Here is a 121515-nt window from a genome sequence, read left to right as displayed (position 1 = left end):
ATCTCAGGAATCAGGCATCCGTTATTTAAAAAACAAACAAACAACAACACACAAACAACAACAACGACAACAGCATCAAAGCGGTTATAATATGACGTGTCAAAAATAATAAGATCTCGATCTCGATTCGCATATCGTTGTAGTAAAAACGTTCCCGCGGGTGACCAGACGATGCCGCTGTAGTGCCTCGTGGCCCGCCCAACTTTATTAAACGTTAATGTACCTGGTTGCTGTGACGTCACACGCGAGGTATCACAAGAGTTTGCCTTTAGCCCACGTTGCCTGCATTGTAGTCCCTGGTGCGCATAACGGCTTCGGCCGCCGTCATTACTCCGAAGATGGCAAACTGGCGGCTGAATATTGGCTGGGTCCCAGCAGAGGGGGGCGGAGTTGTGCCCGGCACGTTGTCGTCACTGAGAAAGGTACTGGATGGATATTGCATTAGTCGGTACAACTCCAGTCGGGTGGCTGAGAGTGAGAGAGAGAGTGCGTGAGAGAGAGATCGTTGTTGCCGATATAACTGCTTTTTCTTTCACTGAGGATACCTAACCACGCAGATAACAGCTCGTCGGACGCATCCGCATGCAAGGTAAGGTCACAGCGTATGTTCCCGCGGATCGATCCGCAAACAGAGAAGTCTGGGTGTCATAGCTGTGTTGGACGATGTGCATGTTTTTTTTTTGTTTGTTTTTGGTCTTGCACAATAGCGCAAAACACAGAAACTTGGGCGATTTATTTTGGGCTTGACTTAAAAAACGGAGGGGGGGGGGACCGTTCCGTTAAACCGTGAAGTAGCACGAACAGGAACGGCGAAGATAAACTGACCGGATCTCTTAACGTTGTCGGTCTCCCCGTGTTGGGGCAGCGGTGGATTGTTTGACCCCCGTTTTACCTTTTGACACTTAACTTAATCTTGGCTTTTCTTATTAGACAGGGGGGGGGTGGGATTTGTTGGTGCGCGCATTCTAACTTATTGCAAAACGCACCCATTTGAGTGACTGTCGCGACAACGCGTCATCGTGTTGCCCGGCTCTCAGGTGGGCCACTGTGCTGTGACAGCAGGAATATTGTTTTTTCCTCCAGCATTTACTCAGATCGGCGTTTAGCGTGTCTGGGGAAAGCTGGTTCTTTTTGTTTACTGTAGTGCTTGTATCAAACGCTAGAGGGCGATCGACGTTCTACATGTCATGGACAACGAAGCCTGCACAAGATGAAAAACTCATAGCTTAAGGTTTTACGGATCACATCATACTTTTTCTTTGTTAACCACGTTGAGATGCGCGTGTGTCCCCGTGAACGATGCTACCCGCGCGCCGCCTGGCTGAGTTGTGGTGCTGCGTATCACCTGATGAAGACGACGTTGGTGTAGTAACCCATTAAAGGGAATATCTTCAGCAGCATTTGAGGCTCATCAATGAGCTAAGGCCGAGGCAAAGATCTCCAGAACAATATGTCCTTACGTGCATCATGACGGCTTGGTTTCTCTAAATGGAATAATCGATGGCTTGGGTTCGGTGCCTGATCTTCCACAGTATGTTCCTCTGCTTTATTTTGCTTCATTGTCAGCTGTCTCTGTGGCCTCCCTCAATACACAACACATGTTCCTCAGGGAGAGTAAACAAATGGGGGGGAAAAAAACTGCGTTCCCCCCCAGGACCGTATCCTTTACTGTCTTCCTGTAGGAAGTGAAGCCTGCAACAATTAAATTCCCAATAAAGGAAAACAAATGGACCCACTCCTACACTGGTGGTGGTAGTTTAAAAGTAAAATATGTTTCTGTTTCTTTGTTTCCAGTGCCTTGCATTGCATTGCAGGGACTTTTATTGTCATTATTATTCCTTTGGCATTAGAATAAAGTCACAATTAATCTCGCTATGTTTGTTGTACAGATTGATTAAATAAATAATGTAGTTCCTGTACAGGGCTGTACGTCATTGAGTGGGGAAAGCAGCATTATGAGAGGGCCTGAGTATGCTGCTTAGTGCTCGTTTTAGTGTTCAACGTTTTGTATTTGAGCAGCACACACAAGTTTGTCTTAACTCCAGATGTCAAAGGCCAATGCACCAACAAAATAACTGCAGGGGAATTTAACAGATCTCAGTTTATAAAAGTCTCCAACTTCTGCACTGACCTCTGAATGAAAAGTGTATATGGTCATTTGAAAATGTCCCCCCCCCCCATCATGTAGCATTTTTGCTCATGCATACGAAATCCATTCATCTGAAGATCTTAGTTCATTGGTCACTGGAGTGCACGTGTGCATGCACACGCTTCAACTTTTGCTCAACCTGGCATTTAGCCATTATTTTGTAGCTGTGTCTAAATGAGTCCCTGCACTCCCAGTGTATTCGCATTAGTATGGTAGGGTTATCTTCTTGCTGCTCTGTATTGCCGTCACGATAGACATCACTGAAGGAAATAACTGTCTTCCCAGATTTTAACTCCAGACTTTACTTCAAACGGGAAGAATATCCGAGTCTCCCCCAGTTGTCTAGATGAAAATAATACCGTGCACTAGCTCACGTATACCCCCTCTTCTTTGAGAGGTGCCACTGCCGTGCACCCCCTACCAGAGAGGGCTCTCGTGCAGCCGTGATAACGACAGCACCCAGGAAAAGCCTCTTCTAAGCCTCAGTCTGACTGGAGATTATCTTCCGCATTCTGTAGTTATTGAGATGCTTAGAGGGGCCTGGAGGAAACAAAAAAAGGAACGGTAGGAGCAGTTCCTTTTGCATTGACTAAATAGACAATAGGTAATTGAGCCTGATAGATAGACCTTTCAAAATAATGGTAAGGCACAATGGGCGTTTGCGCGAACAAAAGGGCACCTGTCAGGTTGGACAGGGAAACTGCTTCCTGTGACATGCCCACGGGGTGGTTATCATGGCAGAGCTGTGTGAGATATCCCCTGGCCCGATGGAGTCGGCGACGCCCCGCTAGAGTTACAGCAGCTATATCCCGCTCGTCTCGCGGACATCCCCCGTGAGACCTGCCGAGGCAGAGTCCCCGCCGCCCAGGCCGCGGCGTGATAACACAGAGCCGTTGAGCTGTCCCTGCCTTCCTCTGGTCTCGAGAAACAATTCAACAGCTACGACTTGTTTTAACCTTCTTTTTAAATTGCCCAGACTGGTGGGTGCACTGCTCCCTGTTGTCCCCCTTGGCTCCTTTCCCACGGTGCTTTGCTACCAATGTGCTGAGTAGCCGCGATGTGGAGCCCAGTAGGAAAGAGGAAAAAAAAATGCTGAAGGGCTTAAGTTTGGCCCTCGCTTGTTAAGCGCTGATGCACTTTCCCTCTTTTTACCATAGAGGCTCGCTTAACTATTTGGTTACCCCCCCCCTCCCCCGCCCCAAGAACAAAAAAAGATCCCACACCTCCTGCATGTGACTAGGATCAGGAAGCCTGGCCTGGTCCGGGCTCATGACAAGCCTCCCAAGCAAATCCTGCTGCTGCTCCACAAACAGCCAACCAGCAGACTGGGAATCACATGCTGCCTCGCTGCCGTGTTGTGGGGGCCGGGCTCCATCTCTGCCATGTCCCCTCTCTCTCTTTTTTTTTGCCGCACTTTGTTTAGACAGCAGCCTTATATTTATGGGCGGTTTCTTGGCCCACTCATCATTGTCAGGAAACACATAGATGCCATCATTAGTTTGATGTTTTTCTAAATCACTTGAGACACTGTCGGCCTTCATCTTTTTGTGCTCATTGTTTTTCTGTTTTGTTGCCCGCCCCCCCCCTCCCTAAAATGGGCAGTAGAGCTTTCAGAAGAGGGTGGAGAGCGTTGACCCCTCGTGCCACCGCGGTCTGTTTGTGATGGATGTGAGTGGTTCGTTGAACACTGGTTTGAAAAGACGGACACGAGGGCAGGCGCCGGGCCTTTTTTTTCCCCCAAAATAAGAAAGCCAAAATCCCAAAGGGTAGGATTTAAAATGCTTTAAATTGGGATGTCATTGGAATAGTGTAGTTTGAAACACTGGTGAGCAATGAGAAGGTCAGGTGTATACTAGCTAATCTGTCACATCAGTGAAAACAACTCTAGTCTATTATTGGCGGGATAATGCAGCACCCCCATGTGGTCATCTGATAGATTGCTTTCGTTTTTGTTGTTTTTGATTTTTTCCCCTTTTCCTCCCCAATTGTATCCGGCCAATTACCCCACTCTTCCAAGCTGTCCTGGTCGCTGCCTGCGCCCCCTCTGCCGATCCGGGGAGGGCTGCAGACTACCACACGCCTCCTCCCATACATGTGGAGTCAGTCTCCAGCTGCTTCTTTTCACCTGACAGTGAGGAGTTTCGCCAGGGGGACGTAGCGCGTGGAAGGATCACACTATTCCCCCCCAGTTCCCCCTCCCCCCGAACAGGCGCCCCAACCAACCAGAGGAGGCGCTAGTGCAATGACCAGGACACATACCCACATCCGGCTTCCCACCCGCAGACACGGCCAATTGTGTCTGTAGGGATGCCCGACCAAGCCGGAGGTAACACGGGGATTCGAACCAGCGATCCCCGTGTCGGTAGGCAACGGAATAGACCACTACACTACCCGGACGCCCCATAGATTGGTTATTTAATGTCTAACAAATGCTAGATGTGCAGTACTGCCATGTAATATAGTTAGTCGAGACCTGGATACTACTTGTAGGTGCACATGCAGTACGTAGGGTCTCAGTTTTCTTATTTGTGTCATTATAGCGCCCCCTCCGAGGGATGAGACAGGTGAGCCTCGGTGGGTTTGCTGTCTACATTCGCAGACTAACTAGCCTAAGGTCGCCGTGTCGGGTTTTTTCGGGGGGCCTTCCAGCATATTATATGTGCATGACACATCGGCTTCCCTTGTGCAGCCTCTTCAGCATCATGGGTATGAAGACTTCATGTCTCACACCTTGTGCAGCCTCTTCAGCATCATGGGTATGAAGACTTCATGTCTCACACCTTGTGCAGCCTCTTCAGCATCATGGGTATGAAGACTTCATGTCTCACACCTTGTGCAGCCTCTTCAGCATCATGAGTATGAAGACTTCATGTCTCACACCTTGTGCAGCCTCTTCAGCGTCATGAGTATGAAGACTTCATGTCTCACACCTTGTGCAGCCTCTTCAGCATCATGGGTATGAAGACTTCATGTCTCACACCTTGTGCAGCCTCTTCAGCATCATGAGTATGAAGACTTCATGTCTCACACCTTGTGCAGCCTCTTCAGCATCATGAGTATGAAGACTTCATGTCTCACAACTTGTGCAGCCTCTTCAGCATCATGAGTATGAAGACTTCATGTCTCACAACTTGTGCAGCCTCTTCAGCACCATGGGTATGAAGACTTCATGTCTCACACCTTGTGCAGCCTCTTCAGCGTCATGGGTATGAAGACTTCATGTCTCACACCTTGTGCAGCCTCTTCAGCATCATGGGTATGAAGACTTCATGTCTCACACCTTGTGCAGCCTCTTCAGCATCATGGGTATGAAGACTTCATGTCTCACACCTTGTCCAGCCTCTTCAGCATCATGAGTATGAAGACTTCATGTCTCACACCTTGTGCAGCCTCTTCAGCATCATGGGTATGAAGACTTCATGTCTCACACCTTGTCCAGCCTCTTCAGCATCATGAGTATGAAGACTTCATGTCTCACACCTTGTCCAGCCTCTTCAGCATCATGGGTATGAAGACTTCATGTCTCACACCTTGTCCAGCCTCTTCAGCATCATGGGTATGAAGACTTCATGTCTCACACCTTGTGCAGCCTCTTCAGCATCATGGGTATGAAGACTTCATGTCTCACACCTTGTGCAGCCTCTTCAGCATCATGAGTATGAAGACTTCATGTCTCACACCTTGTGCAGCCTCTTCAGCACCATGGGTATGAAGACTTCATGTCTCACACCTTGTGCAGCCTCTTCAGCACCATGGGTATGAAGACTTCATGTCTCACAACTTGTGCAGCCTCTTCAGCATCATGGATATGAAGACTTCATGTCTCACACCTTGTGCAGCCTCTTCAGCATCATGGATATGAAGACTTCATGTCTCGCAACTTGTGCAGCCTCTTCAGCATCATGGGTATGAAGACTTCATGTCTCACACCTTGTGCAGCCTCTTCAGCATCATGAGTATGAAGACTTCATGTCTCACAACTTGTGCAGCCTCTTCAGCATCATGAATGAGTATGAAGACTTCATGTCTCACAACTTGTGCAGCCTCTTCAGCATCATGAGTATGAAGACTTCATGTCTCACACCTTGTGCAGCCTCTTCAGCACCATGGGTATGAAGACTTCATGTCTCACACCTTGTCCAGCCTCTTCAGCATCATGGGTATGAAGACTTCATGTCTCACACCTTGTGCAGCCTCTTCAGCATCATGGGTATGAAGACTTCATGTCTCACACCTTGTGCAGCCTCTTCAGCGTCATGAGTATGAAGACTTCATGTCTCACACCTTGTGCAGCCTCTTCAGCATCATGGGTATGAAGACTTCATGTCTCACAACTTGTGCAGCCTCTTCAGCATCATGGGTATGAAGACTTCATGTCTCACACCTTGTGCAGCCTCTTCAGCATCATGGGTATGAAGACTTCATGTCTCACACCTTGTGCAGCCTCTTCAGCATCATGGGTATGAAGACTTCATGTCTCACACCTTGTGCAGCCTCTTCAGCATCATGGGTATGAAGACTTCATGTCTCACACCTTGTGCAGCCTCTTCAGCATCATGGGTATGAAGACTTCATGTCTCACACCTTGTCCAGCCTCTTCAGCATCATGAGTATGAAGACTTCATGTCTCACACCTTGTGCAGCCTCTTCAGCATCATGGGTATGAAGACTTCATGTCTCACACCTTGTGCAGCCTCTTCAGCACCATGGGTATGAAGACTTCATGTCTCACACCTTGTGCAGCCTCTTCAGCATCATGGGTATGAAGACTTCATGTCTCACACCTTGTCCAGCCTCTTCAGCATCATGGGTATGAAGACTTCATGTCTCACACCTTGTGCAGCCTCTTCAGCATCATGGGTATGAAGACTTCATGTCTCACACCTTGTGCAGCCTCTTCAGCATCATGGGTATGAAGACTTCATGTCTCACACCTTGTGCAGCCTCTTCAGCACCATGGGTATGAAGACTTCATGTCTCACACCTTGTGCAGCCTCTTCAGCATCATGGGTATGAAGACTTCATGTCTCACACCTTGTCCAGCCTCTTCAGCATCATGGGTATGAAGACTTCATGTCTCACACCTTGTGCAGCCTCTTCAGCATCATGGGTATGAAGACTTCATGTCTCACACCTTGTGCAGCCTCTTCAGCATCATGGGTATGAAGACTTCATGTCTCACACCTTGTGCAGCCTCTTCAGCACCATGGGTATGAAGACTTCATGTCTCACACCTTGTGCAGCCTCTTCAGCATCATGGGTATGAAGACTTCATGTCTCACACCTTGTGCAGCCTCTTCAGCACCATGGGTATGAAGACTTCATGTCTCACACCTTGTCCAGCCTCTTCAGCATCATGGGTATGAAGACTTCATGTCTCACACCTTGTCCAGCCTCTTCAGCATCATGAGTATGAAGACTTCATGTCTCACACCTTGTCCAGCCTCTTCAGCATCATGGGTATGAAGACTTCATGTCTCACACCTTGTGCAGCCTCTTCAGCATCACGGGTATGAAGACTTCACGTCTCACACCTTGTCCAGCCTCTTCAGCATCATGGGTATGAAGACTTCATGTCTCACACCTTGTCCAGCCTCTTCAGCATCATGGGTATGAAGACTTCATGTCTCACACCTTGTGCAGACACTGTTGTGTGTCACTTTTCACCAGAGATGGGAGAGGACGGCGATAGCTTTTCCACAGTGCCACGTCGTCTTCTCGTGGATAAATGAGATGTGCCACGCGCCGTGTTGCTCGGGGTGGTTTGTGGATGGCTGCCCCCCCCCCTCCCCCTGGGCCGCGTTTTGTGTTGATTTGTTTGTTTTTGCTTGAGCAGATGTATGGTTGATTAATCTGACTCCACTGATACGGCTAAGCCTTGGCTGGTGCGTAGATTGAATGCAGATGGACGACGTGGTTAGACGGATACGTTGCGTGCCAACAACTGCCTTTTTTGCCAAGAGATTTCCGCACTGTAGTTTGGCGTCACTCGGCAGATACGAACATGGTCGGGCTCGGTCAGAAATATGTCAGAATGATCCCGGTACATTTGCTGTCACATTGATGCTCTGTTTTTTTTTTTGAAATTTTTCTGCTAATTCACTTCCAGACATATTTGGCATCGCTTAATCACATTTTAGTCCACGCACAACGTGATGTTGTCGGTCTGCATCTCCCGGTACTTCTGCGTTGCAGGCTGAAGGTTTTGTGTAGTTCTAGTAGAACCTCTCAGCACTGGTGCTGAGACGGTTGGTCGATTAATCGATAAGTCGATCGGCAGAACATGTTATTTTATTTTATTTTATTTTTGGGGGGATCCCCCCCCCTTGTTCTCCCCAATTGTACCTGTCCAATTACCCCACTCTTTCGAGCCGTCCCAGTCGCTGCTCCACCCGATCCGGGGAGGGTTGCAGACTACCACGTGCCTCCTCCGATACACGTGGAGTCGCCAGCCGCTTCTTTTCACCTGACAGTGAGGAGTTTCACCGGGGGGGGGATGTAGTGCATGGGGGGGATCGCACTATTCCCCACAGTTCCCCCTTCCTCCCCGAACAGGCGCCCCGACCGACCAGAGGAGGCGCTAGTGCAGCGACCAGGACACGTACCCACATCCGGCTTCCCACCCGCAGACACGGCCAACTGTGTCTGTAGGGGCGCCCGACCAAGCCGGAGGTAACACGGGGATTCGAACCGCCGAGCCCTGTGTTGGTAGGCAACGGAATAGACCGCCACGCTACCCGAATGCTTGATTGGCAGAAAATTAATCAATTATTACTTTGGCAGTCAAGTATTTGTTTGAGTCATCCGTCAAGTGAAAACACCAAATATTGGTTGGTTGCAGTTTCGTAAATACTAAGATTGGCCTGTTTTCTTCTAATTTACATCATTTTGAAATGAATACTTCTTTATGTTTTTATGGCTGTTGGCCAGACTAAGGAAACAGTTTTGAGACATCACTTTGGACTCAGATGGGCGTTGATCCATATTTTGCACTTTAACAGACTAGATGATTTATCGATTAGTCGAAAACACAAATCAGTAGATTAATCGATTATGAAAACAATCGTTAGTTGCAGCCCTAGTTGACACTCTTGGTACCATCTCCTCTTGTAGGACAATAAAATATCTATCTATCTATCTATCTATCTATCTATCTATCTATCTATCTATCTATCTATCTATCTATCTATCTATCTATCTATCTATCTATCTATCTATCTATCTATCTATCTATCTATCTATCTATCTATCTATCTATCTATCTATCTATCTATCTATCTATCTGTCTGTCTTTTATAATAGTAAACTGATTTTGCATTCTGAGTGTTTAGTTGCACCGCGTGTGTCGTATCCCATGCGGTGCAACCTGCCAGTTTTCATCCTAAAAACACCTCCTGACGGACGCAGCAGTGCCACAGCCGGGGGGAAGCTGCCATGGCCGGCAGGTGGTGAGACGACAGGTAAACCTTATATGCTGATAAAAGTGCTGCATCAGACGAGGCCCGTCTACGTCTGGTGCTGCACGGCCGTACGTTGGCGAGGCCCGGCGTGACGCAGGGGCGGGGTATAGGTTCAGGGGTTGAGCCCTGTGATGACCCACTTTACCATCGTTGCCCACTAGTGCATAGTTAGAGGGATGGGTGGATGGATCTCAGATTAGAGAAGATAAGATTAGGCACAGATGACTCATTTTTGCCAAGGCGTTGGGTGGTTTAGGCTCCGTTCTGGGGTTTGATCACATGCTAACGCGAGAGGTTCAAGGCGTTCAAGGCAAAAGCAGGGCGAGGATTTGTCTGTGAATGTTCTCATTCATCCAGGTCATGGTTATCCAAAGGTCCAGTTGCACTTGATTCAACTCCTTTGGACAAGGCGAGGATTGTTGCAGGCGGCAGTCAGTTAAATAATGATGCAAATCATTAGTTATGCATGTGTGCAAGCATGCATGCATGTGTGCAAGCATGCATGCATGCATGTGTGCATGCAGGTATTGTATGTATGTATGTATGTATGTATGTATGTACAGCGCTGGGGGGTAAGGGAATACATGTCACGGTGTTACGTGTTTAGAATACAAAATATGAGTAACTGTACTCAAATACAGTTACAATTTAAATGTACGGTATTCAGAATACAGTTACTTTCTTGAAATTAATGGATTACTTAAAAATTATTAGATTATTTGGTGCCATTCTTCTTTTAAGAGGATTGCGACACAAAATGCAGTGAAAGTGAGACCCAGATGTTAGTTGAGCAGTAAAACAGTATGCTATGTTTTCATCTTTGTCTAAGGTTTGTCATTCTAACAGCTATGGAAATAAAGAAAAGGACAAGGAAAAGTTCTCTTCTTTCTTTCTTTCACCAGATTAAAAAATAGATCTGTTGTGTTTGCATACTCTTCCAGCCTTCGTTAATATATATTTAAGGTGACTCAAATCATTCAGCCAGCTGATCCAATAGAAGAAACAGAGTAGTCTACTCAAGTAAGTAGTATTGTGTGAATGCTGCATGTACTGTTACACAAAACGTAAGAAAATATTAAAGTAATCCAAAGTATTTAGGATACGTTACTCAGGTTGAGTAATCTAACGGAATACGTTACAAATTACATTTCATGACATGTAATCTGTAGGGGAATACTAAGCCACTCGGTGCAGAGTTATGAAACTACCATGTGACCAGCTTAGACCAGCGGGAACCGTGCTGTTTGGATCAGGTTCTTTAAAACCTATATTGCAGACCCCACGTGGTCCCGCGCACTAACCTCGGTCCTGCACACGGCTGACAGACGGAGACTCTTACGCTCTTTACGTTTGGTGGCGGCTTACAGATGTTGCTCGGAGTCAACATAAATGTTTCTGTAAGCTCATTTTCCCCCCACTTGAATGGAAAGCGAGATGCCGCCGTTTAATCCTCACGATCTTTCAACACAACGCTGCAATGTGGGTCACCCCCGTTCAGGAAGGGCCCATCTTCATCGTCGGTATTCCCTGAGAGCATCGCCGAGGAGCCGCTCGCCACGTTTTGACCGCGTTCGGCTGAAATGCCGTCGCTTCTGTGTTGGCTGCCGAGGCCAGATGAGACCAGACCGGTTTTCCCCCACAGGCCCGCCGTCTCAAAACCAGAAGCCCTCTTCAAAGAAGGGATTCTTGTTCCTTGTGGTTTTACTTTGGCCCCTCTCTCTCTCTCTCTCTGCAAAGTCTGGGTGGTGGTCAGCGGAGCAAACACCACTTGTCAGATCCGTGAATGTGAGCGGGGCGCTCGGTTTCACCGGGCCGATCATTAACCAGTGTCACCGCAAAATACCTCAAGTTCATGCATTATGGATTCGCTATTGTCAAGTGTATAGGAAAATGTGTCCGCCAAGATGAATTATGTCCACAGCTCCCGCTCCCTCGGGGACTCATTAGTGTCCGTATCAGGATTGGGGAAAGGGCCACAGAAAGTTGCTGACCCTCCCAACATGTTTTGTCTACATGTCCGTTACTGGGCCACAATGGAGAGAATGAGCGCCGGCCAGTCATTAACCTTGGGGGGGGGGGGGACGCGACAGAGTCCAGGGACCAGCGGTGACCCAGGGGGTTAACTTTCTCTTGTGTTCCCCTCAGCGGGCCCAGACAATAAAGGCGACTGACCTCCCCGCTCCTAGCCGGCCTCCATCGGGAGATAAGAGGGGATTTGGTGAGAGCCAGGGCGCATACCTCCTTCCTACTGTAGCGAAAAAAGAAAGGTCTTGTCTGAATGAGCCGACAGGGCCGGGTATTAGTGATGGCAGCTCTCATTCTACCTCTCTCTCTCTCTCTCTCTCTCTCTCTCTCTCTCTCTCTCTCTCTCGCTCTCTCTGTCTTGTTCTGCCCCTCTGTCGCCCTCTCCGCTTTGTTATAGGACGAGAGCCACGGGGCTTTGGGGGTGCACGCGGATACCCCAAAAAGGAGTGTCTTGGTGAAGGTGCACTGAAAGTCAGCAGGCCGATGTGCACAGAACAGTGTGCGTTTCATGCACAGAACCGAGGGTCCGACTGACTCGGGGAGGCCGGGGAGAGACTATGGGCCCCCTGGACGAGTTGCTCTGGGGAGTTAAAAAATACGTTGACTTGTTTCTGATAGTTGATTGTAATTAACAAGTCAAATGGAGCAGAACCGTGACAGATGTGCGATAATGTGTGTGTGCGTGTGCGCATGCGCCGTGGGGCTATTGTCGTGGAGCCAGTACCCTTCACTTAGCCTCGCCAGCTTCAGGCGGCCGCGTCAGGCAGACGACGCGCCGCAGTGCTTCCTGGCTTGCGTTCAACCGGAAGTGCCGTCGCAGTCCAGCTGAACTCGGCCGCAAGGTTGTTTCGACGGACCGCGCAGCCGCAGTATCGCCGCGGCTCAGTTGTGACTCTTTCACGAGACTCAACAGCGCCGCCGCTCTTACTGAGGCGAGAGCCGCCCCCCCCCCGTTCACGTGGGTTGCTTGGGGCGACGCGGTGACGTACGAGGGCATTTTGTCATTGTTAGGTGTCGCGTGGGAGGCGCGGATTTGGGTCGTGCCGCGATATTTGGAGGTCGCCCGCTCTGCTCGAGGACGGACACCATGCGGGCTTTCTTTTTAACCCCCCCTCCCTCCCTCCCCCTTTTCTCCCCCAATTGTACTTGGCCAGTTACTCTGCCAGTTACTCTGCCGATCCGGGGAGGGCTGCAGACTACCACGCGCCTCCTCCCATACATGTGGAGTCGCCAGCCGCTTCTTTTCACCTGACAGTGAGGAGTTTCACCAGGGGGAACGTAGCGCGTGGGAGGAGCACGCTATCCCCCCCCCCCCAGTCCCCCGAACAGGCGCCCCGACCGACCAGAGGAGGCGCTAGTGCAGCGGCCAGTTGTGTCTGTAGGGACGCCCGAACAAGCCGGAGGGTAACACGGGGATTCGAACCGGCGACCCCCGTTGTTGGTAGGCGACTGGAATAGACCGCCACGCCACCCGGACGCCCCATTTCTGTCAGACGTGTTACGGGAAGGCGACTCTCCTAAATGGACCTGCACGATTTCCGAGAAGTGATCTGTTCTTCTTACCCCGGTGGCTGATGGGGGACAGGTCGGGGCTGTGCAGCAGCAGCAGCAGCAGCAGACCCGGTCTGGATTCTGTCACCGTGTTTTGTTCAGCGAGGCTGACACAATAAACGGGCCGGAGGTTGTTTGTCGGCTTGTCGTTTCCAAGGGTTCATAAATCAGGGGACAATGGGGATGTTTTCCCCCACCGAGAGAATTTATCGTCGGAGGTGCAGCCCACTTATTACGATGATTACTGTGAAAAGGAACCGCCACGTTATCACGGACCTCCGGCCGCGGTTCTGGCAATACCCCCCTCCTCCTCTCCCCCCTCCCCCCACCCCCACGTTCTGCACCACACGTGCACTTGTCGGTCCATCTTGTTTGACATATGGTACTGCGGCTTATCCCACGTCTTCTTCGCTCGACAATGAGGATCGTTAAAACGCAGTAAATATTTGGGGAAAAAAAAGATTTTCCACATTTTCCATTTTGCCCCCCCCCTCTCCTCCCCCCTCCCCGGGGGGGGGCGTTATAACGTGGTCGTTGTCTACCTACAAAACATGCTGCAGACGTGTGAGGCTGTCTTGCGTGGTGACGTGCCGCGGCGTTGTAGCGCAATAAGTGTTTATTTTTTGTGCTGGTGACGTCATAGGGTTGCATAACGGTCACCGGGAGGACAGGACGTTACTGTTTGTTCCGTGTTATTGGGTTTTACTAGGAGGGGAGGGGGGAGGGGGAGGGGGAAACGTTTATTGACACATAAAAACACTCGTATACAAGTTTCCCCTCAGTAATAACCCGCTGTCATTACTTGCCGTTATCTGTGGGATGTCTCTTTTTTTGGGGGGGGGGTTTGCCCCACCCCCTTTTTTTCTCCCCCAATTACCCCCGAGCCGTCCCGGTCACTGCTCCACTCCCCCCTCTGCCGATCCAGGGAGGGCTGCAGACTACCACATGCCTCCTCCCATACATGTGGAGTCGCCAGCCGCTTCTTCTCACCTGACAGCGAGGAGTTTCGCCAGGGGGGGACGTAGCGCGTGGGAGGATCAGGCGCCCTGACCGACCAGAGGAGGCGCTAGTGCAGTGACCAGGACACATACCCACATGCGGCGTCCCACTCGCACACACGACCGATTGTCTCTGTAGGGACGCCCGACCAAGCCGGAGGTAACAGGGGGATTCGAACCGGCGATCGCCGTGTTGGTAGGCGACGGAATAGACCGCCACGCCACGCCACCCGGACGCCCCATCGGCGGGATGTGTTGTGTAACTACTGCAGACAGGTGGTAGAGGTTCTGGAGTTACTGGAGGGTGGTGGCGACCCTGTGAGACTCGGGCCGGCTTTTAAAGGAGGCCGAATGGGAAGATGTGCGGTGGAACTTCGCTGGCCGGCTCTGCCCCAGTGCCCTCCCAGTGACTACCGCGGCACTGTTGTGTGTTTAAGGAGCACCGGCCCAGTCAAGCAGAGCTAATGCAACGCCAGTGTAGGAGTAGATTCAATCTCACTCATCATCAACTCCCCCCCCCCCCGCCCCTCCCTCCCCCTGTCTTTCTGTGCAGCATTATTTACAATAGCCTCCCTTTCATTCCATTTCTAAAGGCCGTCGACTGAGGATAACGATTCGGAGCGACAGCGGCCTGATTTTTCCTCTCCTCCCTCCCGTAATCACACAGTTTGTCGAGACGTGGAGGGGGATCAATGCAACCTGCCTTTATTCCCGAGTGTATTGAGAGCTGCTGTACACGTTTGTGGAGTTTAGCCACGGGGAGGGAGGGAGGGAGGGAGGGAGGGAGGGTGGTACAGCGGGATCCAGAGCTGGGAATTGGAAAGACCACACATGCGACAGTGAGCGCTGAGTGTGTTATGTGGGACTCCGGCCTTGACGAAGAGGAGGGAAGCTTGAGCCAAGGAGATTACGTAACACATCATGCCTCGCAACGTCCCAGACTCGGTGTTCGGAGCTCAACAGGTCTCCGTGCAGCCGAATCAAAGCCAGTTTGTACCCCCGGGCGGCCGGAATAATGAACCGTCGGGGCCTTACGTAACTTTCATTGATTTATTATTTTGTGGGGTTTGTGATTTCTTATGTATTGTGTTGGTCATTATTGATGAGTTCCTTTATAGTTTTAGGGGCTTAGTGAGCCAGGGCACGTGCATTCCACGGCACTTGGAAGGTGCGTGGCGCTTTTTATATTCTTGGGTTTCCTTCATCGACCCCCTTGGGGAAAATCAGTTACTGTAAATTAATCGGGAGCCATTTCCGTTCCTTCCCCCCCCCCGGCCCACGGCAGTGCGACGCACAAAAACACACGGCCAACGTTTCCCAAAAACGACGCCACCGAAAAAACATACACAAACAGAGAGAACAAAGCATTTCACAACACAGTCCGCTCAGCGCAAGGCGGTCCAAAACCTCCACTGTCCAGAGCAGGAAGGCCAGCCGGGATGACTGTCAGAACCGCCGGTCTGCACGGGCTAGCAGTTAGCCCAGCCCGCCCCGCTTCCGCGTCCTGCCAGCCCGCCCTCGGTGCTGCCTCCTCGGGCACCCGTCCTAGCTGTGACCTGTGCAGCTAGGAGCAGTGGGCTGCTGCCTTCATGCTGCACCCGGGGACCGACTCCAGTTCTCCTTCCACTGCCTTGCTCAGGGGCACAGACAGGAGGACTGACCCTAACATGCATGTCTTTTTGGTGGTGGGAGGAAACCGGAGCGCCCGGAGGAAACCCACCGCAGACATGCACACTCCACACAGAGGACGACCTGGGATGACCCCCCGCCCCCCAAGGTCGGACAACCCCGGGGTTCGAACCCAGGACCTTCTCGCTGTGAGGCGAGGGCGCTAACCACCGGGCCACCGCGCCGCCCGTGTATACGATAATAAAGTGGACTTGAACTTGATCCCACAATGGCCGGCAGTCATCCCGTCTGTCCGCTCAGACAGTATCCATGTCTTCCTGGGTTTGTTTCCTGACAGCCTGCAGACCCTCCTTAGTATAAACAGGGGTGTAAAGCAACGTACAGCTCAACATCGAGCTAGGCCGTCCGCGTATAATTTACCCGTGCCGGGCCGTGTAGAGGGTATCATTACCACGATAGTCATCGGGAATTTGGCACAATATTGATTTTGTGATATCTGCTTACAGACAACTAGGAGAGAGCCCTCAGTGTTGTGCAGCTCCCCTCCTCCGGCGCCCAGACTTGGGTGAGAAACCAGCCGAGGGGTCCGCCGCACTCAGCTGCAGTAGAAAACAGCTTTCTCAAAGGTTTTGGATCGCAGCAAGCACGGTGTGCCAACAACTGTGCACCAAAAGGACTAGGCTGACGGGCCCGGTGGCTTCCACCATTAGCAGCACACACACACACACACACACACACACACACACACACGGACACACACGGACACACACACACGGACAGAAAAAGGAGGGTTTTTCCTGAGATTATAAGACTTTAGTGCAGCGCCCGAGTCGACTGAATGGGAAATATGAAGAAAAAAGAAAAATATGATCGACTTCTCGCTTACTTTCAACACACATACCCGAACCCATAATGGGTTTTTTTTATTTAAATATTTTTTCCCCCTTTTTTCCAATTTTCTCCCCAATTTGTATCCGGCCAATTACCCAGCTCCTCTTGAGCCGTCCCGTTCGCTGCTCCGCCTCCTCTCCGCCGATCCGGGGGCGCCCCGACCGACCAGAGGAGGCGCTAGTGCAGCGACCAGGACACACACCCACACCCGGCTTCCCCCCCCTACAGACACGGCCAATTGTGTGTGTAGGGACGCCCGACCAAGCCGGAGGGTAACAAGGGGATTCGAACCGGGGACCCCGCGTTGGTAGGCAACGGAATAGACCGCCGCGCTACCCGGGCGCCCCCCGGACCCCATAGTGTTTTGACACGGTCGCTGCCCGGTCTACGTCACCTCTACGGACCGGGCGGCGACGGAGAGAAGCGTTGGCCGAGCGAGCTGGGGAGCGGCTGGAGAAGAGGGGGAGCGGCTGGAGAAGAGGGGGAGCGGCTGGAGAAGAGGGGGAGCGGCTGGAGAAGAGAGGGGGAGCGGCTGGAGAAGAGGGGGAGCGGCGGCGGCGGCGAGAACACGCGTTTTTCAAAGGGTTTGAATCCCGCGAGAGGTTCTTGATCACACAGTCGCAACTGTGCACAGGGCAATTTTAGGCTGACAGGCCCAGTAATATGCAAGCTTAGCAGCGGATATGCACGCGCACATGCACGCGCGCATGCACGCGCACGCGACCAAATGTAATATCCCCTCCAGGCTACCCGGTTTAAGAAACCAATTTCGGTTCAGTGCGTTGCACTGTCGGGTAATGTAACGTGTCAGACTAAAAACTAACTTCCAATTATTATTCCCTCAGACCTCATTTGGTGGGAAACTTTGGGTACACGCGGTAGATTCTCGGGATCATACATTTAGAAAACGAAACCTGTTTTATCGGGATATGGTAATATCCACGTGTCAGCCGGATACAACACCAGGGAAAGATGATAAATGATCACGCTGAGCCCCGAGAGCAGGATAAGCGGTGTGTGGATAATGGACGGGTGGAGGGATGCCCGGCCCGAATAGTCACAGTTCCGTCCGCCGCTCTACCTTCAGTTCCACACAGGTCTGCAAGAGCCAGCATTCAGACGTCAGAGCCAGCTGCCAGCTCGCTGAGAGATATTTCAGTCGCTTGTTGCCTCTCGTCGGTCATTTGAGTTGGTCTAGAATCAGTGTTTCTCAACCGGGGGTCCGCGGACCCCTAGTGGTCCGTGGTGTAATTGCAAGGGGTCCGCGAAAATAAAACATCTTTAAAAAAAAGATCCTATGACATTTATAGAAATAGGATTATTTTACTCAAATGTGACTGAGACCTTTATCTACCTAAACTATAAAGGGTAACGGGACTTTTTTCTCTAATTACATCTGTTTCACAAGTGTCATTTATTGTATTTTAATAAGAGATCTCGCTCCCGTTTGCATTGTTAAAAGTTACTGCATAAAAATTCTGTTGTTACATATATCTGAAAGTTACTGAATACATATTCTGTTTTGTTACATATATCTAAAAGTTACTGAATACATATTCTGTTTTGTTACATATATCTGAAAGTTACTGAATACATATTCTGTTTTGTTACACATATCTGAAAGTTACTGAATACATATTCTGTTTTGTTACATATACCTGAAAGTTACTGCATAAGAATTCTGTTTTGTTAACTATATCTAAGTTACAACTGAAAGCTCTTATTTTTGCCCCAAAGAGTGAATAAATGCTATAATGCAATTTAAAATGCAGTTTCTACTGTTTCTATCAAATTGCCACCCCCCTCCCCCAAGATCAGGTGGAGGGGTCCTCAGGGTAGATCAAAAATACGCAGGGGGTCCAGGACCCCAAAAAGGTTGAGAACCACTGGTCTAGATAGCTGCAGCAGCAGGGGGGGGGATTTCTTCAGTTTGTGTTCGTATGGGGGGGGCAGCAGCATATTCCTACGTGGTTTTGTTGTTTGATTCCGTCTCACGTTCTCATTAGGTCACACATGAAGAGCCGGTCCCAGAGGTGTTGACATTTGGTATTTGCGGGGGTGCAGAGAGAGAAACGAGCGTAGGTTAATTGTTTCCTGTCATTTGGTTTGATTGTCAGCGAGAGGCAGTCTGAGGGTTCAGGTCCCCTAAGGCAGTGGTTCTCAACCTTTTTGGGGTCCTGGACCCCCTGCGTATTTTTAGGTAGATAATAGTTTAGGTAGATAAAGGTCTCAGTCACATTTGAGTAAAATAACCCTATTTCTATAAATGTCATAGGATCTTTTTTTTAAAGATATTTTATTTTCACGGACCCCCGGTTGAGAAACACTGCCCTAAGGCGAGCCCTCGCTTCCTCCTCCACCGAGCTGGAACACGACCAGATCCCCCCGGTTAGCTGGCGTGGCTCTTTTTCTTTGGCGTCACGTTCGTCTGCTGGCTTCCCCCATCGATCTTCCTTGTGTGCCGCCTGACAGCGTCCGACTATCGGCACGTTCGGGACCGGGCGTGCACGTTGTTTCATAATGACACGCTTCCGTGTAGGCCACGCTTCTTCTTCTTCTTTTCTTCTTCTTCTTCTTCTTCTTCTTCTTCTTCTTCTTATTTTTGTTGCATTCCGTTGCTGTGGAGGAATTTAAGGTAGGAGGGCAAAAAAAAAAATCTCGTGGTTTTCTCACAAGGAATTGGTCCAAAACGGCCATCGGGTTGACGTTGACGAAAGCCATTCTTTCTTTTAACCCGCATTCTCTCCAGGCAAGTTAATAAAGACGCGCTCTCACTCGGGGCTGTTGATTCCGTTTGGAGATTTAAAATGGCAGCGAACAGTCCTGGGGGAGAGTCCACAGGAACCGGCTCCGTTTTGAAAACGTTGCAGCAGAATCCGCCTCCTCAAGCGCTCGAACTGATTGACAGCAAGAAGGGACCAATGGAGACGCCGATTTGCAAAGCGCTCTCCTGATTGGCCGATAAGGAGCATGCGCGGAATAACGTGTCCGTTGCTGTTTACAGCGTCTATGGCCGCCGCCGCAAAGACCCGGATGTATCTCCCGGCGCTCTTGCTGCACCTGTCTGGTTCACATCTCGCGTTTACGCTGTGAAGTCACGCAAAATCGAAACGTTTTTCTCATTAATCTCAACCCCAATACACACACACACAGCACCATACACACACACTACAAATTATTTGTATTATTTAAACATATTGTAACGTGCATGGATAAGAAGACACGCTGGCCGCTGGCTGACGGGTCTGACCCTTTAGTCGAGCGGTTAGCGATGCCTCCTGCCGTGCGGGCGACACGGGTTCGCTTCCCGGCCGCGGCACTTCCTGTGGTTGCGTTGTCCCCCGAATTCGCTACAATATCGTCCCGGGTCCTCCTCTGTGTGGCGTTTGCCTTCCCAGTCGCACGGATTTTCGTTAATCTATCAGATCGTGATACCATCACGATTATGACCTGATTTACGTGATGTGGTCACGACTCGCCGACTAAGTTAGGGTTAGGGTTCTGTCGGATCGACGCCGTGGTTAGCACGGTCGCCTCACAGCGAGAAGGTCTGGGGTTCAAACCCCGGGGTAGTCCAACCTTAGGGGGTTGTCCCGGGTCGTCCTCTGTGTGGAGTTTGCATGTTCTCCCCGTGTCTGCGTGGGTTTCCTCCGGGGGCTCCGGTTTCCTCCCACAGTCCAAAGACATGTAGGTCAGGTGACTCGGCTGTACTAAATTGTCCCTAGGAGTGAATGTGTGTGTGTGTGGGCCCTGTGGTGGCCCGGCGGCCTGTCCAGGGTGTCTCCCCGCCTGCCGCCCAATGACTCCTGGGATAGGCTCCAGCATCCCCGCGACCCAGAGAGCAGGATAAACGTTGGGATAATGGATGGATGGGTCTGCTTACTTGATCGCTGTCGGGATGTAGAAAGAGTTTGACCAACTATTATGAAAAATTCCAAATCAAAATCGTTGATAGCCACTTAAAAGTGTGTGGGGGGGAGAAGACAAACCCTCCTTTGTTGCCCCTCTTATTCTGTTTGGGGCCCCTACCGTTTTCGAACAGGTAGAAGGTTTGTGTGCATTTTTGATCCCTCATATCTGATTAAACGCACCAGTCTGTATTGAGTCGAAAACACAAGCGTGCAGAGGACGGCCTGCTCGTCTTTACCGTCGCGTGACTCAGATGTGCAACTTGTGCCCCGCGCCTTCTCCAAACACGGCCATCTCCCTGACATTCCTCACAGCCTGCTGCGGCCTCGAGATAAGGAAGCAGGGAATAAGGAAATCTGGGCTTATTTTGGAGGCTGTTGTTGAGCCGGGCCGACTCTGCGATTAAGGAGAGACTTCTCTGCGGTCTTCTTTTTTTCCTTCCTCTTGCTGCCTGATCTTTGCCTGAGCGTGATGGAAATGCATTAAAGAGTGTAACTCAAGCTTCCCTTTATGTCACTCGGAATTACATAAATATTAATGCTCCAGGACTCCCGTGTGCAACAAAAACCCAGTGCGGTCTCTACGAGGGGGGGGGGGGAATTTCGCCGTGTGCGATATCTGAAGTGGCACTCCCCGTGACCGCTGGATCTCTGGATTTCTATTTGTGCTCGACTCTTTTTTTTCCGTCATCGCGTTCCTCCTCCCTCTTTTTTTTTACCAGCGCCTCTCATCAGATCTTTAACCTCGATGGATTTCAAAGGTTAAAGGTTACTCAATCGTTGCGGGGGGAGGGGGGGGGCTTCACATCAGGTCGGATGAGCGCACTCGGCTCCTGGTGGAATAAATGAATTCATCCGCGCTCATCTCCCAGGACGCTTTTCTCCATTTAGCACTACGGGTGGGGGATGGTGAGACGCTGGAGTGAGGTGGTGGTGGTGGTGGTGGGAGGGAGGGGGGTTTGCAGAGGACTTTGAGGGCGGACGTAAATGCAGAAAGGAGCAGAAATGAAAGACTCTCAAAGCAAACATCCCTTTTCTCCACTCTGTAGAAAGTGCAGCCTGGATGGTTAGCAGGCTGTGATGGGGGCTGCAGGTAGAGAAGCAGTAATTAGCCATGACAGGTTGACTGGGGAATGGTTTGGATATGGCAGCTGGCCTCGCTCTGATTCATTGCAATCAAGGGTGTGCTGAAATAGGGGGGGGGGCTAGGCCCGCCGGCCATATAAGTTGTATCTGTGGCTCTGACGACTCAGTATCTCAGTTGATGTACAATTTATGCTACGTTTTGGTATGCTATGAATGTTGAATGTTATTAACCTGTCAGCAGTAGACATAAAGTGTAGCGTGTTCATGGATGCTTGTGTGTCAGTGTTTTGCGTCTGTGTTTGTGTGCGTACGTGTGTGTGTGTGTGTGTGTGTTAGTTGGTTCACGTGCATTCGCGGTCGATGGCTCTCGAGGCTGTGGTCGCTGACACCCTTTTTCGCCGCTCCACCTCCCTGAAAACACACCCGTCACATGCCATGCCAGCTGCAGCTGTTGTGTCTCGCCGCTCGAGATGAAGAAAATTCCTCTTACTCTGCAATGAGAGCTGCAGATTGCTGCGTGGCATGCATTGCCGTGTCCTAAAAATTGCGCCGGAATCCCTTTTTATTGACTACCGAGAACACCAGAGAGAATGGAAAGCGATGAGATCGGAGCGGCGAAGAAAGCGGGGCCCGCCTGCCCTCTGGTTGACAGATTGCGTTTTGTGCGAGCCGCTCCTTGTGATGTGCCGTTACCCCGGGTTAAAGGAACCACGCGGTGGAAAAGGGCCTCATTGATGGGGTGGGTTTCTCACGCCTGACTGGGAATGTTCGCTTTCCATCCAGTCAAGTGGCGCATTGTGATCTCAAGCAAAGAAATGCAAATATATCGAACAGATGTACTACTTCTTTTCTGCCGTTTGTCAGCAGGAGTAATCCCTCCCTCTGGAGGTGAACGCGCTGGGCGCACTCTGGGCACAGGCCTGCAGTGTTAACAAGGGAAAAGCTATGTCACCCTGGCACACGTGATGGCCGCCTGCCTTTCCGGGTCTTTTCTCAATAAGGCTAGATGCTCGGGATGGATAAAGGGAGGCTTTTGTGGCCTTTGCCAGAGGGAGAATCGGACAATGAAGGACACACACGGAGCAAGGTCTTTTCCAGAAGGAAAAAAAAAAGGAAAAACAGCTAAAAGCAGCGGTCCCTCCTGTTCCCTTTTCGCTCTCTCCTTCGCTGACTCTCCTTCGCTGACTCGCTCTCGACATCCTCTTCTCCTCCGTGAGAACTGAACCTCGGTCCCATAATGTTTCCATAAACGGGCTGAGGGAATGGAAATAACTCGGGCCATTTCCCATGCATCTCCAAACGTGCACGCATGGACACACACACACACACACACACACACACACACACACACACACACACACACACACACACACACACACACACACTCTTGCCAATGCCGTGGACAGCACTTAAGCCCACGGTGCACAGCGTGTTTCTCGTCCCCGTGCTGCAGCGGAGCCCACGTTTCAACCGTATCGGAGCCTTAAGATGGTGGTGCTGCTGCTGCTGCATCACCAGGGCTCTGCAGAGGCCCTCTCACTAGCTGCCCTGCTCTGAAAGGATGGAGCACGGATAGGTCTGCCGCCGTGCTTATCCGGGTGCTTCCGCGCATCCCGGGATACGGTCGGTACACAAAACGCAACAGGAACCGGGAACACTTGGTCGTCTCGCTTCATGCACTTGCGAAAATGCCGTTTCTCCCAGCCCACAGCGGTGCAACACCAAGACAAAAACACATCCAAAAACTACAAGGACACACATACCAGAACTAACACATATATCCAAACTAAGCAACAAAAAAAAATCACCGTCCAAGGGGACGGACGCCAGCCAGGATGACTGTCGGAACCGCCGGTCTGCGTGGGCTAGCGGTTAGCTTGGCCTGCTCCGCTTTCACGTCCCGTCAGAACGCCCTCGGCGTTTCCTCCTCGGGGCGCAGATCCAGACAGGGGCCGTGGTCCCCGGGCCCACCGGACGCAGCAGACCAAGCCGTCCCAGCCGATCCAGCGCCAGCTCTCCCAGCCAGACACCCTCGACACACCTCCCCGCACCCCTCACGACAACATCGAAAACACCACAGCCAACGCCGGGTGAGGCCGCCGCCAGACCGCCCTCGGTGTTATCAGAACCGCCGGTCTGCGTGGGCTAGCTAAGCAGTTAGCTTAGCCTGCCCCGCTCTCCCAGCCGATCCAGCGCCGGATCTTCCGGCCATCAAATGAAGCCAAAACTTGGACGCAGACATGGACAAAAACACTGCACGGTCAGTACTGGGCGAGGCCGCCGCAAACGCACATTTGCGCGGCCACCTTCCCACACCGCTTATTATTACACAACCTCTTCAAGACCTCTCTTATGTTTCCACCATAAGCGACCATCTCCGTGCCATTTCTCCTTTCTCTGTCATAACTAACTCTCAGCAGCCACCGCTTTCAGCCCCGCCCTCTGTGCTCTCCTCCTGCTCCGGTCTTTTTACGCTCCTCTCACTCTTCTCCTTCCTTTCCTTCTTTACGACTCGCTATGTTTTGCCTGCTGTCGTCTGCCTATCCTCTATCTCAGTGCGGCTGTCTGGGGCTTTTACGCTGGCATTTCCACGTCGGTCGTTGCCTGCATCTGCTGGCCACCCTGCCAGGACCGCCCCATCCACCTCTCACGTGGGCGGAGGCCTTGGGAACAGATGTTTCTGATGCCACTCGGAGGGGAGAACTTTCAAAGTGACTCCATTTTTTCAAAAACGAAAAAAAAAAGATGCCAGCTGCCCGACAACCCGGAGTCACGCGTTCCCGTGAATCCTTACCGGAGCCGCTCCTCTCCGAGCGCTGCAAACACGGCCTGTGGAGAATAAGCAGGGTTTTCACTTAATCAGACCCGTTCCCTTTGGAGATCTTCATTAATTACAGAAGGAAGCTGCAGGAGTGGAACATGTGCTCCAGATGGCCTCAGCCCTCACTTTGAAAAAGTTACTCTGTCCTGTCGTTATTATTATTGTTTTTGCGGCTACTCTTTTACTACGTGTTCTGAGTGCGGATTTCCTTTGTGCTTATTTTGTTGTTGTTGTTGTTGTGCGCCGCACATGCCCACGTCGTTTAGTGGACGTGGGGAGACATCTCTGGGGCCCCCCGTGTTCTTTCTGATGTCGCCGACTCCGAACCTGCTCCCTGTACTCGCTGGCCCCGGCCCTTGCTGTGGGCGTCTCCCGTCCTGCGTGGGCCTCCTAACCCCGGCGTTCCCTCGCACCCTGCCCACCTTGTCCCCCTCGGCCCCTCAGACAGCACACATCCAGCTGACTGAGCGGTGATCCGGAGCTGGCATCCAGCAAGCCGCCTCGCCTGCCAAACTCCCAGGGAAAAGCGGCAGTCTGGCCAGTGATGATTACTCACGTGCTAATTTTAGCCCCTGCAAAAGTCGAAAACCCTCATTATCTGCCCCGAGTATGAAAGATGTCATCTGGGCTGCACACAAACTGAGCCGGCCTTGAAACACGGTGCCGCCGCGTGCCAGCCTGAGCTCCCGACACAGTCTGCAGGCCGTGGCGGTAATGCTGACGTTGTGCCTCGGAGCTTTCTTCGAGCTGCAATCCGTCACATTTCTCCCATTAAAATAGAAAATCGTTATTTTATCCCGCGTAGGGATTCTAGACCACGGAGTCGGGGGTCCCATAATGCTACCAGTCATCTCCGCCGGGGCTGGAGACACTCTGTATACAGCTGCTGACATGTTTTGACTGGGCAGAACAAACACTGGGGCAGTGGCAAATACGTACGTTGGCAACCACCCCGGCTGGGGGGGAGGGGGGGGCGCTGAAACATGACGCCGATGTGGCCGTGCTTCTGTCAGACAGACAGTCAATATAACTGTCAAACGACCTGAAGATGCAGTTTTGAGGAAATTTAGGCGGCCTCGTGTTGGCTTGGGTCCGAGGATAGGGTTTTAACAAGGGCGCAGGCTTTTTACTGGTGAGCTGTCGGCACGCCAGCCACAACGGCAGCTACGCCTCGTCTGTAGTCCGAGAAAATCCCTCGCAGCAGGCCTGGTCCTCCCCCGCCTCTTGCACCCAGCTATATGGGAACTGCAGTTGTGCTGGGATACCGAATCGCTGCGTCGTCACCACGCCAAGTAGAATGATGCAAAAGCTTACGGCTTGCAGCCTTACGCGTCGTCATACGCGACCGATTCACGTGCCTTCACAGCACTACCCCCCCCCCAAAGAAAAGCAAGCAAATTGCAGATGCTCATCGCTGCCCAAGACGGCTTTAATGCTCTGTTGTCAGTGTAATATCTGTCACTTGGGGGGGGGGGGGTGGGGTGGGGGAGAAACATCCATTTACTAGCCGGTGTAATCACAGCATCAGAAATTGGGGTTATTCAGTTTGTCAGGAGAGATTTCTTTCTCTCTCTCTCTCTCCACTTATTGCGAGAATGTTAAAAGATGATCAGAAATATACGGGTGACGTGTCCGTGTGATGTGCCGGGCATTTTTTTCTCGTTTCCATATCCCAGGGAGTCCTGCTGCGTCTCTCGGCATTGACCGCTAGGTGTAAAGTTCGTCTACATTTTTGTGGTATTGCGTCATATTCACTGAAACACAACGTGAGTACGTACTGGTGGCTGTAATCCACCGCCAGCCCTCCGCAGCTCCCTGCTCCTCAACCTTCACTCCCTCAACTTTCTATCTTTGTTTCCAAGGGGGAGGTCTGCTGTCACTCATGGCTGGCTGTCAAAGTTGGGGGGGGGGGGGAAGTTGCCTAGCAACAACATAGACGGATGCAAAGGCAGTGTTTATTCTCCACCCCTCTCCCTCTCCCCCTCCCTCCCTCTCTCTCTCTCTCTCTCTGTCTCTCCCCCCCCCCCCCCCGCCGTCCTCCTCCCCTGTTTTGGAGACGGAGTGCCATAGGAGGACAGCGGGGACAGAACAGCCTCCTGGTCTGATGAATGTAGACGACAGACACGGACCAAACAGAGGAGGAGAGGAGGGTGGAGAGACGGAGGGCTGGTGATGGTAGAAGTGGTGGTTGGTTGGGGGGGGGGGGGTGACATTCAGAGATGCTGTGTCTGCCCGCTGCCTGCCAGCTGCCATCCTTCTCTCCCTCCCTGCAGGAGGAACAGGCCATTTCCCCCCCTAAGAGCTCCTCGCCCGCTCTGCTTGTTCCACCGCGCCGCGCCGTCGGTACAGGAGCAAAGATACCAGGCGGCACGTGACGGCGAGCGCCCGGCTCGCTGTCACGTGCCGTTGACCGAGGAGCTCAGAGATTCGACTCATTCTCAGGGAACACAGGTGCTTCCCATTCTCTGCGGATTATTACAGGTCCCCTAGTGGAAGCAATCAAGCCAAACCCTTTTGTTACTGCCCACATTATAGTGTTATTACGTGTTTAGTACTGTAATTTACATAGTAAGACTCAATTATTTCCACACTGCCATGCTGAGTTTGGCTGCGTCTTTGGGTTAACGGCAGCTCATAGCAAAGCACCCCGGTCATCCATCAGCTTGGATTCACAGCAGAGTTACTTCAGAAGCCATTACAGAAGTATTGCCTTGGAAAGTCCCTTCCATATAGCCCCATACTAAGAAACCACAAAAATCTGGACCCGGCTGCTCGTTGCACTGGTAGAAGACGGAACAGATTTACTCTGAATCGGTTGTTTTGAGTGTGCATATGTGTATGCATGACCTTGTGAATTCATGTTTGTGTAATGACCGTCTCTGGTATGTAAACTACGTGTGGGACCTGGGCGTCCATGTGGCAGCCAGCGGCAATTGTGGGGAGTGTGTGTGTGTGTCTCTCCACAGGACCTGTTTACACGTGTGTGTGTGTGTGTGGGGGGGGTCGATGAATAGTCAGTGTGTTTGCCGGGACCTGGTGACACAAACTCCTAAGTGCTACCTCCTGGGGCTTCCCACTCGTCTATTAAAACTCGTTCCTCCTCCCTCTTCAAGCCAAATCAAAGCCGAGGACCTGCCATCAGAGGCCGGATCAAAGCAGAACTGTGGCACAAAGACCTATACTTTCTGCCATTCATTCAGCCTGATTAAGGTCTGTGATTTCCTGCTATTAACATGCTCCCACCTCCAACCAGAGACGAGCCCTGCAAAGCAAAGGCTGGTGTCAGGTCGTCAGGAAGTGAAAAGAATGGCTTCCAGTTTCCAGCCGTGTGAACTCAACTCAGATCTGCTGTACAAGCGGCGGATTTTTTTCTCTCTCTCACAGTTAACGTAATCAAAGCTGAGTCACCGCACAAGTTTGTGTTTCAACTTTTCTTGGTAAGTTTACGAAGTACACACGCTCCTTTCCAGCAATGCAGTACAAACAGTCTTCTGCTGCCAGTGTTGGTTGGCGTGTAAGTCCTTTGCGTAGAGGATAATTATGTTTTGTGTTGTTTTTTTTTTGTTTTTTTCCAAGCTGGGTCTTAAGTTTGCAGTTATTGCCGTCATTCGTATCGGTTATCATGTTACTGACCGGCTTCATTGTGGAGATTTTAGACACGGGGTCACCGCTGGTCAACAGCGTCTTACGGGTCTGTCCTTTCAAAACAAACAAATGAATAGCCTCTAATGCCTCGTTTAGACTGGGCACATGACTTTCCCATCAGCTATGACACTTCAGTTATAGTGGCAGGGTAGTTACGGGAAGTGTAAGTCGGTTATTCCTGCAAGTTGAACCAGGAAGTAGCTCAACATTGTAATTCACCATTACTAACACCGGACATTTCAGGCAATAACTTTTTTTGGGTGGGGGGATCCCCCCCACCTTTTTCTCCCCAATTGTACTAAATTACCCCACTCTTCTGCATCCTCCCAGTTGCTGCTTCATCCCCTCTACCGAACCGGGGACTACCACATGCCTCCTCCCATACATGTGGAGTCGCCAGCCGCTTCTTTTCACCTGACAGTGAGGAATTTCACCAAGGGGACGTAGCGCTTGGGAAGATCACGCTATTTGCCCCAGTTCCCCCGAACAGGCGCCCCGACCGACCAGAGGAGGCGCTAGTGCAGCGACCAGGACACATACCCATATCCGGCTTCCCACCTGCAGACACGGCCAATTGTGTCTGTAGGGACGCCCTGTAGCTATTTATCCATCGAGATAACATTATATTTAAAATGTTAATTCTGTGCATTTATCTACAAATAAATGCACAAAATTAACATTTTAAATATAATGTTATCTCTATGGATAAATAGCTGCAGTTTTGCAGACACTAGCTAACGTTAGCTACCGTTTTATATAGACTTAGCTGGCTTGCTAGCATTGGGAGTAGTATCTACTCACAAGCAACAGTGATATTTCGTTTGAAATACACAATCGCCAGTTTTTATTAAGTGAAATTGTAGTTATTTCAAGTAAAACTAATTCATCCGACTCCTCATTCATCTGGCTTTAAAACCCCAAGTCCAAACTCGCGGTAGCTCAGGAGGTTAGCTAGGCTAGCTATCGCCATAGCAACGAAATACGCTCGGCGAGATTTTGCGTCACTTCCGTCCGTGGCCGTATCCCATCTACCCACAACCGCAGACACGGCCAATTGTGTCCGTAGGGACGCCCGACCAAGCCGGAGGTAACGCAGGGATTCAAACCGCCGATTCCCCGTGTTGGTAGGCGACCGCTATGCTACCCGGACGCCCAAGGTAACAACTTTTAACACGCGCTTTCATTTTCACTTCAAAATAAGGGAGTCCCCGGGTTACAAACGCCCTTCCTTACGAACCGACCTCCGTAAAGCCTATTATTAAAAACATTTTTTTTGAGTTACACACAAATGGTTCGTACTAACGATCGGATGGAGCATGCGCGATGCTCAAAACACTGCACGTTTTAGGCGGTTCGTCGTCCCGGGGGAGAACAACGCCCCGCCGTCGTCGCCATTTTAAGTCGGACCGCCTAAACACTGCGCGCGCTGTTTTGACTTACAATTTTCGTGTGTTTCCCCCCCGTAACCGTGGCTTCAAAGCGTAGATCTGATGCAAGTGTAAACTACTAATAAGACACGTTAGCCCCTAGCTAACGGGTCTGACCCTTTAGCCGAGCGGTTAGTGACGTCGCCTTGTGGTGCGGTACACCCCGTATCGAATCCCGCACCGGGCAAGAAAATAACCGGTTACACTAAGACAAACACCTGAGTAATTGACGCTAGAAGTGAACTGTACGTCACTGTTCCGACTTGCATACAAATTCGACATATGAACAGACTCAAAAACGGAACTCGCTCGTAATTTATGGACTACTTGTACGTGGTTTTGATGATTGGGCTGAATTGCACTTGTTGAAATATGTTTGACACTTCAGTGTTCAGTTGCCCCAGACCATACCATTGTAAGGTTGAGTCCAGCATTGGTTCCGTGCCCCTAATCTTCCAAAATGAATCTCGTGTGTAAAATTATTTCACATCCGATCTGCACAATGGCAGGAACTAGGGAAGAAAAAAAAAGAAAAGCTCCAGGTTGCAAAAAAACCCCCAGAATTGTCCTTTAAAGGCACTTCAGCAGTAGCTGTTGCGGTAGCAGACCCCACAGCTCTTTGGTTCAGACTTAATCAGATGAAGCCAAACTTGTGGTTTCAAGTGCAACCCACTTTATATTTATCTTTAGGCTATCACTGCTTCTGTTTGTTGTGGAGCAACAGACATTTTTTCATCCTCTGTATTTCTCCTCGACACTCCCTGAAGCAATATCACGTCTCTCTCCTGTCCTTACCGGCTTACTTTCCTACCCTTTCTTCCCTTTTGTCTGAAGCTTTGCTCTCTGTCGAAGGTAAAGTATGCAGGCTCAGCATATGGTATGTGGCCGGACGGATTATAGGAGTTTTAAAAAGAGTGCCGATGCCCAGCTCTGTCCGTCTTTTCCCCCCCATTATCGGGGCGTTGTTGAGGCAGTCATGGTTGCTGGTTGGGTTATTTGAGGAGAGCTTTGTACCGGCTGTGGCTCACGGTGGGGGCATAACACGTAAGTGGATTCCTGCGTGTCCTGCTGCTTCGGCCGCCCTAAAATGCCTGTCGACAGTCACATGACACTTTGAAAGGTCACGGGGTGAACCTGTGCATCTTTTCCCTGGGAACAATGGCTTTTCCCCTTCTTTACACACTCTCTCCTTTGGTCCTTCCTGTCAGCCTGAAAAGCTTTGAATGTCACGGGTCTGTCCCTCCCCCTCACCCCAACTATCTCTGCCACCCGACAGTCTCGCTCCCCTTCCCCCAACCTACAGCCACCTACTTTCTCTTACATATGCTAATGTTGCAGTCCCATTCAGCTGTTAGCAGCTTTGTCACGGGGGTGGGGGTAGATGGGGGTGGGTGGGGGGTGGGTTGGGGGTATGTGTGCATTAGAGGAGCAGCTGTATGCATTTCACTGAACGGACTCCCCGATGGCTGGCAGGCCCTTCTCTGTGGCACTCCCTTCCCCTTTTCTCGTCAAACTAGTTATTGGATAGAGGAGGACGGGGAAGAGTTGCTGCAGGATCTTATTTTAAAGCTTCTCTGCTGCGAGTGGAGGGAGTGCAGCGGGGCTCGCTCACTTACTCTCGTGCAATTTTGGACGGCTCGCCCCAAAGGCCTGTGCTCAACAAGTGGTTGATGGATTTAATGCAGTTGGATAGGGGCTCCGCAGTGGGCTCATTATCCCAGTGGCTCCGTGTACTCCACTCACAGGATTTATGACTGCCAAGATAAAGGACTCTCCTAATCAGGTGGGCACGGCGACAGACTCGATCAATGTCTCGGATGTTTTGGTTTCCATTTGCCTTGCATTTATGGTCAAGCATGATCTTGGCATAGACTAAACACTGCGATTAGTATTAGCTGATATTGTATTGTTGTTTTTAGGGAGGATGGCACGTTTGAGTGGTCCAGCTTGCCCATGTCAGAGGATGAACATGTGTGTGTGTGTGTGTTCTTGTACTTCGGTCTTTGTGAGGATTTGAAGTACATTCTTGCAAAGCGAGGACATTTTGGCCAGTCTTCGCTTCTTTAAGGGTCTTATTTAGGTTAGGATTAGCATTAGCATTAGCATTAGGTTGGGGTAAGGGTTAAGGTTAGGCATGTAGTCCTGATACTTAAGGTTAGGGTTAAGAGCCAGGGAATGAATGTAGTCAATGAGGGGTCCCCACAAAGATAGAAGCACAAACGTGTGTGTGTGTGTGTGTGTGTGTGTGTGTGTGTGTGTGTGTGTGTGTGTGTGTGTGTGTGTGTGTGTGTGTGTTGTTCAAAGGCTGTAGAGCTGGGTGAATAATCAAGTGATTTTTCTGTGTATGAATCAGCAGATTCCTCTTCACACTGCCTCTTTTCTCCTCTCACTTCCTCTGGATAGACCCTATTCCCAGTCAGCTTTGGAGTCCTTAACTGCTGACCAAAATTGAGGCATAAAAGTTTTTTGTTTTTTTATTTTGCCAAGTTTCTATTGGCAGCAAAAGGCAAAAGAAGCAAACAATAAACTCTGAAGAGAAACCTAACGATGAAATGAGTAAAATAAAAAGTGGGGGGTTCTCGGGGCTCCCCTAGCCCGTTCCTCAACATTGACACATTCTAGGGCTGCTCTTTTGGTCAGTGTGTATAAAATGTGGTTCTCTGACAGATGGTGTGTGTGTGTGTGTGTGTGTGTGTGTGTGTGTGTGTGTGTGTGTGTGTGTGTGTGTGTGTGTGTGTGTGTGTGTTATCCATCCTAATAGTGTCACACAGCTGTCAGGTCCTCCCTCCTCGCTGTCTCTTAGTGCTAATGTGACAGTCTGGACTCTGACTGACCTTGATTGAGGAGGAGAGCGAGAAAGCAGCGACACTTCCACAGCCGCCCATCCAAACCCCTCGGCCCTCACTCCCCCCTTTAGCAGATAGCCATTAAGAGACACATAGAGCAGGTCTTTGTGCTCCCTCACCTCTCCATCCCCTCTCTCTCACTCTGTCCTCCCTCCTTCCCATGAGAGTTTTCTCTCACTGACAGGCTGTCAGTGATGCAAGGAAAACTGGGTAAGGCGCAAGCTGCTGGGAGGTGGCAGAAGGATATGTGCTCATGGTAATAGGTGTTGTTTTATTCTGGAGGCCTGCTGGGCCACATCAACCCTTCCCCGTCCATCTCTCTCTCCACCCTGCTGAGAAAAGAGAGAGAGCGAAAGAGAGCCAGTCTGTCCTATAGGTCCCGGTCCGGGGGACAGATGGTCCTCTTGGAGGAGGGCCACAGCACAGTTCTCCCCGTCAGTGGGGCTCCGCTGGAGCAGCCAAGAACAAACACCATCTCCTTCTGTTGGGAACCGGGCAGCGGCCTTAGTTTACCAGGTCCGAGTGAGGCTCTGGGAATTACATGTAAAACCCAATATAGGTGGAGTATTATTACTGTAATGATGATGGTTGTTGTAACAGGCGAGTCTCAGAGACATACCAGCAGACTGTTTATTAGACCTATGCTGCTCACCTGTGTAAAACACAATAATAATAGGAATGGACAACATTTCTTTCTATTTAAGTGCTGAGTTAACAAGTTGTGAATGGAAACTTTCATCAGATTTTCAATGCACACTTTGAGTACTCGATTAGATTGGATGCTTTCATTTAAACAGCTTCTTGACCACTTTTGCTTGGTCATTTCCACTGTAGGTCATTTCATTAAATAGAAAGATGCCATTTTCTTTGTCTACCGTGTCACCGTAGCCCATTCAGTTGTGTGAGCGGTGAAACGTTACTCCCCGAGTCTGGTACACCGAATAGGTTTCAGTTGCATATATATCTATCAGCTGGGAAACTGGACTTGTCTTCTTGACGGCGGTGTCGTGGCCGTGTTGACGCAGGACGCTCGGAGGGAAGGAACATTGTGCCCGTCTATTTTCATACTCAACTCACCCTGAAACGCCAAAAGGACACCGGCGCTGTGCTGACTAGAGGGAGCCGGGCAGGTAGCCAGCTGGCAGGGCAACTGAGCAGGTTACTCCTACTTCCAATGCAGGCAGGAGGAGCCCCCTCCCCCCTTCCCCCCCATATCCCAGTATACCTACAAGCCTGCTGCACCACGGCTATTGTGGTATTTTGTCTGAGTGAAAACAGAGGCTCGGTTTGACTCGAGAACAGCCGCTGCATTCTCCTCAAATTGAAATGCGGTGCCAGGGCTCCGCACCTTGTGACGATTAGAGGTTAGCATCAGCACTTCGGTTAAGCTCCCACCTGATGGGTTTCTGTTAGTAATTATGTTTATCTTGGCTCACGAGGGACGCCGTTCCTACGAAGCAGCTTGAAGGTTGTTTTATCAACCGCGCTTTATGTTCAGTCGAGGAGACGATCCAGGGACGGAGCGCAGGGTACCTGTTTAACTCGGCCTGCTGTGTCAGGTTTTGTTTATTTGTGTCAGTTTGCCCTTAAAAACCGTTTTAAAGTTGAAAATTGGCAGTCAGATTTTCCGCTAAATGGCGGGCGTTCCGTTTAAGTGTTGTATAACCTCTTGTTATACAAGAGCTGTTGGGCGGCACGGTGGCGCAGAAGTTAGCACGGTCGCCTCACAGCAAGAAGGTCCTGGGTTCGAGCCCCGGGGTAGTCCAACCTCGGGGGTCGTCCCGGGTCGTCCTCTGTGTGGAGTTTGCATGTTCTCCCCGTGTCTGCGTGGGTTTCCTCCGGGTGCTCCGATTTCCTCCCACAGTCCAAAGACATGTAGGTCAGGTGCATTGGCCATGCTAAATTGTCCCTAGGTATGAATGTGTGTGTGTTGGACCGGCGGCCTGTCCCGGGTGTCTCCCGGCCTGCCGACCAATGGCTGCTGGGATAGGCTCCAGCATCCCTGCCACCCCGAGAGCAGGATTAGCGGTTTGGATAATGGATGGATGGGTAGCCTCTCGTTTTGCTGGTGTTGTCAGACTGGACCATGACCTGAAGCATTGTGATTATCTTAGATACACAACTAGAGGATGCCTCTGGGCATCCAACATAGAAAGCTTCAAAATAGACACCGGTGTTGTGCGGTATAAATAAGGCTTTTTGATGACAGGTTTGGAGTTTTAAATCACATTCATGTGTATCAACAAACATACCAGTAATTGGGTTAATTCTCTGTTGAGTAACTTTAGAAAGTCCAGCAGAGCTCCTGAGCAGAGCAGATGGAAGATATTACGAGATTTCTTAAATATGTACGGGGGAATGAAAAGAGCGTCACGCTGGCTGTTTTCTGTTTGCTAAGTTCTTACTTTTCCTGAGTTTAGTGGAATGGAGTCAGGCCACGGGTGTTTTCTGTGCTGCAGACTGCGTCTCAGATGGGCCGACTGCTACTATCAAGCACAACAGACCCGGCGGTTCCTCGCTAAGCCCCTTGTAGGAAAACACAGCCCCTGTTGTTTGCAGCCTGAGGTGGCAAACGATAAGACAAGGACCATAAATAACCGCCGGGCCCCATCCGACAGAATCCACACTGCGCTAAATGTTTATCTTTTTTATTTTGTTCTCCGGTGTGGAGCGCCGCCGCTGATAGATGAGGTGTGCTGAGATGTCGGCTGCAGGACTGCAGCACTGACCTGAATGCTGCCACAGAAACGGACAATATCTTCTTTGGAGCTGGGGAAAACTACTAGCTGGATTACTTTCTAACTGTTTTCTTTTTTGGAATTTTCCCCCTTTTTTCCCCAGTTGTACTTGGCCAATTACTCCACTCTTCCGAGCTGTCCCGGTCGCTGCTCCACCCCCTCTGCTGATCCGGGGCGGGCTGCAGACTACCACATGCCTCCTCCGATACATGTGGAGTCGCCAGCCGCTTCTTTTCACCTGACAGCGAGGAGTTCCATGAGGAGGACGTAGCGCGTGGGAGGATCATACTATTCCACCCAGTTCCCCCTCCCCCCCTGAACAGGCCCCCCGGCCGACCAGAGGAGGCACTAGTGCAGCGACCAGGGCACATACCCACATCCGGCTTCCCACCCGCAGACACGGCCAATTGTGTCTGTAGGCACGCCTGACCAAGCCGGAGGTAACACGGGGATTTGAATTGGCGATCCCTGTGTTGATAGGCAACGGAATAGACTGCTATGCCACCCGGACGCCCTGTTTGTTTTTGTTTTGTTGAGATATTCACATTCTTAGGTGGGCTGGTTGATGTAATAGTCCGGGGGAAAGACGGGGTGATGGTTTAGGAGTCTCAGCAGAATGCAGAGCGAAGAGACGGGATACGGGTGATGGTTTAGGAGTCTGAGCAGAGTGGAGAGACGGGATACGGGTGATGGTTTAGGAGTCTCAGCAGAATGGAGAGACGGGATACGGGTGATGGTTTAGGAGTCTCAGCAGAATGCAGAGTGGAGAGACGGGATACGGGTACTGATGTGAAGCAGCACAGATGTCTCCAGGTCTCATTTGTCAGAAGGTGAACTCCATCTTTCGTACAGGCTCTGCCCTCTGAAGCATTTTGCAATTGGGGCACCGACGGGGCATCGGCGAGTGTGGGCGCTCCGCAGTATAGCGAGGCGCGTGCCGAGGCTGGGAAGAGACAGTGAGGGTAAGCATCCACTCCCCGCTGTCTGACCTCCTTTTCCAGCTTGCTGTGCGATTGTTTCCCCTCACTAGAGTCACCTTAGGTCCTTATGCACTGAGATGTAAACAAAAGCCCTGTAATCACCCCTCTCCCCTTCAGCTGCGCGCGCACACACACACACACGGATACTCACCCATACATGCATGTACATACACGCACACACACACACAGACACACACATACAGCTACTCACCCATGCATGCACACACGCATGCACACACACTCACACACACACACACACACACACACATACACATAAAGATACTCACCCATGCACACACATACACACACACACACACACACACACACATATGGATACTCACCCATTCACACACCCATGCACACACTTATTTTGGTCCCTCTTACCATCATCATCAGTATCATCATCATCATCAGTATCAGAACCAACGCCATGTGTGTGCCAGGTAAAGCAGATCATGTCAGAATGCTCACTGATGTTGGCAAAAAAACACTGCCAACTCACTGGGAAGTTTTTAAGCTGAAAGAGAGGGGGGGGGAGGGTGCTCACAAACAGTCAGAGTAGGAGAGAAAACACGAGACGTGATGCGAGAGAGAGCGAGAGAGACAGACGAGTGAGTAAAGCAGGAGGTTGATGAGGAAAGAGGAGAGACAATATGACAGAGATGGAGCGATCGGCAAATGGTGGGTGAGTTTGACTCATGCCCTGTCTGTCTGAGTAGCTGCAATTACATCCGCGACATCCCCTCAAAGCGGGAGAGGTTGCACCGCTGCCATCCATCACCGGCGGCGGAGGGCATTTCGTTAACTCGGTGCCCCAGGAACGGATCACCTCATCTTAACCCTGAGCAAGAATTCCACTCCAACACTTGACAAATTCACAAATATTTTAAAAGAATAACCATGCAGGACAGGGTTTGCCGTTTCTTGTGACACATCAGGCTGGATAAAGCCGACTGACTGGCTGGAGCTCATCTTGTCGGTTTCTCTACCACCTACTGGGGGTGTGACCCTCTTTTCACACCAGCCATTAAAAAGCTGCGCGTTACACCCTGCAGGCATTATTGGCACATCAGGGTGCTTCGGTCAGCGGTCTGGCTAGAATATGAGTGGGTGGGCTAGGTTGGATGATTGGGTTCTTACTAGCTGAGTTGAGCTATAGCTTCATCAGGGGGAGGGCTGGGTTGTGAAATACTGGCAGGGCTAAAGCATCTTCATTAATTTGAGCATCGGTTGGTGGGAGATTCCCCCCTGTGGAGGAGCTGAGTCACGGGACCGGTCGATGAAAGAGCACTGAGGAGAATGGTGCATTTGGCTTTCTTTGGCCGATACAGCAGCGCGGTGGTTAGCACGGTCGCCTCACAGCGAGAAGGTCTGGGGTTCGAACCCCGGGGTAGTCCAACCTTAGGGGGTTGTCCTGGGTCGTCCTCTGTGTGGAGTTTGCGTGTTCTCCCCGTGTCTGCGTGGGTTTCCTCTGGGTGCTCCGGTTTCCTCCCACAGTCCAAAGACACGTAGGTCAGGTGAATCGGCTGTACTAAATTGTCCCTAGGAGTGAATGTGTGTGTGTGTGTGTGTGTGCGTGTGTGTGTGTGTGTGTGTGTGTGGGCCCTGTGATGGACTGGTGGCCTGTCCAGGGTGTCTCCCCGCCCGCCGCCCAGTGACTGCTGGGATAGGCTCCAGCATCCCCACGACCCTGAGCAGAATAAGTGATCTGGATAATGGATGGATGGATGGTCAGTACCTTCATAGACACAGACTATGTGAGGAAGGGTCTGCAACTGGATCGTACACATACACACATCCTCTTACAAGTAGCCTTTCTGGTTATGGTTCAGGACTTGAGGAAAATGGAATGCCTGGTTTCCCAGGCCCCAGTAATGAACCCTCAAGGATAAGATCACCCAATTAATTTGCTCTGTGGTTTAATTACAAGAATCTCTTTCAGCAAGGTTTGGCAAAACTCCCATTTGTTTTGTTTTTCCTTTCCACTTCACCTCTTTCACGTCTCTTCTTGATCTCTTACTTTCCTTTTAGCAATATTCAACCGGTTGAGGTAAAGAATTGCTCCAGTGGAGCAAAAACTCTGCGGTTTTTTGTTTTTTTTCCTTTCCAATCGGGAGTGCCTGTGGTTGCATTCATTCACTCCTCCACAGTCCTCCTGTTCTGATTGCGAGCGTGAGGAATTTAATATCTGCTGTACCCAGAAACTTCACGTACGCACCTCCCAGTCCCACCTCCAGGTTACGACAGAAGACTGGAACCCGAACGGTTCTCGTGTTTTCCCCCCGTCACAGCTCATCACACAGGGAAATCCTGTCCGCAGTACAAATGTGATAATGTTTGCGTGCAGAGTAACGTGAAATATGATTCGTTGTTTGTTGTGTGTGTGCGCGAGTTTAATGAAGAATCAAATGGTGGGCAGTGGAGGATAAACAGTGCGCCTCTGGGTTTGTTTGCTTTCCGCTTGGCCGTTTTTCTTCCTCCCTCCTCTAATGAGCCACACAACGTGCGACACATCAGAATCTCTCGCTGGAGCGCTGCAAAACTGAACATCTCAGGTTGTTTTGAATGAAAACGGCTAAAGGACGTTATGCGCTGAAGAGGATTTGTGCGTTAGCTTGTGCGTTTGCCTTGCTTCCCGAACATCCATTTGAAAATGCAGTCTGATGCTCTGTATGACGAAACCCACAAGCTGGAAAATTGGAGCAATCATCTTGGCCTCTGACCTCTATTAGACCCCATTTTAGCTTGACCCGGGCGGTCGAGGATGGCCGCCATCAAGGCTTCACCTCACTTCTGGAGGTTGAGGTCCCTCGGAGACAAGGCCAGCCACCGCTTCCTGCTTGTCTAAGACAAGGAGGCATTAATACGGGTCAATTACGCCTGGCTTTATTAAAGATAATTTGCCATAATCACTGGCCTGTGTTCACCCTCGGGGCACAGTGCTGCCCAGAGGCAAGCCAGGGGCTACTACACCAATATTTAGGTGCAATATGCAGAACACTATAGAGGATGCAATACTTTAACACAAAACTTGAAATTTCAAGGAAGAAGTGGGGGGGGGGGTCTCTTTTTTTGCATCATTTCATGCCCATGTTGTTTGATTTACCTTCTACATGTTCATGCTTTGGCCAGCGACCCTCAAAAACGCATAAAATATTTTCAAATATTTATACTTCAGCTCTCAGGCCCTGATTCACCACACATGTGTATACACCTTATGCTTCCACTAAATTCTTATCCATCCATCCATCCATCCATCCACCCATTATCCAAGCCGCTTATCCCAATTGGGGTCATGGGATGCTGGAGCCCATACCAGCAGTCATTGGGCGGCAGGCGGGGAGACACCCTGGACAGGCCGCCAGTCCATCACAGGGCCGACACATTCACTCCTAGGGACAATTTAGTACGGCTGATTCACCGTGGGAGGAAACCGGAGCACCCGCAGGGCAACCCACACAGACACGGGGAGAACATGCAAACTCCACACAGAGGTCGACCCGGGATGACCCCCAAGGTTGGACAGCCCCGGGGTTCGAACCCAGGACCTTCTTTCTGTGAGGCGACCGTGCTAACCATTGCACCGCCGTGCCGCCCTCCACTAAATTCTAATGCCAAGTATTCATTAATCATGTGCACTGAATGAAGTGCACATAATAGCAGAGGAAAAAATACTGCTAAATTGCCCGTGAGTGGCTATAAACGTGTGACTGACATGCAAGGGCAGAGTGAGCATGCAGCTGGTGTTCTTCGTGGTGCATGCTTTTGTTCCAGACTAATTTGTAGTGTTTTTCATAATGGTCTTGGGAAACTGCAGAGCAAAAAAAAAACAAAAGGAATTCGGCAGCCTGCTGATGAAGTTTGGGCCTGTGTGACAATCATTTGGTTGGATTGGTGGGGAACTTCAACCCAAACCCAACAACAACTTAGCCCACAGTTTTGTTTGGGCTTCTCCCCTGCTACTGTGACTGTAGTCATTAGCGGGACCAATAGACCTTCAGTCTACTGACAATGTCCGTGTGCCAAGATCACGCCCTGTGCTGCTTTGGTGAGCTCTCGGCTATCACTGATAATAGAGCACTAATCTTAAAAAGGCGGATGGCACATCTTCACTTCTTAGAAAGCACATTAATATATCTGCCAGGCCTTTAATCAGGCCACAATGTCAGAGAATTATTTTAAGACCTGGCAGAACCTTTGGGCCACTCCTCTGGATGAAACGAGATGAAAGCCAGACGATTCCGGCAAGCAGAGACAGAAAATGAGTTCATCACTGTAATTAGGCCTCTCTCGCACTCTTTCTACCCCAACTTCTCCATTTTTTTTTCATCCCTTCCCCCTGTTCGCTAGGCCTCGCACCTTAAACACCCCATAATGGCTTTGCATTACTCCAGTAATAAAGGGCTGCTAGCAAAGCAGACCGCCCACACTCCCATCTGCCGCCTCTCTCGTACGAACGGCCACAAAAAAAAAAAAAAAAGAAAGAAGAGAAAACAGCCTCCCTTCAGGTCACAGGGAGATAGATTTTGCTGACCAAGTAGGGGAGGGATGGGGGGTGGGAAGGTGGAGAGAGAAGTAGTACAACTGTGTTCATTAATCTCTGTCCCAGTGAAAGTGCCCTGACAGAATGGATGGGCAGGGGTGGGGGGGGGTGTGGGGGAGTATTGGACACAGACCACCATGCTCAATGGTTTACCCCAGCCTGTCCTGGTGTGAAATAAGGAGCAACTCACCCTTCTCTGACCCCAGAGACGCGAAGACAGGGAGAGGGTAGACATCATAACATAAACAGAGACTAGTCTCTAGTCTCCTCCTCCTCCTCCTCGATCTGCATTCCTTTTTTCTTTTCTTTTTTTTTTAAAGACGCCATGAATTAACTATCTGTTATCTGCGGGGGAGCGACTGGCAGCAGGACTGGGGGCTCTTAAGCTCAGGCACTTTGATCTACGCGATACCACTCGCAAAGTATGGACGCCTTTTTCAAACATCTGGTTTTAAAGGCGAATTCTGCGCAACGCCTTCAGACTCTGTTTACCCTGAGTACCACTGGTTAATCGCTGATAGCTCCAATTTGTCTGTGACAAGAGAATTATTGGACACAAACTTGTCCATTACCGCACCGCTCTGGGGAATCTCCGGCGCTGTCAACGTCTCTCTTCGCTTCAGTTCTTAAGAGAAAGCCGCTGTCACAAAGTGTCGCCATTGATAAAGTTATTTGCACAGGTGGATCTTTTTTGTTGGCGCTGCATTCTGGCCTTGCTCTAATTCTGGGTGTGAAAGCCCCGGGTATCAGTCAGCAGAATGCCATGGTCCCCCCGCTTCCTGGCATGCTTGGGAATCCTACATCTCAGTAGGAATCTGTTTTCATTAAGAGGCTTAGAATAAAGATGGGGCATTAAGAATAGACGGCTGTTATGATCATGGGCGCTGGGGGAGCCATTTCAGCCAGCCGTGCTTCGGAGAGTTCTGTTGAGTCCTGCCAGCAGGATATCCCACACGGGGTCTAGCTGGATGTTTATTATTGTAGGTTATGGTTTCAATAGGAGGAGCTGTTTTGTTTTTTGGTTTTTTTTTTGAGACAGAAATTCACTATTTTGGACGGCACGGTGGCGCAGTGGTTAGCGCGGTCGCCTCACAGCAAGAAGGTCCTGGGTTCGAGCCCCGGGGTAGTCCAGCCTTGGGGGTCGTTCTCTGTGTGGAGTTTGCATGTTCTCCCCGTGTCTGCGTGGGTTTCCTCCGGGTGCTCTGGTTTCCTCCCACAGTCCAAACACATGTAGGTCAGGTGAATCGGCCGTACTAAATTGTCCCTAGGTATGAATGTGTGTGGGTGTGTGTGGGTATGTCGGCCCTGTGTGATGGTCTGGCAGCCTGTCCAGGGTGTCTCCCCGCCTGCCGCCCAGTGACTGCTGGGATAGGCTCCGGCAACCCCGCGACCCTGAGAGCCGGATAAGCGGTTCGGATAATGGATGGATGGATGGAAATTCACTGTTTTCCATCTTTGCCCATCATAAATTAAGGCTATTTTGCATGGACCTGATGAATTCCCTGTAATTCTGACAAAGTTCTGCTGAGATGTTTTGCAAGGTACCAAAAAGATGAAGAAGACTGTTTTTAATCTTGTATCCGTCATCTGCCATAGAACGTTCTTTTTGTGCCAGCTAACCATTCTTGTATGTAATTAAAACCAAAATCCATTCAGTTTTCATTCTTTCAGTCACTGATACAGCACTTATAAGCTGAGACATTTCAAGACGCCACGAAGTTCCAGAAACTGCCATTTCCAGTTTCAAAACACGTAAACCTTGAAATTACCTGCAAGTCGTTGAATTAGTCTTCACTTTCCTTTCCCTTTTGATCAATTCGACAGTTAGTCGGCTTGAATGTCAAGTGTCTGACAAAATGAATCTTATAAATCTGATTTGTAGTAGTGTTGAGAAGACCTCCCAGATCTTGCCATGCTAACATTCCTGATTGCGCCTCTAGAACAATCCTTTATTGTCTTTCCAGACCCAGGAGTCCTCTGTAGTGAAACTGAGCAGTGTTGACATCCTTTATTATGCCGCACCCAGACGCTCCATTATTCATCGTTTGTCTGCTCTGACAGACAAATAAATAGGGTCGCCCCCAGTGGTTCTGATTGCTGAATTATGTATCTATATGATACAACATCGTCACATCTTCATATCTTATTCAAACTTGGTGTTATGCTGCGTTCTATTCAAAGTCCAAGGTCGGAATTTCCCAGTTGGAATTTCCAGTTTCCGACCTCCAAGCGTTCCAGGTGCACAACGCCAAACGTAAACAAAAAACATGGCTGACTGTGATGAATTGGTGTTTTTGTTGGCAAACGTATAAACAGTTGTGCAGTGCAGCCTCCTTGCATATATAAACGAAACAGAGGAATAACTTTTGTGCAGAGATAACTTTCAGAGATTGTTTCCCATAACCACCTACTTAATAACATTGTCGACATATTTTGACATCAGTTTATATGCAGAACAGGTTTTACTATATGATAGTATGTGTTGTTGTAATTAAATACAGGCAAATATACTTTACGTTGCCTTAGTTGATGGTTTACCATTAACACTGTGTGCCTCCATGGGTGCTGCCATTGTTGTGTGATGTCATGCAATTGGTTCTCTATGACGTCAGGGTAGAAGCATTTGCCCCGAGTTTACAAGTATAGGCACTCCAGGGACATCCGGGTAGCATAGCGTTACCAACACGGGGATCACCGGTTCGAATCCCCGTGTTGCCTCTGGCTTGGTCGGGCGTCCCTACAGACACAATTGGCCGTGTCTGCGGGTGGGAAGCCGGATGTGGGTATGTGTCCTGGTCGCTGCATTAGCACCTCTGGTTGGTTGGGGTGCCTGTTTGGGTGGGTGGGTGGGAGGACTGGGGGGGAATAGCGTGATCCTCCCACACGCTACGTCCCCTTGGCGAAACTCCTCACTGTCAGGTGAAAAGAAGCGGCTGGCGGCTCCACATGTATCGGAGGAGGCATGTGGTAGTCTGCAGCCCTCCCTGGATCAGCAGAGGGGGTGGAGCAGCAACCGGATGGCTCGAGAAAGTGGGGTAATTGGCCAGATACATTTGGGGAGAAAAAGGGGAGGGGGGGAATAAAAAAAAAAAACCAAGTATAGGAACTCCAACTTTGAGTGCTGTTCCATTGTACTTTTTTCTAGTAGGAAGTCAGAAAATCTCGATATCCGAGTTGTCTGGAACGCAGCATTAAATACCATGTCGGTGCAGACCAGGTCCCTAGTGTGAAAATGAGCCCATCTTCATAACCAGTTTGCTTCCTCATTCTTTGATAGGATGCAAAGAAACTGACACTTTTTATTGTGTATATTTCCTCGATGAAGGAAAAAGGGGGCAGAAAGAGAAAAGGGAAACTTTCACAGTATACCAGATCGAGATAGTATTATTATTGTGTTAGTACACATTCAGGTCATGCAAACTTTCCTGCCCTTGACTCGCATTCGGCCCGAGCGTAGGCGGGTACTCTATTATTGCAATGTTTCAGACTTGTCCCATGTGTATTTGGTCTCGTCTGGTTCGTTGCTAATCTTGATGTGGCCCAAATTTTCATCCCCGAATGTTTGTCCTCCTTTGAAAGGAAAGACTTGAAAATGTAAACACGGTGCAATGATGTCTGGGATAAGCAAGTTATGATACTCGAGGCCAGAGGTGAAGGCTGTTTTCAGCCAAGTATGGTCTGTGAGGTTAGTGGCTCGAGTTCCCACTCATCCTCAGCTCAAATGTTCGTCGTAAAATCCTACAAAGAGGATGCCATTAGCAAGGGTTTGCTGCTTTTACTGGAACAAACAAGGAAAAAAAAAAGCAACTCAGGGGGTCCTGGCTCTGTTTGCTGTTATATGGAGGGGTTCCTTGCTATCCCATGGGGTTATTACATGATTACAGTACCAGGATAGACAAGGCTGGCTCTCGGTCTTAGGAACAAGAAAAAGCCATTTAGGGCACCGTCTGATTTCTCTGGGTCTCTACTGTGCCAAAATGTGTTGTGATCCGTCATGCAACAGGGAAATGGTGATTTGGGAGGAGGGGCCTGTGATGCCGAGCACGTAAGACGGGATGGAAACCTTGTCGAACCTTTTGGAGTTGAGACGTTTGTTGTATTCGGGATCGGTACACTGTTTTTTTCCTGTCTTTTTTTTCCGTTGGAAATGTTGTTACTGTCGGTTGCCATCTTTATGATAATGTCCTTGTTGGACGGTTTTCTACAGTTGAACCGGGCTTTTCAGACCAACTCAGCACCTTCTTTAACAAAAGTGCACAGATGGCTAATCTGCAAGGACATTTCTTGGGTAGGAAAATGGAAGCCATGTGAGTTTTCCTGCCCATGTCTGACATCTCGTGTCCCCAAGAGAGAATGAGGCCGCTTCTCAAGGACGAGCCCGCCACGTGTTCCCCCTTTCTGTGCATCCTCAGAATTTAAGATTAATGAACACAACTGCTGATTTCAGCCTTTTGTCATAAGCAGCTGGATGACATCTGGGTGTGAAGTACAAAGTGGTCAACTTTTTCTCCTGGGCAATTTCTCTGTTTGCATAGACTCACATTATCGTAGGTGAGTTTCACATTTTGAATTCCATTGAATTCTGGTGATCAAGGCCCCCATAGTTAAACAGAAAACAGTTGTTGTCTTTTCTTTGTGCAGCCATGGTCAGGGAAGAAAGTGCATTTCCTATTTTTTCCTATCTCGCTTTGCTGTAGTTGGTGGCACAGTGTCATGTTTTTGTTTTTTTTCTTCTCGCTAACCAAGTAAAGCACAGGAAAAGTAATCAATAGGATGGAAATTCAATTGACTGTGCATAAATTAATCCCCCCGCATAATTTGTGGGTTTAATGATGCTACAAGCGGTTAGGTCATATATTGCTACATCTGAGCATTTAGCTCAACATCTGCCTCTTGTTGCTGTAAGTAGCTCCACCACCATCTGTTAGGCCTTGGCTGGAAACGGCAACAAGGAAATACAGCTATCTCATTATAAACCCATTACAGCATCAACTACTCTCAAAATACACTAATTAGCTGTGTTCCATGCCATCTTGTAGGCATCTCTGGAACCAAGACCACTTTCCATACCTCTTAGGTGGGAATTATTGTAAAAAAATTAAATAATACAGATAATTAGGGTCAGTGGTTTTTTTTTATAGCTGAACACTGTTGTGTGTATTTCAGGTTGATTTTGATGCACCTTCCTGCTTCTCCTGTGTCTTGTGTTATGTATGAAATATTCAGTTGCTGTGCTTTTGCTTCACACTGTGTGCTAACATTTTCTTCCATCTTTGTTGTGATTCCACAGATCCAACTCCTCCAGCTGTCGGCCTGAATTAGTAGTGCGCCGTGAAGGGAGAACACACTCTGCCGTGCCTCGGCACTTCTTAGACGCTCGTCCTTGACATCCAAATGCTCTGTCTATATTGCTGTGCCAGCTGCCTTTTGTGAATTATGACAACGGTTGGTTTGTTTACTCGGGAAAGAAGTCCATCCCCTACATGCTGATGAGCAAGTCACATGATGTAATGAAGAGGGGCCGTGAGTGTGCGATCCACCAAGTGTCTGCCAGCAGGATATGAGTATTTTGAGCCCTGTGACAGTCGACAAATCAAACCTTTTGGGAATCGTGGGAAGGCCAGAAGACTACCCCAGAGCCATGCAGTCGGAGGAGCTGTTCAGCAGGAAGCTCAAAGCCCTGAATGGGGGCATGGGACCGCCATCCTCTGGCACACCGGGGAAGCCTGACGGAGGAGGCAAAACGAATGGCACCCCAGCCATGCCTAAAATGGGTGTCAGGGCTAGGGTGACGGATTGGCCACAGAGGAGGGATGGGTGGGACGGACGGCCTTCACCAAATTACCAGAGTGTGATACCGGCATTTCAGAATGGCCAACCAGATGAAACCACGGAAATACTGGAGCAAGGTGAGCCAGTCACTCTGGACACAGACTACTCTGACAATAAGTACATACTGAGTGACCTCCTCTGCCACTCCCCACTCAAGGGTCTCCACCCTATCCGCCAGCGCAGCAACAGCGATGTCACTATAAGCGACATCGACTCGGAGGACATCATGGACCAGAACGCTGTCAACCCGAACACAGGGGCCTCATTGCACCGTGAGTACGGCAGTACATCCTCCATCGACCGCCAAGGCCTGAGTGCAGATGGCTTTTTCACCATGCTGAGGGGCTACCGTGTGGACACCCTCGACCACCGCAGTGTGCCACCACTGGGTTTCCCCGAGCTACTGCGATATGATACCTCCCTCTCCCCCAGCTTGCAAACAGCAGCTCAGATTGCCCGAGGTGAGATTGTTCACAGCGTTGGCTATGACTACATAGACAGCGCTCTCCTCTATAGCCGAGAGAGGGAGAAGTCCTTTATGAGACGTCTCAAGTCGGACTCCTCGGAAACCTCTCTTTTCAGGAAACTGCGGACCATAAAGAGCGAGAGCGACGCCCTACGGCTCTCCGTTGAAGAGGACCGACGACCTCTCAGTTTCCAGAAGTGCTTCGCCCACTACGATGTCCAGAGCGTTCTTTTCAACATCAGTGAGGCGGTGGCCAGCAGAGCCAACTTGAGCCAGAGGAAGAACACCACCACAGGGGCTTCAGCTGCCTCGGCTGGAGTCGGGCCTGGCGGTGGACCCGGGCCTGGGCCTGGGCCTGTTGCTGGGGCAGATGGAGGAGTAGCCGGATGTAGCAGTGGAAACGCCTCCATTTTTGAGTCTCCGCTAGGCAGCAGGGAGGACTTGAACCCCAAGGAGAATCTGGATGCCGACGAGGGGGATGGGAAGAGCAACAGTTTAGTGCTTAGCTGCTCGCACTTCCGCAATGAGATTGGTGGTGAGATCGAGAGAAGAATCTCGCTCTCCAGAGCCAACAATAGCAATTACAGCAGCGGAGGAGAAAGCTGCTCCTTTGAATCTTCGCTAAGTTCCCACTGCACCAACGCTGGAGTCTCTGTACTAGAAGTACCTAGAGAAAGCCAGCCCATTCACAGAGAGAAAGTCAAACGCTACATCATTGAACATATCGACCTGGGAGCATACTACTACCACAAGTTCTTCTATGGGAGAGGTGAGAAACGTTGCTAATGAATGTGGCATGTTTTTATTCTTTTCGTAGACGATGTGCATGACATGTTGTTAATGATTAGCGGCGTCTTAAGGCCAAATGGTTTTCTCCTAGCAAATGTACTATGAACAATACAAGGCAAGAGAGTTCTTACCCATAGAGGAACATCATCTGCTCAGAGGAGTGAAAAATCTTGACAGCCCACTTGTTTTTAATAGACCCCAGTGATGTACAGGCCAAAACAATAGCGCTCTTGTATTGGGTGTACGGGTGTGTGTTTCACGTCCAAGGGAGGGGCGGAGATGTGTTCCTCTTGTGATATTGCCCTCAACCCTGCAGAAAAGCTGGGATTGGTCATGTGAGAGGAGAGAGGTGAGCTAAGAGTTTGTTGCAGCTGTTCCTTGAGGGGGCCGGAGGGGTGTGAGCACCCCTTGCATGAAAGTATGGGGTCAAGCAGAGCCACGCCAAGGTCCCAGTGCTCCTCATTAAAGCACCTAGGTGTCTGACTCTGGAAATAACATGCCGACTCTGACCCATCACCGTATATAATGGATATCTATTTTTCTGGCTGTCTGTGTGTCTCTGTGTGTGCTGCTCTCTCAGCATATTGGATTACTCATTCTTAAGCCCCCCCCCCCCAGAAAAAAACAGCTGCTTCACCTTTCACATCGGGAGATTCCTGAACTGAGATGTTTGTGGAACATTACGGTTCAAATGTTCTCTGCTGTAACTTTATTTAAAATCACTTGAGACCGGATGTCTCCAGTCATGGAGAATGAGCCAATTACAAATGGAGTCTGGGTATTAGGTGGCTTATCTGCTATGGAGCTGATAATGATTTGCTGTGAAATAAGCAAAAACTCAATCACAGACTGCTCCGTTTTGTAGAAAGACATGACAACTAGCTAGTATGCACTGCGATCTGGGGTGATTTACTTTATTGCACACTTCTCTCTGCACAGGCCGTTGCTCAACTGAAATGTCCCGAGCGAGATTCCCTTTGATGCTTTAACCTTTCCGGGCAGGACTTTTGCAGAGATGTGGATTCAGCCGTTGACCTTTTTTCATTTGGCATCTGGGTGTTTTATTGAAAAGACAGTTCTGTCATCACCTCTGCTTCATTACTCACGCAAGCACAGACACACACACACGTACACACACACACAAACTTGACAGTGTGTCGCCACTTTAGGGCAGGCTTTTATCACCCTGGGCTGAACATTGATCCCATTGATCTCCCAAAGCCCTTTTCCCCATGGCAACAGAGAGAGTGTGTGTGTGTCCCTCAGCATGTCTAAGGGTGCAACATCCACACCCTAATTCAAAGCCTTGTCGCATACATGTTCAGATATGGATTTTGCGGGTACACATAGAGTGAGATAGAGCTTAAATCAGGTCATGCTAACATGTAAGGGTAATGTAGGTCATGCTAACATGTAAGGGTAAGGTGTAGAAGCCATAATCTTAAGAATGATGCCATGTATGACTTTTTGCATATTTTGGGCGCTTTTCTCTTTCTTGCCAGACATTTTTTTTCCCTCCCCTTTTCTCCCCAATTGTATCCGGCCAATTACCCCACTCTTCCGAGCCATCCCGATCTCTGCTCCACCCCCTCTGCTGATCCGGGGAGGGCTGCAGACTGCCACATGTCTCCTCCGATACATGCAGAGTCACCAGCCGCTTCTTTTCACCTGACAGTGAGGAGTTTCACCAGGGGGACGTAGCGCGTGGGAGGATCACGCGATTACCCCTCGCCCCCGAACAGGTGCCCCGACAGACGAAAGGAGGCGCTAGTGCAGTGACCAGGACACATACCCACATGCGGCTTCCCACCCGCAGACCAGGCCAAGCCGGAGGTAACACAGGGATTCGAACCGCCGATCCCTGTGTTGGTAGGCAACAGAATAGACCGCCACGCTCCCCAGAAGCCCCCGAAGCAGACATATTTAATCGCAGAGTAACAGCAAAGACAGATAAAAGGGAGGTGATAACATTTGACGCAACAGTATGTTAAGGCAAATGCCTTCCAATTTGCGGCATTTGTCCAAAATGTCCCCAAGACCAAGTAATGCTGGTGATACACTGTAGAAATGTGTCGACAACGGGCATTCCTCTACAGTCCTGTCTCTACAGCATTGTGCCATTGCCATTGGGATGCCTAGGGGCCCCTAGACATAGACAAACCTCCACCACCATATGATCTTCTGCCTCACAGAGCATTTCACCACAGGGTAACGGACAAGTCTTGCATAACTCAGATAGTTGGGCCATATTTCCCCTATACAGTCCATGTACTGTTCATGTCAATATGCTGTCTTCCCTAAAGCTGACGTCATGGTGATAAAAACGAGTGTATTGACATGGCATGTCCCTGGACGGCTGATATGGCTAATCTCCTGTAGAAATCTGAGGTGCTTGTTTAGGAGATTGTTGGTTCTTCTAGAGTCCCTGCTGAGGTTTTCCTTTGTTGACTGCTGAATCCCGGTCTTTCTCCTCGGCTTTAGTCTGGATTAGGAGCTGTTTACTTAAGACACTGCTGTGTTTGTGTTAAACCCTGCTCCTGTCTGTGCAGCCCTCCAACACCCACCCCCCATCCTCCCTCTCCCCACCTCCGTTCCACCCTCTCTCACTCTGGGGCTTTTAGAAAATAGAGAAAGGGCGAGAGGAAATTAGTTTAGTTTGGTCATATTGTTTGTTGATCGACTGGAGCTGTCTTGGGCCTCCGTCCTCTTTGCTATTTAATAGGTCTCTCCAAAAGATGTCGATTGATTATTGTCAGACCAATTTTTTTTGATATATTTTTTTTGGGGGGGGATTGTGTTTTTGTTTCAGTTTCTGGAAGAAGCCTCCTAATAGCTGGATAGTATTACAATTAATACACCACAATTAGGGGGTGTCCGGGTAGCGTAGCGGCCTGTTCCGTTGCCTACCAACACAGGGATCACCAGTTCAAGTCCCCGTGTTACCGCCCGCTTGGTCGGGCGTCCCTACAGACACTATTGGCCGTGTCTGCGGGTGGGAAGCCGGATGTGGATATGTGTCGTGGTCGCTGCACTAGCGCCTCCTCTGGTCGGTCGGGGCGCCTGCTCGGGAGGGAGGGGAAACTGGGAGGAATAGCGTGATCCTCCCACGCGCTACGTCCCCCTGGCGAAACTCCTCTCTGTCAGGTGAAAAGAAGCAGCTGGCGACTCCACATGAATCAGAGGAGGCATGTGGTAGTCTGCAGCCCACCCCGGATTGGCAGAGGAGGGGTGGAGCAGCGACCGGGATGGCTTGGAAGAGTGGGGGAGGGAATTGGGGAGGGAAAAAAAGAAGGAAAAATCTAAAAAGAAAATACACCACAATTATTTATTCTGACAAGTATTTGATCAGGGTCATGACCCACTGCTAACATTAAATACAGTGTTTTAACTTGGACACTGAAACTAGCATGGAATCCCCCTCCCCTAAATCTCTGCTAAGCCTGAATCCTTTTTATAAATTTATTTCTGATTTTTCCCTTTTTCTCCCAATTTAGTGGCCAATCGATCCCTATTTTAATTCAAACACCCACCCTCGTACTGCGTGCGTTCGCCAACTGCAGTCTCGAAGGAGACCGCCTCGCCACTTTCATGACAAGGCGACTCCAGGCCGAACCACTGTTTTTTCCGACACATCCAGAGACGCATTCATGTGACGAACACAAGCCGACTCCGTCCCCCTCCCGAAGACAGCGTTGCCAATATCACTGCTTCGTCGAGTCCGGCCATAGTCGGATCTGACGAGACCGGGGCGCGAACCCCAGTCCCCAGTGGGCAACTGCATCGACACAAAGCCGATGCTTGCTAAGCCTGAATCCTAAACTGAACCCTGACTCGGACATTAAGGTTTTTGGGGGTTTTTTTATCCCCAAAGTGATGATGTTCTGAAAACAGTGTTCCAGATGTTGTTGCCAAAACAAAGAGAAGGGGGTCAAATAGTTCTCGGCAGGGGCTTCAGCTCTCGAGTGGAACCTTCCTGCTCTCCGTCTTAAGGAATCTACTGAGTCCGACACATGACCCCTCAGTCCTCATCAAACCACCCACATTTTCACATTGCACCATTAAGGCACTGTAAACTATACATACCATGGAGCAATTGCCTTGATTACATCACAAATGCTAATTTTCCCAGTTCAGGTGATTCATGGGAGATGCTGTTTGAATCTACCCATCACGGGTCACTTCTGACCAGGGGCATTACTTGCGTCATGTTTCTTTAATGCCGGCCTATCTCGTTTCACCTCTAGAGCATCAAAACTATTTTGGGTTAGATGACAACTTGGGCCCCGTGGCAGTCAGTATCCGCAGGGAAAAGCTGGACGAGGGGAAGGAGAAAGAGGGAATGCAGTACAACTACCGGGTCACCTTCAGAACCAGTCAGGTAAGTGAAACGTACTCTCCCTTCCCTACTTCCAGCATCTTTTTTTTTCAAAGGAATATAAAATAAATCACTTAAATGGCAAGCATATTTTATTTTATTTATTCCTTGCCCTTGTTGATGTACAGTACAGGGATTCCTGTGCAATTTCCAGTATTTTGATGTAGCCCCCCCCCCCAATGGAAAATAAGCTGTTAAAGGGATAATATAAAGCTAAGAGATTAAAATCCAGTCTAAGACTGCGCTGTCACATTTAGCAGGACCACTTTATGTTACTATAATGCAGCCTAGCACAGTCGGCCAGGTAATTTTTGGGGGAAAATTTTTTTTGGTTGCCATGGAAACAGCAAATGGAAACTTCCTATTTCTTCGCTATTCCTGAAACTGCCCTAATCACCCCACTGTGGTCAGTGATTTTGAGACATTTGTGACTCAGTCAGCCAGTCATGCAAACACTGATGCGGTCTATCTGAGTCAGTCTGAAACTCCCGACGCAGCACAGACACACACACAGACACACACATGAATACAATGAGAGTAAATCAGATAGTCTCAACGCACAACCACACGGTCCCACATGCACTGAAAGCCAGGTGGTCTCAGCCACTGAATAATTCAGGTTTGACAGATGCATCAGGCAGGAAAATGTCACTGATATCAGATGCCATTCCTGGTTTGAAGCACCACTCCCCTGACAGAACAATGTATCTGGGTCATGCTAGCCCTGCCAGCAGTATTTTAACTCCCCAATCACTCGAAAGTCTCTTTTAACGTGTACTCTTTTAATTTAGCCTACTCTCTCTCTCTCTCTCTCTCTCTCTCTCTCTCTCTCTCTCTCTCTCTCTCTCTCTCTCTCTCTCTCTCTCCCTCTCTCGTCCACTCCTTTCTCTTTTTACCCTCGCTCCCTGAGATTGTTAAGTAATCTACTCTTCAGAGTGCATCTGTCATGAAGCCACTGAGCACTGGCGGTCATGCCCGTAGGCTTTGCAAATAGACGACAAAGTGGGGTTTATTTGTGAAGATGTGTCTGTCACGTGTCAAAGCACCCCAGAGAGTTAAAAAGTGGGTGTAGAAGATGTTCAGGTCAACTTTTACTGGCACGTTCAGTTAGCCTGCCTCAGTTATTTAGCACGCCCTGTTGTCGCCTAACACCGCCTGTAATGGAGCCGTTAGCCTAAATACTATAGCATAACATATTAGCACACCGTGACTAGGGAGGGCAATAACTATCCATACTGGAATATATTGTAATACTTCCTCTTGCGATTCGTTATCAAGACACTGGTGCCAAATATCAATATTTTTATCAAAATTTTTTTCCATGATCTTTTTTTCCTCAAACTGTATTGATAACAAACAACAGTAACAGAAATTTAAAGAACAAAAAGAGGAAACAAATTGCCAGGGAATTTTATTTTACATTGGAAAGATGGCACATGTGGACAAGTTGCAGTCGGTGTGTGTGTGTGTGTGTGTGTGTGTGTGTGTGTGTGTGTGTGTGTGTGTTAAAGAGGCACTACGCTAAGACTCTGTGAACTTTGCTGGACATTATTTCATCTCAGTTGTCAAATTCTGTGAAACTGACACCACAATGCAGTGAATAAATACATAATTCCTGCTTTTTGTCCTTTTTTTTTGGATCCACTCCCCCCCCCCCCTTTTTTTTTCTCCCCAATCATACCCGGCCAATTACCTTATTTTCCGAGCCGTCCCGGTCGCTGCTCCACCCCGTCTGCCGATCCAGGGAGGGCTGCAGACTACCACATGTCTCCTCCGATACGTGGAGTCGCCAGCCGCTTCCTTTCACCTGACAGTGAGGAGTTTCACCAGGTGGACGTAGCTTGTGGGAGGATCACGCTATTCCCCCCAGTTCCCCCCTCTCTCCCGAACAGGTGCCCCGACCAACCAGAGGAGGCGCTAGTGCAGTGACCAGGACACACTCACATCTGGCTTTCCTCCCGCAGACACGGCTAATTGTGTCTGTAGGGATGCCCGACCAAGCCGGAGGTAACACGGGGATTTGAACTGGTGATCCCCGTGTTGGTAGACAACCGAATAGACTGCCATGCCACCCGGACGCCCCCCCCCCCAAATGCTTTTTGTCTTTTTAGCGGTAGTTTTTCTTCTTCAGTTACACAGGTATTGCGTGGATCGTAAATGATTGTCTTGCAATGTATCGAGTATCGCAGTATCACGGTATCGTGATACCACCGTTGTCATGGGCAACGTATCGTGGCGGTATTGTATCGTGAGTTAATCTGTGATTCCCACTGCTAATCATGACAGCAGCACACTGCAGCCACATAGGAGCCCCACGTACTCGTGGTTGTGCTACCTTTTAATGTCTGAAATCCTTGGAATACAATACACACCGTGTCCAGAGAACAAGGGACATTTCACTTTTGGCATAGCCCAAGATGTTTGATTGGCAGCAGACCTAATTTACTGAACTTTTTTCACGCTCTGTCTGTCCTCTCAGCTCACCACACTCCGTGGGGCCATTCTGGAGGATGCTGTCCCGGCCACGACGAGACACGGGACGGCCCGGGGTCTGCCGCTGAAGGAAGTTCTCGAGTATGTGATCCCTGAACTCAATATCCAGTGCCTGAGGCTGGCCATCAATTCCCCCAAGGTCCCAGAGCAGCTTCTCAAGCTGGACGAGCAAGGGGTGAGTATCTGGAGATGTCTTTGGGGTAGAAATTCTTAGCGTTGATTTTGCAAGTGCGACCCGGTCCTTCACTTTAGGCCAACTGTGCACTTCTGCAGAAGCGATTTTGGCGAATATGCCTTTTTTCATGGGCAAGTTGGCAAAAGTTGGTGTCATAGGATGTCTGTCCTCATTCGGCTTCCAGCTGTTTAACTTTTAACTCATTGCAGCCACATATCTATATCATAACCGTTGCTATAGGCTATTTTTGGGGGGCGGTTTTTGGTTGCTTTTACTGCTTATAAAAAGCAACTGGGAAGAACTTAAGTTGACATGGGAGGAACGTTCATGCCTGCAGGCTTCCTGTCAGAACTAGTTAAGATGGTCACTGGCTCAGATAGAGGCGTAGGACAGCCAATATCACACTTGCATTGAATCAATACGAATCCCAGACTCGCTGTGGCCACCATCGATTTCTCTGACACGTTTCTTCTGCCGAGGCGACACTCAGACCCAGACCGGAGTAATATACTTCAGACAACTTATTTTATCTGAGAGTGGTCCATTTGGTATTCCTACTGAGGCGACAGAGGACGCCGTTTTGCATTCCATCTCTTTGAATGGAATGGCCATTAGTGATATGGGCCCCCCTATATTTGCAATTACAGAAGGAAAGGCTTCGCCGTGTGACATCAATTTAATTTCTCTCGTGGAGAAACAGTGAGATGGTGAGGGAAGTGGGGGGGGGGGTGAGATGGTACGGGAGGTGGGGGAGGGTAGTAAGTGATGAAATGCTTGTGTAACTATCAGAGATGCACCTGCTTATTAATGGAATTTCATTTGTTAACATGAGCTCATCCTTCCAGCTGACAGAGGACATACGTTTATAATGGGATGCGTCAGCTATGTGGTTATTGTACAGTGAAGCATTGTCGTGAGCTCGCACTCACACACACAGACACACACACACAGACACGATCCTCTCTTAAGTTCAGCGCACAGCTCCACGAACTGATGGCAGCTTTTCTACCTCTAAATCGGCCAATTAACCGTCAGGCAGGCTCATACAAGAGATTGCTTCGTGATGGTGTGGTTGATACAGCAGATGGGGGTTCGATCAACGTCGCCTGCGACCGGCTTTGGCGTCGGATACAAACTGGATATAAATTCAAAGCTGTGACAAGAGAGACGTATAAACCATGAAAGTAATGGCACGGTCTCCAACGCTGGTTCCAGCTATGCTTAAGGCTGAGCTTATGGAGCTGCTCTGACTCGTCCTCCCAGAAAGTCCAGTACACACCAGCTTTATATTTGGACACTCATATTTTTGTACACTTCTGTTTTAATCATTAATGGGATGCTCGCTGTGCAAATGGTTAAAATTTCAAGCAGCCCGTAATCTCCTCTTTCACCGAGATGGACTTTCAACGCTGCTCCAGTGTGCGTGTGTGTGTGTGTGTGTGTGTGTTGGGGAGAAACTGGACAGGAAGAAATTAAGGTTGGATTCTTGTGAGTCCCCGAGAGAACGAGAATGCTTTGGCAGACCCACTTTGTTTTACTATGTCGAAAGTAGAAAGAAAGCCTCATCTGAGGAACTCATATGGCCTTTGGAGGCTTTTCACATGCGCGCACGCGCGCGCGCACACACACACACTCTTGCGAGCCGGTGCCTCTGCATGCCCAGCTGCTCTTCCTCTCCTTCAGAGAGAAAGAGCACCTGCTGAGTGACAGACTTGCTCCGGAGCAAGGCAGCGATCGTGGCAGCCCCTCACAGTCTCTGCCTCCTCCACCGGCTCGGCACAAAGAATATCTCGGAAGCAGGGCCACGGGCGGCGGTAATGGTCCCCGGCTGCGACGAGGGGTCGTAACGTGCGGATGTCTTTTAGATCCCATTTTTAGATCCCAGTCGACTGCTTTTGTCTCAGTTTGAGATGTGATTTTAGGTGAAGACAGACCTAAATGATCATTTCAGACAGTGCCAATTACAGAGCACGTCTTTCTAGTGTTCTCCGCTGAAGTCCATTAAAAAGTTCCTGCAGAACGTCAGAATAAGAGTGGCCTGTACTTGCACGCATATCAACAGTTAGAACGTCTCTTTTTCCACAAAGAAGATGCAGATTGGCAGTCCAGCCATCTTGGTATTTTTCATTTCTTCAGATGAAGGAAGCAGAGGTGGAAGCAGGGTTGGGGAGACATGAGAGATGTCAGTCTGAGGCCGGTGGGCAGAAACATGTGACTTACAGACAGCGACAGTGATCATAGCCGCTGTCTGATCACAGACGCTGGACTTTCTAAGCCGAAGTGGTCAGAGCTTTAAGGTTTTGTATGTTGACATCAGGTCATGTAGCCAGAGGTAAAGGAAGTTCACTAGTGTGTTCAGGAGATTTGCCTCCATCACTCACTTGGGCTGTTATTACTGAGCCAGTCATCATAGTTGTGTTATGTAGATGTTGTGTACGTGTTCTGCTGACTACTGAGTGAGAGAGAGACGCTCTTAGAGCAACATTTGAACATTTGACATGATATTTCCGGGCTGGTATATCATCAGATTCACGTTAGAAATTGGGTCAGATGGGGGCATTCGGGTAGCATAGCGGCCTGTTCAAAAGGGAGGGGGAACTGGGGGGAATAGCGTGATCCTCCCACATGCTACATCCCGCTGGTGAAACTCCTCAATGTCAGGTGAAAAGAAGCGGCTGGCGACTCCACATGTATCGGAGGAGGCATGTGGTAGTCTGCAGCCCTCCCCGGATCAGCAGAGGGGGCGGAGCAGTGACCAGAACGGCGTGGAAGAGTGGGGTAATTGGACAGGTACAATTGGGGAGAAAAAAAGGGGGGGATTGGGTCAGGTTTAGGGTTAACCCATGGTCAACAAATGAAATGTTGATGTGAGAGCATCTCTCAACTTGCAGAAATCAGGATGTGCTTATGTGTAGAGCTTAAGTATCAGGGTTGTCCGCCCCTCTCCCTCAGTCTTCCCCCAAAACATCTTAATTTTCAGTAAACTTGGACGTAGTCTTATATAGCCTACATACTACATTCTGTGACTTTGCAGCAGATCTTAAGTATGCTTGTGTCTCAGAAGACATGAGAATGGATGTTGATTTACTGGACGGTTGGGGGATACCGCAACACTTCCGCATCCCTCAGGTTTGTCTCGAAGCTGTCCGGAGGGACTGTTGTCCCCGTTTCTCTCTCCCCTCATTAAGTCTTCTTCCATCTCCCTCTTCCTCACTCTCCACTTTTTTTGTTAAGAAAGGCGAAGGTCTCAACAGCCTCGGGCAGCGGAGAATGGGAGAGACGGAGAGAGAGACACAGAGAAGAGAAAGTGATATTTAAAATGTCCTTATTTCTACCTGGTCAGTCAGCAGAGCCACTCAACTCTTGCCGGGTTCACTCAAAGAAATATCTTTGCCTCTACAGTTGGACCAAAATCAGTAATCAGATTTAACCTTTTACGACTGAAAAACTTAAATTGTCTCAATAAATACAAATTAACTGTCTAGTCCTCATGGTCATTCATGAGCTTACCTCTGAGTGACAAGCACAAGCAAGGGTGGGCGGGGTTTCATAATTTGCTGATTTGATTTGATTGGCAGTCTGTTAATAAGTGTGTCTGATAACATCATGAGTTCTCATAACAAAGATTGAGAGAAACTGAACCTAGGGGAGCTCATTTAAAAACAGAAAAACCAAAATTTACCTTTAATATTTATTCACCAGAAAGAGACAACACAAAATGCATGACAAATAAAGTAACGGTTGATGGTAGAAAGTATTAGTGTTTCAATTTCAGTCTGACTTTAAAGATACGTTGCCGCTTCTGTTCCTGTCATACGTTGCTGGTGCTGCAGAAGCTGAAGCCGTCAAAAAGTACATTGGAGAGCACAAGTGGAAGACTTGCATGGCAGAGTGAGCTGCAGCCCAGGAGTGGCAACTTGCTCATTTTGCCTTCAGATAAATCTGATTTTCAGGCAGTGTGAAATTTGGTGGAGCAGTGTGACCGTTCTGTTCAGAGGAGCGTGAGGTTAAGCGAGCCCCATAATACATGGGGGAGGAGAAAGAGTGCCACATCACCACGTACATTGTGCAATTTTCACCGGGCACGGTAGTATAATAGCATTCAACCACCACAGGAGTCTGAGTGCACAACAGTCTGCTTGATGGTGGAGGTCACCATGACAACTGCATCAGCAGCACACTGGCAACTGTTAACCTGTAACACGGGAAAAGAAAGATGCAGCACAGACAATTCTCAAATCGGTTCACTATGTACATTATTTCTGTCTTCTGCCCACACAAAGCCTTTTTAGTCTTTACTTCACTGACCCCCGTGTCAAGATGCTGTCCTCAGAGCAGGGAGCCACAGCTGCCAAAAGCAGGAGAGTGTGTGTTTGGGGGGGGGGGTGTCTGTCTTTTACTATCTTTGCTCATCTGGCACAAGGGAGCTTGAGGTCATAAAAGATTCATAACTTCATAGTTCAGTGGGCGGTACTCCATGTGTGAGGGAAATCACTGTCTAGCTGATGTTTTATTTCTTTCGGGGTCCTCGTTGGACTGGCTCATGTTGGGTGTGGGAGACAGGAACGCTTCTGTAATGTCATACATATGACAATCACCCAAATTGTGCATGCATTTACAGAAATATAGTGATTTCTCAACTATATTCTTACAAATATTTAGATTTAAATCCACGTTGCATCACTGGGCATGTCTTTTTCACGTTTCCTAAGCATTGCTTTCTATGTGCACTCCGAAAAGTATTGTACTGATGCAAAATTATAACAACACATATAAGGTTTCATTAGCATAAATCTTGAGAAAGAGTTGAAATGCCATTGATAGCATCTTTTTTTGTATTCCTTCATAATTCAGGGTGATCCTGCAACTTGTGAGTAATTCAGCCCCAGTGTAATAAAAACTACTCGCACAGGATGATTTATGCAGTGCTCAGGGCACTCCAGGCTCTGTAGACCATCTTTACAAAAGATTTCAGCTCTCTGCAAGTGTCTGACTGCTTGTATTTGACACATTTCCACCCCAGACTAAACCTCTCACTTGGCTGTGTGTGTTTGTTTACCTGTGTGTCTGTGTGTATGCCTTCTTCCCAGCTGAGCTTCCAGCATAAGGTGGGAGTTCTGTACTGCAAAGCGGGCCAGAGCACCGAGGAGGAGATGTACAACAACGAGAGTGCCGGACCAGCCCTCGACGAGTTCCTGGACCTGCTGGGCCAGAGGGTGCGCCTCAAAGGTTTCACCAAGTACAGAGCGCAGCTGGACAACAAGAGTAAGGAAACCGCCCTCACTCACACACTTCATCATAAATGAAAAGCAAGACATATGCTCTGGAAATCAAACGCACTTACTCCGAGTCCTGCTGAGCTCAGGTGTAACTATCTTTGTGGCCTTAATATTTTGTAAGCCCCTGGGTTTCGCTGTGCTCTGGTGTCATGTACCCTTACATTTTCAAGTTATCGAATATAAACAGTGGCTTTTTAGTCTTGTCGTTGACCTTGACCGCACTGTTCACTGTGTTACAGCGGACTCAACAGGCACCCACTCTCTCTACACCACCTATAAGGACTATGAGTTGATGTTCCATGTGTCCACCCTGCTTCCCTACACCCCTAACAACAGACAGCAGGTCAGTAGCGGTCCCCTCCAACCGGGCACATCGTCACTTCAGCACTGTCATCCAGAGTCTAACTGTGGTAATGAATCCTCCAGTAGCTTCCTTTACGGGTATCTGCAATCCCAGTTCCCGCCAGTCTTCCACAGAGTCTCGTCTCTTTCGTGGTAATGACCTGTCCGTTGAAATCAGGAGCATTGTTGGGGCAATTGGAGCCCCCTCATAGGTTTTTGATAATCGCGTTCTGCAGTGGAAGACCTGGCATGGTGTTAGACAGGGCACTTTGTTGGTCTAAACTAGCAAGAGGCCATTAATTGGATCCTGTGAAAGGCTAGCAAGTGATGGCCTGACAAAGACCCAATTACAGAGGTTCACAGTCTTAATTTTGACAGCCCTGGTATAGAGGAGAGGCGAAAGACTTTTTCTCTTTTTTTTTTTCCCTTGGATTTCCCCCCCCTTTTTCTTCCCAGTTGTGCTTGGCCAACTACCCCACTCTTCCGAGCCATCCCAGTCTCTGCTCCACCCCCTCTGCCGATCCAGGGAGGGCTGCAGACTATCACGTATCGCCTCCGATACATGTGGAGTCGCCAGCTGCTTCTTTTCACCTGACAGCGAGGAGTTTTGCCAAGGGGACATAGCGCATGGGAGGATCACGCTATTCCCCCTAGTTCCCCTTCCCCCTGAACAGGCGCCCCGACCGACCAGAGGAGGCGCTAGTGCGACCAGGACATACCCACATCCGGCTTCCCACCCGCAGACATGCCAATTATGTCTGTAGGGACGCCTGACCAAGCCGGAGGTAACTCGGGGATTTGAATTGGCAGTCCCTGTGTTCGTAGGCAACGGAATAGACCACCACGCCACCCGGACGCCCTATGAAAGACTGTTTTTTGTGCCCAAGATAAAACCTATGTGTACAAGCCTGCAGAAATACTACAAGTAAACAAACCCAAGGACTTGGTGAAGTTGGGTGTTGGAGTAAGAGTAGTAAGACAGGGCAAAGAGGACCAATTGGTCCTATGCATCCACAGACTCCTGATTGGCGGGATTAGGGGATTTTCTTTCTCTTTTCTTTACTCATGTAGGATTATCATCTAATCCCTGGATGTAGTCTTCCAGTTGGCCTAAGCAGAGCTAACCCCTCACATCTTGTCATGCTGTCCAATTCATTACCCGTACTTTCTAATGCTACTTGTTAATAAACGCGTCACATCTCTACATATTGACCTGGGAATCAGGCTAGCTGCCTTCGCCAGCCCAACAACATAAACTTTAGAGTCTAAATTGTGTTTTGGGAATATATTTGTGCTACTGTCAAAACCGTTTAATCCTCATATCCCTGACAGCTAGTAGAAAGTGATATCAGTTTCACAGCATGGAGCTGAACATGAGAAGAAGAGAAAATTACAGTAACAGTGCTTGAAATGTTTCGCTGCCATGTTGAATGTGCTGGTATTGATGCTACTGATAGTCTTTTAGTTTCAAGCTTTTAAGATGAAATATGAAAGAAACAATTTCATTTCCCTTTCTGGCGCACAAATAGGGTTTTGGCAGAAACAGCAGAGGGATGTGCTGTACTGGGAATAAATCTTGTGGATTTTCTGATGTGTTTTTTTTTTTTTTGCATTAATGCTGACTTTGTTTATTCACGTTTCAGCTATCCTTTTTTTCTCTCTCTCTCTGTCCCCATCTCTGTTTTACCCTCTTTTTTTAACAACTTAGTTATTAAGGAAACGGCACATTGGCAACGATATCGTCACCATCGTATTCCAGGAACCCGGGGCTCTTCCCTTCACTCCAAAAAACATCCGCTCTCATTTCCAGCACGTGTTTGTCATTGTCAAAGTCCACAATCCCTGCACTGAAAATGTCTGCTACAGGTAAATGACACAAAGCCCCTCGCTGCAAGACATCTTTTCATATTTTTTTCCCATCAACCTCTTTGCACAAACACTTAAGGATGAGCCTGACATGAAGTAGTAACAGCTGTCCACTAAACACATACTCTTTTTCCTTTCATGACCTCCTGGTAATGTGTGGAAACCACAAGGCTCTTTTGATCTGTTTAACGTCGTAGCGTTATTATCTTCAGAGACACCTTGAAATTATGAATTATGACTGTCTTCTCAAGGCTTATTTGAAGTCAAGATGACGCCTGTAAATAATACGGTGTTTGATCAGTGGAATAAAACGGGCCCGAAAAGATACATTTCTAGCACCTAATTAAAAAGCTACTAATTAACACAATTTAACCTTCTGCTTTTTGAGATAGTTTTTTTATTACCTTTTTACTGTCATTGCCACAAGTGAGTCACGTGTAACCTCTGCAAGTAAGGCTGTGATTATAGAGTCCGCCGTGCTTTCCTTTTCCAGCGTGGCTGTTTCCAGATCTAAAGACGTGCCTCCGTTTGGCCCCCCCATCCCCAAGGGCGTGACTTTCCCCAAGTCAGCTGTCTTTAGGGACTTCCTGCTCGCTAAAGTCATTAATGGAGAAAATGCCGCACACAAGTCGGAGAAGTTCCGTGCCATGGCAACACGCACACGGCAGGAGTACCTGAAGGACCTGGCGGAGAACTTTGTTAGCACGGCTACCGTTGACTCCGCTGTCAAATTTAGCTTCATCACCCTTGGGGCCAAGAAGAAGGAGAAGGTCAAGCCCAGGAAGGACGCCCACCTGTTCAGCGTGGGAGCCATCACCTGGAGCGTCCGCGCTCGCGACTTCGGCCAGTCTGCAGACGTGGACTGCCTGCTGGGTATCTCCAACGAATTCATTGTGCTTATTGAGGAGGAATCCAAGAACGTGGTCTTCAACTGCTCCTGCCGTGATGTCATCGGCTGGACCTCGGGGATCATGAGCATCAAAATCTTCTACGAGCGTGGTGAATGTGTGATGCTGTCGGCCCACGACAACTGCGGGGAAGACATCAGAGAGATGGTCCAGAGATTAGAGGTAAAACCCTCACAGGCTCAGTTATTTATTTATTTTTTTCCTGACAGGTTGCAATCCTTCTGTCTGCCAGATTAGAATACAGAGAAGACAGGCCGATCTTCTGAAATATATTTTTAGCCCATTTTTCTGAACATCGGTCACAAATCCTACAATACTAAGGAAGTTTCAGAGAATACAAGAATGAGAATCAGATTAGCGGATTTACACTGATGCCTATAGATTTTCTTGCTGCATTCCAGGGTTATTTGTATTCAAGATAAAAATAATGCCATCCCGTGCATAGAAGGTGCAATTTGCAATTTTCTCACAGGAATAAATTAATTTTTTCATTGAGCATTGTATTAATTCATCTCTTCCGATTATCCCTATCAAGGGATGTGGTCTATTTTCTCTCTGCAGCTATGTGTAGCTTTTTTCTTCTTCTTAGTTTTGGCTTGCCTTTGATAAATAGTGAGTAAACAGATGTAAAAACTATCAAGTTATCCAAACGACTGATACGAATTTTGGACAGAGGCCTTACTCAGGGCCTACATGGCCACGTCAAAGACAGAGTTAACCCAAAGTTTAATATTGTGGTGTGTGTGTGTGTTGGCCCGGCGGCCTGTCCAGGGTGTCTCCCCACCTGGGATAGGCTCCAGCATCCCTGCGACACTGAGAGCAGGATAAGTGGTCGGATAATGGATGGATGGATGGATGGATGGTTCTTATACAGAACATACCATAGCTGTAATGCTCTTTTTTATTGCAGCATCAAGCACCACTATCTAACTGGGTTTCTCCAAGTTTCTGAAATTGTCTTTACAGTGGATATGTCCTTGCATCTGATGACTACTACTGTGCCCCTGAGTCATATGAGTCACATCATTTTTTTTTTCTAGTCCGTGTGCTCTTTTTACTAAATCGTGCTTACATTTTACTCGATCGTGCACATACTTTACTCATTATTGTGTGTGGTCATGTCAGGGTTTTTTTTCCTTCTAGTTTTTGTGCTCGTTTTACTAAATCACTTGTCCTTGGAGTTCGGTAAGGCTGGAAATATAGTCACAGATTTGAACTTCCCGGATCAATAAGTCATAAGCGAAATGCTGTTAAAACACAAATGACGCCTCTTTCCTACCATAGTAAGGTAGACAACGAGCTACAACCTCATTTTCAACAAAATGAGACGTCCTCCAAGCTGGACAGATAACTTGGGTCTCCATGTACAGCCGGCTGTGAGACGTGTGTGCAGGGACCGTCTAAAAAGTGCAACACCAAAAATTCATAGGGGAGAACCAGGTCGAAAGTAACGCTTTTCAGATAAACCTTTAGTTATTTATCTATCTATCTATCTATCTATCTATCTATCTATCTATCTATCTATCTATCTATCTATCTATCTATCTATCTATCTATCTATCTATCTATCTATCTATCTATTTATTTATTTATTTATTTAGGTTTATTTCCCCCCTAGTTTTTCTCCCCAATTATACTTGGCCAATTACCCTATTTTCCAAGTCGTCCTGGTCGCTACCAATCCGGGGAGGGCTGAACACTACCTAACACATGCCTCCTCCAATACATGTGGAGCCGCCAGCCACTTCTTTTCCCCTGACAGTGAGGCGTTTCGCCAGGGGGGGCGTAGCGCGTGGTAGGTTTGCGCTATTCCCCCCAGTTCCCCCTCCCCCCCGAACAGGCCCCCTGACCGACCAGAGGGAGCGCTAGTGCAGCAACCAGGACACATACCCACATCCGGCTTCCCACCGGCAGACACGGCCAATTGTGTCTGTGGGGATGCCCGACCAAGCCGGAGGTAACACGGGGATTCGAACCGGCGATCCCCGTGTTGGTAGGCAACAGAATAGACCGCCTCACTACCCAGATGCCCCGCCAGTGAGTGTTTTGTCAGAGTGATTGTTATTTGGGGTCCTTTAACTGCGCTCTCCCTCATGCCTCTAGTCGCTTCGAAGACCAATTGTGTAACTTCAGTGACGTTGGTCACCTGATCCAGCGGCCCAGTCATGTCAAACATTATTACTCAGTCAGTCAGCAACGTTCATATTTGTAGGGTGGCCCGCTGATCCGGTCCAGCAGAAAAAAACATCCGGTCAGATTTTTTTTGCTTCCACAATGATTTTCTCTTTCCTCCTTTCACTGTTTTATCCTCCAAACTGCTTACTGAGTAAGAGTAAGTTTTGGGGCATCAACGCAAAACAGTTAGCCGGCGACCTGCTGGTACTGCTAAAGACATACAGGGACATGGTTTTCACCTCAATGTGAGAATGTTACGTAGACATAACCAGTGGGGTCCGACAGGGATTACGGCCCTCCTGTCGATAGCTGTTTTTGGCTCGTCGCATAAAGGTAATGAAGGTGTAGAGACGAGGGCAAAGGATGGCCATTTGCAGATGTTTTCCAGCTCTCAGCGTGACTCATTATGAAATTTAAAAAAACCCAAAACATTCTTTATCTAAAAATGAGGCCATTGTATCTCACCGTGGTGGAATTTAATTTAATGGAGTGCAAGATCAGGGCATAATGTGATTTGGCCCAGTATTAGATTGCCTACTGTCTAGATGCAGGTAAAGGAGCAGGCGGCTAAAACAGGACAGCACATGTTGCTCCAACCTAGATTTGAAGAAAAGTGGAGAAAACAGAAGCAGCGGGATGAACATTTTTGGGTCTGCCAGACTAAGAATAGAGAGCCCCTGAACTTCACGCTTGGGCTCAGACTGATCCCCTCAGCCAAGGGAGCGCTCTGAGCCCAAGTGGTTTCAGTGCCTTTTTGTGGCCTGCCATCTCTCCAACTCCGTGGTCTTGTTTTAGTGCTGTGTGGGGTCAGGTGGATCTAGGTGTCTTTAGTGCCTCTGTAAAGAAGCTCAACATCTGGTTCCTCCTGTCCAGATGTGGGCATCCAGTGTCTTGTTTCCATCATTTGTTTACTGAACCTCTAATAGGGCAATGCCTTGCTTCCTCTAAGTAACATGACTAACCCCTGCCACACACAGTCTGTCACACACACACACACACACACACACACACACACACACACACACACACACACACACACACACACACACACACACACACACACACACACACACACACACACCAGACTGAATGATGATAACACATTTTGAGTTTGTTGTCTGGGATTGTCAATGTCGGAGATGATTACACTTGCAAAGAACTTTTTTCTAAAGAATATCAAAGTCAAAACGAGGGCAGGGAGCATTCACTTCACTGAGTACTGGATATCTCCGCTACCTCAGATAGCTCTGGAATGAGCCCTGGGTGTTTAGCAGGGGCCTGCTTAATTCTAAAAGGACACATATGTTATTCAGTGTTATTTTGATTATCATCTAGAAGGACAAAGGAGGATATATTAGCATTCATAATCAGCCAAAATATATCGCCCTTTTACTCAAAATGCTAATCTCATTTCACATTGGGGGTCCACTCACTAATGGGATTTGTGAGGCAAATTATACAAGTGAAGCCAAAAATCTATAAAAGCTGCAGTTAGATGTGAATGTTAAATCTACAATTCTGAAGGTTGTCCTTTTTTTTAAAAAAAAATTACTGACATCTGTGATCACTGTGGTAATTGAAGTGGTGCTTCAGCAATTCACGACCAGGGAGCCATTCCAGGTGGCATTTGAAAGAGCTGCCATTATGCCAGCGCCTTCTCGACAGCCAGACGAATGAAACACGGGTGAACCTGGCGTTTAGCTTTCCATGTTGCAGTAAAGGTTGAGTAAAGCTCTTCCCCTGTCTTGTTCCGCCATATTGGCTCGTGAGATACACCTTCGGTTTCTCCTCAGATTCGCCAGTTTGTCTATGCGTGTGGAACAATACACCTTTGTCCATGCGTTTTACCACACTGTAACAATAAAATGAGCAACTACACAAGTTTTCACGATTTGGAGATGAATAAATTAGCTATTCTCTTTAAGCAACATTGAGTAATTTTTCAGGTAATTTAGCGAATGACGCGTGATCGTTTCTTTGCACACAGGAAACGATGGTCGCTATGAGTCATGATTTTCTCCGGCAATAAACCACAGGGGTTTTGCTGCAGCCTCTATCAACAAGCCACTGCGGAAGAAAGAAACATCTACATTTCCACGTCCACGTGTAATTTTCAATACACGAATGAAGGGTCACATGTCGTCTGTTGGTATTGCGACAACAGGCCTTTTTAAAAAACATGGCCGATGTACCTCCGCTTCATGACGGCACGGTAAAGAGCTGTCGTCCCTCTTGCACGCCGTGTTAAAAAACACCTTTATGTTGCTTTCAGTTCTGTCTGTGATCACTTATTTTGTGTTTCAACATAAAAAGATACAGGCATCGCTGACAAATCTTTTTCTTTCTGTTGTCAGCATGACGAGTGTCACTTGATCGAGGGTCACCAAATGCTAACTGGCTAATCAGGGCTAATGGCAATTTCAGGGTAGGTGACCCTTGATCAAACTGTCTTTTTACAGAGGCGAAGTCGTCTTACAACATAAACACAATAAGTAAATAACTGCTGTATTGTGTTATATGCTGTTTTGAAACACAATATACGTGATCGCAGGTGGAATCGAAGGCGACAGAAAGTTTGCCTTTTAACATTGCGGGGAACGGGGGAGGACCGGTCTTCACGCTGCTCGGAGGAAGCGGAAGTATGTCGGCCATGTTGCTGGAAAAGGTCTGTTCTGCCCGTGCTCGTCACACCGGGCCGTTTGAGGCGAAAGCAGCTCGTGTAATTGAGTGGTGTATTGAAACACCAGAGGTCTCAATTTGTTGTTTACACACTCCAGATCTTAATAAGTAGGTAGAAAAATGACACAATGCCGCTTTAAGTGAAGTATAAACAATCTAAAGGGGCATTTAGTTTCATGTTAATAGTCACGATTGCGTTCACAAGTATTAATAATTGGTCGGCTACTCGTGCAGCCTCCGCTGACGGCAAAGGTCAGCAGGAGGCACGTTGGGCATTATTAGCTGAGCATGCAGATTGGCTCCTAGAGGTGTCTATGTTTTCCTGAATGTCCCAGGGGTTGACTAGAATAGTGTTTCATTGGGGGGATTTACAGGCTGCCGGGGCCTGTGATGTAATGTGAACCAGGGCAGGCAGAAAGTGAACAGATTGCCCAGTCAAACACACAGTGGGGCCCAGTGTGGGTGTAGAGCTAAAAGCTTTGTGATAATGTCCTGCTCCTTGGGGTGCTGGGCCGTCCGTCACACGCTTTGCTTTTACGAGACCGGCGAGACTGGCTAGAGTACGGCGTACGTGTTCCATTTTGTTTTGTTTTCTCCAGGACCGGCCAGCAGTCTTCCCTCCATGTGTGTTATTTCTCGCTGTTCTTGTTAACCCCTGGGACGCTCAGGGAAAACACGGACATCCTCGGCGTTACCGACAAAAGGGAATGACAAGTGTGTGTGCCAGAAACTGAATTATGATAAAAGACGAAGACGAGGAAGAGATGAAAATGGGCAGTAAATCAGTCATTCTTGTATATTTGTGGACTGATTAAAAATGAACACAGCTGAGCCTTAGTTTAGGCTACTGATGTTGGGGTGTTGGTTAGTGAGGTCCTTTACAAGCTTGGTCAGACCTATCTGCGCCTCGACTTTTGCTTCAGCCTACTTACTCATCTACATTTTCTTGCCACCGCGTCAAATTTTCCGGGAAAGTCCTGCCTGACAATAAACGCTTAAAACGAGCTTGTAAAAAACATTCATGACTTTGACAGTAGTGGATAAGGTATTCTGGGAACATGCAACGCACAAGAGATAAGAAACTTTAGATTTACTACAGATGAGCTTGACCTTTGCTCCTGAAGGTAAAGGGACTGAAGAGACGGGGCTTTGCTACACCATCGAGTTCATCAAGGCCGAGGTCAACTCAAGGTCAACGCTGCTGACTCTAAGAGCGATAAACTATCTTACTGGATCTGAAGATTTAAGTTGATTTCTTTTTTGGGGGGCGGGATTTCCCCCCCCCCTTTTCTCCCCAATTGTATCCGGCCAATTACCCCACTCCGGCCAATTACCCCTTCTGCTGTTCCAGGGAGGGCTGCAGACTACCACATGTCTCCTCCCATACAAGTGGAGTCGCCAGCTGCTTCTTTTCACCTGACAGTGAGGAGTTTCGCCAGGGGGACGTAGTGCGTGGGACGATCACGCTATTCCCCTCCAGTTCCCCCTCCCCCCCGAACAGGCGCTCTGACCAACCAGAGGAGGCGCTAGTGCGGTGACCAGGACACATATCCACATCCGGCTTCCCACCCGCAGACATGGCCAACTGTGTCTGTAGGGACGCCCGACCAAGCCGAAGGTAACATGGAGATTCGAACCAGCGATTCCCGTGTTGGTAGGCAACGGAATAGCCCGCTACGCTACCCAGACCCCCCTTGCATGAGTTTAGTGGTTGTGGTGGTTTGTTTCATCACTGATCTCAGCTTTTGTTCAACACCAATATGGAGACATGTTTTGCATAGTTACACACACACACACACACACACAAACATACACAAACATACACAAACACAACACAGACTTACTGCACATGCTGCCAGATGTCATGCCACTACCATTACATCAATAACACCACAAATCCCTGACATGAGGCAGTGTGATTAATGAGTATCCTGTTGGATTAGCCACGATTTTGGGCGTCTCACTGGAACTTGGACATGTTAATTTTCTGGATGGACCAAACAAAGAGATCTAATGAAGACAATTAAAAAGCCATTAGTTAGGTTCAGTAATTTCTGTCAAAGTGCAGGTTGGTTCATGTTCAGCATGATACTGCGGTCCCAATCCCCTAACATGTCTGCCCTGACACACACATTTCATCGTCTTCAGGGAGCGTTTGGATCGAACGCCTCCAATTACAAATTTGATGATGATTATTATTGATCGCATTTTATTTGAAGGCTGACATGACACTGTCATGAACATGAAGGAGTCTTTGTGAACGTTTATGACTGTTGTCCGTAAGTGTCATTTGCTCAATTGTGTCATTTTGTAATGCGCCTTTTTTTTTCTTTTCTTTCAATTTCCCCCCCCTTTTCTCCCCAACTGTTTCTGGTCAATGACTCCGCTCTTCTTTTTTTTTCTTTTTTTTTGGAGCCGTCCTAGTCGCTGCTTCACCCCCTCTCTGCTGATCCGGGGGGGGGGGGGCGCTCTGACCGACCAGAGGAGGCGCTAGTGCAGCGACCAGGACAAATACCCACATGCGAGTTCCCACCCGCAGACACGGCCAATTGTGTCCATAGGGACGCCCGACCAAGCCGGAGGTAACACGGGGATTCGACCGGGCGATCCCGTGTTGGTAGGCAACGGAATAGACCGCCACGCCACCCGGACGCCTTTTTTAGGCAAAGTTGACATTGTTTGAAATGTCTTTGGTTGTAGAAACCCAAGTGGGACCGAGCCGCTTGATTTGATATATTTCGCGTGTCTGTAGAAAACAGATGTTTTGAAAAATGTCAGTTTTGCATTAGAAATGACATAATTGTGGCTGAATGACATAATCAGCTGATGGAGGCAGTCACCGTGGACTGACCCGGCACTAATCTGATGGCTGATCACAGCCGACTGGATGGAGTGTGAATTTTTCCACCAACAGTTGCTAAAAAAGAAAAGGGGAAAAAAAGGAAATGGTGGGGCTGAGTTGTTCCTCATGCTGGGTACGGCTGATGTTTGCGTGTCACTTTTAAGTTGATAGTTTCTGGCTTCATACTCGGGGCTTTGTGGACCTGTCTGTCTCCTGGACCGTCTCTACATTTGATCTTAATTCCCTATGCAAGCTAACTAGTGTGTGATAATGTGAGCAACAGTGGGGAAAATGTCTCCGGTCAGGTGTGTTTGTGTGTGCATGCGTACGCGCATGTGTGTGTGTGTTTGTGTATGTTACTTAGCTGTCATTGTGCAATACTGTGACTAAATCTATAAGCTCCAAAGTGCACTCTCGCATTTACATCCATTTGAAAGGTTATTTGGATTAGCTAAACAAACAGTACCGCATCACTGCCTGAGGATTTTTACCACAATTCAGCTGCCCAAATTGTATTCTTTGTGTGTGTGCATGCACTTGTGTCTTTATGGTTTGCACCGCAGATTACACAACATGGAGACTGTACCCTGTACTTTACTGAGAGCCATCACTGTACTTTACTATCTCAGCTATGGTTTATGGATGCACAAACAACTTGATTTCATCCATTTCTGTCTCTATCCTTTACTGTTAAGCATTTTATGTAGGACCTTCCTATATATATATATATATATATATATATATATATATATATATATATATTTCTCTTTTTGCTGTAGAGTGATTGTTTTCTTCCTGCTTTAAGGTGATTATGTATGATGTACTGGCAACAGCATGTCTGCAGTCCTGCTCTACTTTTTTTGAGATTTCTCCCTGTGTGCCAACATGTGTCAGCCCCACCGCCACAAAGAAAAATGGACGGCACGGTGGCGCAGTGGTTAGCGCTGTCGCCTCACAGCAAGAAGGTCCTGGGTTCGAACCCCAGGGTTGTCCAACCTTGGGGGTCATCCCAGGTCATCCTCTGTGTGGAGTTTGCATGTTCTCCCCGTGCCTGCGGTGGGTTTCCTCCGGGTGCTCCGGTTTCCCCCACCATCAAAAAGACATGCATGTTAGGGTTAATACTCCCGTCTGTGCCCCTGACCGAGGCATGGCAAGATGGACTAGAGTTGGTCCCTGGGCGCTGCATGGTGGCTGGCCACTGTTCCTAGCTTAATTATGCGGAGCATAATTTCCCTACGGGGATCAATAGAGTGTATCAAAATAAAAAAAAAACTTTTTACATTTGTTTTTTGTCTTCTTCAGTCATCCTGACTCTGATTCTGATTCCCAGATCGCCACCAGAGGTTGTGAGACGTTGGAGATGACCCTGCGTCGCAACGGCCTGGGTCAGCTGGGGTTCCATGTCAATTTCGAGGGCATCGTGGCTGATGTGGAGCCCTTCGGCTTCGCTTGGAAGGCCGGGCTTCGGCAGGGCAGCCGGCTGGTGGAGATCTGTAAGGTGGCCGTCGCCACGCTAACCCATGAGCAGATGATTGACCTGCTGCGCACCTCGGTCACCGTCAAAGTGGTTATCATCCAGCCTCACGAAGATGGCACCCCTCGCAGGTAGACTGTCATCCTGCTTGTCTATTCATATCACCCAACTTGATTGAACATTAACATTTTATGAGAACGCCACAGACATAATTGTGCTTAAATGTTACCGGCACCAGATGGGGTAATCTGGACCGGCAGCAAAAGCTACACAGACTAAGAAGCACTGTGTAGCCCAGATAGAAACACTGTGGATTGATAGAGAGAGGACGGAAGTTAGCGTCTTACTGAGGCCAGTGCTGCTTTATTTCTGATTAAAGTGTATGTTAAATTAATATCAAAATATTTCACAAGTTAAATAACAAATGGTGTCACCAAACTGATGAGAAATAAAAGAAAACATTCAGCCTAAAGGAAAATAAAAGCACATATATTCAAAATAATTCAACATATATTCCACATAAACAAAATTGGCTTAGCTCAATTGGGCGGCACGGTGGCCCAGTGGTTAGCGCTGTCGCCTCACAGCAAGAAGGTCCTGTTTTCGAACCCCAGGGTTGTCCAACCTTGGGGGGGGGGGGGTCATCCCAGGTTGTCCTCTGTGTGGAGTTTGCATGTTCTCCCCGTGTCTGCGGTGGGTTTCCTCCGGGTGCCCCGGTTTCCCCCACCATCAAAAAGACATGCATGTTAGGGTTAATGCTCCTGTCTGTGCCCCTGACCGAGGCATGGCAAGACGAACTGGAGTTGGTCCCCGGACGCTGCACGGCGGCTGCCCGCTGCTCCTAGCTACACAGCTAGGATGGGTTAAATGCAGAGAAGGATTGCCCTTCGGGGATCAATAGAGTATATCAAAATAAAATAAAAATAAATAAATAAATAAAATGAGCAGGTCCCAATGTATTCACCCAGAAGGCCGTCCGTTTCTCCGCAGTTAGCCGTTAAATCTACATAATGCATTTTTTTACAGTATGCTACGAACATGTGCTTGTATGTAGTTGAGAGAGAAAAAAAGCATGCGCCTCCCTCAGGAGAAAAGTGTATTTAGTCATGGCAGCAGAACACGCCTGTTTCTGACATTTTTCAGCACAGCTGCACTAAATGTGTTTCACAATTGCTTCCATAATATAGATGACATTCATAGATAAATGCTTGTGTCCTGGTTTTTGCTACAGCGGAGCTGACATAGAACCATTTGAAGTCTCCGGTGATTTCTCTAGCGGGAGGAATATTGATGTGTCTCTGTTGTGAAAATGAGCTCCATCCAGCAGGGCTGCGGAGACAGACCGACGTGGGCAGTCAGCGCTTCTCACGAATGATAATGAGAGGAGCGTCTTGATTAATGGCTCAACTTTTCTGTCATCGTCTGGCAGCTCACAGTTGTAGATTGCTTCTTCTTCTCTTTTTTTTTACAACTCTCCCCATCCTCTATTGGCCATCAGGATGGGAGTGTTTGGCTTCCTGAGGGAGACTGGTACTTGGTGAGATGATGCACTCCCCCCCCCCCATGGAAACGAGGGAAAACAAATTATCTTTTGTGATGGGCAAGAATGGAAGTTGGCATAAAAGGCTTGCTTTTAAGAATATCTGCTTGTTTTGTCTGTGACAGATGGACTATTCTGTGAAAGCATATCCATTCCCTTTTCACATTCATGTCAAATTTAAGCATCTTTGTTGTGCTTTTTGCTTCAGGCTGACAGATTTGTGCAGACAAATAATGGTTGTTCGCTCACACAGAAAGGGGGGGGTTGCTGTGTACGGAGAATATACCTCCTCTTAATCCCATAGGCTTTGATGAGTGACTCAGTCAAGCTGATGCTGATAAGCTGATTCTGTTACAAAAAGCTGCAAACAATGTTGGCCACAACAATTGAAAATGATATTGAAAAAATCCATAGATTTTCTCAAAAAAAGCAACAAATTTTTTTTAAACTTAATTAATTACTTTTAAACAATTGGTAACACTTTCTATGAAGCTTGCATCTATAACGCCCTATAAGCATCTATAACTAAAAATAACGTTTTTCTCACATCCATCCATCCATCCATCCAAACCGCTTACCCTGCTGTCAGGGTCATGGGGATGCTGGAGCCTATCCCAGCAGTCATTGGGCGGCAGGCAGGGAGACACCCTGGACAGGCCGCCAGACCACACACACAGTTTCTCACAGTTTTTGTCAAATTGATCTCAGGGAAATAATATGTGGCGACAAGCATGGGCACAAGTCCATGAATACTGGGATGGCGTCCAGCGTGTTACCTGTGACCCCGTCCACAGGGTTAGCGGTTGTGTCAGGAAGGGCATTCCATGTAAAATTTTGCCAAATTATTACGCGGATTCTCAAGACCATACCGGATCGGTCAAGGCCCGGGTTAACAACGACCGCCATTGGCGCTGTCCCCTCACAGGGTACCGATGGAAACTACCACATCCGCTGTGGCGACCCCTGGGAAACAGGGAACAAGCCGAAAGACGAAAAAGATCTCAGGGAAATAATGGTTGAGAAATTGAATTTCTAATTTGGTTCAAACTTGAGGACTGACATCCATAAAACATTCTCTTGGAGGTTTAAAAATATCCTCTGAAGACTCCAATGCAAACTTAAAAAAATGCTAACTAGACAATTTAAATGGTGTGTGTGTGCACGTGTCATCTGTGTTAGAAGATGTAAAGTGTGGGCTTGCTGTGACCATGTTTCAACTTTGCATTATGGTCTGGCAGCAGAGGACCGGCATATTTGCCTCCACAGATGGTGGGCTAACGCGCTTTGTCTGTGAATCCAACACAGCAGCCTCTCTGGCACAACTCACTTCTAATCTTCTTACTGCAATCTGTGATGATACATAATGATACAATTGTAATTGGAGTTCAGGGAAGCAGAAAGCAGTCAAAACAAACATCTTCCAAAACATGTCCCGTTCCCTGGAACTGTTATTATGAACTGGAGGATTCGCTAAGTGGAGCTCTTTCAGCGTGGTGGCTTCTGCGCCGGACATCTGGCCCTGTTGACTCACACCACTTAAGTTGGGAGAAGACTTTTGGCTACTACTGGCAGAGGCTTTTTTTGAAATGTAGGACCATGCCACATATCATTACATTCGCAGTATGCATTTAGTCTGCCCATACATTCTTAATGGTGTGTATGTGATGCATTGAAATGAACTGCGCTGCACTCCTGCTGTTGCTTGGTGCCATCGAACGTGTCGAGCTGATAAGTAAAAGAAACAACAAGAGGTTCTACTGGAATCTGTTGCTGTTGAGCTCCACTGCGACATGTTTCCCTCTTTACCGAGACAGAAGCGCTCGCCATGCTGGCTTGACAAGCAAAAGCGAAGGGATACTGGCCCTTTGAATTTTCTCCCATCGCTCCAAGTGAATCCAGAGGTGAGAGGTCATTCCGAAGAATCTCGAGGGCCCTTGACTCTCTCGGTTGCTGGAGATTTGAGTTGCTAAAGTGTTGCAGTCAACAATGAGTGCTCAATTTTCCCCACTATTATCTCAAAGGAAAGGAATTCAGCGGGGGTCTGGTGGACCCTGACTCCCCCACCCGCCCCCTCCCTCCCTCCCCTGTGGCCAGAGAGTTTCAGGGGCAGGTCTCACAACAATGCACAAGAGGTCCTCTGGCCTCCAGACAATGTAACTCGGCTTCAAAGTGCTCCCATAAGGAGACATGTTTGTATGCACGCTCTCAGGCTGCGACGGGCGTGTTTAACCATCATCTCAGTCCTGCTGTTGTTTTTGTGTTATTAAAATGTTATTTTAACGAAGTCTTCCTTCTTACCGGGTCATCAAGGTTGAGGGTGGAGGACTGTTATTTCATCAGGTTATTGAAATAAAGTTAACATGAATTTAGTCAGAGACAACGTAATATTCAGACCCTCTGTGTCTTTGTTTTTGTTTTATTTTACATGCATCACACCTGATGTGATTTTACAACTGTTCAAGCTATCGACGTGTCACCAGGGTTAGCAAATGAGCTACGGCGCTAACAGTGGCCTTAGCTAGCTAGCTAGCACTGTTTATATAAACTTGATCCTGGATGTGGTTCTTACCCGGTGAATCTCCTAAGGCTTTTTTTGTTTTTTTTGTACTCTGTAAGCTTTAAACAATTCAACATGTTAGCCTTGGATCGAGCTAATGACAGAATAAATAAAAACAAATCTCCCGTCTGAAATCAGTACGGTATGATCCCAGCAGCCTACGGCGATGACGGCCAGCCACAACACAAAACAGATAAACCGGATCAATAAAGCAACTGGAACTTTAGAATAGCACGGGTCTTAAACCACTTACTATCATTTGTAAGGTTTTACTGCATTTTCATACGAGTTTGTAAAGGTGGATGAACTTGATTTAACAAATTGCTTCTGCCCAAACGAACACACTCCATTGTGTCCTTTGTGTCGGGATGCATTTTACCACCGAAGCGTCACTCGTCTGTGAGGTGCTCGCGTGACATTTAGACGGACACTTGTGACCTTTCCTTTTTAGGTGACATCAGACTCATCATCACCGTTCCTTCATCTGGCTGAGGTTAAGCTGTGATTCTCACTTCCCATGTCAACACCCTGTGAAGTAGAGTAGCTCCCCCTTCGCGTTAGAAATTGCTTTGCTCGCCTCAGCCCCAGCCAGCCCCCGCACTCCTTTCAACAACGGTTTTTGTTTTGTTTGTTTTTTCTCTCAGTAGATCGTTTGGGAAAGCTGATTTGGGCAGGATTTCCAATCTGCAAGCCTATTCACTTTTCCAGCTCACCTCATTATGTACGTTTCTCCAGTGAAGATCTATGAGGGCCAGTGGAGGTCGTGACCTCGCTGGCCCTTTGCTGTGACATGGCCTCTGACTGTGGGAATGGATTAGCGTGTCGCTCCATTGCCGGCTTATCATTTAAGTGACAGCTCTCTGGCTGAGGTCTAAGGTCTCGCTGTCACACTTTCCCATGGTAATTCATTATAAGCCACCGGCTGAAATAGCAATTTATGTCCCTTCATACCAAAAGGCTGCTTACTAAACTTTTATACGTTTCGTTTTTAGAAATGAAAAAACAATATTTTTATTCGATTTTATATATTTATATATTTGTTTGTTTGATGCATGGCGCTCCATGTAGTATTACAACCAGTGATGTAGTGGTAGATATACAAAGGTGGGGGGGGGGGCGTCTATTCCGTTGCCTACCAACACGGGGATCGCCAGTTCGTATCCCCGTGTTACCTCTGGCTTGATCAGGCATCCCTACAGACACAATTGGCCGTGTCTGTGGGTGGGAAGCCGGATGTGGGTGGGTGTCCTGGCCGCTGCACTAGCACCTCCTGTGGTCGGTCAGGGTGCCTGTTCAGGGGGAGGGGGAACTGGGGGGAACAGCGTGATCCTCCCACGCGCTACGTCCCCCTGGCGAAACTCCTCACTGTCAGGTGAAAAGAAGCAGCTGGCGACTCCACATGTATCGGAGGAGGCATGTGGTAGTCTGCAGCCCACCCTGGATCGGCAGAGGGGGTGGAGCAGCGACCGGGACGGCTCGGAAGAGTGGGGTAATTGGCCAAATGCAATTGGGGAGGAAAAAAGAGGGTGAAAATCACCCCCCCAAAAAAAGATATACAAAGGTGGGTAAACTATGATTTTCGCTCAATAGTCATCATTAATTAGGCAACGAACTACCAATGTAAGCAAAATTTTCAGAAAAGAATTCATTTATGTATTTTCCCACTGAAATATTCTCTATAATGGACATCAGTTTAATACCACTGTATATAATGAAGATTCACACGTGCCTTAAGAAAGATGGGTAAGTTATAGTCTGCAGATAAAAAGATGTGCAAACGGTGCATTTACCCTTCCCCACACCACTGTTTACAAATGTAAATGAGACGTGGCTCCATATCTAGTGGCATTAGCTAGCGCCATATTTATTTAAACTTGATACAGGGTGTGATTCTTGCCAAGTATATTAACATCCTCTAACTAAAAGGCCTCTAACTAAACTTTTATAACTCTTCTTTTAGAAATTAAAAAAACACTCTGGGGTCTATTTTCATGAAATTGGGCACAACCGCAAGCGTGGTGCTCTGGTGCACACGGGTGTGTCCGAAATATTTTTGCAGTTTGGTGACCAGAGTCGCAAGTGCAGCCCTGGTACAGGGCGGTGCATTTGATAAATAGGTTGGATGAGAGGAATACATTATAAGCAAGTGGAGTTGGGACAGGCTTCTACTCGGCCAATCAAATCAGCTCCTCTCATACCCTTTAAATGCACCGCAGTGCAGCATGTTGTCATTTTCCTGATGGATGAAGAGGGAAGCCCATCAGAATGGCTACACATTCCTCCTCGGTTAACTTGGATGTCTAAAATCTGGCCGCAGTAAATTCTTTCCCTGTGCTACTGTCTTCTTCCAATTATATACTCCCTTCCTTTAGGCTGTGACAAAACAAAATATATGTCAATTTAAGCACTTGGCAAGAAGATCATTATTCAACTGCCTGTATGACATAACTTACAAATTGCTTTCAGCATTCTTACTTCATGCACAAGCCCACAGAGACTGACAATGGACACAATAGTTTAGTCTATTAAGTCAGACGCGGGAGAGGATTTTCATGACCCGATCCCGTGACTCGGTGAAAATAATTCTCCTGTTCTGCTCATGGGTTGATAGTGAAACTGACTTCCATCCCACGGGAATTCCACGGGATTCCCGGCCAGATGTCAGGCTCTAGCATTAACAGTTTGTAGGGGTACATCCTATTGGACCAGACAGACATTCACTTTGTTGAGTTAGGTTGAATTTTCCCTGCGTCACGCGGCGCGCAAACTGTCTCTGATTCACATCAAGTTTAATATCTGTTACAGACATCCATTAAAACGCATTTGGATAAATGTTCCTGTGCATCTTTGCTGCAGGAAAATTACTCAGCGTGTCTGTGCTCAGACGTGCTCTGAGCCAGCAGAGGCTTAAGCACAATTTCAAGCCAAAATGAACGCCGAAATTGTACTGTGGCAGCATTAACACAGCCCGGGTACACCACCACTACCACCACCCATTGTGGTGCAGGTGGGTTCCTTTTGAGCCACGAAATTACCAAATGGGCACAGGCGAGGAAAATTTGCCCTATGGCCATTTTCGTCTCTGCCGGCTCTGTGCCAGGAGGAAAATAGAGCCCTCTGAGTGCTTTTTTTGTAAGTGGAGTTGTATTCTTGTCAAATTACCTCCTCTTATTGGTGAAACAGAAACAATATTTTCAGTTGACTGACCAACATATTGTTAACATCCATTTGTTTATGTTGTTGTAACCCACGGTACGGTATACAGCATAGCCCTTTACCAGCTGTGATAATACGACAGTATAACTTGAGTGTAAAGAAGTAGACTGTGTGTAAATCTTTGGCACTTCCTGGTCTCTTCCCCTCCTCGTGGCTGTCTGGGTGAGTCTGATAGTTGCAGAACTGCACCCCTCTTGTGCTTCCCCTTCACCAATCTCCATCCCAGGTTTAACTGCTGACCAAACAGACACTTCTGCCTGGTCTTCGGTAATTTACACATCAGGTGACTGAGCCCCCCCCCCCATTCTTATGCATTACAAACAAATATCTTCTTTCGGCTTGTTCCCCGTTTCTCAAGGGTCCACAGTGGATTTTTGCCCTCCATAGCTTTCTGTCTGACGCATCCTTCTCCCGCAGTCCAACCCTCCTCAAGTCCTCCTCTATCTGGTCTCTCCATCTTTCCCTTGGTCTTCCTCTGTTTCTTTTGCCAAGTATTTCCAGGTCCAATACTTTCTTTCCCATATAGTCTATGCCTCCTCTCTGTACGTGTCCAAACCATCTCAGTCTTGTCTCTCTCAACTTCTCATCCATTCCTCTGATCTTGAACGTAACTCTCACGTCTTCATTTCTCTTCCAGTTTTTTCTAGTCACTCCCAAGGACCAACGCAGCATGTTCAACTCTGCTACCTGTAATTTAGATTCTAGTGTCTCTGTTGTTGTCACTACTTCCATACCATAGAGCATGGTGGGCCTAACCACTGATGTGTATACTTTGCCCTTTACCCTCAACAGCATTCTTTTGTCACAAAGTATTCCAGCTACCTTTCCCCATGAATTCCACCCCAGATTGTCCTTTTCTCGACTTCCTTCTTACCACTGCCTTCTGTCTGTATTGTCGATCCTAAGTACTTGAATTCGTTAACTTCTGGGACATCTTCTCCTCCTAAGGTCAATCCTGGACTTTCTATTTGCTTATTTATACACAGATACTCAGTCTTTGTTCTGTTGATCTTTAGTCCTTTAATCTCTAGTGCTTCTGTCCAGTCTTAAAGATCTCTCTCCAACCTTTCCTTGTCCTCGTTTGCTAGCATGATGGCATCAGCAAACATCATGGTTCATTACAAAGATCCATCTTTATAAAAAGACTGTTCTGATATGTACTTCTGCCTCCAACTAAGGATGTGCAGTGCAGTACAAAACTATTAGGAGCCTAAGAAAACTAGTGCAAAAAGCTCTGCAAGAGACAACAGCTGGAACCTTTTCTGTTGACAAGCTGTTTACCATGTAGTATAACCCATTCAGAGAATAATGATGTGTGGCAATGTGGCTTGAAATGCACACACACACACAGTTGATCTGAGTAATGAGCGGGTTAAGCAGTGCTGTTAAAAAATCACTTACCGATACTCTGAACTATTTAGCACCCCTGTTAACACCTTTGTGTCCTGGAAGAGTGAGCAAATGAGTCAAGTAAATGATGAAGTATTTCGATTGTTAGGACATTTACGGGTCACTGTTTATGCTAGGACAGCACCTCTTACACCTAGCTCATTAGTGCTCATTTGATCTAATCTGCTTATTTTGCTTAAAAATTCTTGTGACCTTCCAACGTCGTTAATCACCCCTATTCTTCCAAATATAAAAGAAGGGGGGGGCAGCAACACATTCAAAATATACACAGTATTTGTATGACATGGTAGGATGTAAATAATGTTGCTTATATCACAGATGGTCGTCCATCATGGATGAAGCCCCAATTGTCATTGACCAGATGTGAGAGTGGGATGAGGCTGAGATTGAGAAGATAGAGGAGGAGGAGGAAGAGGAGGATGTGAAGAATGGTACTCAGAGCTCATAACCCCCAATGCAGTTCCTATAGGAGGCCAGCCGTAAACAGCCCAGCCACCCGTGGCCCAGTTTGATGAAAGGGTCTCTCTGAGAGGGATTACCGGCCCCTCCGCCACAGGCTTTGCAATCAGTTGGCTCACCCCACTCGAGGCCTGCTGTGTACATGTATACCCACAGCAAAGTACACAGAGCATTCCACCTCACCAGCCGATCCTGGAAAATGGACTGAGCGGGTGGGAGGCTGGGGTGGGCAGTGTAATCATTGGGGTCACGCTTGAGATGCTTTTGGAGAGGCAGCAGAACACCCAGGCTGTTAAAACACTGACCCCTCCTCACCTCCCACCCACACACATACACATACACACACATCCTCTTCCCAAACATACACGCCAGCTCTTACCCCAACCCCAAACATTAATGTTGCATGAAATGGCATCATGGGCCGCTGTCCAGGCCAGGGATCATCAGTGTTGTTAAAAGTAACCCGATAGAGAGGGAAGGGAAGGTCTCCTGTGTAAAGCTATTTGGAGGGAGACCCATATCAGGTTGAGTGGCAGCTGAGATTTCACCCTCCATTGAGACAGACTAAAGTGTTTTAATACTGCTTGAGCACCTGATGATCTGCTAATCTGCATGTGTGCTTGTGTGCTTAGTGTCTGTGGGTTGGTGGGTGTGTGTGTTTGTTTAATACAGCGCCTCAAGGTCAGCCATAATGTATAAATATGATTCAGACTAATTTAATACAATGGCAAAATAGCCCAAGGACACTTTAATTTTCATTTTTGTTTTTGATAAGGATGTTCTGATCAGTTTGTTCACTCGCAATATTTGTGGTCTACTGTTCATAAAGATGCTCCTTGAGTTCTGCAGACAAAAGCTGCAGTCGATACTTTCACCAAAGGGTAAATCGCTGATCTCCTACCTTATATCCCCCCCCCCCCACTTCCACAACCTCCTTTCATTCCTAGGGGTTGCTCCGAGCTCTACCGCATACCCATGGTGGAGTATAAGGTTGACAGCGAGGGTACACCCTGTGAGTACAAGACCCCCTTCAGGAGAAACACCACCTGGCATCGGGTACCCACACCGGCTGGCCAGCCCCTACCCCGGGGCTCTCCTACACAGGGGCCCGATCGTATGCAGTGCCAGCAGATCCTCCAGCAACATCAGGCAGCTATTCCACGGAGCACCTCCTTTGATAGGAAACTGCCAGATGGGCCCAGGTATTAAACTATCCAACCACCCCCCCACACACACACACACACACCTCATACCCTGTCACTCCTTTTTTTCTCTTACCCTCCTTCTCCCTTTTTCCCTCTGTTTTTAACTGTGAGCTGTTTTTTCATGACATGAGCTAAAGTGTTAGCAGTCCAGTCTCTTGTCTCCATATCCGTACTTAAATTCAAATTCACAATGGCCACGTGCAGTTCAGTTATTTTCCACGTGGCTTAGCTTTTTATGCTAAAACATAGCTATGCAACCAGCCAGCTAGCTAGCTAGGCAGTTAAACATCAGCTCTCATTTCATGGTTTTCAGTGTGACTTTAACTGGACAGATTTTTTTTTTAAATTTTATTTCTGATTTTTCCCTTTTTCTCCCAATTTAGTGGCCAATCGCTCCCTATTTTTTAGTTCAAACACCCACCCTCGTACTGCATGCGTTCGCCAACTGCATCTCTCCAGCCAGCAGCCTCGAAGGAGACGCCTCGCCACTTTCGTGACAAGGCGAATCCAAGCCGAACCACTGCTTTTTCCCCACACACCCAGAGACGCATTCACGTGACGAACACAAGCCGACTCCGCCCCCCTCCTGAAGACAGCGTTGCCAATTATTGCTGCTTCATCGAGTCCGGCCATAGTCGGATCTGACGAGACCGAGGTGCGAACCTCGGTCCCCAGTGGGCAACTGCATCGACACAAAGCCGATGCTTAGACCGCTACACCACCGCGGACTAGTTGGACAGACATTTTAAAGCACTGGGGGACCGCGGTGATCAATTTGTCCCCCATTTGGACTGAAAGTTGAATAGGAACCAATGTGGTGAATTAATTTCTCATGGGACTCATGGACAAGGGTTCTAATAATTGGTTTTCTTGAGTTGTCACACCTAAACTTCATAGTACATTTGCATTAAGTTGAATATGAGAAATATTCAACTTAATGCAAATGTACCCTGAAGTTTACGCGTGATAGCTTGGTGGCGCTCTGTCGATGTTTGTCACTGTCGTCGATGCTCGTGTCGCTATCTGTGACTTCCTGTTGCTTACAGATTTCTTGTAGTAATAGATCTGAAAGCCTGGTTGAATATAACCTCACAGTTGCAGATTTTAGGCCAAACTTTTAGCTGACTGCATTTTGGAAAGACAAACTTCCCACTTGGTGTTTGCAGTGAACAAGAGCATAAGCCAGTCACCATGCTGTCAAAATCTTTGAATTCTCACTCTTGGACATTTAGAGAAACGGTACAGTCACTCTCTTGTGTTCTGTGTTCAGATTTTATGAATGTGCTATATCCCTTTCCTCCTCCTCTTGATGATAAGGCCAGACCCAGGCTTTGTTCCTGTTATAGACAGCGTCCCTTTCAAACGTCTCCATTGAGTCATGTAAGGCACCAATTTGTTCGTTCTAATGAAACGCCTGCAGCCATGATAACCTTTCCTGTGTCACCCCACCCCCGGTGTTCCTGCTCTGACTACGCTGGGATAATGGCTACCTTCCCTCCAAAATCACACTCCTCAGTGGTGGCGGCAGTGGTATTTCTCTCTCTCTCTCCTGTCCATCCCCTTTCATGGCCCCTCTCTTCGTCGCACCCTGCCTCTTCCTGCCCCCTACCAAAAAGAGGGTGACAGGGACACTGACACGGCTCAGCTCACCTCATCCAATTACTGTTTAAATGAAAAGAGAGCACTTCCCCGGGACCACAATATGTGGCTCCCAGGAGGCGGTGGGACGAGGGGAGCTGGGATGAGAGGGAAGGGTAGGAGCTTGTAGACTGAAGAGGAAGGGAGCGAAAGACAAGATGGAAATTTGTGTTCATATATCCCAAAAAATGCATGTATATCTCTAAATTCCCCAATGATAAAATGTGTGTCATATTCAAGCAACGCAGCACGAGAGGGGGTGTGTTGTCCTACATTACATCACAGCTGTGATTTGGTTGCAGGCAGAAGCTGAAGGTGAGCGCCGCGGTTCATCACAGCCGTGATGTTATTCACGATAACACATGACCTTGAGTGTTCTGTTGCTTTTATACAACAGTTTTGCAAAGTAAAGAAAACCCAAAAATGTTGTTAGAAATATACGTTATTAATATTTAGAATTCCTTCCACCAAAAAAACATAGTTCCACATCAAGCGGTCTATTGCTATGCAACCAAGTAACAATGTTACATTCTAAGCAATTAAGTGGAGACAAATGTCACTGGTATATAAATTAGCTTAGCTAGTAACGTTAGTAAATTAACACTTTGTAACGGTACAAATAACCACATTAATAAGATAAAGAATGGGGCATCCGGGTAGCGTAGCAGTCTATTCCGTTGCCTACCAACACGGGGATCGCTGGTTCGAGTCCCCATGTTACGTCCGGCTTGGTCAGGCGTCCCTACAGACACAATTGGCCGTGTCTGCGGGTGAGGAAGCCGGATGTGGGTGTGTGTCCTGGTCACTACATTACCAACTCCTCTGGTCGGTCAGGGCACCTGTTCAGGGGGAGGGGAAACTGGGGTGAATAGCGTGATCCTCCCACGGGCTATGTCCCCTTGGTGAAACGCCTCACTGTCAGGTGAAAAGAAGTGGCTGGCGACTCCACATGTATCAGAGGAGACGTGGTAGTCTGCAGCCCTCCCTGGGTCGGCAGAGGGGGCGGAGCAATGACTGGGATGGCTCGGAAGTGTGGGGTAATTGGCCAGATACAACTGGAAGGGGGCGGGGGGGTCCATAAAAAAAAAAGAAGATAAAGAACAACATGTTTAACACAAATGAAAAATGACGTAGTGAACACTGCTCCCTAGCTTGCCACTTAACTGGTTTCATGGTATTTGTTAATCCATGCAGTGCCATTCATTGTGCAGTTAGAGAAGGTGTGTGAGTGTTAGATAAGCTAACGCTTCACTGGTGGCGTCTCCCTGTGTGTGTTGTGTCGTCTGAGTCAGGCTGTCTGGACATTTAACTGATGCACATTTTGAAATATTTCCATTGTTGACACGGACACCTGATGACAGCTGTCAGTATCAGCTGTTAGAAGTGGAATACTACAGGTGACGTGACGAGGCTCCGTGATGTTATAGTAAATGACACACAGCTCTTGACCAATCAGATCACCGGATCACAAACAACTGTTGAACGGTGTAAAATTGCTTTCGTTTTCGTTTTTGTTTTTTCCCCCAAACGGAGTAGTTGTTATGGTGCGGCTTTTCATCTTACGTTAAGGGAAACGGAGCATCTGTGTACTATATAGGAGTCGTGTGAAGCTTATATGAAGCTGTGTCCCATTCGCCCTTATAGCTGTCTCCAGGCTTGGCACTGTAAAACATGATACCCAATATGTGTCTGACCGAGACCAACAGCTATTCTCTCTGACCGCTGGTGTTATTGCAGCACTGAGCAAAATAAATGATGTTCAATATCCCCCCAGACCCCAACACCGTGCCCAGGGAGGAAAAGAGAGGGAACGAAAAGCAGCTGCTGGTGTTTTATATTAAGTGCCTGGGCCTGTCTGTGAGGACTAACACCTCTGCTAGGGCGGAAATGTAAAGATCTGGCCAAAGTGCTCAATGATGTGAGCCGCGATTGAGTTACTGACAGTTTGGTGGGTTTTCCCATGGAGGTCTAGGGCAATAGAAACCTGCTGACAACGCAAGGGAAAGGGTGGTGCGAAGAATTTTGCCTCCTAGTATGGGCAGCCTTTATATACAGCCGAACAGAGGAGAGGAGATGAATAGCTCGACATGGAAGGAGAAGTTAATGTGAAAGCCATCTTGACTCTGTGAGTGCTGCCGTTTTCCCTCCCAGATATGTAAACCTACTTCGCTGTGTTAGTTAAAAGGAAGACCTCGGGGCAACAGACATAACTTAAATCCCATGTTTGTTTTAAAATCTAGTCCAAATCCTCCGGGGTTTTCCTGGGGAATTTAAAATGAGGCAGGGAAACCTCGTGTTTCTATAATCCAAGCCAGGTTGAGGTTAATTGTTTAGCAAGAAATGATGTTCACCATCATACGAGGGGAAATGACTGAACTTTATCATATTCGCACCCGGATTGTCCTTGTTGCCCCAGCGTGTCAGTCATGAGTATACAGGACATGGGTTAAAATCAGGATTGGGTTTCAAGACCGCCGTCTCTAGCATCCCAAAATTACTTCTGTGTTTGCTTTACATAAACACATTGCCTCAACATCTGGTTCACAAAGGAAAACATTTGTTGTTCATTTGACAAAGCGGAGTAACCGTGGCTTTTTAATCCCTGGTCTTGTTATCCCCCGTTGGTATCCTTGTGTTCCCGGTCGACCACGCTGTTAGTCACTTTAGAAAAAGATACCTTCCTCCTCACTCACAGTACTCATATTTTCCCTTTTGGAGATTATTGGCAATTAGCAGAACAGTGCTCCGGATGAACAACCATTTCATTTATTTCAGTGTGTTTATCTGATGTCATTGGTATGCTTGTGCCAATTCGAGTCATAAAATATCACTTCATTGCTCTACGTTTAAACTTCTTCTGGTTGTGTAGCCTCTGACAGAGCACATCTGTGTGTTACTGGCAGACAGCAGTCTCCAGTTTGGCTCCATATCTTATTCCTGTCCAGCACATGGGTCGTTTCCTTATGCCATATCCCCATCATTTGCCATGTGCCCTGTGTTATTACCTGCAGGACAATGCAGGACATGGAAAACCCCCAGGTCACCTCATGTAACAAGGGAGACCAGCACTATCGTAGCTCACCCAGCAACCAGTCCTCCTCCAGTGACCCAGGACCCTGTGGCAGCACCAACTGGTCCCAGCAGCCTGGATATGACGGGTATGGGATCATGGGATTGGATTCTCTCAGACCTATCTACTAGAAACTAAATGGGACAGGAAGAAGAAAGTGACATCTGGTAGAAGCAGTGACCTTAGTAACACATTTTGAAGTTAGGATTGCTTCTTTGTGGAAATGAGACATTTATTTACATGTGTTGCTTTGCATTAACCCATAAAGTGTAACAAAACCCTAGACCATTTCAGTGAGTTTACGGATCTCTACTGGTTAAAAATCATGTAAAGGTTAAAAACATGCCAGGCTGGTCTTGGTACTCTGTGATATTAGCATAGCAGGATAAACAGAGCTGCAGGTGATAACATTAATAAAGGGTCTGTTTGGTTTAGGTGATCCAGCACATCTATCAGCATCGACTCTCAGACAGACAGAGCCAGCAGTAACAACTGTCAATAGTGCTGTCAATGCAGGTTCTTTGGCACACCTACATCTAACATAGCCGTTGTTATTATCTGCAGCTGTGTTTATCCTGCTATGCTAACATCACAGAGTACCAAGACCAGCCTTCCATGTTTTAACCTTTACATGGTTTTTAACCTGTAGATGTTAGCACACTCACCAAAATGGTTGAGGGTTTCGTTACTCTTTAAATAGCTAACGTGGGGCATACTGAATATGTTGTGTGTGTATATATATATATATATATATATGTGTGTGTGTGTGTGTGTGTGTATATATATATATATATATGTGTGTGTGTGTGTGTGTGTGTGTGTGTGTGTGTGTATATATATATATATTAAATGTACCCCCCCCAGTATTCCATCATATATTTATTCTATCAGGGGTCCCCAATAGGCGGCCCGCGGGCCACGTCCGGCCCGTGACGGGTTGATTTATGGTCCGTGAGAATTTTTGGAGAAATGCCAGAAGGAAGATTTTTTTTAATTTCCCTACCAAAAAAAAAAAAATTAATTTCTTAGTAAAAGTAAGACTAGTAATATATCGAAAAAGATGAAAAATCTCTGTTTAAATTATAATACCTGCAACGTATCGACACCAAAACAAACTAACGAACAACATGCTGCTGGAGGTTGAGTGGCCCGTGGTTTTAAAAGTGGCCCTAAAAGTGGCCCGCTATGAAAAGTCATTGGGGACCCCTGTTCTATATGTTGCCCCTCTCCATTTTCAATGGAAAGATGACCTTGGTTCACACAGCAGCAGAGCCTGTTGACTGTAGCGGTTTAAGATCTGACCAGCTTACTCTTGTTCTCCAGCAGAATCCATTAGAGGATGGTGTCTGTAAGTGCTTACAGACCATGACAAGAGGCTTAGCTCCACACGGCTGCCTAGGCTGTCTGTCATGGACCCCAAAAGAGCGCTGAAGTCTTAAAGATCACAGCACCCCGTCGGGAGCTGTCGGGAGGACACTGAGCAGCCAAAATGTTGATTAGCCAATTGATCCGCAGTTAAAGCTTCAGACGAGCATGTGCTCAGATCACAGCAGTCACTGTGACTTGAGTACATCTGTCATAAACCTCTTTATAGCGCTTCAGGTTTAATTAAGACCATTATTGAAAAATGATGACCAAATGATGGTCCTTGTCAAAAGCAAAGAACTGTCATGTCTTCTTTTTATAAAGAAGACCTTTTTTCCCATCTGGCAGCTTTGTTTGAATTTCATTCATTATAAACTGAAGTGATCTGATCTTAAACACTCTTGAGCTAATTACCATACGTCTGTGTTGAATCTAATGAGGCATTACTCCTGCCAGCAGCGTAGACGAGTCACTTCTGTGAATAGGGAAATTTATATCACGTAGTAGGTCACTACACACCAATGTGGAAGATGTAAGAAAGGAGACGAGACCGCTTCTCCTTTTGACCACACAACCGTGGAGTCGTTTATTTCCTCCAATTCATTTTAAGTGAACAGTTTACTATAACAAAACCTCAGCCTCGAGTCTACCCACAATTCCCCTTGCTAACCCCACTGTCTTCAAGGGACTGTCTCTGGTCCGCATGGTGAATATGTAACCTACAAGTAGGTCACTACAACGTAACCTTCACCTTCACTTCCATCTCCAGCTGTCCGTCTCCCGTCCTCCATGAGCGATCAGGGGAAATTCAGGGAGGGGATGGAGACAGCCACAGGGAAAGAGAGCCCACCCTGGAGAGGACCAGGTCAGCAGGTGGGTCTCCTGCTCCTTTTATTGCCTTTGTGAAGTGACACAGTGGGATTTTCTTTCTTTTTATATGCTCTGGTCATTGAAAGCTTCATTCCTGAAGATCTCCTCTTTGTTGTTCAATGTAAGGTTACCAGCTTCCCCATAGACCACTTAAAATTTAATTGGTCCGTTCAGAATGAAACACATTAGCACCAGGGCTTTCACCTCAGCACTTTCCCCAAGGACAAACAAACAAAAAACAGGGTTGAATTTCAGTGTGGCGGTGGATTTTGTGTCTGTTAGTAAAGGCCATCTATGAGATTATCTGCTGGTAGGTCACAACAGCTCAACAACTTCTTCAAACTAATCACTGTTCTCCTCCTCCTTCGCATTTGCCTCTTGTGATGAAAACATAAAACTGTTTTCCCGGGAAAGTCCTGCCAGACAGTAACCATTAAAATGGGCGAGTCCAAAACCTCTCGTGATGTAGATATTTTGTAAATTAGCTCGTTTTTGAATACGTAACTGGTACAAAGTGACTTTTTTGTATGTCAGTCTTCAGGACGGTACCCTTAATTCAGATGTACATGAAGTCTCATAAAGAAAAAAAGAACTGTAAGCTAGTGCTTCTGTAGCGTATACGTGGTCATTCACTTCCTTCTCCCCTGTTCGCAGAGGCCAAGTGGCACATTCCATCCACCAAGATCCTCAACTCCCTCAAACAGAGAGAGGGAGGGAAAGACTCCCCCAACAAGCTGTCCAGGGTGAGTGTCTGTCTGTTCTGCTGCCAGAGGCCTCTTCTGTGACCTTCTGTGTCTTCTCAGAAAGCATGACATGCTGTGTAAGAGAAGGTGTCTGTTGTGGTTTTTTGGCAAGAAGCTTTGATGGTATAGTGTTATAGTGAGGGTGCTGGGCTGCACGCTGATGGGCCATCTCATGTAGAGAGAGTTTCCCTATGGGCCGGTCAGACCTGTAGGCTAGCCGGGGTTTTTTTTTCTTCTTTTTTACTGTTTCTGCAGAGGTGGAGTCACAGACAGTCACAAATGCATATTTTTACCTCATGTAAAGCCTCGTGTTCTGGCCCACCCCCGTCATTTTACTGTGGTACATCCCACTTTACCTGTGATGTTCCTTATATACTAAGTTGTGACGTCGGTTAATGGTAACAGTTTTCCAAGCAGATGAACCTCAGAGAGAAGCCAAACAAAATACACAATGGTAAGGGCCAAGAAAATAAAAAGAAGAAAATAAATTAAGTCTTTTGATGATGTAACTCTATCACATCACGTGTAAAGTGACAGATTTGTTGAGTCGTTCGTTAAGAATGAAAACAAATAGTTCACTGCAACAAAGACAAACTTCCTAAGTTATTTGATGTCGTTTTTAGTCTCATAATGCTCATTTTAAGATATTGTGGGTAAAATGTTCTTACCTCCCTGGCAGATATTATTGCTTGTTTCGAGAGAGTAGTTTCATGATTCTAACACGTTATGAGAAATTTTCACTAAACAGGAAATCTTAAAACAAGAAATTTCATTTGAGTTCATCTTTTATTTTTCAGAGTAAATGTCTTGAAACAAATCCTACTATTATGGAAAAAAAAACACACTTTCTTGAAACGAGCAATAATATCAAACAGTGCGGGAAGAACATTTTACCAGATATACCTTGAAATAAGCACGATAAGACTTAAAACAAGGTCAAATACCTCGACGAGCTGCTCTTTTTTGCGTTGTTGTAGTATCTCTATTTTGAAATACACATTTGGTTGTTGTGAGCCAGTCTTGTGTGAGTGTGTGTGTGTGTGTGTGTGTGTGTGTGTGTGTGAGATGGATTTGGATGTGCGTGTGGATGTACCGGTAGGTAGGCTGTTCTGAGAGGCTACTTTGTCTGCACTGTCAGACTTGGTTCACCTCACACTGATGCATGAACGGGGATAAATAAGGTCATGTTGCCCTTGTTGGCGGGCTCAGCTGTCAGCAGCAGCAGCAGCAGAATTTAGGGTATCCAGCGGCATGTCTCTACCTCTACCTCCATCTTCCTCGGACCGCTCATAATTTTGCATCACTTTCACTTCATCAGCACCGGTCGAGGACCTCTCTGACCTGCTCCAGTTCTGGTTGTCTCACTCCGGGTCATGTTGTTCTTGAAGGTCGACTATATTAAGTGCTCGAGCCTCTTCGTTCTTCCTTACCCCAGATTCCCCCCCCCCCACCTCCCCTCTTCCTTAAACCATCTCCCTGTTGTCTCTTTCCTTTCTCATTTTGTGCTTGAGGCTGGTTAATGGTGCCAGCAGCTTCTTTTGGTACCTGCGTCGCATGAACCCTGGCCAGCTGATGAAACCTCAAACTCTTCTCTTTGCACCTCATGTCAACCAGTCACTGTAGTGATGTCACGTTTTTGTCCTTTGCAAGGCTTTATATTGAAGAAGTCTCTTAAATACTTTCTCAGTTAATATTACTGTTAATTAGCCCGCCTGGATTTTTATCAGATTTATCAGATCACCATTTGTTGTAGATGCATCATTGAAGACTTGATGGATAGATTAGGACTGTACTGGTCTCACCATTTGTCTGTGACATCTTTCTTCCTGCTTGATGGAGACCTCCCGTTTTCTGGTTAGACGTGCTCTGCCAGTATAAGCAGGCAGTTATGGGGCGTCTGGGTAGCGTAGCAGTCTATTCCATTGCCTACCAACACGGGATCACCGGGTCGAGTCCCCGCGTCCCTACAGACACAATTGGCCGTGTCTGGGGGTGGGAAGTCGGATGTGGATATTTGTCCTGGTTGCTGCACTAGCGCCTCCTCTGGTCGGTCGGGGCGCTCCCCTGATCGGCAGAGAGGGGGTAGAGCAGTGACCGGGACACCTCCATCCCCTCTCTGCCAATCTGGGGAGTGCCCCGACCGACCAAGGGAGGCGCTAGTGCAGTGACCAGGACAGCTCGGGGTAACTGGCCAGATACAATTGGGGAGAAAAAGGGGGATAATTGACTGGTACAACTGGTGAACGTACTGAACTACATTTCAAAATAGAAAACCAGCAACGGTACCTGAGGACTGAATTGAAAACTGTTGTTTCTTTTGTCATGTTAGTGCTCTAAATAATTGTCAGGGTGAGTGGTTGACAGCTTGTCTTGTTTAGATGCACTTATGACCTCTGATGACTAGTAGTTCTCCTGATTTCCTACGCTAAATGCACTTACTGTAAGTCGCTTTGGATAAAAGCGTCGGCTAAATGACTGTAATGTAATGATTTAGCGTGAGCGATGAACCCCACCCATCTGGTATTCTGTGTGTCAAAAAGGCTCAAAAGACCATTGAAGAAAGCATCATTAATGTTTTGGCTCATTTACTGTACATCCTTTTTCCATCTTGTCTCCTCCTCCAGACTGGAGACAAGAACTCCAGCCACTCGAGCAGCAACACGCTCTCCAGCAATGCTTCCAGCAACAGCGATGACAAGCATTTTGGCTCTGGAGACCTGATGGATCCAGAGATGCTGGGCCTCACCTACATCAAAGGGGCGTCCACAGACAGCGGCATCGACACCAATCCCTGCGTGCCCCCGGGAGCCCGCGTTCTGCTGCAGGGCAGGGTGGGCGAGCAGGGACACCCTTGGGTGTCGGAGCACCACGAGGACGGCGCTCCGGAGGAGGATCACGGGAAGTTGTTTCTGCCGCCGGGATACGCCCCTGCGCTCATGGCCAGTCATGTGACAGAGGGCAGCATCGGGGACCTCAGCGAGATCTCCTCCCACTCGAGGTACGGTACAGAGACATATGTTTTCAGTTTCCGCCGATGCAACTGAGTTTCTTGCCCCCCTGTTAAAGTGACATCTCACATGTAATGAGTGGTGCAGATGGGCTGTCTTCTGCCAAGCTCGCTTCAGATTTCTGCAGTCATTCTTGGAGTTTACAGTACTTTATTATCTGTCTGCCAGCGTTTGACATTTGAGTCAGATAAAGGTTGTTGGAAGACAGCCCTTGATGGGTTTCCAGCGTGCCCATCTCGACTCACTGATGTGCCCGCGGGGTTAGCGTCGCACTTTCTCTCTGGTCAACATCTGAAATCGTGATCTGCTGTGCAGAGATAGGCACAATGAGCTGCTCCAGCCAGCAGTCTATTAGCTCCGTCCTGAGCAACATATCAGTCCGTTGTCTGTTTTGTTAAACACACATGCACGCAAACACACATGCACACTCAAAAAGGACAATCGCCGGCTGTTAGCTGACCTTTTCCCCCAGCCGTGCTCCTCCCTGTGCCCTGACCTACAGCCTGATCCATCCAGCTGTGCCGGAGATGAATAAGTCTTGGGTGGTGGTCTGGCTGGAGCAGCATGTCATATCCTCGCACCACCCCTCATGTCTTCTCCAACTGAACCCGAGCCCATCTGGGAGGGGGTGTGAGAAGGGGGGGGGTTGGTGATAGACTGACTCTTTTGAAACAGAATGGCTTTCTATTTGTTCATCCAGCACAGGATTATGTTACCCTAATCTGTTCCTGTCGTTGATTTGTTTTGGAGGGGGGTTCGGGGGTGGGTTGGGGTATGTCTTCCCCAAGATATCATTCACAGAGGAGAAAAGAGCCCGTGTCATCACAGTGACTACTCGTCTGCCTCCCAGCCGTGATGTAACTGTCTGTGACACTCGCCTGTCATGTGGGCCAACAGTGACGCAGCGGGAGGCCATATTGTGGGGTGTGGTCCAGATGGCCATGAATATGGAAACAGATGATGCTGAGCTTCAAGCTGAAGCCAATATTCTGATATGTCAAGCTATTAAGAAAAAAATCGGTTTATGTTTGCTGAAAGTGCCCCTGCCAGCATCTGCATGATGTAGCAGAGAAATTCAGTTGTGCGTTGCGTCTGTGTGATCCCGTGCAGGTGATCCACATTAAAATCAAAGCCCAACAGCCAACAGGTGAATCCCAAGTACAGATGAAACGCCGGCCTCCATAAACGCAATGTGATGTGATGTGATGTGTGTCACTTCTGTGAAATGTCCGCACTTGCAAACTGCTAGCTTGACCAATGTAGACAGACCAAGTGGTCGGGGTTTTAGTGTACATAACTTTCATATGACTTGAAACTGTGCGTAATGCTGAACATCCCCTTTCAGGGTTTTGGATGTAAAGGTATTAATCCTCCTTATGAAGTAAGAATGTCTGTACTCTATTCCAGATTGAATTCAAAGTACCTGTTTCATCAGTCCAAATGTCTCGAGTGAGAGGTCGGTGTTTAGTGGAAAAAGATGTACACACTAGAAAATACACCATGTTTCATTGGCCGGGTTATATTTCAACTCCTTCTAAAGCCAAACTAACCGGTTGCGTTGTGTCTTCAGATATGTTTTCAATTTTCGAGTATTGTACTCACCTCATCGAAAAGAGGGTTTTCAAAAGCTGAACCAGGCTGCTTCCAAAACTCTGTCTTTGCCGAAGTACTTAAGTCTCATTCAGGTTTTCAGGTTGTTGTTGGCTCATAAATCTACACTTCATGGTTTCCAGTCTTCTCAAATGGACGACTCTTGTTTTTTTATTTTATTTTGTCATATTTGGGTCTCATGTTGCTTATTTTTCTTGCTGTCTGGTCAGTGGCTCACACCACTCTGGCAGTCCCCTGGCACGTGGCGCTAGGTACTGTATGTCTGCAGACTCCTCCAAGGTCTACACCATCCCTCAGACCAGCAGCTCGGGGCCGGGGCCCGGGCCAAGCTCGGAGGCCTGTGGACAGACATGCCCCCCGCCTGGCTGCAAGCACCCAGCGGGCACCACGAGGAGTGAAAGTGTCCACAGCACTGAGGAACCGCCCAACATTTCAGAGTGTGGGTGAGTGTGCGTGTGTGTGTGTGTGTGTGTGTGTGTGTGTGTGTGTGTGTGTGTGTGCGCGCACATGCAGGAATGAGCTTGTGTGAATGGATGAGAAGTACAAGGAACGTATTCATGAAAGAAAAAAAAAACCCCAAATTGGTCGTGAGCTCAAAGGGCAAGACAAATTAATTGACTTCCTAGTTAGCATGTTAGTTAGCATGTAAGATAAATGGTGCTTTTCATGATTTTTCCCACTGGACTACTCTAGAAAATTTCCTACTGGACTAAATCATCAGTTTTTCTCTGTGATGAATGTGTTTGGTTAGACATCCATATACTTCCTATATCTTCTAGTCCTAGTTGTACGGTGAAGGGAGCAGAGGTGATGAGGAGGTGATGGGTAGGTATTGTGTCAAGGAGAGGAATGTGGAGGGACAGATGGTGGTGGATTTTGCAAAAAGGATGGAAATGGCTGTGGTGAATACATATTTCAAGAAGAGGGAGGAACACAGGATGACGTATATGAGTGGAGGAAGGTGCACACAGGTGGACTATATTTTATGTAGGAGGCGCAATCTGAAAGGGATTAGAGACTGCAAGATGGTGACGGGAGAACGTAGCTAGGCAGCATCAGATGGTGGTCTGTAGGATGACTTGGGAGATCAAGAAGAGGAAGAGAGTGAAGGCAGAGCCAAGGATCAGATGGTGGAAGTTGAAGAAGGAAGACTGTTGTATGGAGTTCAGGGAGGAGTTAAGACAGGCACAGGGTGGTAGTTAAGAGTGGCCACATGGCTGGGCAACCACTGCAGAAATGGTGAGGGAGACAGCTAGGAAGGTACTTGGTGTGTCATCAGGACAGAGGAAGGAAGACAAGGAGACTTGGTGGTGGAATGAGGAAGTACAGCAAAGTGTACAGAGGAAGAGGTTGGCAAAGAAGAAGTGGGATAGTCAGAGAGATGAAGAAAGTAGACAGGAGTATAAGGAGACACGGTGTAAAGCAAAGAGAGAGGTGGCAAAGGAAAAGGCAAATGGTGAGTGGGATGAGAGGTTGGACACTAAGGAAGTAGAAAAGGACTTGTACTAATTGGCTAGACAGAGGGACCGAGCTAGGAAGGATGTGCAGCAGGTCAGGAAGAGATGGAAACGGATGACCCGCTGTGGCGACCCCTAATGGGAGCAGCTGAAAGTAGTAGTAGATCTTCTAGTCGAAGTTGAGCAAGCTCTACTCCGGTGACGAAGTCCTCCCTTCAGCCCGCCCAGCGTCCATAAACTGTCCTTGACTGAAGCTGACAGCCACCAAATAAATAAGCTGAGTGAAGCCCTGGATATAATATACTTCGCACATACCACTTGTGGTTATTGATCATTTCTGTGAAGCCTGGGTCCCACTGGACCCCAAGGCTTAGACAGTACAGAGATCCGCCTGTCTGTCTCTGATAGGAGCCAGGCGAGGACACAGACAGCAACACACTGGCGTACGCGTCATATAGCCTAGGATGCCTGCTGCAGAACAGAGTCCTTGAAATATTATGAAGCAAGAGGAATGCTGCAGCAGCTGAGCACGGAAGACGCATGCTCTGCATACGACATGTTAACAGAGACAACTGACTGTGTCTGTCTCCTCATTACATGCTCTGCATACGACATGCTAAGAGACAACTGACTGTGTCTGTCTCATTACATGCTCTGTATACAACATGCTAACCGAGACAACTGACTGTCTCCTCATTACATGCTCTGCATATGACATGCTAACAGAGACAACTGTGTTTGTCTCCTCATTACATGCTCTGCATATGACATGCTAACAGACAACTAACTGTCTGTCTCTTCATTACATGCTCTGCATACAGCATGCTAACAGAGACAACTGACTGTGTTTGTCTCCTCATTACATGCTCTGCATACAGCATGCTAACAGAGACAACTGTGTCTGTCTCCTCATTACATGCTCTGCATACGACATGCTAACAGAGACAACTGACTGTCTGTCTCCTCATTACATGCTCTGCATATGACATGCTAACATAAGACAACTGACTGTCTGTCTCCTCATTACATGCTCTGCATACAGCATGCTAACAGAGACAACTGACTGTCTGTCTCCTCATTACATGCTCTGCATATGACATGCTAACAGAGACAACTGACTGTCTCCTCATTACATGCTCTGCATACGACATGCTAACATAGACAACTGACTGTCTGTCTCCTCATTACATGCTCTGCATACAGCATGCTAACAGAGACAACTGTGTCTGTCTCCTCATTACATGCTCTGCATACGACATGCTAACAGAGACAACTGACTGTCTGTCTCCTCATTACATGCTCTGCATATGTCATGCTAACAGAGACAACTGACTGTGTTTGTCTCCTCATTACATGCTCTGCATACAGCATGCTAACAGAGACAACAGACTGTCTGTCTCCTCATTACATGCTCTGCATACAGCATGCTAACAGAGACAACTGACTGTGTCTGTCTCCTCATTACATGCTCTGCATACAGCATGCTAACAGAGACAACAGACTGTCTGTCTCCTCATTACATGCTCTGCATACAGCATGCTAACAGAGACAACTGACTGTGTCTGTCTCCTCATTACATGCTCTACATACGACATGTTAACAGAGACAACTGACTGTCTCCTCATTACATGCTCTGAATATGGCATGTTAACATAGACAACTGACTGTCTGTCTCCTCATTACATGCTCTGCATACAGCATGCTAACAGAGACAACTGTGTCTGTCTCCTCATTACATGCTAACAGAGACAACTGACTGTCTGTCTCCTCATTACATGCTCTGCATATGACATGCTAACAGAGACAACTGACTGTGTTTGTCTCCTCATTACATGCTCTGCATACAGCATGCTAACAGAGACAACAGACTGTCTGTCTCCTCATTACATGCTCTGCATACGACATGTTAACAGAGACAACTGACTGTCTCATTACATGCTCTGAATATGGCATGTTAACATAGACAACTGACTGTCTGTCTCCTCATTACATGCTCTACATACGACATGTTAACAGAGACAACTGACTGTCTCCTCATTACATGCTCTGAATATGGCATGCTAACATAGACAACTGACTGTGTCTGTCTCCTCATTACGTGGTGTTGCTGAGGAGAACAGAGGGGGCATTGATGGTGGAACTAAAACTCAGCCTTAATAGTGCAAGTGGTTCCGTGTGTGTGTGTGTGTGTGTGTGTGTGTGTGTTTTATACATATGAGAGCACATTTTGGAAGAGAGAACAAGAGAGCTGCAGTGGAAGACGCCCCCCAGCTTCGGCTCCCCAGTAATTAGATTTGGCCTGTGAAATTTGCCACTTGAGGGCCATGTGATTGATCGTGTGCACTGAAGTCATCTTGTGCAGCGATATGAAAAAGCTCCTGATGCAGTTAACCTCCCCCCTGCTGTTTGTTTATGTATTTCCCCTTACGTAACAGCGCCTTGTGATGAATGGCCTAATAACACTCAGATATTGTTCTGATATAATGATGTCTGCTTCCCTCCGTTCTAAAAGTTTTGTCCTTGTTGGCTCAACATTGTGTGTAACGCTTGCACATGACCGTAACACTTGTAACACTGTAACATGATTGTATCACTTGTAACACGGTAACATGATTGTATCACTTGCAACATTGTAACATGATTGTAACACTTGCTAACTAACCTTGGGCTGTTTCTCTGTCTTTGCTTCCTGCTTCTTGTTCCAGGGGAGCGGAGAGCTTGTTAGCCTTCCTCCTCACAATGCTGTCTGAGCGTTCCAGGTACACAGCTAGTCAGAGTCCACCCCTCTGCCCTTCTCTGTGTGACCCCCACTGGCCCCCACCTCCCCCACACCTCTCTCACAGCGGCTCTGGACTACCTGCCATGCAGGGGGAGGGGTTCTGTTGTGTGGCCCGAACACGTCCCCAGTTCCCACCCCTTACCTGACTGTCCTCCATCTCACACACACACACACACACACACACACACACACACACACATACATACATACACACACACGTACACATATACACACTCACATACTAATAAACACACTCACGCACACAGACACACGCACACATATACACACTCACATACTCAATACACACACACACACACACACGTACACACATAGTCATATACACACACACACACACACATACACACACACGTACACACTCATATACACACGTACACACATACACATACTCATAAACACACTCACATACTCAAGACACACTCACACACATACACACAGGCAGCAGCTCTGTGGGTGTTGACGAGGTTGAGCCCCCCCCCCCCCCCCCCACACAAAATCCCCTCAACTCCCACCTTTAAATGCAGTGACATTGGTTATTTTACCAACCGTCAAATGAAATACTGCAACACATGACGCGTGATGGTCACAAAGTCACAGCAACACACAACTCCTGCTTTTATCTAGAACATTCCACAAACACCACACTGCCCGCAGCAGGCAGTAATGTTCAAAACTATATTATATTTTTTTTCATAGGTAGGTTTAAAAGAATAACAAACAACATTAGGAGCGTCCAGGTAGTGTGGCGGTCTATTCCGTTGCCTACCAACACAAGAATCGTCGGTTCGAATCCTCATGTTACCTCCAGCTTGGTCAGATGTCCCTACAGACACAATTGGCCACGTCTGTGGGTGGGAAGCCGGATCTGGGTATGTGTCCTGGTCGCTGCACTAGTGCCTCCTCTGGTCAGTCGGGGCGCCTGTTTGGGGGGGGGGGAGTGGGAACTGGGGGGAATAGCGTGATCCTCCCACGCGCTACATCCCCCTGGCAAAACCCCTCACTGTCAGGTGAAAAGAAGTGGCTGGCGACTCCACGTGTATGGGAGGAGGCATGTGGTAGTCTGCAGCCCTCCCCGGGTCGGCAGAGGGGTTGGAGCAGCTACCGGGACGGCTCGGAAGAGGGGGGGCAATTGGCCGGATACAATTGGGGAGAAATCCCCCCTCAAAAACAACAACATGAGATGAGTTGGTCTAGACCAGCGTTTCTCCAACCTCTCCTGGAGGACCGCTTGTCCTGCATGTTTTAGATCTCTCCCTGCTCCAACACAGCTGATTCAAATGATCAGCTTTGTTATTAGGCAGCTTCGGGAGCTCATAACGAGTTGATCATTTGAATCAGCTGTGTTGGAGCAGGGAGAGATCTAAAACATGCAGGACAAGCGGTCCTCCAGGAGAGGTTTGAGAAACGCTGGTCTAGACCAGAGTTTTGATGGGAAGGGGAGGGTCAAGTCGTCAAGTCAGTTTTATTTGTCGTATAAAAAAAGGCTAATTTTATTGTCATGTCAAGGAGACTACAAGCTATATGCCCTTTTATGTCTGTCTTTATAGATGAGCATCTGCAATCATTTTCATATTTTGGTGCCTATGTGCACACACACACACACACACACACACACACATCAGAGTCCACTATGCGGTATCTCCAGTCTTCAGAAATAGTATGATGTTGCTTTATGGGTAAAATTCTTTCAAGATAGCGCCGTTGTTTCTGACACTGATCCCACACACCAGTCAGGCAGTACATCTGGCACTCAAACGTGTACATTTTGCACGGTACGTGGAGGGCTGGCTTGCCATGGCACCAGCGAGAGCCAAAGCAAGACTCTTGAATAGGTGCCTCCAGCTAGCAGCACATGCCAGTCTGCACCACCTCTTAGCTGTCTGTCGTACCCCCCGCCCCACCCCCACCCCCATGGCAGTGTAACACCCTGCCAACAGCACTCGGCACGTCACCCTGACTGACTGACTGCTCGCCTGACGCAGCCAGAGCGCTCACGTTCACAGTTAACACAGGGCCGGGTCGGTCATAACACCCGCCGAGTGAAGCCTGGGGGGCAGGAAGTCCACCGTCTTTCCTCACCTCTTTACAGACCTGCCTCTCTACTGTGTCACCTCTCCTGGATCTGTCTGGCAGCTCCCGCATGCGGCGTCTCTCCGTTATTTCCTGAACGCCGCCTCGGTGCCGGTGGTCGGGCCTCCGCTTTGTGTCACAACCTTCTCTCCCCCCCCCCCCCCCCCCATTTTTTCCCTCCTCCGCCTCTCACAGAACCTGGCTGCATCCTGCACCGTAACTCAGTAACCCTGTTTTGGATGGGATGGGGGAAGAAAATCCTCTAAAACCATAACACCCCCACCCCACCCCACCTCACCTCTCCCCCACCCCCACCACAACCCAGATTACCTTCTCCCGACTAGCATCTTAAGCATGAGGCCTGGCAGCACCCGATTTTGCCAAACTGTGGATGGATCCCATCCAACGTGGCTGACTGAGGCTGACATTACGGAGCTGACTTTAAACCCAGGCTGCGATGGCGAAGCCCCCCCCCCTCCCCCAGCAGCACGCGGCTCGCCCTGCCTCTCTCCTGACGAGTTCTGCTCTTTCTCTGCTCTGTTTATCCTCCACAGGCAACTGTACGCACAGGAAGCTGCCTGCCGGCTGCAGGCTGCAGAGCGGGAGGGCAAAGCGCTGCAGGGGCTGTCGAAAGAGGAGTACCTTAAAATGATGCTGCCAGACAGCCCCCCAGGAGAGGACAGGAGGAGAAAGGTGAGGCGTCGTCTCTGTCGAACTTGCTCGCCGAGTCACCGTTTATGTACTTGTGCTGTAAAAAAAAAAAAACACACATACACACACAGTGTGCTGTGAGTACACAACACTGTTAGGATGTTTCGCAGCTCTCGGTGCAGCGCAGCCTGTACCCCGGGTCGCTTCACCCTGCTGGCTAAGAGGCGTACCGCGTAGCGGAGACAGGCGAGGTAAAAAGCGGAGCAGATAACCTCAGTAGGGAACAAGTAAATGCAGGACAAACATCTGCTGCCTATCAGCACGCCACGGCGGACAGGCTGCTCTCTCCCCTCACACCAGCCTCCCTCCGTCAGTCCCCCGTCAGAAGGGACACCGACCGTTTGCTTAATCTCATTTATAACGGGACCTGAGTTAACTCGGACTGCATGTCGTGGATTAAAGGTAGGACGTTGCATGGAGTGCATCCACGTTTGATGTCCCCGGGTCCTGCAGACTCTATTAATTGCATCTCGAGTTCCCCGTGCTCTTCTCCAATCCATTATCTCCCCGGAAGGTACTCCAGAGACACACAACTGGGTTTGTTTTTTGGGACTCGGCTCTAATATAAATGCATTACATCGCTGGAGGATCAAGAGAGAAAGCGAGAGCGAGACAGAGAGAAGGCATAGCGGTGGTTCCTGGCACGGGGAGGCCTCGTCCCTAAGATGAGACCGCTCGCTGAGACGTCGCCGGTCAGTGATCGGTGCAGCTGATTAGGTCCACCTTGCTGTTTTGCACCGGGCTTTATACAAAGTCCATTGTTTACAAGAGAGCGCACAAGCTGTCGGTGCCCATGTAAAATGGAAGCAGGTGTATCAGCCCTGCAGTGTGGCGTTTCCCTCTCGTCCGAGTCCGTTTCCCGCAGGGAAGGAAGCCGGGTAATCAGGCCGTGGGCGCATAGTAGTGCTTGTTGAACGCACCGAGCACCAAGGCCTTTGTTGTAACCTCATTCCCCGGCCTGAGTCGACGCGGTAATGCAGTGTGTGGAAAAGCAATCTGAAGAGAAAGAGGGAGAGAGAGAGAGAGAGAGAGAGAGAGAGAGAGAGAGAGAGGAACAGAGAGAGAGAGAGGGACAGAGAGAGAGAGAGGGACAGAGAGAGAGAGAGGAGAGAGAGAGGGACAGAGAGAGAGAGAGGAGAGAGAGAGGGACAGAGAGAGAGAGAGGAGAGAGAGAGGGACAGAGAGAGAGAGAGAGAGAGGAACAGAGAGAGAGAGAGAGAGAGAGAGAGAGAGGGCATAGAGCCAGATACTCCTCCCATGTTCACATCTGATCCCAATGAACACATACTGTTCTTTTCTGGGAGCCGCTACCCCGGGACCGCATGTTTTCAATCATCAGCTGGCGCACAAAAGGAATCAAACTTTCGGCCACGACGGCGTTGGAAACATGGCAGGTTTATTTCTAATTCAGCGGCTTGTTTATTCTCCCTCATAATCGAGATGAGAGAAGACGGCGAGGGTTAACGTGTGTGCCACTTCCCAACCCGTCTCGAGATGCTGCCGTTGTGTGTGTGTGTGTGTGTGTGGGGGGGGGGGGGGGGCAGGTGCAGCGGTTTTCCTTTTCCTCGCTAGCCGAGAGATATCCGCTGGGACGGCCCCTCCAGATACACACAGACTATTGTGTGGCTGACGCAGAGGAAAGGCCACTCGCAGCTTATTCTCCCTCACCGCTTCCCCCCCCCCTTTTTTTTTTTTAACCTCCCGTGGGAAAGAAGAGAAAAAGGCATCGGGATAGGTGGTCGTTCAAAGGCGCCGTACGCCAGTGGGCGCCGTGTGTCTGCTGCTACCGCTCGATGTCGGCAGCCGGACCACCACTCAGAAACGAAGACCTGAGGTACATTCTACTAGGTGGTTAAGCCGGCTCCTGATATTGATGATGACTGCTTCTTCTTTTTTTTCTTCTTTCTCCCCAATTGTACTTGGCCAGTTACCCCACTCTCCCGAGCCGTCCCGGTCGCTGCTCCACCCACTCTGCCGGTCTGGGGAGGGCTGCAGACTACCACATGCCTCCTCCCATACATGAGGAGTCGCCCGCCACTTCTTTTCACCTGACAGTGAGACGTTTCGCCAGGGGGATGTAGCGCGTGGGAGGATCACGCTATTCCCCCCAGTTCCCCCTCCCCCCCAAACAGGCGCCCTGACCGACCAGAGGAGGCGCTAGTGCAGCGACCAGGACACATACCCACATCCGGCTTCCCACCTGCAGGCACGGCCAGTTGTGTCTGTAGGGACGCCCGACCAAGCCGGAGGTAACACGGGGATTCGAACCGGCGATCCCCGTGTTGGTAGGCAACGGAACAGACCACCATGCCAACCGGATGCCCTGACTCTGCTTTGTTGTTGAATAGCAGAATAGCATCGTAACAGGCTGAGAACTGTAGGCAGCTGTGATGGATTGAGACGTACTCAGACACACTTCATGTGAAAGCGCAAAATAACGACACAGGTGTGACTGATGATGTACATGAACTACATTACACAACACATTCATTACACAGCTGTACAGAGTCTGTAGATATGCCCTAACTGACCAAGTATGAGTCTTAAAGGTTTTGCTCACATGTTATGGTTCCACCTGGCAGGATGATAATTCTTGTGTTAGGCCTCCTCCTCATCTCGACTGAGCGTTCAGCTGCCCAGATGTGGCGTGGTGTCACTATCAGGCCTCCAGCAACAGAAGACATTAGCGGAGGCAAGAAGCCAGTCAGTAGGCCTAACACCGCAATTATCAGCCTGCGAGGCGGACTCATAGCATATAAAACCTTCAGTACTCATACTGCACCAGTTAGGGCATATCTACCGACTGTCTGTAGCTGTGTGATGAATGTGTCGAGTAACGCAGTTAAAGTAAACCGCTACCGAATGTTTTATGCAGGAGTTGTGTTGTATAGGTTTCAGCAACCAGTTCTTTGTGACCAGTGTGTTTGTGCAGAGAGCCAAGTGTGTCGCTCCCATGTGTAATAAACAGAGATAGCCTCTAAAAAACATTAAGCCCCACTGCAAAAGGTTTTATTTGCCGTGACTCCATTTATGGGAACGCTGGATCGGAGAGCTATTTCTGCTTTGTATGAGAGAGCAGGCAAATCCCACGTTCAGGTTGTTTTTCTGAGGGGAGAAGGGCGTACGAGGTAATCCGATCTCGTAAAGTTGGGCGAGAAAAACTTTCGTAAATTGAAACCCCCCCCTGCAAGTGTGCTTTGGAGCCCATATGAACACTACTTCAGACTCAAATGTACCTCTGCTTTGGAAGCATAAAGGATTTTGTTTGGCTAAATTCACAGCTCGAGATTTGCAAAACATCGGCCTTTGAAATGGAGCTGGCTGGGTGTCGGCTTGTGGCGACACCGGTCTAGCATTGGTTACAGCTGGGAAACCAGAGGCACACATTTACTGATATGGCCAATTGCCCTGCATATCATTTGTGGCTGGTTTTGATGTCATCCCTGTAATATTTATGTCGGCTAAACGGACAGTGATGGATGGGGGAGAGCTTTGTGGTCGCTTGTGTTTAAACAGGGAATCTTTCGCTAAAGTTCTGGCCTCACTTACAAAATCCCAGTAACTCTCTGGTGCTACTCTGCGTAATTCCATTTTTGGCACATCCCCCCGGGATAGTTTTGCTTTTCAAAGCCTCATATGGCCGCATTAGGCTTCTTCCTGACCCCTCGTTTCTCTTCTGACCTGCACATCACGTTGCATCGGCCTCTACGAGCCGGTGACAGATGTTGTTTGGACCCTGTTGTTGCGAGTAAACATGTTCCCATACAGCGGCCTTTCACATACAGACACGAGTTGTGCGTACTTCCTGAGATGATGCAGGGGGGGGCTGACCGCTTCACTGGACCATGTTCATCGGTCTTTGTCTGCGCTCAACCAACCCGGCCAAGACAAAAGCACACATACCCGGCTCAGAGGTTCATCATGAGGATGAGTTATTCTTCCTCTCCCGCGTATTATTAAGTTGCATTTTCCCATCATCCATCTTGAACATTCCTGCTCAATAGTGTGCCAGACTTGATGTGAGTGCCTTCTGTGTGCGGACATGTGCGTATGCACACATCTATCACTCAAGTCTTCACCTCAAGTGCATCCTCATACCCATGCTGTAAGTCCATATGCTTCAAATCCATCTAGCTGAGCGGGACTCATGACGTCTCTGTCCTCACAAGCCTCACATTACATGCAGCACCATGGCTCAAATATAACTCTCGACCCTTGCAGACCCAGCGAGAGAGAGTGAGACAGGGTCGAAACCCTCACTTCATCGTCCCACCTCTCTCACCACACACACACACTGCCCCCCCCCCCCCACAAGACACACTAGTAGCCGTGTTTTACTGAGAGCAAAGTTGATTCTTGACGCTCTTCCTTGACGTTTCGGAGAAGAGCGTCAATTTCGTTCCTCGCTCATCCGTTTGCTCAAATAAACCCGGCTGTGATGAGGAAAGGCAGAACGCAGTGAAGACGGGCATCTGGATGGCGTGGCGGTCTATTCTGTTGCCTACCAACACGGGGATCGCCAGTTCGAATCCCCGTGTTACCTCCGACAGACACAATTGGCCGTGTCTGCGGGTGGGAAGCTGGATGTGGGTATGTGACCTGGTCACTGCACTAACGCCTCCTCTAGTCGGTCAGGGTGCCTGTTCAGGGGCAAAGGGGAACTGGGGGGAATAGCGTGATCCTCCCGAGCACTAGGTATCCCTGGCGAAACTCATCACTGTCAGGTGAGAAGAAGCAGCTGGCGACTCCACATGTGTCGGAGGAGGCAAGTGGTAGTCTGCAGCCCTCCCTGCGTCGACAGAGGGGGTGGAGCAGCGACTGGGACGGCTCGGAAGAGTGGGGTAATTGGCCAAGAACAATTGGGGAGGAACTAAAAAAAAAAACTAAAAAAAAAAAAAAAACAGCGAAGACAGTCAGGAAGTTGTAGCAGGGTTCGGAGGTCACTCAGCTCCAGTCATCCATCCCGTTGTTGTTGATGTTGTGTTGAATACCCGATGACATTTTGTTTCTTCTTCTCTTCCTTTCTCTCTGCTGTCGCTCTCTATATTTGACCCTCTCTTCCTCTTTCCCCAACCCCTACCTTGTCTTTCAGATGTCAGCAGCTGGCAGCTTGTCACCGCGCCGCTCCCTGTACAGGACCCTGTCAGACGAGAGTGTGTGCAGTAACCGTAAGGGCTCATCCTATGCCAGCTCACATAGCTCCATGCTGGACCAGGCGATGCCCAACGACATCCTGTTCAGCACCACGCCGCCCTACCACAGCACACTGCCGCCCCGAATGATCCACAACCAAGGAGCGTCCAACCTGAGGAGTAAGTCAACCCGCCAGCACAAGTACAAGGATCTGTCATTAGGCCACATCAGCGCTACACGGCAGGCGAAATCCAACTCTCCACAGACCAGGACGACCGCTGAAATTGTGTACATTAGTAAGTGGCGTTCCTCGGCCACCAAGGATGAGGAGCCATTGAAAGAGAAGCGAAGTCCTTTGTAGTAATAGAAACTAGGAGATCTCGGATCTGTGCCTTTAAATGCCACAAGCGGGAGAGCCGATGTTTAATTTCTCAGCATGCCGCTCCTGGATTATCGTTGCATTTTTTTCTGGCACCAGATAAGCGCCAGGATATAGATACTTGTTTGAAGAGCCACTTGTGTCCTACCGTTATCATAAGCACAACTGGCGTGCACTTTCAGTGGCACCCCCCCTCCCAACCCCTAGCCCCGATATAGTCAACTAATTGGAAACCTGGGTGAGGCAGGGCGCCACTTGCTACAGCCGCCGACGAGTCTGCATTAAGCGGACACCTGTCACGGCCGGGTGGTGTTCCCCCTCGCTGCTCTTCGCCTAGCGTCCATTGGTATAAGAGAGACGTGACGGCATCTCGTCTGCACTGCTGCGGGTCTGTTAGCTCTGTGACGTGAACGTGTCTGTTTTTCCCATCGGGACTGTCACATTGTCTGTCATCCATAATGTCTCATTCACTCATCAGTCCCCTGCCTGCCTCCCTTCTGTCCCCTGTCTCATTTCCATACCGCTCCTCAACCCACCTCTGACTGCTGCTGCTGTTACACAGAAAATGGCTTTTGGAAAGATGCTCCTCTCTGTAGCCTCTTCTGGCTGTCAGCCTGATGGACTGCTGATTGTTCTGAAGGGCAGTTGAGAACGCAGGCTCTCTCTTTCTTTCCTTTGCAGAAACCGTTTGGTAAACGGTGAATCACTCAAGCTTCAATACGTTAGCTAAATTGAAAGGAGGACGTCTGTGTCAGCTCTCTCCCTCTCTCTCGTTTTCTCCCGCTCTCTAACTTGCTCTACCTCTCCACTCATGCTTTTCCAAATGCCTCTCTGCGAAATGAGCTTGTTTATTGCACGCCCTGTCTTTCAGGATTAAAAGTGGGGGTGGATGAGAGCGAGATAGAGAGAGGGGGAGCGAGAGAGAGAGAGACAGGGAAGGGCGGCGTTGATTGAAACACGAAGACATTCGCTCAGACAAGTAATTTATCGCCCTTTAGACAGTGCCTTGTAAAAAGTGTGCTATATAGAGTAGGTGACAAAGTGTGAGTCTAGCCCCTGACGCCTGCTGTAGGGAATTCACACAAACACACCAGCCCCCTACCCCCCCCCCTTTTTTTTCTGGCACATTCCAAAATTAAGTTGCAACCTGCACGAGGGTTTGTCTTTAAGAAGCGGTCCAAAGAGTCTTTTTAATTAGCCGAGGACAACGGATAGGGTTTTCAAGTGAGCCGCTTTATTGAGTACTGGCTCACGCCAGGTGCACTTCATGTGCGAGGCTGGCGATAACCACACATTATCCCGGTGAGAGTCTGGTCAGTGGTAGCAAGAGAAATTCAAGGTCAGCAGGTTGCTGCCCCCCCAACCCCCACCAGCCCTACCCCACCCCACCTTCTCTCCTGTGTGCTCCTCCATCCCCCTCCCTACCCTACTGTCTGCTTTGATGAGAGCTGACGGTCGGCTCAGAGCCAGCCCCACAAACTCTGTCCAGGCCGGGACACTGATCTGAGTGCCTGCCTGTCTCTGCAGATGAGTTCTGGTTCTCTGACGGCTCCTTGGCGGACAGGTCCAAGTTCAGCGATCCAGGCCTCATGCCCCTCCCAGACACTGCCTCAGGCCTGGACTGGTCTCACCTGGTCGATGCGGCACGGGCCTTCGAAGGTAACCAGCTTGGCCTACGCTGCTGGCACCTTGTAAAGCCAAATAACCCTCCACCTGGCTGCTTAAGAGTGTGTAGCGCACTGCTCAAACTGGATTAGTTGGTCAAGGACAGGATTTCATGTTATGTTTTTTATGAGCGTATCTGTATGTATTTTCAAGGGGCATTTTTTGTACATAATCTTTGAGACTTCCATCAGATTGCTTGCACTCTTACTGCATGTTACACGCCTGTTTTGGATGGTCAAATCAATTTGCTGTTTTACCGTTAACAGGCTACAATAACGTTTTTTGCAGGAGCAAATGCTCGATCACTTGTGACACTAGACTGTAGATGTAAACGAATAAGTCTTGCATGGGTCTGTACAACGTAGTGTTGGCTGTCAGCACGGCTGCAGAGGTAAAAATGACCTTTGACCGCCAGAAGCCTTTTGACAGTGTCCCAGCTTCTCAAACCTCAAGTCCTTATTATATCATGCAGATGTCGGTCACTACTGGATTGCTATTATCAGTTTACCTCTGACATGGCAAATCAGAGTACTTTATTCATCCCCGAGGGGAAATTGGGTGAAAAAAAAACAACAATTATTGCTTTTTGTTGTTTTCATATCCAAATGGCAAAAGATCAGATGAAAAAATCAAAGCGTTTCAGTCCCTTCCATAAGACTTGTTTTTTAAAATAGGTCCAATGTCTGTATGTACTTTTAAACCTTAAGGTGCCCGTGGACACGTGCATGGAGTGTGTGTGTGTGTGTGTGTTTCCTTTATTTCTGTCCATATGGCTGTAGGAGGGGACTCTTGCTGTTAGCACCTCTGCTTTGAGCCCCATTTGGTTCCTGTTTAGCACTTGCTTGGGAAAATCTTTTCCCAAGCAAGACGGCACTCAGGGAAAGAGCTTCCTAGCTGCTCTCTCTTTCCAACCACTGCTTTATGCCGTTAAGCTCTCAGGACGACAGTGTGGGGTGTCCAGCTCTTCTCTGGCTAGTCGGCTGGATACGGTCCACTGTTTGGTGCAGATTTGTTCCTTTGTGGAAAGAAAGTGGCGTCAGGCTTTGCACCTGCACACTTGGGGTCCAGATCTACTGTGTGACTGCATCCATTTGCATTGCTGAACATTCACTCTTGGAAACCTCTTGTCGTTTTGAAAATGATATGGTTTTGTTTCAAAAATAGCTTCATAAGCTGTGTTGGAGAGCACCGGTGGTTTTGCTGACAACATGGTCAGTGATTTGGGAACTGGAAGACACACTGGATATGATGAGGATTTGTGTTGGTGAGGAGATCACACAAAGTTGAGTCAGTTCATCTGGACACGTTTATTGACAGAAACGTGTCATCACTCATCTAAGTGACCTCTTCAGTCTCACCTGACTGCAGGTGTCCCCACCCTTATAAACAATACAGTGGCATAACCACCGAAACCAACAATCGGTTTCATATACAAATATGGGTGTGACCATTAACTAGAATTACAATGGCTATGTGTACTGTTCACAGAGGATTTGGGAATGGTTGTGATCACAGCATTGTAAGATGGTGACAGATGTACTCTTAACGTTCAGGGGTGGTCATTCCCTCTTCACTGATGAGTGATGAAACGTGCGTCTTAATGAACGTTGTGTCCAGATGAACTGATTCAACTTCCTGTGACTTCCTTACTGGATTACTGGGCATGCATCAAGACGTTGATGAGCAGACTTTGTACACTAAAGGATGTTTATCCAGAGGATGTGGCCGATTGGCACTTGAGTGTGTTTCTGGCCCCCAAATAGCCTCCGAAGTATGAAATAAAACCATTCATCATAGCTTTTCATCAGTAAACACTGACATCACTTGGCTACTTCATGAAAAGATTGCCTTTATTATTATTATTGTGATTAGTATTCAAATATTATTTATTATTTCTGTGTGGTTTAATATGTACGCGTTATCCACCAGTATATTTTCACTCGCAAACATTGACATATTACATGTTTTGTCACTTGCACTCTGCCTGACCCTGACACATGTGAGATTACAGCGTAGCGTATGGCCCGTCGCTTCTCATAATCCGTGAATGCTCGGTACAAGTCCATCCTTTGGGTCTATTCCTCGGGTCGTAGCCCCCAGCCTGGCGTTTAACATGAGGGGGCATCAAAGGAGATGATGCAGAGTCTGGCTGGCACCGGGGAACGCAGCTCTCACGGCAGCTATGTTGGCGCTGCACTGCCCTCACAGAAGGACGTCTAAAGTGGAGCCCCATTGCCTGGCAAAAAGAGGAACCCAAAGCTGCCGTTCTGCCGGGTTTGTCGAACACGCTCTGATAAAAGCCGGGGGGAAGAGGAGACGGGCTTCTGCTTTGATGTCAGGCTCTTTGCAGATGACTGTCTCTGTTGGTTGTCCTTTCAGCCAGGGACTAATTGGCGCATTAGTGAGTCTGCTCACGTGAGTGATAAGAGGCTGTTTGTGCTGTACATAGACTGAAAGAAGACAGGTGGGAATGGCTCTTCAGCAACCTCAAAAATCCCTTCGCTCTTCTTGTGCTGGCGGAAAACAACCTTCAAAAGGGTTTTGTGAAATAACGGCAACAAAAGCCTTGTGGGGTGATCACTGAAAAAAGCTCTCCCTGTCGTAATGACAGGACACTTTCATTATCCCCTCCAAAATAAACACGGGATGTAAAGCGCCCACTTAAGCAGAAGTGGCAATTTTGTCTCGTTGTGGCGATCGCTTTCTGATTGTCTTTGCTCAGTTTGTCCCGAAATTCTGGACATTACATCGAATTAAAATGGCGAACTGCTCGTGTGTGCCCGTCTCTGCTTTTGTCTGAGTTTCAAATCATCCTGATGCAGCCATCAAACGTGGGGAAAATCTTCTTTCAAATGTAAATCGAGGCCCGGTCTCCTTTTCCTTCCTGATCTGAACAACCAACTCCAGGCTGGATCAGCTTTTGTCTTGGAGCGGATTAGCTTTCATTTGGGGCTAAATCAATAGAATGGTTTCCTTAATCTTTTCTATGAATATGCAGATCCTCCTATCTTTAGTTTCAGACCGAAGGCTTGAGAGGCTGAGAGGCTGGCAAAAAAAAGAGTATTATGCCTCTGACGGTGCGGTCCCCAAGCGTAGCATGCCAAGTTTGGGTTTTCCATGGGGCTTTCAGCTAGCTTAAGGGCCTGATATGGCAAAACAGGCATGACTGCTGTCTTACAGCTCCCAGGGCTCCAGCCCATTACGAGCCAAACAGCTGTCAAAGGAGACGCAGAGGGTTGAAGGCATTGTGGGCAGGCCCCAAATGACTCATTTTGTCTTTAATTTTCTAGACGCACGCTTCTTGCAACCTTGCTTCCATATTGCCTGGTCATAGATCACTCACTATAGGGGGAGTAGTGGTGGGTTGTTGGCCGTGGTAGTGTCTCATCTAAATACTAGCTGTTTCAGTCATTCAACGCATGAATGGGATTCTCCATCCATTCTGAAACATGTGCATGTCGGCATGTTTTGGGGTTTTGTTTGTTTTGCTTTTGCATGTTGGGATGATTTAGTGTACCCCAGTACACTTTAACTGTCTGTCATGTAAAGACCAGTTGTGAGCTCTGATTCTGAATAAACTCTGGATTGATAACGTAATGACAGAACAGCCACTGCAGTTGAAGGCACTGCAACACCATCTTGGTATTCCTTGAAAAGTTAATTGTGGAGCAACTGGGTAGGACAGCAATCTATTCTGTTGCCTACCAGCATGGGGAACGCCAGTTCGAATCCCTTGTTACCTCCGTCTTGGTCGGGCATCCCTACAGACACAATTGGCCACGGCTGCGGGTGGGAAGCCGGATGTGGGTATGTGTCCCGGTCGCTGCACTACCGCCTCCTCTGGTTGGTCGGGAAGCCTGTTCGGAGGGGGGGGGGTGTCTGGGGAGAATAGCGTGATCTTCCCACGCGCTACGTCCCCCTGGTGAAACTCCTCACCGTCAGGTGAAAAGAAGCGGCTGGCAACTCATGTATCAGAGAAGGCATGTGGTAGTCTGCAGCCCTCCCCCGGACCGGCAGAGGGGGTGGAGCAGCAACCGGAATGGCTCGGAAAAGTGGGGTAATTGGCCAAGTAAAATTGGGGAGAAAAAAAAAAGGGGGGGGTAGTTGTTAACTGCATGTCTTGAGATCTAATGGTTTAACGGCACATGATGACATGTTAAACAAAACAATATTATGGGCGGTATAAATACTTGCCCAGCGGAAACAAGTTGCTGGCAACGTCCGTCCTCGTATGTGTGTCCACTATTAACACTGACGTATTGGTTAGGGAACACCAAGATGCCGTCACGATGTCATCACAGATTTTGCATCATCATCAATCCAGAGTTGATCATTGGTCAGTGGCTGTGATTCTAAGTGCATTACCTGTCTCCACCTCCAGACCAGCGCGTGGCATCTTTTTGCACAATGACGGACATGCAGCGGGCAGAGGCGCTCCAGATCTCCAAAGAGCTCACCAGACGCGTCGCAGCTGCAGAGGGAGCAGCTCTGGAGGCAGGGTAGGATGTAACCCAATGACGTCTCACTGAATTGTCAGAGTCCCATACAAACGCACAAATTATCCCGCACAGATGGTGGAGTAATAACCTCCAGTATCAGCGTACGCCTGGTGCTTTTTAAAATGCTGCCGCAGACCTTATGATTTAACTGATGTACATGGTTGTTGTTTCGTCGGGGGGGGGGGGTTGCTGTCGAAGAATAGTAACGAGAGTTGTAAGACTCCATCATTTACCAGTATCTGTTCTCCGTTTGTGTCTGTTGTTCCATGCAGTGGCTCTCCCTCCACTCTGACCGGGAAGGTCAACCAGCTGGAAGTCATCCTCAGGCAGCTGCAGTACGACCTCAGAAAGGTACGTTCACCGACCTCACGCACTGTGCTTTAATAAGCTGCCAGTCGGGTTAAGACTCCATTTGTTGGGGGCGTCCGGGTAGTGTGGCGGTCTATTCTGTTGGCTACCAACATGGGGATCGCCGGTTTGAATCCCCGTGTTACCTCCGGCTTGGTCGGGCATCCTACAGACACAATTGGCCATGTCTGCGGGTGGGAAGCCGCACTAGCGCCTTCTCTGGTCGGTCGGGGCGCCTGTTTGGGGGGGGGGACTGGGGGGAATAGCGTGATCCTCCCACACGCTACATCCCCCCTGGCAAAACTCCTTACTGTCAGGTGAAAAGAAGCGGCCGGGGACTCCACATGTATCGGAGGAGACGTGGTAGTCTGCAGCCCTCCCGGGATGGGCAGAGGGGTTGGAGTAGTGAACAGGACGGCTAAGACAAATAGGGTAATTGGCCGGATACAACTGGGGAGAAAAGGGGGGGGGGCTCCCTGCCACCCCCCCCAAAAAAGACTCCATTTGTTAGACATAGTTAATGCAGATCAAGGCCCCATCTCAATCAGTTCCTTTTTGTCTCTTTTGGACAGTGTTATTTTTCCACTCGTGCTTGAGATGTGCCTCATTAATTGATGCACACTGGTAATATTTACAAAGTATACCGTCATGCCACAATCCCGTCATACCGCTTCCAGTAAGACAAATGTGGAACAGCGGGGGTCCTGAGGTCCCTGAATTGCCACCTCGTCCACTTAATTTAATATCCTGCTTCCTTTTCCCATTGTGTGTCCTGTCTGCCCACCCCGCCCCCTCTAATGTACTTGGGACGGGGAAGGGAAATGCCTTTTTACTGGAACGGAGCAACGGCTGCCTCGCCACGCTAACGCCTTTCATTAAGGGTCGATGGATATGCGTGTAATGGCAGAGCGTTTTTTCAACACCTTTCAGAGTCGTTTACTTTTACTTTATGGGCCAACGCTGACAGTGTGTGTCTGTGTGTGCACACATGCTTGTGCGTGCTTGTCGTTATTCCTTTCAGGAGAAGGAGGACAAGGCCATTTTGCAGGAGGAGGTGCAACACTTGAGGCAGGACAACATGCGTCTACAGGAAGAGAGCCAGACGGCAGCGGCGCAGCTCAGGAAGTTCACCGAGTGGTTCTTCCACACCATCGACAAAAAACCCTGAGTGCGACAGACGGACAAGACAGCCTTCGCTGCTCCTCGACACCTCCTCAACCAGCTGAGCAAGACCCAGAGACGATTCGAGGCGAATCCAAAATAACACAATCGTGTTACACGTCCCAAAAGTGTTGAAAACCCCTCCCAAAAACAAAAAAGAAAAAAAAGCCCGCTGCGTAGAGGACTCTGGTTCAGCTTGTGTGGAAAGACTTGAGAAACCGCTTGGTTGGAAGCTTAGTTTCGGGGACACACACACGCGTCCTACGTGTCTACGGTCTAGGAGTTTGTTAGATAAATGCTTATTCCTCTCCAGACAACGAGATTTTTGAGAAACCTCCTCGTCTTGAGAGCTGAGAAGAAAATCCAAGCAACCCCATCGAGGAGTCTGTCGAAACCCTTTTCCCCCCCCGAATCCCCGGGATGTCCTCGCAGTAGTGGAATGTAAAGCCTTAGCGCTCATTTACTGTAGTCTACTTGTAATCTACCTATGTCACATCACTCTACTGTAATGTATACTTAGCTGTACTGTACTGTACTGCACCGTACTCTGCACACTGTCAGTCAACAGTCTCTGGAGCCGGCCGGGGCCCGCTGCTCATCACAGATCCAGGGAGCCGGAAACTGGAGAGGATCAGCAGAGGGAGAAGACATCATGAAGGAAAAGAGGGAAAAGGGGGGTGGGAAGCCTTCTTTCTTTCCCACCCGCATTTTGCGAAGACCCGCCCTACTCTGCATCCGATTGGTTAGTACTCGTTGCCTCTGTTGGTTAGGGTGGGGCTATGGATAGGGTTAGCCAATCAGAGGCGGAGAAGGGGCGAGTCTTCCCGGAGTGCGGGTGGGGAAAAACAAGGCGGATGGGAAGAGGGAAGGAATGTATATTGGACATAATGAAGTGATACTTGCTTTCTGCGTACACCGAGAGGAATCCATATGTGGTGTTCTTGAGAAGTACTGTTGGGGGGGGATGAATGTAGCTCAACTGAGACTTTGATTTTTCTTTTGATTTTTTTTTTTATTATGGACTTTCTGGTTTCCCATTTCCCAAAGTTTTAGAAACTTGATTCAAAAGCTTTTTTTTCTTTCCTTTTTGTGCGCTCTCTTTCCCTCACTGTTGTAACTTAGGGTCCTTCGGCAGTAATCTTGACGTTTGAAAGGTGCTTTTCCCTACAACCTCAACATGTTTTGTCGGTAGTTTCTCTCCACTGTCACAATGTCTTAGCAATAAAAAAGTTGTAGCTACAAAACCGTGTCGTATGGGAAGAAAATGTAAAATAAAAAAAATGTTTTAAAAAAAATAGCACAAACGTGAACAGTTCCTGGCAGGAAGCGGTTGTATTTGACGTGTGTTCATGCAACAGGAATAGACTGTGCCTAAAAAAACTCCTTGGTGTAAATGGATTGTTTCTCTTTGCTTTAAGTTTTCGTGCATAAACACATGCCTTGTCTGTGGCTCACTGATCTGGAGAGACTGTGTGCGTGTGTGTGTGTGTGTGTGCGTCTGTACGTGGGTGTGTAGTTTACTACAGTAAAATGTGTTCATATGCAGTGGTTTCTAGAGCATTAGAGCAAGAAGCAGTGAACCACACTTACAATGCCAAATGTGTTTATTTCTGTACAGATCCGCCACAGAAGTGTCTTGTATTTAACACCATTATTTAAGCTTATTTAACCTAAAGTTGTTTATTTTATTAAGGTTTTTTTTTGTTTCGTTTCGTTTTTCTGCACTAAGGAAAGGAAAAGCTCTGTGTACGTTGTAAAGTGTGTAGCTTGCCAGGGCAAAACTATATATTTAAATATATAAATAATTTGTTTTGGAGATTCCAACATTTGGATGCTGCTAGATTACAGTTTGCTGGTTTGTTTGCTTTTACAGATGTCCCTCTCCGTGAACTGTCTCATCCCAGACGGGATACTGGTTGCTTTTATTGGTTTTGTTTTTTTGTTTGTTTGTTGTTTTTTTTAAATAAATGTAGTTATAAAAAGAATTCTTTGTGGGTTTTATAATCACTCCCCCCCCCCCAACATTTAGCTTGGAACTGATTTCATTGCTCGAGGTGGTTGAATTTATCACGTAGAATTAATTTAATTAAGCCCGGTTAATAGCCGCCGCACGGCGACTCAACCGGCGGTAGGTGTTCTTATTCCTTCAGTGATACAAATGTTGAAAAGACGCCAGTCTCATCCAGTAAAATCCCTCCAGCTAAGATCCTGAAGTCTGTCCTCGTTTGTTTTAAACGCCGTAGTAGCTGCTGGTTGGTTCTGCCGTACCTGCACGTCGGCCTGCTCAACCTCTACTGGACTCATGCTGTTTCCTCTGCATTAAGCTGCGATGGTGAAGGCATTAAACGCTGTGCACATATTTCAAGGGGAAGTCCGAGCCAGAAGTGAACCGCTGAAATGAACGGCTAAGAAAAGCATGCCTGATTTGGACATACATGCTTCCGCTATCGTCTTAAATAGGCCGGCAACAGCAAGTATCCAAAAAGGACATTTGCTGGCATGAAAACTGTCCCGGGCCGAGGCTTTGAGTCGTATCAGAGCCTCAGATCTGTGCCTCCATTTAACACGTCGTAAATAAAACGCATCAACATCTAAGCTGGCCTGCCACTATGAAGTGGCTCTAGAGAGATGAACCGGATGACTGGAAGGAAATCTGGGTCTGGACTCGAAGACAGGAAGCATTCCAGTGAGGAGTCATTATGAAGCCATGAGTTTCTGAGAGCGCCGACGTGAAGGCTGCAGGAATTGTTCAATCTGCTGCATGTGGCTGCAAGATGGGAGCGGAGGATGACGGGCAGCAGCATGTTTCCAGATGCTGAAATATGTCACTTTCTTTTTGAGAGGAACCGAAGATATTTAAATGCATCTGAGAGATACTTGAGGTTCAAACACTTGTGTTGTGTTATTAAACGTATGACAGGACTCTAACACTGACATCCCTGATTCTTCCCATCTACTTTCATGTCAGTTGTCTAAATTCAGGTCAAGGGGTCAAGTTGATTTTTGAGGCAGTGCATTTTATAGTATTCTAAGGAGGAAAACTACTACAACCTCTCGTGACATAACTGTACACACTATTTTGTGAAGAGCAGATTTGTTTGAAAAAAAAAAAAAAAGAAGAATAGAATGGGAGCATAAGACCATAATGTGTCTGTGTAAAATCCCTGTGAGCTTTACTGCTTTGACTTAATGACAGATGTTGCCTTCGCCAACGGGACGGCTGAAGACCAATGTAAGCTGTTTTTGGTGGTTTTGGGGAAAACAATTAAATTTGTTTGACAATTCCTCACAAAAGCCTCTAATCTCCAGCTGGCCGAGCTCTGCGGGGACTGCGGGGTGAGCAGCAGGATTGCATGATGGGTAAAGACGGCCCGGTCCACGTCATCTGTGGGTGTCTCCATGCTTTTTTTTCTTTTTGGTGACTTTAGATGTTACATGTCTCGTGTGAAAAACCTACCTCCTACAAACGTGAAGGGCAGAACGTACATTACTGTCATGTCAGCACCGATACGCTAAAGCTGCACGAGGAACATTTTTATGGTAAAATATTACCTTTTAATTAGTGTTGAACATGTCTCCTTCTGATTGATTGATTCCAAGCCCTGACGGGGTAAAAAAACAAAACCGTTGTTGCATGGATTTGCCAATTTTTATCGATTGCCGAGCACGCCTCATGCTTTGCCACAAAATCTTCCCGGGTGCACGGGAAGTGACGTATTTTACATATCTATAGACTAGTTTTTATCTAACGTGTGATCGCTGGACAGGATACAGGGTAACCGGGGATCGCCGGTTCAAATCCCCGTGCTACCGCTGGCTTGGTCGGGCGTCCCTACAGACACAATTGGCCGTGTCTGCGGGTGGGAAGCCGGTGTGAGTACTGGATCTACTCACCCTACTGGATGTGCTCAGGGTCCTGCAGCTACAGATGACATCACTACTCCACGCATTATGATTGGGTAGGGGCTTGGGTAGGGGCTAGTTCAGTTTAGGAACAGCAGGAAACAGTAGATCGACGTTAGACGCAGCTCGGGCCCTCAGCCCTCGCACCTTTACTAACCAACTCTATGTCAACATGGATTGTAAAAAACACAGCTAAATAACTATAAAGCTAGCGTTAAACAACGCTAGCTAGCAACATAATCCGTGGCATCATATGTAGTCGAAGGACCCCGAGTCAATATTGTACCCGAGCAGAAATGGAACCCACACCGGATGTGGGTATGTGTCCCGGTCTCTGCACTAGCGCCTCCTTTGGTCGGTCAGGGACTCGGGGCGCCTGTTTGGTGGGGGGGGGGGGGGGGGGAATAGTATGATCCTCCCGTGTGCTACGTCCCCCTGGTGAAAATAATGGCCTAAGTCATATTTTCAAAAAACAGAATAAACTGACAAATTTTGTTTCAGTTTCGGTTTATTCCGTTTTTTGAAAAACTTGAAAACGTGACTTAGGCCATTATTTTAAGGATGTGACAATGTGGTAGTCTGCAGCCCTCCCCGGATCGGCAGAGGGGGCGGAGCAGCGACCGGGACGGCTCGGAAGAGTGGCAGAATTGGCCAAGCGCAACTGGGGAGAAAAAGGAGGAAAAAACAAAACGATCCACCGTGTGTGTGCTACATTTACGCTACTCGAATTGAAACCGAGTACTTTGATTTTACTGCTTCTGAAAAACATAAGACGTCACCGTGCAGGACGCTGTGATCCCCGACTGTTTTCTTATGACATTCAAGCGACACGAAACCTAATTTTGGGGAAAGACAAGACAGCTAAAGCGGGACATCCTATTTGTTTACCACTTCATCCAGGGGTCGACATTAGATTAACTCTACCGATACAGATTCCCTGGTACTTATCGGAGACTGTGGGAAAGCGCTTGTTCCTTTATCTAAACAAACCGGCTTCCTGCTGTGGTCTCGCTGCTCCTCATATGAAGATACGTGCTGACCTAACGTCTCCGGGGTAGTTCCTGCTTTCTCTTCCAGCTATGCTCGGAGCGGTCTACACACTGGTCTCAGTAGTGTTTTGTTGGACTAACTTTGGGTTGCGGCAGCAGCGGTGGGCGGTGAGATGACATAGTCAATCTAATGTAGTGTGCGGCGAGCCAGGGAGAGCAGATGTGTGCTCGTACTGGGGGAAAGGTGCAAATGCTGCCTGTTTCAGAGCGAGGGGAGTTTTCATTGGGGGGGATAACATGACCAGAAATATGAGCAGAGTCTGAGGAGAATGTGTCAAATGGCTCCGGGAGTCCAGGAAAATGTCAGCGGACAAAGGCTCGGTGAGCGCTTACTCGGTAGGGTAGGGAAAACGAGCTGCCAGACTTCACCAAAGATTCGTATGTCACATCCAGCAAATATGATGCCGATCTTGTTTCAGTGCATTTTATGAAGTCCCTCAAAATATGCTGACGACTGAGTTACAAGCAATCCAATGGGCGATAATCTTTTCTAACTAGGTGCCGTGGCGTCCGTCCAAGCAAACCGTATCCATTTCTGTTGAGGATTTGGTCACATCAGCGGACAAAAGGATGGAGCGCGTCGAATATGAAGACCTGGTGTTTTCTGCTGGACAGGGATGCAAGAGGGCTGGGCCCCACTAGAGATGGGTGTGGACAGATGCATGGTAGTTCATCACATATAATAGCATGTGACTGGGACACAGTTGTCCTGCCTCTCCGGTCCCAAACCAGATGCTCCCCTGCTGTGAATGCCACACTGTCCAGGATCAGGTTACTGAGAATGAGGCTCACTGGGCCCAAAAGCACAGCTGGCACAATGCAGAGGGGAAGAATGAGGGGAAGAAAATGCTGTGTGTGTGTGTGTGTGTGTGTGTGTGTGTGTGTGTGTGCTTTTTCTATCCCTTCTTTTCACATAGAAGTAGTTGGTCACATTTTTACTGCATTTTTATATTTTCTTAACCGGAAAGTGACCACTGTCTACTCCACAAGTCGTAAACATGGACGACGGTCAACACGTCGGGTCAATAGGCTATCTTCTCATCTTGCCCTGAAAACGGCAGTACGCTTCAGTTGTGCCGTGTGGCCCGGTGGCATTAAAGGCAGGATTACTTTAGCACCTGGACCGTTTTATCTGCGGGGCTCATCTCTCCGTCCTTCCACTCACAGAGGACCTCCTTCGTCCGCACGACACAAAGAGCAGAGGTGGGAAAAAAGGAAAAGAGGGGAGAGAATTTCCTTCAAACCGGCATGTCATTCAC

General features: G+C 48.3%; 1 protein-coding gene across 2 annotated transcripts; it reads left to right on the top strand.

The window, feature by feature from the left end:
* Nucleotides 1-478: 478 nt before the first annotated feature.
* On the top strand, nucleotides 479-117281 carry LOC130122731 (signal-induced proliferation-associated 1-like protein 2). 2 transcript variants are annotated; one of them, XM_056291723.1, is made up of 21 exons: nucleotides 479-589; nucleotides 45988-47764; nucleotides 52029-52162; nucleotides 54639-54827; nucleotides 59918-60092; nucleotides 60346-60449; nucleotides 62157-62314; nucleotides 62808-63384; nucleotides 72249-72523; nucleotides 82522-82776; nucleotides 87429-87575; nucleotides 89622-89725; nucleotides 90377-90465; nucleotides 93090-93463; nucleotides 95294-95527; nucleotides 101963-102101; nucleotides 107212-107431; nucleotides 109159-109290; nucleotides 113678-113795; nucleotides 114068-114146; nucleotides 115165-117281. In XM_056291723.1, the coding sequence occupies exons 2-21, from the start codon at nucleotides 46258-46260 to the stop codon at nucleotides 115309-115311; spliced, it is 5157 nt and encodes a 1718-aa protein (XP_056147698.1). In that variant the 5' UTR covers nucleotides 479-589; nucleotides 45988-46257; the 3' UTR covers nucleotides 115312-117281. The 2 variants fall into 2 exon arrangements, with proteins under 2 accessions (XP_056147698.1, XP_056147699.1); XM_056291724.1 differs by lacking the exon at nucleotides 109159-109290.
* The last annotated feature ends 4234 nt before the right edge of the window (nucleotides 117282-121515 follow it).

The sequence above is a fragment of the Lampris incognitus genome, chromosome 13, assembly GCF_029633865.1.
Source record: "Lampris incognitus isolate fLamInc1 chromosome 13, fLamInc1.hap2, whole genome shotgun sequence".
NCBI classification, from domain to species: Eukaryota; Metazoa; Chordata; class Actinopteri; order Lampriformes; family Lampridae; genus Lampris; species Lampris incognitus.
Note: the sequence above shows the minus strand (reverse complement) of the source record. Positions and strands in the feature narration are given on the sequence as shown.

Excerpts from the sequence above, each read along its gene's own strand:
- LOC130122731 (XM_056291723.1), top strand. The coding sequence starts at position 46,258 with ATGAGTATTTTGAGCCCTGTGACAGTCGACAAATCAAACCTTTTGGGA. Across the intron at positions 54,828-59,917 it reads TCAAGCTGGACGAGCAAGGG|CTGAGCTTCCAGCATAAGGT; the intron begins GTGAGTATCTGG and ends CCTTCTTCCCAG. Across the intron at positions 60,450-62,156 it reads CCCCTAACAACAGACAGCAG|TTATTAAGGAAACGGCACAT; the intron begins GTCAGTAGCGGT and ends TTAACAACTTAG.